At 41.6% G+C, this 144,179-nt stretch overlaps 1 protein-coding gene across 1 annotated transcript; it reads left to right on the top strand.

Moving 5' to 3' along the window:
- The first annotated feature begins 61,680 nt into the window (after positions 1–61,680).
- Positions 61,681–123,242, top strand: LOC118937819 (teneurin-2-like). Its single transcript, XM_036939513.1, has 2 exons — positions 61,681–62,380; positions 122,847–123,242. The coding sequence occupies exon 2, from the start codon at positions 122,904–122,906 to the stop codon at positions 123,240–123,242; it is 339 nt and encodes a 112-aa protein (XP_036795408.1). The 5' UTR covers positions 61,681–62,380; positions 122,847–122,903.
- Positions 123,243–144,179: the final 20,937 nt, after the last annotated feature.

The following is a 144,179-nucleotide window of genomic DNA, read 5'->3' as shown; positions in this document are numbered from 1 at the left end:
GTGTTTTACCCTTATTGGAATGTACAGACTACCTGTGTTTTTGATCAATTTATGAACATGCTTAGTGAACGTGATTTTGGGAAAGAGGTCATCTTAATGGGAGATTTTAACATGAATTATTAGTCTTGTAGGAAAACCCTCAAACAGATCACTAATACCTTTGACCTCACACAGATAGTTAAATGGCCAACCAGGGTGACTTGATGCTCTAAAACAGAGTGACTAAGTCATTCAATATGGTTACTTTGCTGTCTGACCAGAATCTGACACTCATAGCCAGAAAGCTTCCAAGAACAGGTTTAATTAACCTATCTACTGTTAGAAAGCATTATCAGCTCAGAATACCTAAGAGTTAATACAATTACTTTGAAAATGTAATTAAGGAATTAAACTGGAATTATATTTTGTCCTAAGCAAATGTGGAAGCAGGTTTTTCTACCCACAATCCTGACTACAATAAATGGCTTCCTAAAGAAAATCGGGGCCAAAAGAGCACTCTTCCTTGGCTAAATTGAGAAATCTGGAAACTGATGAAATAAAGATATCACGCTCTAAAAACAGCCCTAAAGTCCAAATTAGAGCATGACAAACATAGGTTTCCCATGTTTCTAAAAAAGGTGATGAAAGAAATCAGACAAGCCAAGGAAAACCTTTTTATCAACATAATTGGTGAAGAAAAGGGAAATTCTACATTTATTTGAGAGAAGCTAAAACAGTTAACAGGGAAAGACCATAGTAACGCTGCAAAAATACAAAAAATCTAATCTATGTGAAGGACAGTCTAGCACAGGATGCAGTCAAAGTAGCAACAGCCTTCAATTCTTACTTTGTTGACTCTGTCAAGGTACTGACACAGAACCCCTCCACTGGTTTCTTGGGCTTAGCACAAGTGAATAACACTAAACTTGTCTTCATCATAAGGGAGGTGTCTGAGTCAGAAGTGAACAAGGTGATTAGCTCACTAAAGAACTCTAAAGCCAAATATGTGTTTGGGCTGGACACAGAGTCACTCATTGGCCCCATTACTAAGGCCACCAACACATCTATTGTTCAGGGGGTGTTTCCAAGGGTTTGGAAGTCGGACATAATAACGGCCAACTTTAAATCAGGTTACCCTGCTGACGTGAGTAACTACAGGCCCATTAGTATACTACCTGGGGTGTCGAAGGTTACTGAAAAGTATGTAGCAGAGCAACTGATTGCCCAACTCAACAACAGCCACTTCACATTATGCTCCATGCAGTTTGGCTTCAGAGCAAAACACTTAACTCAGAACCGGCCAACTGCTTCTTCTGGAAAATGTGGAGTCCAAGATGGACAAAGCGGGCGTTGTTGGAGCTGTATTTCTAGACCTAAGGAAAGCGGAAAACTTTTGATACTGCTAACCATGAGGTTCTCATCACAAAACTGTCCCAAGTTCAACTTTCCCCAATGCCTTGAGATGGATGAAATCATACCTTGAAGGCAGAACCCAGTGTGTCAGAGTGAGCAATGAGCTGACGTCCACTCTCAGCTATGATGTGGGCCTGTCCCATCCGCAACCATAAAGTGAAAATTTGAGGCCCGCACCCAACCTTAATCCGTAAATATAGAAAATGCGATATAGACTACAATCAAAGACGGCAGAACAATTTTTTGACAGGGGGTGCAGGATTTTTTTTGTTGCGTGATTTATTTACTGTATGTTTCTGTTTATAATTTCCAACATTTTGGTAGGCCATTTGTTAGTCAACTTGTCTATAATTAGATGCATGTAGCTTTTCTTTTGTTGTTCTATGTTGCCCTAGAAGACTAAGTAAACCCTTGCTCAACAGAATAGGGTAATATATCAATATAATGAACGCTTCAATCTAGTTGAGTTCGGTTTAGTTACCTCTGTCACCTTTCGCGGAGCAAAGACGTTTTGGTACTGGGGAGAAAATACAATAATGCAAAAAAAAGGGGGGAAAAAAAGATTTATGTAAAATGTCCAAATTACATCAGTTTGACCGGTTGTAAGGAAAAATAATGCTGTGAAAAAGCCCAATGTGTTTCTGATAAGATTTCATTTTGGCTTCGATGCATATTTCTGTGCTGGAAATATGATCAGCTTTTATGATGAAGACAGCACCTCTACAGATGGTATCTAACCGAACATTGCATTCTCTCAAGATGCAGAAAGAAAGAAATCATATTTCTCCAGTCCTTTTCCCAAGTCCAAATGTTGCCTACATTTGGTGTATCATTTTACTGCAAGAAATGCTTAAGTCTACAGGAGTTATTATTAAGGCAATGTGAGAGGTTATAGACCTGCAGTCAGTGTCCAGATTTCAGTTTCCATTTAACCCTAACAGTAGGCTACAGTTCCCTTGACATGCCATAGGCCTATTTGAAGTCCCCATCTTGTGACTGTTGAATTTTATAACGCCTCACAATCATCACATAAAACATAGAGACACTGCTATCATCCTCTGTACCACTTCACCAAATATTTTCCAAACATGACTTTTCTGGCCCTCCCTTCTCTTTATTTTCAACTCTCATTTCACAGCTTTATATTGTTTTATTAAACTTTGACAATATAGTTTTTGCCTCCGTGGATTGAAATGAACTTTTTCTTCCCAAAAGCATTATTTGGCAAGTGGCTGTGTAGGCAATTTGGTGCGCGTACTCTTAAGCCCTAAAGTTCAGGCTCATGCACTAATACCAAATACTGTAGCCTAAAATAATATATATATATTTGACTACTTTTACTGCACTACATTCCTAAATAAATACATGTACTTTTTACTTCATACATTTTTCCTGACACCCAAAAGTACTCATTAAATGTTGAATGCTAAGCAGGACAGGAAAATGGTCCAATTCAAGAGAACATCCCTGGCCGTCCCCTGCCTCTGATCTGGCAGACTCACTAAGCATAAATGCTTTGCTTGTAAATTCTGTCTTCATGCTGTAGTGTGACTGTAACGATTGTCAACGGGAGAAGGAGAAGAGGACCAAAGTGCAGCGTGGTACGTATTCATAATCATTTTAATAAAGATGAATACTGAACAAAAACAACAAACCGACAAACAAACAGTTCTGTAAGGTGCAACAAAAACACTAAACAGAAAATAACTACCCACAACCCAGTGGGAAAACAGGCTGGTTCTCAATCAGTGACAACGATTGCCAGCTGCCTCTGATTGGGAACCATACCAGGCCAAACACATAGAAATAGAAAACATAGAACACAAAACATAGAATGCCCACCCCAACTCACGCCCTGACCAAACTAAAATAGAGACATAAAAAAGGAACTAAGGTCAGGACGTGACAGTGACCCTTGCTATCCGTACATTTTAAAAAAATAACATTGTGCTGTCTGGTTTGTATATATGTCACGCCCTGGTCGAAGTATTTTGTGTTTATCTTCATTTATTTGGTCAGGCCAGGGTGTGGCATGTTTTTTTTATGTGGGGTGTTTTGTCTTGGGATTTTCGTACGTAGTGGGATTGTGGCTTAGTGGGGTTTTCTAGGTAAGTCTATGGCTGTCTGAATTGGTTCTCAGTTAGAGGCAGGTGATTATCGTTGTCTCTGATTGGGAACCATATTTAGGCAGCCATATTCTTTGAGTGTTTCGTGGGTGATTGTCCTTAGTGTCCTCTGTTAGTTTGCACCAGTTTAGGCTGTTTCGGTTTTCACATTACGTTTATTGTTTTTGTACAGTTCATGTTTCATCATGGTTAAATAAACATGAATCGCAATAGCCACGCTGCATTTTGGTCCGACTCTCCTTCTACCGAAGAAAGCCGTTACAGAATCACCCACCACAACAGGACCAAGCGGCGTGGCTAGGACCAACGGCAAAAGCAGCAGCAGGAGAAGGAACAGAGGCAGCAGCAGCAGGAGCAGCAGCAGCAGTGGGAGAGGCTGCATTACTTGGAGAAATGGACTTGGGAGGACGAATTGGACGGTAAAGGACCCTGGGCTCAGCCAGGAGAATATCGCCGCCCCAAAGAAGAACTGGAGGCGGTGAAAGCGGAGAGGCGCTGGTATGAGGCAGCACGGCGACGCGGATGGAAGCCCGAGAGTCAGCCCCAAACATTTCTTGGGGGGGGGCTAACAGGGTGTATGGCTACGCCAGGTAGGAGACCTGCGCAAACTCCCTGTGCTTACCGGGGGGCTAGAGAGTTCGGGCAGGCACCGTGTCATGCTGTGGTGCGCACGGTGTCTCCAGTGCGGGTGCATAGCCCGGTGCGGTACATTCCAGCTCCGCGTATCGGCCGGGCTAGAGTGAGCATCGAGCCAAGTGCCATGAAGCCGGCTCTACGCATCTGGTCCCCAGTGCGTCTCCTTGGGCCGGCTTAGATGGCACCAGCCTTGCGCTCGGTGTCTCCGGTTCGCCTGCATAGCCCAGTGCGGGCTATTCCACCTCTCCGCACTGGCAGGGCGACCGAGAGCATTCAACCAGGTAAGGTTGGGCAGGCTCGGTGCTCAAGAGCTCCAGTGCGCCTGCACGGTCCGGTCTATCCAGTACCACCTCCACGCATCAGCCCTCCGGTGGCAGCTCCCCGCACCTAGCTTCCTGTGCGTGTTCTCGGCCCAGTACCACCAGTGCCAGCACCACGCATCAGGCCTACAGTGCGCCTCGCCTTTCCAGCGCTGCCAGAGCCTTCCTCCTCTCCAGCGCTGCCGGAGTCTCCCGCCTATCTAGCGCTGCCAGAGCCTTCCTCCTCTACAGCGCTGCCGGAGTCTCCCGCCTATCTAGCGCTGCCAGAGCCTTCCTCCTCTACAGCGCTGCCGGAGTCTCCCGCCTGTTCAGCGCAGTCAGAGCCTTCCTCCTCTCCAGCGCTGTCGGAGTCTCCCGCCTGTTTAGCGCTGCCAGAGCCTTCCGTCTCTACAGCGCTGCCGGAGTCTCCAGTCTGCATAGAGCTGCCAGTCTGCATAGAGCTGCCAGTCTGCAAGGAGCTGCCAGTCTGCAAGGAGCTGCCAGTCTGCAGGATGCCGCCAGAGCCGCCAGTCTGCAAGGAGCCGCCAGAGCCGCCAGTCTGCAAGGAGCCGCCAGAGCCGCCAGTCTGCAAGGAGCCGCCAGAGCCGCCAGTCTGCAAGGAGCTGCCAGAGCCGCCAGTCTGCAAGGAGCCGCCAGAGCCGCCAGTCTGCAAGGAGCCGCCAGAGCCGCCAGTCTGCAAGGAGCCGCCAGAGCCGCCAGTCTGCAAGGAGCCGCCAGAGCCGCCAGTCTGCAAGGAGCCGCCAGAGCCGCCAGTCAGCATGGAGCCGCCAGAGCCGCCAGTCAGCATGGAGCAGCCAGGGCCGCCAGTCAGCATGGAGCAGCCAGGGCCGCCAGTCAGCATGGAGCAGCCAGGGCCGCCAGTCAGCATGGAGCAGCCAGGGCCGCCAGTCAGCATGGATCAGCCAGGGCCGCCAGTCAGCATGGAGCAGCCAGTCAGCATGGAGCAGCCAGAGCTGCCAGTCAGCATGGAGCAGCCAGAGCTGCCAGTCAGCATGGAGCAGCCAGAGCTGCCAGTCAGCATGGAGCAGCCAGAGCTGCCAGTCAGCATGGAGCAGCCAGAGCTGCCAGTCAGCCAGGATCTTCCAGATCCGCTATTCAGCCAGGATCCGTCATTCAGCCAGACTCTTCCAGATCTGCCAGTCAGCCAGACTCTTCCAGATCTGCCAGTCAGCCAGACTCTTCCAGATCTGCCAGTCAGCCAGACTCTTCCAGATCTGCCAGTCAGCCAGACTCTTCCAGATCTGCCAGTCAGCCAGACTCTTCCAGATCCGCCAGTCAGCCAGGATCTGCCAGAACCACCAGCCAGCCAAGATCTGCCGGATCCAACTACCTGCCTGAGCTTCCTCTCAGTGCTGGGCTTCCCCTCAGTCCCGAGCTGCCCCTCAGTCCCGAGCTGCCCCTCAGTCCCGAGCTGCCCCTCAGTCCAGTGGGATTCTGGGTGAGGACTACTAGACCATGGTCGGCGGCGAGGTGGACTATCCTAGCACGCAAGGAGGAGGGACTAAGACATTGATAGAGTGGGGTCCTCATCCCGCGCCGGAGCCGCCACCATGGACAGACACCCACCCGGACCCTCCCTATTGTTTTAATGTGCGTCCTGGGGGGGTTCTGTCACGCCCTGGTCGAAGTATTTTGTGTTTATCTTCATTTATTTGGTCAGGCCAGGGTGTGGCATGTTTTTTTTTATGTGGGGTGTTTTGTCTTGGGATTTTCGTACGTATTGGGATTGTGGCTTAGTGGGGTTTTCTAGGTAAGTCTATGGCTGTCTGAATTGCCATGCTGCATTTTGGTCCGACTCTCCTTCTACCGAAGAAAGCCGTACTGCTGTACACTCCTTTTCTATTCATATACTGCCCATACCGTCTATTCACACCATTGGATACTGTGTATGTATGTACATACAGTGCCAGTCAAAAGTAAAAACTATGAAATAACACATACATCATGTAGGAACCAAAAAAGTGTTAAACAAATAAAACTATTTTAGATTCTTCAAAATTGCCACCCTTAGCCTTGATGACAGCATTGCATATGCTTAGCATTCTGTCAACCATTTTCACCTGGAATAATTTTCCAACAGTATTGAGGGAGTTCCCACATATGCTGAGCATTTATTGGATGCTTTTACTTCACTCTGCGGTCCAACTCATCCCAAACCATCTCAATTGGGTTGAGGTTGTGTGATTGTGGAGGCCAGATCATCTGATGCAGCACTCCATCACTCTCCCTCTTGGTCAAATAGCCCTTTCATAGCCCGGAGGTGTGTTGGTCATTGTTCTGTTGAAAAACAAATGATATTCCCACTATGTGCAAACCAGATGGGATGGCGTATCACTGCAGAATGCTGTGGTAGCCAAGCTGCTTACGTGTGCCTTGAAGTCTAAATAAAGAACTGACATTGTCACCAGCAAAGCACCCCCACAGCATCACACCTTCTCCTCCATGCTTCACTGTGGGAACCACACATCCAGAGATGATCCATTCTCTTACTCAGTTGGAACCAAAAATCTAAAATTTGGACTGGTCAGACCAAAGGACAGATTTCCACCTGTCTAACGTCCATTGATCCTGTTTCTTGGCCCAAGCAAGTCTCTTCTTATTATTGGTGTCCTTTAGTAGTAGTTTCTTTGCATTAATTCAACCATGAAGGCCTGATTCACGCAGTCTCCTCTGAACAGTTGATGTTGAGATATGTATGTTGCTTGAACTCTGTGAAGCATTTATTTGGCCTGCATTTTCTGAGGCTGGTAACTCTAATGAACTTATCCACTCGAGCACAGGTAACTTTGAGTCTTCCTTTCCTGTGGCGGTCTTCATGAGAGACAATTTTTGCAACTGCACTTGAAATTTTCCAGATTGACTGACCTTCATGTCTTAAAGTAATGATGGACTGTCATTTCTCTTTGCTTATTTGAGCTGTTATTGCCATAATATGGATTCGGTCTTTCCCAGATATGGCTATCTTCCGTATACCACCCCTATCTTGTCACAACACAACTCATTGTCTCAAATACATTAAATAGGAAAGAAATTCCACAAATTAACTTTTAACTAGGCACACCTGTTAATTAAAATGCATTCCAGGTGACTACCTCATGAAACTGGTTGAGAGAATGCCAATAGTGTACAAAGCTGTCATCAAGGCAAACGGTGGCTACTTTGAAGAATCTCAAATCTAAATTATATTTGAATTGGTTGAGCAGTTTTTTGGTTACAACATGATTCCATATGTGTTATTTCATAGTTTTTATGTCTTAACTATTCTACAATGTAGAAAATAGTAAAAAATAAAGAAAGCCCTTGAATGAGTATGTGTGTCCAAACCTTTTGACTGGTACTGTTAGTATGTATACACTACCGTTCAAAAGTTTGGGGTCACTTAGAAATGTCATTTTTTTTTAAATAAAATCATTTTTTGTTGTTGTAAATGACTGTTGTAGCTGGAAGTGGCTGATCTACATAGGCGTACAGAAGCCCATTATCAGCAACCACCACTCCTGTGTTCCAATGGCACGTTGTGTTAGCTAATCCATGTTTATAATTTTAAAATGATAATTGATCATTAGAAAACCCTTTTGCAATTATGTTAGCACAGCTGAAAACTGTTGATCTGATTAAAGAAGCAATAATACTGGCCTTCTTTAGGTTAGTTGAGTATCTGGAGCATCAGCATTTGTGGGTTCGATTACAGGCTCAAAATGGCCAGAAACAAAGGCGTTTCTTCTGAAACTCGTCAGTCTATTCTTGTTTTGAGAAATGAAGGCTATGCCATGTGAGAAATTGCCAAGAAACTGAAGATATTGTACAAAACTGTGTACTACTCCTCAGCTGGCAGCTTTATTAATTAGTACACGCAAAAACACCAGTCTCAACGTCGACAGTGAAGAGGCGACTTCGGGATGCTGGAGTTGCAAAGAAAAAGCCATATCTCACACTGGCCAGTAAAAATAAAATATTAAGATGGGCAAAAGAACACAGACACTGGACAGAGGAACTATGCCTAGAAGGCAAGCATCCTGGAGTCGCCTCTTCACTGTTGACGTTGAGACTGGTGTTTTGTGGGTACTATTTACTGAAGCTGCCAGTTGAGGACTTGAGAGGCATCTGTTTCTCAAAAAATTTGAAACTTTCTTTTTGGATTATGTGTGTATTGCTTTGTATTGCTTGCTATTACTGCACTGTTGGAGCTACAAACATAAGCATTCCGCTGCGATACCATACATGTTGATTTGATTATATTTCACATTTATTGTGTCTGATTTAAACTCGATGGGGAGACATCTCAGTTCATTATATTATGGTTAATGGCATTTCAGCCCTGTCAGTCCAGAACTAAAGTCAGTGCTGTGTCAGTATGATCAGGGCAAGTGAGGTAATGTAGGGCAGCCACTCTGATGTCTGGCAGAGCAGGCCAGCAGCCTCATTAAAAGTGATCTGGGCAGGCACTAGGCACCTCCACTCTTTGGTAAGCGGTGGACAGCAGTGTCTGCTTCACGACTCGCATGCTTAGACAGAGCACCCCAGTTAGTCTGGGACCACTCTCCAAGAAGAATTTTAATTTGGGTCCATTTGCCTTGCTACAAATAGAGCTGTGTGGTGGGAAGTACATGCACCTGAGGGTGTTTTAAAGGGAGAGTCATTTGTCCTCTTTTGACTCTCTCTTCCCTCTCTTCATTAAACACCAAAACAAGACACTCTTTATGTCTCTGACTGGGAAATGGTTCCCCCAGGTAAAATAGACTGGACTGCAGTGTGTGTCTCACCTGACTGAGATGAGAAGCCAATGGATTAACCCCTTGGGAGCAATCTATGTCAAAATGGTCTCTAGGACATTATTTAATGTGGTTATAATTTAACTTTCTCATGGACACAAGTATCCATTTAGCAGCATTTGGAAATTGTAGGGGCCATTGCATTGTAGAGAAATGTATGAGCACACTGTTGTTCCCTTTTCCTTTTTTGGTTTCTTTGTTTGGTAGTTCAAGAAGTTTTCCCCTCGCCTTGTTAACTGTCCGAGAGCAGTTCATTGCCACAGTGTGATGACCAAGAGACAGTCACAGCTGAGTCGCTGTATGCTTGGCCAGCCCCCTGGCCCCAGCCTCACTCACTCACTGTGGAGACGGGAGGTCCCCAATGCATCACTGTCAATCTCAACCACTCAGCATGGCCAGCCATGCACACTGAGGGACACAACTCCCCTGCCTGTCTAAAAAGCCTTTCCATGTCACTCTGTCAAGCAGGCCAGGCTCTCTCTCACCACATTGGGTTAGATCCATTTCAGACTGTCCCATCCCACACATGGCCTCTGATGCAGTCTAGCTGCCACAGAAATGATCCTCAAGCAACTTGTCTTGGCTGCCAGGAATGGCCAGGAACCCTCTTGTTTTACTTGAGTTATACAATCTTATCATCAAACAGGATGAATTTAATTATCCACTAATTCAATAGGGTGCAATCATGGCTAAGAGAGCATGCAGTGCCAATGGGTGTTAAAACAGACCATGTTTATCCCCCCTTTATAGTATGTGGTGCCGGCTTGCTGCCTTGTCTCACTACCCTGTGGCCTGGATAGAAGGTCTCATTCAGGCTTTGGGACTGAGGGACTGGATTTGACATGGCTTTGTGGTTTGACAACAGCTGGGAATAGAGTTTGAGTTGCGTTAAGTCTTTGTCACCATGGGACCCAACATGAGAGTTTAGACATGCAATGCTAAATTGTTTCTGTTTTACTGCATGGTAGGCCCACATTATTTGAATCTATCGATCAATATTGACTAATAGCCTTGGCTTAATGTCTAATATAAAATGAGTCAGGACCTTCCATAAAACAGTGCCCCAGCTCTACGAAGAGGCGGTTCTTCTAGCTTGCAGTACCATGCTTGAGTTCAACATGTAGCATGTTAAGTGTCAAGCACCAGAGGAGGCCACGTTTATTCTTTAGTATCTTTAGTTTGTGGGTCTTATTCTCCTTATAACATCCCCCAAGGGACTTCAATTACAAATCTTTCACTGCTCTGTACATTTGCCGCAAACCATACTATTTTCTATAGTCCTCATTTTGACTCTGAACTCTTGCAACGTAGCTTGTCAAAAAGAGAGCTTCACAGCTCACCCATGGGGAGCCAGGCTCGGCCCTAAAGAGAAGAGATGAGATCAGATGACAGACAGGCAGAAGATCCTCTGAAGTATCAGGGTAGCCAGCCTGGTCTCACAGACTAGACATAACATAGTAAACGTAAACCTTATTCACTCAAATTAGTACTGTATCATATGTTACACTTGGTATGGTTACATAAGACAGATGGTTAATTAAGGTAAAAAATAAAGTAGGGTGGGTGTTTAACAAAAACAAAAAAGTCTAACAACCCAAAGGTTGCGAGTTCAAATCTCATCATGGACAACATTAGCATTTTAGCTAATTAGCTACTTTTCAACTACTTACAACTTTGCAATTACTTAGCATGTTAGCTAACCCTTCCCCTAACCGTAACCCTTTTAGCTAACCCGTCCCTGAACCCTTTAACCTAATTCCTAATCTTAACCCTTACCTCAACCCTAACCCCTGGTCTAGCTAACGTTAGCCAGCTAGCTAGCATTAGCCACCTAGCCACTTAGCTAGAACTATATAGATAATTCGTAGATATCGTAGATGTGAAACGTTTTGCAAATTCGTAACATATAGTATGTTTTCCAAATTCGTAACATATAATACAAAATGGGGGATGGACATCAACAAATGAATACATAACCATACGAAATGTAACATATCATACTAAATGGAGTGTCTCTGATTTTTGTACAGAATAATATGAAATGCTAATGGTGGACGTTGAAAAAAAGGTAAGCGAGGGCTTTGAAGACAGAAATGTATTTGATGACGAGGCTTAGATTAAGGCCACAGTCCTTCCCCTGATTAAATATTCAGCATTGCATCATCTTCTAGCCCCTCAACAGGTTTAGGGGAGAGCCAATACTGACAAGACACACTGTGATCACAACGCAGAATGCACACAGACTTGGGACCTCATGTCACCTTGATGATCTTATCATTCAATTACAGGACTGAGAAAAGTTAGAAATAGAAGACTGACAATTCATCTCATCTAAATGGAAAGTGGATCAATCTCTACAGTACCTCTATCTTTTCATACATCACTGTTCTCTTTATCTCTCCCTCTCCATCCCTCCTCAATATGTCGCTTGGTCTCTCTCGCTCTCTCTCTCTGCTTTAAGTGGAGTGTAACAGCTGCTGTAGGGTCACCGACGGGCCTTTGTCATTTTTAACATTCCCCTCATGCTCTACCTGTGCCCCAACTGCAGAGAGTGATCAACACCCCCTGAGATTGAAAGGTGAGAGCCCAGCTGCCCCACACTATGACACAGGCCAATTTGTTATTGGACTGTTTATCCTTCCCATCTCTCTGTGCAGGCAAGCATTGACCCTTTCAATGGCAGGTCATTATTTCCGCAGCTTTGTATTTCTCTTCCTATTCAAAGCAGGGAAAACCATATTGTTCTCAGTCCGCCACCTTGTGATGTTTGAGCATATGGAGAAACAACAAAGAAAGTTGTTTTAAGACAGTCAGTGTGGTAAGTGTGGTGAAAGTCACTGAGGGTAAATTAGTTTTATCAGTTTGCGTATTTGCCTTCATAGTGTGGTTGAGCGTGTCTGCTTTCCCAGCCCAGCATGTGGTAACATGAGATGAGACTGCAGTGAGATTCTCCTGGGGGGTTGAACAGCAACTCATCCCAAAGCAATTTTCAGGTTCACCCTGTAGCAGAACCTGGTATTTAAACATTTGTGGTTTTTTAATTGACTGTTTATTCTTAACAGTTGGTGGTCTCCATTGCTTTATTGTTTAAAGAATCCTCCATGCTGGTTCCCACTGGAGGCTGAAATTGTGTAAGTAACCCCAATGGTGCCACCTTTTGGCATTACTGTCATGAAATTCAACATCAAAGTCTGCAGCTTTATGGAAAGTTCATAATCTACATTTTATATTTTTTCATGAATTAATTATGGGATTCCATTGACAATTTCTTGTTTACAGAGATCAGAGTCTGAAAAGTGTGGAAGTGGGGATTTGGGACCAGCTCCCAGATAGCAAGTAAGAATAACGCTGCAGACAGAGGGCCTCAGAGTAAGTCCTTTCTATGTACAGTTGAAGTCAGAAGTTTGCATACACCTTAGCCAAATACATTTAAACTCAGTTATTCACAATTCCTGAAATTTAATCCTGATAAAAAATTCCCTGTCAGTTTAGGATCACCACTTTATTTTGAGAATGTGAAATAATGAATAATAGTAGAGAGAATGATTTATTTCAGCTTTTATTTAATTTATCACATTCCGAGTGGGTCAGAAGTTTACATACACTCAATTAGCTTTTGATAGCATTGCCTTTAAATTGTTTAACTTGGGTCAAACGTTTTGGGTAGCCTTCCATAAGCGTCCCACAATAAGTTGGATGAATTTTGGTCCATTCCTCCGGACAGAGCTGGTATAACTGAGTCATGTTTGTAGTCCTCCTTGCTCGCACACGCTTTTTCAGTTCTGCCCACAAAATTTCTATGGGATTGAGGTCAGGGCTTTGTGATGGCCACTCCAATACCTTGACTTTGTTGTCCTTAAGCCATTTTGCCACAACTTTGGAAGTATGCTTGGGGTCATTGTCCATTTGGAAGACCCATTTGTGACCAAGCTTTAACTTCCTGACTGATGTCTTGAGATGTATGTTGCTTCAATATATCCCCATAATTTTCCTGCCTCATGATGCCATCTATTTTGTGAAGTGCACCAGTCCTTCCTGCAGCAAAGCACCCCCACAACATGATGCTGCCACCCCATACTTCACGGTTGGGATGGTGTTCTTTAGCTTGCAAGCCTCCCCCTTCTTCCTTCAGTTATAATGATGTTCAATATGCAAAACCATTCTATTTTTGTTTCATCAGATTAGAAAGACAAAAAGTACTATCTGTGTCTTCATGTGCAGTTGCAAACCATGTCTGGCTTTTTTATGGCAGTTTTGGAGCAGTGGCTTCTTCCTTGCTGAGCGGTCTTTCAGGTTATGTCGATATAAGACTCGTTTTACTGTGGATATAGATACACTTTTGTACCTGTTTCCTCCAGCATCTTCACAACGTCCTTTGCTGTTGTTTTGGGATTGATTTGCACTTTTCGCACCAAAGTATGTTTATCTCTAGGAAACAGAACGCATCTCCTTCCTGAGCGGTATGACGGCTGCGTGGTCACATGGTGTTTATTCTTGCGTACTATTGTGTGTACAGATGAACGTGGTACCTTCAGGCGTTTGGAAATTGCTCCCAAGGATGAACCATACTTGTTGTGGTCTACAATTCTTTTTCTGAGGTCTTTGCTGATTTCTTTTGATTTTCCCATGTTGTCAAACAAAGAGGCACTGAGTTTGAAGGTAGGCCTCGAAATACATCCACAGTTACACCTCCAATTGACTCAAATTATCATTAGCTTCTAGAGCTATGACATCATTTTCTGGAATTTTCCAGAGTCAACTTAGTGTATCGAAACTTCTGACCCACTGGATTTGTGATACAGTGAATTATAAGTGAAATAATCTGTCTGTAAACAATTGTGGGGAAAATTACTTGTGCCATGCACACTGTAGATGTCCTAACCGACTTGCCAAAAGTATAGTTTGGGATATGGCAGACATACGCCCCCTTTGGAGAGATTGGGTACCCCTAGTAAACTGGAAAAAAAATCTGTCAAAAATTGCTAATATATGCAAATAAAAATTATTATTGGATAGAAAACACTCTAAAGATTCTAAAACCGTTGGAATTATGTCTGTAAGTATAGCAGAACTCACAGGGCAGGCATTCTTCCAAACTAGTTTTTGTGGCCATGAAAGTTGGAGCAACTTTGACGTAGAGAATTGACCCTATGGGAGTGAAATTAGTGCGTGCCACGAGAGAATAGGCTGTGCGTATGGGCGCGAATTGGTCCCAGCCATTCCTTTGTTCCAGCACTCAAGAGAAGGGCAGACGATGGCCGATTGAATTGAAGTTTGTTTTGCGTGTCTAAAACATCATAAAGCTTGCTTCTGCACTTAGTTTGACCTGTTTAGTCGACATATAATATGTAATTTTGAAGTTTTGATGCGCAACTTTTCCGGACCAGAGGACGTTTTGGGTGCATTTCAGCTGATGTTATTAGCAGTAGCTAATACAAAGACGCAAGACTTGAAACCAAACGATGTATTGGGTAAGTATGAAGCCTTCCAGAACATTCTGAACGAAGACCATCGAAGGTAAGGGAATATTTATGCTTAAATCTGTGTTTCTGTTGACTCCAACATTACGTGGAAATGTAGCTTGGAACTGAGCGCTGTCTCAGCATATGGAATAGTGTGCGATTTCTGTAACGTTAAAAATAAATCTAACACAGCGGTTGCATAAAGAAGCAGTGTATCTTTCTAACTATATGTAGAACATGTATATTTAGTCAAAGTTTATGATGTCTATTTACGTTATCTTGCCGCGCTACATAGATTTCCTGCGGGCATTTTTGAGTAATTTCTGAACGTGAACTCACTGTAAATGGACATTTATGGATATAAATGGCATATTATTGAAAAAAAAAATATGTACTGTGTAACATGTCATATTACTGTCATCTGATGAAGATTTTCAAAAGGTTAGTGAGCGATTTATTTTTTAATCCTGCATTTGTTGATTGCATGTTTTGGCTATTCAAATGAGCTGTGTCTGGTGGTGGTTTTACATATATATGTGCTATGTTTTCGCCGTAAAACATTTTAGAAATCTGACTTGCTGGCTAGATGAACAAGGTGTTTATCTTTCATTTGAGCTATTGGACTTGTTAATGTGTGGAGGTTAAATATTTTTAAGAATATTTTTGCGTTCCATGCGCCACCGTTTCAGCTGAACGTGGGAGGGTTGATCCCCAATTGGGAACCAGTATCGTAGACAGGTTAACAACAAATTTGTTGAGTGGTTGAAAAATTTGTTTTAATTAATGACTCCAAATGTAAACTTCTGACTTGAACTGTGTTTAGCATGTTTAAGCTTTTTTACTTACAGTGGGGCAAAAAAAGTATTTAGTCAGCCACCAATTGTGCAAGTTCTCCCACTTAAAAAGATGAGAGAGGCCTGTAATTTTCATCATAGGTACTTCAACTATGACAGACAAAATGAGAAAAGAAAATCCAGAAAATCACATTGTAGGATTTTTTATGAATTTATTTGCAAATTATGGTGGAAAATAAGTATTTGGTCACCTACAAACAAGCAAGATTTCTGGCTCTCACAGACCTGTAACTTCTTCTTTCAGAGGCTCCTCTGTCCTCCACTTGTTACCTGTATTAATGGCATCTGTTTGAACTTGTTATCAGTATAGAAGACACCTGTCCAGAACCTCAAACAGTCACACTCCAAACTCCACTATGGCCAAGACCAAAGAGCTGTCAAAGGACACCAGAAACAAAATTGTAGACCTGCACCAGGCTGGGAAGACTGAATCTGCAATAGGTAAGCAGCTTGGTTTGAAGAAATCAACTGTGGGAGCAATTATTAGGAAATGGAAGACATACAAGACCACTGATAATCTCCCTCGATCTGGGGCTCCACGCAAGATCTCACTCCGTGTGGTCAAAATGATCACAAGAACGGTGAGCAAAAATCCCAGAACCACACGGGGGGACCTAGTGAATGACCTGCAGAGAGCTGGGACCAAAGTAACAAAGCCTACCATCAGTAACACACTACGACGCCAGGGACTCAAATCCTGCAGTGCCAGACGTGTCCCCCTGCTTAAGCCAGTATATGTCCAGGCCCGTCTGAAGTTTGCTAGAGAGCATTTGGATGATCCAGAAGAAGATTGGGAGAATGTCATATGGTCAGATGAAACCAAAATATAACTTTTTGGTAAAAACTCAACTCGTCGTGTTTGGAGGAAGCTACTCCTGCATTGTCTTGGCTGGGTTCTTAGGGTTCTTGTCCTGTTGGAAGGTGAACTTTCACCCCAATCTGAGGTCCTGAGCACTCTGGAGCAAGTTTTCATCTCTCTGTACTTTGCTCAGTTCATCTTTCCCTCTATCCTGATTTGTCTCCCAGTCCCTGCAGCATGATGCTGCATGATGCTGCATGATGCTGCCACCACCATGCTTCACCATAGGGATGGTGCCAGGTTTCCTCCAGACGTGATGCTTGGCATTCAGGCCAAAGAGTTCAATCTTGGTTTCATCAGACCAGAGAATCTTGGTTCTCATGGTCTGAGAGTCCTTTACGTACCTTTTGGCAAACTCCAAGCGGACTGTCATGTGCCTTTTACTGAAAGGCACATGACAGCTCTACCATAAAGGTCTTATTGGTGGAGTGCTGCAGAGATGGTTGTCCTTCTGGAAGGTTCTCCCATCTGCACAGAGGAACTCTGGAGCTCTGTCAGAGTGACCATTGGGTTCTTGGTCACCTCCCTGACCAAGGCCCTTCTCCCCTAATTCCTCATTTTGGTTGGGTCAGCCAGCTCTAGGAAGAGTCTTGGTGATTCCAAACTTCTTCCATTTAAGAATGATGGAGGCCACTGTGTTCTTGGTGACCTTCAATTCTGCAAAAAATGTTGGTACCCTTCCCCAGATATATGCCTTGACATAATCCTGTCTCGGAGCTATACAGACAATTCCTTCGACCTCATGCCTTGGTTTTTTCTCTGACATGCACTGTCAACTGTAGGACCTTATATAGACAGGTGTGTGCCTTTCCAAATCATGTCCAATCAATTACATTTACCACAGGTGGACTCCAATCAAGTTGTAAAAAATTCTCAAGGATGATCATTGTAAACAGGATGCGCATGAGCTTAATTCTGAGTCTCATGGCAAAGGGTCTGAATACTTATGTAAATAAGTTTTTAAAAAAGAAGAAAAAAATATTTTTAATACATTTGCAAAAATTCTTAAAACTTGTTCTCACTTTGTCAATATGGGGTATTTTGTGTATATTGATGGGAGGGGGGGGGGGGGGGTCATTTAATCCACTTTAGAATCTCCACCCTGCTGATCCTCAACACTGGGGCCCCACAAGGGTGTGTTCTGAGCCCTCTCCTGTACTCCCTGTTCACCCACGACTGCGTGGCCATGCACGCCTCCAACTCAAACATCCAGTTTGCGGACGACACAACAGTGGTAGGCTTGATTACCAACAACTACGAGACGGCCTACAGGGAGGAGGTGAGGGCCCTCGGAGTGTGGTGTCAGGAAAATAACCTCACACTCAACGTCAACAAAACAAAGGAGATTATTGTGGACTTCAGGAAACAGCAGAGGGAGCACCCCCCTACCCACATCGACGGGACAGTAGTGGAGAGGGTAGTAAGTGTTAAGTTCCTCGGCGTACACATCACGGACAAACTGAATTGGTCCACTCGCACAGACAGCGTTGTGAAGAAGGTGCAGCAGCGCCTCTTCAACCTCAGGAGGCTGAAGAAATTTGGCTTGTCACCAAAAGCACTCACAAACTTCTACAGATGCACAATCGAGAGCATCCTGTCGGGCTGTATCACCGCCTGGTTCGGCAACTGCTCCGCCCACAACCGTAAGCCTCTCCAGAGGGTAGTGAGGTCTGCACAACGCATCACCGGGGGCAAACTACCTGCCCTCCAGGACACCTACACCACCCGATGTCACAAGAAGGCCATAAAGATCATCAAGGACAACAACCACCCGAGCCACTGCCTGTTCACCCCGCTATCATCCAGAAGGCAAGGTCAGTACAGGTGCATCAAAGCAGGGACCGAGAGACTGAAAAACAGCTTCTATCTCAAGGCCATCAGACTGTTAAACAGCCACCACTAACATTGAGTGGCTGCAGCCAACACACTGACTCAACTCCAGCCACTTTAATAATGGAAATGGATGGAAATTGATTTAAAAATATATCCCTAGCCACTTTAAACAATGCTACTTAATATAATGTTTACATACCCTACATTACTCATCTCATATGTATATGTATATACTGTACTCTGGTATCATCTACTGCATCTTTATGTAATACATGTATAACTAGCCACTTTAAACTATGCCACTTTGTTTACATACCCTACATTACTCATCTCATATGTATAAACTGTACTCGATACCATCTACTGCATCTTGCCTATGCCGTTCTGTACCATCACTCATTCATATATCTTTATGTACATATTCTTTATCCCTTTACACTTGTGTGTATAAGGTAGTAGTTTTGGAATTGTTGGGTTAGATTACTCGTTAGTTGTTATTGCATTGTCGGAACTAGAAGCACAAGCATTTCGCTACACTCGCATTAACATCTGCTAACCATGTGTATGTGACAAATAAAATTTGATTTGATTTGATTTTAGAATAAGGCAGTATCCGTAACAAAATGTGGAAAAGTTAAATGGGTCTGAATACTTTCCAAATTCTTTCTATGTGTTTGGAACTGGTATCGTTGCTGTTTTGTACAGTACTTTGGTTTGTTAGTGTTGAAATGCTTACCAGTGCTTTTGTAAAAGTAAGGCAATGTCTCTTGAGAAACTGCCATATCGCTGTTACAAAGGACTGAAAGACATGCATTCTTATCTTACTGACCTGACTCAGTTTACCTGTGCATGAAGGGCATGCTGAACATTTCTGTCAAATCCTCTTGTATTTAGAATAATATTACCTCAGTCATAGTGCACTGCATAAATCTGACCATTATTAATGTAATCAGAATTAGCATTTCCCATTTATGATTCATGCAATATGCTCACAAAATATGTGATTTATATTTACAGTACACAAATATGTAAATGCACATGTTGTGAACCTGAAGGCCTGTAATTCTGCCTTTTTAATGTGTTTCTGAATGAATTGGACAGAACCAAGTACATCCCTGACAATGAGTGGGAAGATTTCATAGTTCACAGGGGAGAGTTGTGACCCTCAGACAAAAAAGATCTATCAAGAATCCTCACTAGTGATCCTAAGAAGAAGGGAAATTATAATAGATTGTCATGAGCTAGTGATGGTGGGAAAAGTCAATACAGTTACATATCACAATATTATTTAGGAAAATATTATATCCATAATTTGAATCCTAGATTTAGATTTTCTAGGTAGCGTTAACTAGCATTGGGTCGGCTGTACCTGCACCAAAACTCTGGTGTTTTTCTTCCTATAGCTTGTTCTCCATTTTCTTTTAAAATAGTAAGCCAACATAATTTCAGCACTTTTACTTCCATGACTCATCAAAATGAATTTTCTTATGCTCTTTCTTTTCTTTCTGCAGCATACATACATTGAGTGTACAGAATATTAGGAACTCCTTCCTAATATTGACTTGCACCCCCTTTTTCCCTCAAAACAGCCTCAATTCATCAGGGCATGGACTCTACAGGGATGCTGGCCATGTTGAATCCAATGCTTCCCAAAGTTTCGTCAAGTTGGCTGATGTCCTTTGGGTGGTGGACCATACTTGATGCACACTGAAAACTGTGAAATACCCAACAGATTTACCATTCTTTACACAAACCGGTGCGCCTGCCACCTACTACCATACCCTGTTCAAAGGCACTTTTGTCTTGCCCATTCACCTTATGAATGGCACACATTCACAATCCATGTCTCAATTTTCTCAAGGCTTAAACATCCTTCTTTAACCTGTCTTCTCCCCTTTATCTACACAATTGAAGTGTATTTAACAGGTGACATCAATAAGGGAGCATAGCTTTCACCTGGATTCACCTGATCAATCTAATATCATGGAAAGAGCAGATGTTCCTAAAGGTTTGTACATTTAAGTCAACAATATGGGCCGAACTTCAAGACAGAATAAAATTGCAGTATTGAATTGCAATACATATAGAATGGAGAGAATCATGAAAATACTAGCGTTATCATATCAGCACCTACGTGTCATGATAATATTGTATCTTGAGGTCCCTGGCAATTCTAATGAGAGCCATAGAAACCTGAAGCGTGCATGAACTTGCATTAATTCTGCTGCAGGTGTGCTCCAAGGGCCAGGCTCCCTGATGGAAGAGTGACACATCCCCCAAATTATAGTCCCTTGTTAATTGAGAGGCAGGCTCCCACACCTGAGCACGAGGAGGTGTCTCCTCCTAGTCATGGGTGTGTGGGTAATGCACATCACTGTCTGAGACACTATAGCAGGCCCCCACAGTGAACACCCTGTCCCTCTGCTGCTCTCAGTGACAGCAGAACCACAGCCATGGGTGTCTGTCTGACACATAGAATTAGAGAATTGTATTTTTTTCTCATTCCCACCACCAGGCCCCTCTCCGCTTCCAGAAGCATTGGCTCTATAATTTAGAGGGTCACTGTCATGAAAGCTGGCGTCATGCCGAGTGTCATGCTTCAGACCCACGCACATTTTCCCCCCACTTTAGTCCACAGTGTACTTGTGGACTTCTCGCATCATGTCTTCCAATCACCCCTGTCCTTCAGTTGGAAAGCCATATTTCAGAGAGAGATGGGGCTTTACAGGCGCACTGGGTTGCACTGTCATGCCCACGGCCTCCAAGGATGATGTCACATACAGATACAGGAAAAAGTAGTTCAACAGTGCTGAAGGCAAGCATTTTATTTTCTTTGACGCAATCATTTAAAAACAAATCAGTTTAAAGCAGAGACACCATTAATTACATGCTTTACAGCACGGGTTTGACTACAGGAGACCCACAGGTTTTGGCCAACCAAAGTTTTTTGTAAAAAAAAATATATACAGTGCATTTGGAAAGTATTCAGACCTGTTGACTTTTTCCACATTTTGTTACGCTACAGTCTTATTCTAAAATATAATTTTTTCCCTCATCAATCTACACATACAATACGCCACAATGACAAAGCAAAAAAATGCTTTTAGAAAAATATCACATTTACATGAGTATTCAGACCCTTTACTCAGTACTTTATTGAAGCACCTTTGGCAGTGATTACAGACTCAAGTCTTTTTAGGTATGACACTACAATCCTGGCACACCTGTATTTGGGGAGTTTCTCTCATCTCTTCTCTGCAGATCCTCTCAAGCTCTGCCAGATTGGATGGGTAGAGTTGCTGCACAGCTATTGTCAGGTCTCTCCAGAGATGATTGATCGGGTTCAAGTCCGGGCTCTGGTTGGGCCACTCAAGGAAATTCAGAGACTTGTCCTGAAGCCACTCCTGCGTAGTCTTTGCTGGGTGCTTAGGGTCGTTGTTCTGTTGGAAGTTGAACATTCGCCCCAGTCTGAGGTCCTGAGCACTCTGGAGCAGGTTTTCATCAAGGATCTCTCTGTACTTTACTCGGTTCATCTTTCCCTTGATCCTGAATAGTCTCCCAGTCCCTGCCGCTGAAAAACATCCCCACAGCATGATGCTGCCACCACCATGCTTCACCATAGGGATGATGCCAGGTTTCCTCCAGATGTGACACTTGGCATTCAGGCCAAAGAGTTCAATCTTGGTTTCATCAGACCAGAGAATCTTGGTTCTCATGGTCTGAGAGTCCTTTCGGTGCCTTTTGGCACCAAGTGGGCTGTTATGTGCCTTTGCTGAGGAGTGGCTTCCATCTGGCCACTTTACCATAAAGGCCTGATTGGTGGAGTGCTGCAGAGATGGCTGTCTTTCTGGAAGGTTTTGCCATCTCCACAGAGGAACTCTGGAGCTATGTCAGAGTGACCATCTGTTTCTTGGTCAACTCCCTGACCAAGACCCTTCTTCCCTGATTGCTCAATTTGGTAGGGCAGCCAGTTCTAGGAAGAGTCTTGGTGGTTCCAAACTTCTTCCACTTAAGAATGATTGAGGCCACTGTGGTCTTGGGGACCTTCAATGTTGCAAAAGTTTTTTGGTACCCTTCCCCAGTTCTGTGCCTCGACATAATCCTGTCTTGGAGCTCTACAGACAATTCCTTTGACCTCATGGTTTGTTTTTTTCTCTGACATGCACTGTCAGCTGTGGGACCTTATATAGACAGGTGTGTGCCTTTCCAAATCATGTCCAATCAATTGAATTTACCACAGGTGGACTCCAATCAAACTGTAGAAATATCTCAAGGATGATCAATGGAAATAGGATTCACCTGAGCTCAACTTTGAGTCTCATAGCGAAGGGTCTGATTACTTTTGTAAATAAGATAACCATTTGCTAAAATATGCTGCAAATCGACCACAGCTAAGCCTAAAAAGAGATTGTATTTGAAAATAACAATCATTGTATTACACTGAGACACGATCACATGTGTCTCGTGGGAACAGATTGCATATATTAAACACATTTTTTGTTGAATTCCTGGTGAATTCCAAAATTAATTGAATAGATTTTTTCCTCATCACTCTACACACAATACCCCATAATGACAAAGCAACATTTTTTTTAAATACATTTTAGCAAATGTATATCTTAAGATTCAGCATACAAAGCATCTTATAACTATGTTCCAGCCTCTCGACCACCTGATCTGGCAACAAGCAGCCCGTGGCTGAATCTAGTTGCCTACACCAGCTTTACCCTATTCACAATGCTTGGAATTTTCCTTGATGATACAAAAGATACAGTTACATAGACAGAAACAATTTAATTACAGGCTAGGTACGCTTTGCAACACAATACCTTTTCGGGCAAGCACAATTTTAAGGATTTGCAAATAAGGTCAATTCACCTTACTAGCTATAATCCATATTTAATACAAGAAGGCTTATAGGAGGATCCTGATCTTTCAACAAAATAATCATATTATGTAAGCAATTTAAGAAAAGATGGCAAAACACCTATGTGATGTACCTCTGGCTTGTAATCCCACATCAAAGCTATATTTGCCTGATTGGTCCCGTAGGGTGTGTGGCATAATGTGTTCTCTCCCTCTCCACCGGAGTCTTCCATTATGCACTGCAACAACTGACATCACATCACCAGGGGACAGAGACAGCTGATGCAATCATGCTAATTCCTGATCTGGAGCCCAGGTGAGAGGATGCCTCAGCCTTGTGGCTGGTTATCACACCCAGAGAAATACACTGCGTGCCCTGTTATCAGCTACGCTCTAATAACTCTGAGACGTGCAGGTCTGGATAAAGAAGAAATACGCACTGTGGTATGTCTATGCTTTGGCTAAGATTTGACTTTTCATCCTATTCTTTCGATTTAAGGCTTTGCAGTATACATTCTGCAGTACTTTGTGTTTTACTTTTCCTATTTTATAAGTTGTGTCCAACAAAGTTCCACAACAGTTGATCTACACAGCTGCTCTTCAGTCTGTGAGGATAAAGAAGGTTTTCTGAAAATGTTGATCATGTAGGACCAAATATTGAGATCCTGCAGCTGAGCTCCTCCATTCATCTTTTTCATAAATCCAATTTTACCATTGTAAATGGGTCAGTGGTTAGCCCAATTGATTGGTCTCCAGAATACACATTTGGCTCTATTTCTTTGTTGGACCATCTTGGGGTTAATGGTTGGATTACCATAAGAAATCAAAAGATACGCGTAACATATGATACAGTTCCAGTCAGACGGTTCTTTTCAGTTAAATTCATGCAGCTTTCTCAGATGATCAGGCTGATCCATGCCTAACCCTTAATCACAGCAGGAAAAAAGGCTGTTTTCTCAACCTAAACCCAGCTGCCCTCTCCTCTCATCTAAATGCAATCAACCAGCTGCAGCCAAAGGCCAGATCCTTACCATGCATTAGCCCAGCAGTGTGTGCTCTCATGTCCTGCTGCTGTGAGCACATTCGTACATGAGTGACCATGAGTGGCTTTAGGTTTTTGAAGTGATTCCCATGCAAATTTGACTATCTGAGGGATACACCATGTATGCACTCATGTCAACTCTTCCATGTATTGTTTCCAGGCTTTATAGTACTAGTGCAGAGTCTGAAGGGTTTGTGAACATGAAAGGATATCAGAGATTCTGCCATCTAGAAGAGGGTTAGGCCTAAAGAAAAGGATGCTGAAACATTAACAAGTTAATGGAATGAATTGCAATCCATTTTCACCGGAACCAAATTATGCGTCATGAGTAAACCATCATTAGAATGCGTTGACAAATTTGAACGATTGTACATTTGTAAAACAACATTTTTGGGTAAATTAGCTTTCAACAAACAACAGTAATTCTTTTATTTCCCATTATTCTACGGGCTCCTCCTGCAACCTAATTATCTTTTGTTGAATTCATCTAAAACAGCACGAGTGTCCTTGACACCACTGACATGATATGATTGCTGGCCTCTTTAATGCCCTTCTCATTTTGAAACATCAGCGTACAGTGCCTTCAGAAAGTATTAACACCCATTTTTTTGTGTTACAAAGTGGAATTCAAATGGATTTAATTGTCATTTTCTTTGTCAATGATCTACACAAAATGATCTGTAATGTCAAAGTGGAAGAAAAATGTTAACGTTTGTAAAAAAAAAAATTGTGACAATTAAACACAAACATATCTGCATTTGATTATTTAATCCCATGTTAGACTCATCTTTAGCAGTGATTACAGATTACAAGAGTCTTTTCAGGTAAATCTCTAAGAGCTTTTCACACCTGGATTGTGCAACATTTGCCAATGTATTATTTTCAAAATTCTTTACGCTCTGTAAAATTGGTTGTGGGTCATTGCTACACAACCATTTTCAGGTCTTCCCATAGATTTTCAAGCAGGTTTACAGTAAGTCAAAACTGTAACTCGGGCACTCTGGAACATTCACTGACTTCTTGGTAAGCAATTTCAGTGTAGATTTGGCCTTGTATTTAGGTTATTGTCCCCCTAAAAGGTGATATCATCTCTCAGTGTCTGGTGGAAAGCAGACTGAACCCGGTTTTCCTCTAGGATTTTGCCTGTTCTTAGCTCCATTCAGTTTATTTTTCTTCCTGAAAACCTCCCCAGTTCTTAACAATTACAACCATTCCCATAGCATGATGTAGCCACCACTATGCTTGAAAATATGGAGAGTGGTACTCAGTAATGTGGTGTATTTAATATGACCCGAACATAACACTTTGTAATCAGGACAAAAAGTAAATGGCTTTGACACATTTTTTGCAATATTACTTTAGTGCCTAGTTGCAAGCAGGAAGCATGTTTTGGAATATTTTATTCGGTGTATGCTTCCTTCTTTTCACTCTGTCAATTAGGTTGGTATTGTGGAGTAACAACAATGTTGTTGATCCATTCTCAGTTTTCTCCTATCACAGACATTAAACTCGGTGACTGTTTTAAAGTCACCATTGGCCTCATGGTGAAATCCTTGAGCGGTTTCCTTCCTCTCCGGCAACTGAGTTAAAAAAGGACGCCTGTATCTTTGTAGTGACTGGGTGTATTGATACACCATCCAAAGTGTAATTAAGAACTTCACCATGCTCAAAGGGATATTCAATGTCTGCTTTTTTATATTTTGACCCATCTACTAATAGGTACCCTTCTTTGTGAGGCATTGGAAAACCTCCTTGGTCTTTATGAAATGTTTGAAATTTACTGCTCGACTGAGAGACCTTAGAGGTAATCGTGTGTGTGGGTACGGCGATGAGGTAGTCATTAAATAATCATGTTAAACACTATTACAGAGTGAGTCCATTTAACTTAAGTGAATTGTTAAGAAAAATTTTCTTCTGACTGATTTAGGCTTGCCATAACAAACGTGTTGAATGCTTTTTGACTTAAAAACCTCTTTGGGAAAGGCGTTCCACTAGCGGGACACCTCGACAACATCCAGTGAAATTGAAGAGCGCGAAATTCAAACTACAGTATTATAAATACTTAACTTTCAGTAAATCACAAGTGTAATACATCAAAATAAAGCTTAACTTCTTGTTAATCCAGCCGCTGTGTCAGATTTCAATAAGGCTTTATGGCGAAAGCACACCATGAGATTATCTGAGGACAGCGCCCCACATACAAAACCATGAAAAACATATTTCAACCAGGCAGGTGCGACACAAAAGTCAGAAATAGCGATATAACAAATGTCTTACCTTTGATGATCTTTTTCTGTTGGCACTCCAAAAGGTCCCAGTTACATCACAAATCTTCCTTTTGTTCGATAATGTCCTTTTTTATATCCATAAAAACTCAGTTTAGCTGGCGCGCTTCAGTCAATAATCCACCCAGTTTCCCTCCATCAAAATGCATGCAAAATTAATCCCAAACGTTGCTAATAAACTTTTCCAAACAAGTCAAACAACGTTTATAATCAAACCTTAGGTACCCTAATACGTAAATAAACGATCAAATTTACGACAGAGAATCGTTATTGTCTTAACCGGAGAAAAATACCAAAGAATGCGCTCTCTTCCACGCGCTTGGAAACACTACAGCCAAAATGCGAGCCACCTAGAAAAACTACAATTTCTGGTAAATTTTTCCAAAAACCAGCCTGAAACTCTTTCTAAAGACTATTGACATCTAGTCATCCTGCCCTAGGAACTGCAATCTGGAAGGACTTTGCCTTATAATAAAACTGACAGCCATTGAAAATAGTGGTAGGCTGAATTTTTTGGGGGGGAGATGGTTTGTCCTCGGGGTTTCACTTGCCGTATCAGTTCTGTTATGCTCACATACATAATTGTAACAGTTTTAGAAACGTTAGAGAGATTTCTATCCAAATCTACCAATTGTATGCATATCCTAGCTTCTGGGCCTGAGTAACAGGCAGTTTACTTTGGGCACGCTTTTCATCCGGACGTCAAAATACTGCCCCCTATCCCTAACAAGTTTTAAGACATTTAAGCTTTTCATTTTTAAATAATTTGTAAACATTTTGAAAAACATAATTCCACTTTGATATTATGGGGTATTGTATGTTTCCAGTGACAAAATATCTAAATTTAAAATTTAAAAAATTCATGCTGTAACACAAGAAAATGTGGAAAAACTCAGTGTGAATACTTTCTGAAGGGTCTGTACATGGTAAAACAACGTTGGTATTGGCTTAAGTGGACCACCTCCTATGTAATTTGCATTGACAATATGACACTACTGGTCTTTGGTTTGTAGCATGACATGTTATTGTACATAATCAGATAACCAAAGTACTTCCATCATTCAATTGCTTCTACTGTTTCAATGTTATTTCTAGTATGTGCAATTCACAGTAGAGATATACTGCTTGCTCCTATCTCCTGAAACGATGGCCCTTGTGAGCTGCTCTTATCTGCAGAGAGTGACCGCAGGCTTAGCTCTTTAACCTTGATGGATTATTCAGGATCAACAGGATCAATTCGAATGCCTGCCACTAGGAATGGCAAACAAAGGCTTCAGATAAGACAGTCCTGACATGTAGGTCAGGATACCTTTCCTTTCAGCAATATCTACTTTCTGTGGATCCACCCATTTGAAGAGGAAAAAGATTGATATCCTTAAGTCTTCATCCCTACTCCTTTCGAATAGTCTATTCCCAAATGCAACACGCGTTTATAAAATGGGTTGCTTCTCTCCATCTTGCTGTGAGGTATGTTTCCTCAGACAGAGGAGCTAATGCAGACATTTCTCACAAATCAATGGTGGATTCAAGTCTATTTAAAGGATGTGAGAAGTCTGCGGAGAGCTGAACAACCAGAAGCCATCTGACCAAAATAAACCTGTGTTGAATCTCGGAGGGTGAAGAGCTGGAAAAGGAAAGTAGGGTATGTGGCCCTTCTATTCACTCTCTCGTTTACAGGAGAGGAGAGGAGGAGCAGCACTGTGTCTGTTCACAATTCAAATAGAGCTGTTGGATATCAGTGGACAGACACACCAGGCCTGAGAGGAGGGAGACAGACCCTGACGTGACGCCTGGGAGACAGCCAGCCAAGGTGACACTACAGGAGAGGGATGGGAGACGCCTGTCAGTGGTGCAATTGACTAATAATAGGAAGCCCCGCCGATAGAAAGGATTGTGACATGTCAATAGAGAGGGGATAGAAAAGGCCCAGAAAATAATCACGATTATTGTTACCCTTTTGATGGGTGGAGTGATGGGGTCTAGAGCTCACACGTCACACTAGTCCAAATGATATGTTTCCGATGTGTAGCAAACAGACAGTACGCTCTCTAGCCGTCACTGTTTGTTTTGAAGCTGTCAATTTGTGCGTTTCAGTGATGAATGCGTGCAAGTGTCTGTATGGGAAATGTTCTGCTTTCTCACTTTTCTCTATTTCAATGTTTGTCCTCTTGTCACCTCAGTTTGGTGACTATGCTGCTCCGTTTCAGTACACCTTGTACTCTGGTATGAACAAGAGGCCATTATTTCAGGGTTGGTTAGTGAGTCATTGTGAATACTAGTGGCGTCATAAGCACTGTGGTAATGAAAGTGTAAAGGTGACTTCTTCCACTCAATTTGTACAGAGCAGTCTGCCCATTGCTGAAAATATGTCAACATGTCAATAAACTTCATGAAGCGTCTCCTGTCCAGACTGAAGGAGAAAGAAATGAGGTTCAGGTTTAGGTGATTCAGAGCCTGTGTACGTCAGGTAAAGGAAGATAAAGAGGATAGGAGAGCTCAGACTCAACAGGTTGTGGGAGCTTTGTCTGTGAAGTCTATATTAAAGACTTTGAGGGCTTTGATGGTTGCCATGTCAACCAGCCAAAGGAAATCCATACATGATCTTTCTAAATGTTAGCAATAAGAGCATTTGAAAAGCAACCAAAATAAGTCAGCCAACTCTAGCTGTACATTTTCTGTTGTATATTTCACTTGTTAATAAGGGATATTTATTTGAGATTGAGGTCTCATTTATGTAGTCACTGAAGCCGTGGGTGAGCGAAGTATAGGAGAGGTGATGTTATACTTCTCAAGTGTTTTTACTGATGTTATACTTCTCATTTGGCTGTGTGCAATCGTTGGTGTGTATTCATGGAGCCAAGGAAAGCCTGGCTTCCCCAAATATTTAGCCAACAAAATGTTTTAAAGGATAAAATGTCTTTCATCTCTCTCTGTGTTTTCAAATGTTTTCATCAACTTACAAGTAGCTGAATCTCACCGGAGCAATCATCAGAGCGAGGGAAACAGCGCCCCTCTTTGTCAGTATGTGTAGCTCAGAGGTGTCCAACGCTGTTCCTGGAGAGCTACATTCCTGTTTGTTAAAGCTCCAATCCCTGTTGTAACTAACCTGGTTCAGTTTATCAACCAGCTAATTATTAGAATTGGGTGTGCTAGATTAGGGTTGGAGTGAAAACCTACAGGATGGTGGCTCTCCAGGAACAGGTGAGAGCCCTGGTGTAGCCCATGTATTGGATGCTGTCTGGACCAAAGAGTATAACATGTTTCCACCGTAGCATTTGATTGATTGTTGCCAGCAAGCATTTGGCCTCCCTTGATAAAACAATTCTAAAAGAATTAGCCAAACAGCATTGAGTGGGCTCAACTGTGGGTTGTCCTAGTGCACCAAGGGAGGCCAGTTTGGATTTGGCCTCAGACCAATCAAATCCTAAGCGAAGCGTCATTTTCATAAAAACGTGTCTGTTCCTGGTCTGCTTGAGTTGATGTCCTGCAGTGGACTTGTGGTTATGACTTATTCATTCTCTGTACAGGTCAATAATTATGATGGCGATTCTGATCTAACCATAAATGAATATGTTGTGCCACTGGCCTGAGATGATTGAAGTTCAATATGTAGCCTAGTAGGCTCACGTTAACTAGCTAACAAACTCAGCTGGTTCTGTGGTTCATTGTTGCCAATGTGAGGAAGTTAAGCTAGCAAGCGTTTTAGCTAGGTAGCCTAAGACAACAAAAACTAAAAGTGTACTGAATGACAGAGCCATTTTGCCAACATGAAAGAGAGGAGGATGGCATTAGCGGATCAAAAAGTTTACAAAAAAAAAAGTGTTTTCCCTTGTGCGCACACTCACACGTACACACACACACAGACAGTATTTAACTAAGCATATATAGGCTTGTTGATTTGATAATATTTAAATGTTTAAGTTGAAATGGTGCTGGAATAGAGGAGACAGTGCTCATGTTGTCTTTGTGCTGACTTTCTGTAACTCTGTGGTTCTAAATCAGCAGTTTAGTAAACTGTCGATAGCATTAACTTTTTTTATTGAATATTAAAACATGCAATCTACTTGCAGTGAAGCCGCTCAACATTTACATTACATTCAGTCATCTAACAGACTCCCATCCAGAGCAACCCACATAAGCAACCAGGGTCAACCTGACAGATCTCCCACGAGGTCAAAAACGGGGACCCGAACCAGCGACCTATCAGCCACCGGCCCAAGCTCCCAACCGGCAGGCCACCAGCCTTCCAAGACCCCTCCCCACAGTTCCCCGAAAGCTGCCACTCAAGCATCCGCGACCCCCCCCCCCCCCCAAAGTCCCCCACCCCATGCCCTCATCCCCCAGTGTACCAACAACCACCAAAAGAGAGAAAAAATAAAGATAAAGGAAAACAACAATACAAAAAACAAAAGACATCAAGGACAATAAAAAACATTACAGGCCAACTGAATAAATTTGAGTGCATGTTTGGCAATATTTACTGTACATATGTGTGTGTGTCCCTGAATGTGCACGTGTGTGCGTTTGAATGAGAGTGTGTGTATGTGCATTTGTACATGCGTACAAACACTTGCAAGGCATCAGCCTAAGCCTCAGGCAAACAAGCATCAGATGCAACAACGTTGCCCCTCTGTGTCATTCAAACTTACGGTTTGTTTTGTTTTGTTTTGACTTTATTTTTTTTACTTTGACCGTCATTCTGTCCCCCGCCCAGCAACTCCACTCCCACGTGTCTCCAATTCCTCATCCCAACCCTCAGTTTCCCTCAGCTCATCCCACCCATCTCTGCTGGCCAGCCTCTTTGGATTTCTACGCACCATGTATCTTTCAACTATGCTGTTATGTTTAACATACAATTTGAATATCTCTAATAGAATCCCTAGATTGTGAGTTGAAGATAAATACTTTTTCTAAAAGTATTAGTATATTAGTAATTGACTGACCAGGTCTCTCCAGATCTCCCAACAATGCTATTTCTAGGGTCAATTTTAGATTCATGTTTTGCATTTTCAGCCATTCCTGAATCTTAGACCAGAAACATGCTACCTGAGGGCAATACCAAAACAAATGGTCTATAGATTCTGCATCCTCACAACAAAATCTGAAGAGCTGCGATGATTGCATGCCCCAAATATTCAACATTTAGTCTTGAATCTTGCATCGTTTTATATATCAACTCATACACCATGTACCATGGAATCGGTACATACAAAATCTCTTCCCAGCTAATTTGCAATCTCTATGTGGTCCTCAAATGAAACTGGTATAATTTCCTATTTATGCTATTTTTATTCCTCCGCAAGATTTGATCCTTTATATTGGGCAGACAGACCAGTTCCCTACCTCCTCCCACTGCCACCTGCCTCCTCCATTTTCGGGGGTAATGCTGTGTAATTAATTGGTTGTAATCTTGGATTGAGCAGACCTTCAAATACAATTCTGATATCTTCATGAAATACATAACCCTACTATTCCAATATACATTATCATTTAAAAACAAAGTACCCTTTTCATACATCTTTTCCATAAATACAGGTATTTTATCATCCAGCGCATTTGAGGTCAGCCATAATATTTGTTGTAATATTTGTTCTATCTTTTCAGGGGGATGAATCAGCTTCTGCCATGCTAGATTGAAAAAGAGAGATACTTTGAAAAGGTTTCATTTTCAATTAATCGAAAATGAGACATGGCAATCTGCACAAAGGCAAAAAGGCCACAATGGATGAGCTTTTCTTAGTAATCTACTTGAAAACCATTTAGGGTTCAAGTAAAACTTGTGTATAAGTGAAGCTTTTAGAGAGAGTTTTAGTGCATTTATATATATAATATCAACCCACCCAGTTCATATTCATTATATAGATTGGCAGGCTTTATCTTGTCTGGTTTAGTATCCAAGATAATTATAATATATATTTTTTTATATATATATATATATATATATATATATATATATATATATATATATATATATATATATATATATATATATATATATATATATATTAACCTTTATTTAACGAGGCAAGTCAGTTAAAAACAAGTTCTTATTTACATAGACGGCCTACACCGGCCAAGCTCGGACCACGCTGGGCCAATTGTGCGCCGCCCTATGTGACACGCTATCACGGTCGGTTGAGATACAGCCTGGATTCGTACCAGGGTGTCTGTAGTGACACCTCTAGCATTGAGACGCAGTGCCTTAGACCGCTGCCCCACTCAGGAGCAACATTTGTTTGCTCATATGATTTGAAAAATGAATCAACAGGAGTAGGCAGTGCCATAAGTAAGTGAGTAGACTGAGATATGACTAAGGGGTTAATCAAGGCAATTTTTCCATAAATAGACAGGTATTTGCCTCTCCATGGTTGTAGGATCTTGTCTATTTTTACTAGTTTTCTATTGAAATTCTTTGTGGAGAGCTCACATATATCTTTTGTGATATGAATACCAAGTATGCCTACTTCACCGTCAGCCCATTTTATAGGTAAACTGCAGGGTAATATAAAAGTTATATTTTTTAAAGATCCAATAGATAATATTGTATACTTATCATAATTAGGTTTTAGTCCAGAGAGTTCAGAAAAGTTACCTAGATCTTCAATGAGACACTGCAGGGATCTAGCTTGCGGACTTAATATAAAACTTGAGTCGTCAGCAAACATGGACACCTTTGTTTTTAAGCCTTGGATTTCTAATCCTCTAAGGGCAGCATTCCTGAGTCGCCTCTTCACTGCTGACGTTGAGACTGGTGTTTTGCGGGTGCTATTTAATGAAGCTGCCAGTTGAGGACTTGTGAGGCGTCTGTTTCTCAAACTAGACACTCTAATGTACTTGTCCTCTTGCTCAGTTGTGCACCGGGGCCTCACACTCCTCTTCCTATTCTGGTTAGCGCCAGTTTGCGCTGTTCTGTGAAGGGAGTAGTGCACAGCGTTGTACGAGATCTTCAGTTTCTTGGCAATTTCTCGCATGGAATAGGCCTTCATTTCTCAGAACAATAATAGACTGAAGAGTTTCAGAAGAAAGTTTTGTTTCTGTCCATTTTGAGCCTGTAATCGAACCCACAAATGCTGATGCTCCAGATTCTCAACTATTCTAAAGAAGACCAGTTTTATTGCTTCACTAAGTAGGACAACAGTTTTCAGCAGTGCTAACATAATCGCAAAAGGGTTTTCTAATGAACAATTAGCCTTTTCAAATTATACAATTGGATTAGCTAACACAATGTACCATTGGAACACAAGAGTGATGGTTGTTGTAGATATTCTGACGTTTCCAGCTACAATAGTCATTTACAACATTAACAATGTCTACAATGTATTTCTGATCGATTTGAGGTTATTTTAATAGACAAAAAAATGTGCTTATCTTTCAATAACAAGGACATTTCTAAGTGTCCCCCAAACTTTTGAACGATAGTGTATATTGAACCGGAAAAATTCAGTTATAAACTCTTCTGTCTTAGTAAAAAAAAATTGTCCTCCGGTAGACTTTGATTCAATTTCCAAAATCCCCCTCCATGTGGAAATTCTGTAAGAGTTACAGTATGTGAAGGCCAATTAGATGATGATCCGATCGCTTTCTGTCTCCTATCAATACTTTTTTAAACCTTTGATGCAAGAGAGAAAGAGACAAAGAAGCACTCATGCTAGTCTCCTCCATGTATATCTCACTAGGTCAGTTTTTTTTTAGTATATTCACGATTTATAATGTGTCCATAATATTTGTGATTTTCTTCAGGGCGCGTTGATGATAGTTTGTGGAGTGATTTCCTTTGCGGTCCATTGAGGTACTTTACACCGTGTTATAGTCTCCCACCACAATGATTTGATCGTTTGTTGCCTGTAAGTTCAATAAATTGGTATAAATATTTTCTAAGAAGCATGGATCATCCTGATTTTGACCATATACTGTACATTAATGAGCCAAATCGGTTTTTGATTCACTTTCATATTCAAAAGGATCCACCTTCCTTGTGAATCATTCCTGACTATTTGCACATTCAGATCAATATTTTTGTACATTAATATCATCACACCTTTTGAGTACCTTTGCCCATGACAGAAAATAATTCAATTCCCTTTTCCACGCAACTTCATCTAAGGATGTAGAGTGAGATTCCTGTAAACAGTATAGGTTATATTCATTTTCTTTTAGCCAAGTAAAGACTGATCTTCTTTTTTTATAATATGCTAAACAGTTACAATTATAACTTATTTCACCCCTTACCATAACTAGATACTATTCTAAGTCGAAAACATTAGCTTGCTTGACCATGATTTAGGTGATAGAACTGTTCACCCAACAGATGTTGCTCTCTGGTTTTCTGATGAAACAAACGTATGTCTTGTTGAATTTATTTTGCCATTATGTGACTGTTGTCTTTTTGTTGTCATGGCCTTAGTGTACAGCTGAAGTCGGAAGTTTACATACACTCAATTAGTATTTGGTAGCATTGCCTTTAAATTGTTTAACTTGGGTCAAACTTTTCGGGTAGCCTTCCACAAGCTTCCCACAATAAGTTGGGTGTATTTTGGCCCATTCCTCCTGACACAGCTGATGGAACTGAGTCAGGTTTGTAGGCCTACTTGCTCTCACACGCTTTTTCAGTTCTGCCCACACATTTTCTATAGGATTGGGGTCAGGGCCTTGTGATGGCCACTCCAATACCTTGACTTTTTTGTCCTTAAGCCATTTTGCCACAACATTGGAAGTATGCTTGGGGTCATTGTCCATTTGGAAAACCCATTTGCAACAAAGCTTTAACTTCCTGACTGATGTCTTGAGATGTTGCTTCAATATATCCACATAATTGTCCTGCCTTATGATGCCATATATTTTGTGAAGTGCACCAGTCACTGGCGGTTTTGGAGCAGTGGCTTCTTCCTTGCTGAGCAACCTTTCAGGTTATGTTGATACTCGTTTTACTATGGTTATAGATACTTTTGTACCTCTTTCCTCTAGCATCTTCACAGGGTCCTTTGCTGTTGTTCTGGGATTGATTTGCACTTTTCGCACCAAAGTACGTTCATCTCTAGGAGACTCCTTCCTGAGCGTTATGATGGCTGCGTGGTCCCATGGTGTTTATACTTGCGTACTATTGTTTGTACAGATGAACGTGGTACCTTCAGACGTTTGAAAATTGCTCCCAAGAATGAACCAAACTTGTGGAGGTCTAACATGTTTTTTTCTGAGGTCTTGGCTGATTTAAAAAAAAAATCCCATGATGTCAAGCAAAGAGGCACCGAGTTTGAAGGTAGGCCTTGAAATACATCCACAGGTACACCTCCAATTGACTCAAATGATGTCAATTAGCCTATCAGAAGCTTCTAAATCCATGACATCATTTTCTGGAATATTCCAAGCTGTTTTAATGGCACAGTCAACTTAGTGTATCTAAAATTCTGACCCGCTGGAATTGTTATACAGTGAATTATAAGTGAAATAATCTGTCTGTAAACAATTGTTGGAAAAATTACTTGTGTCATGCGCAAAGTAGATGTCCTAACCGACTTGCCAAAATTACATATAGTTTGTTAACAAGACATTTGTGGTGTAGTTGAAAAATCAGTTTTTATGACTCCAACCTAAGTGTATGTAAACTTCCGACTTCAGCTGTATATCACGGTGTTGTATGAACAAATGTGTTATAGAGCAACCAATGTAATTATGACAACATAGGTTGTAATATGTATTTTTTCTGGCTTGGCTTGGCTTCCTCAATGATTTTACCCACGTACCGCTACCGTGTGCAATGGAAGCTGAGTAGTCATTCAGAGGGATACCACAAGGAACCTGTTTCAGAGACACACAATCCTAATTAAAATACTTACTTTTCTTCTCATGGATGCTAGACGAAGGACACTATTAGGACGACCAGGCAGAAAACACTGCTAATATGTGTGTTATGGAGCATTAGCAGGTTGTAAACAGGATGGACTGGAACCACATGCAATTAAATGAAATACAGTATGTTTATGAAAATTACCAAATTAAAGGTTGAGCAGATTAAAGACAGACCATTTGGAGGGGTTGCCTTTCTTGCCAATGTTTGTGTGATACAACAATTTCAAAACAAATTCACTTTAAAAACGATTGAGGAAATGGAAATGTCTGACAACTTATCTCTTTACACAAAGATTTGTGCATCACCACTAGGGTTGCACAATTCCAGGAACTTTCAATAAATTCCCTGGTTTTCCAGAAATCCTGGTTGGAGGGTTCCGGAATACTTAACTTATTCCATCCTGATTCCGGGTGTCCTCCATCTGGGATTTTGGGAAAACCAGGTAATTTATTAATAGTTTACAGAATTTAGCAACCCTAGTCACGACCATGTTCCCATTTCTTTGATACTCAACATTACCCAACGAGAGCCCCCTGGATATTGAAATTGCACATCATTGGATATGATACTTAACCTGAGAGGTTTGGTGCATACACAGCTGTTAACCAATCTGTTCATAAATGGATAGGATAATGCAATGAAAATGTAATGCCATGTTTTCCACTGCTTCATTGTTGAAGATTGGATCCAATTTAATGGGGTTGAGTGTATGGCATAACATCAATTTACCACCATTCAGCTTGAGTGCAAACCTGATAATTGGCCTCAGCTTTTAGCAGAATGTTTTAATAAGCACAGTTTTGCATCACACTGGATTGGATTTAATTAGCGCAGCCTTGCGCTCCCATCTGCCATTTCCTGTGTCTCAATTTAGCTCAGTACTCCTGACAAACAATACACAACACTGACATCGCTTGAACTTTTGGATTTCAAAAATGTCAGAAATGCCAAGCAGGTAAAATATACAGGAATATAATGAATCCAAACCTTGTGAATCTGTGTTTACTGAAACATTGTCTTTAAACAGTGGAAATATATATTTGATTAACCAATACATAATCAGGACAAAGAGGCTATTAAAGTGGTCCAGGCTGTTATTCTGTACTTAGAAACAACAATGACGACACCACCATTAAGAATGTGTATGTGTGTCTACAAAAAAAATCACAGGTGAAAAAGTTAAGAAAAAAACTTTTTTTTCTCTTTAGTTAATTTTTCTTGGTTGTTGATGTATTGGGGGGTTCTTGGGGGTGGGGAATATGTATTTTTTTTATTGTATTTATATTTTCTTCTTGGCAGGGGATCTGTGGGAGGGGTCTCGGATGGTTGAGGGACAGCTATTGGGGAACTGTGGGGGGATCTTAGAGGGTTTGGGTTCACGTTTTTTGGCCAGATGGGAGATCTGTCAATGTGCCCTTGAGCAGGGCATTGACCCTGGATGCTCCTGTGTGTCGCTCTGAATGGGTGTCTGTTGGATGACTGATGGGGTGTAGTTGTTGAGCGACTTCAATGCAAGTATATTGTATGTTTCGGATATTCAATAAAAATATATATTTTAAATAAAAAATAAACATGGTTTTCTGAAATGATTTAAATATATATACAGTATATATTGTACCAGTCAGAATTTTGGACACCTACTCATTCAAGGGTTTTTATTTATTTGTACTATTTTCTACATGGTATAATAATAGTTAAGACATCAAAACTATGAAATAACACATATGGAAACATGTAGTAAAGAAGCAAAGTGCTAAATAAATCAAAAGAGATTTTATATTTGATATTCTTCAAAGTAGCCACCGTTTGCCTTGATGACAGCTTTGCACACTCTTGGCATTCTCTCAACCAGCTTCATGAGGTATTCACCTGGAATGGTTTTCAATTAACAGGTGTGCCTTGTTAAAAGTTAATTTGTGGAATTTCTTTCCGTCTTAATTAATGCATTTGAGCCAATCAGTTGTGTTGGGACAAGGTAGGAGCGGTATGCAAAAGATAGCCCTATTTAGTAAATTACCTAGTCCATATTATGGCAATAACAGCTCAAATAAGCAAAGAGAAACAACAGTCCATCATTACTTTAAGACATGAAGGTCAGTCAATGCGGAAAAAATCAAGAACTTTGAAAGTTTCTTCAAGTGCAGTTGCAAAAACCATCAAGCTCTATGATGAAATTGGCTCTCATGAGGACCGCCAAAGGAAAGGAAGACCCAGAGTTATCGCTGCTGCAAAGGATAAGTTCATTAGAGTTACCCGCCTCAGAAATTGCAGCCCAAATAAATGCAAGTAACACACACATCTCAATATCAACTGTTCAGAGGAGACTGTGTGAATCAGGCCTTCATGGTTGAATTGCTGCAAATAAACCACTACTAAAGGACACCAGTAATAATAAGAGAACGCTTTGGGCTAGGAAACACGAGCAATGGACATTAGACCAGTGGAAATCTGTAATTTGGTCTGATGAGTCCAAATTTGATATTTTTGGTTCCTAAGCCCTGTGTCTTTGTGAGACGCAGAGTAGGTACATGGATGATCTCCGCATGTATGGTTCCCACCGTGACTCATGGTGGGGGAGGTGTGGGGGTGCTTTGCTGGTGACACTGTCAGTGACTTATTTAGAATTCAAGGCACACTTAACCAGCATGGCTAGCACAGCATTCTGCAACGATACGCCATTCCATCTGGATGGCGCTTAGTGGGCTATCATTTGTTTTTCAAAAGGACAATGACCCAAAACACACCTCCAGGCTGTGTAAGGGCTATTTGACCAAGATGGAGAGTGATTGAATGCTGCATCAGATGACCTGGCCTCCACAATCACCCGATCTCAACCCAATTGAGATGGTTTGGGATGAGTTGGACCAAAGAGCGAAGGAAAAGCAGCCAACAAGTGTTCAGCATATCTGGGAATTCCTTCAAGGCTGTTGGAAAAGCATTCCAGGTGAAGCTGTTTGAGAGAATGCCAAAGCTGTGTGCAAAGCTGTCAAGGCAAAGGGTGACTAATTTGAAGAATTTAAAATGTCATAGTTTTGATGTCTTCATTGTTATTCAAAAATGAAGAAAATAGCAAAAATAAAGACTAACCCTTGAATGAGTAGGTGTGTCCAAACTTTTGACTTGTACTGTATATAAAGTGCATTTGGAAAGCATTCAGACCTCTTTACTTTTCCAAAATAATGTACATTTTACAGTCTTATTCTAAAATCTATTTAGTTGTTTTCCCCTCATCAATCTACACACAATACCTATACATGACACAGCAAAATAAATGAAATCTTTGCAAATGTATAAAAATAAAAAACCTGAAATATCACACATAAGTTTTCAGACCCTATACTCATTTACATAAGTTTACAGACCCTGTACTTTGTTGAAGCACCTTTGGCAATGATTACAACCTTGAGTCTTCTTGGGTATGATGCTAAAAGCTTGGCACACCTGTATTTGGGAAGTTTCTCCCATTCTTCTCTGCAGATCCTCTCAAGCTCTGTCAGGTCGGATGGGGAGCATCGCTGCACAGCTATTTTCAGGTCTCTTCAGCGATGTTCGATCGGGTTCAAGACCGGGCTACTCTAGCACATTCAAAGACTTGTCCTGAAGCCACTCCTGTGCTGTCTTGGCTGTGTGCTTAGTGTTGTTGTCCTGTTGGAAGGTGAAACTTCACCGCAGTCTGAGGTCCTGAGCGCTCTGGAGCAGGTTTTCATCAAGGATCTCTCTGTACTTTGCTTTGTTCCTCTTTCCCTTGATCCTGACTAGTCTCCCAGTCCCTGCCGCTGAAAAACATCCCCACAACATGATGCTGCCACCACCATGCTTCACCGTAGGGATGGTGCCAACTTTCCTTCAGACGTGACGCTTGGCATTCAGACCAAAGAGTTCAATCTTGGTTTCATCAGACCAGAGAATCTTGTTTTTCATGGTCTGAGAGTCCTTTACTTGCCTTTTGACAAACCAAGCGAGATGTCGTGCCTTTTTCTGAGGAATGGCTTCTGTCTGGCCACTCTAACATAAGGTCTGATTGGTGAAGTGCTGCAGAGATGGTTGTCCTTCTGGAAGGTTTTCCCATCGGGTTCGTGACCATTGGGTTCTTCTCCCCCAATTGCTCAGATTGGCCAGGCGGCCAGCTCTAGGAAGAATCTAGCTGGTTCTAAACTTCTTCCATTTAATATGATGGAGGCCACTGTGTTCTTGGGGACCTTCAATGCTGCAGAAATGTTTTCGTACCCTTCCCCAGATCTGTGCCTTGACACAATCCTGTCTCGGAGCTCTACAGACAATTCCTTCGGCCTCATGGCTTGGTTTTTGCTCTGATATGCACTGTCAACTGTGGGAACTTATATAGACTCCAATCAAGTTGTAAAAACATCTCAAGGATGATCAATGAAACAGGTTCCACCTGAGCTCAATGTAGAGTCTCATAGAAACTGGTCTGAATACTTATGTACATAAATACAGTATTTATTTTTTATTTGTTATTTAATTTGCAAACATTTCTAGAATGTTTTTGCTTTGTCATTATGAGGTAATGTGTGTAGATCGATGAGGATGATTTAAAAAAAATCTATTTCAGAATAAGGCTGTAACATTAAAAAACATTGAAAAGGTGAAGGGGTCTGAATACTTTCCAAATGCGCTGTACAGTATATCATTTTTTTATTTTGGAAATTCTTCACATGGGGTCCCCTGATACTAGGGGTCACCCTCAACAGTTTTCCGTGTGTATCAAGAATGGTCCACCAAGCACTGGACATCCAGCCAACTTGACACAACTGGGGGAAGTATTGGAGTTAACATGGGCCAGCATCCCTGAGGAACGCTTTCGACACCTTGTAAAGTTCATGCACCTATCATGTTTCAGGTAAGACCCAGATGCAGACAATGTCGAAGTAACAACAGTTTAATCCAACAGGGGCAGGCAAATGACAGGTCAAGGGCAGGCAGGGGTCAGTAATCTAGACAGGTGGGGCGGCAGGTAGCCTTGTGGTTAGAGCGTTGGGCCTGTAGTCGAAAGGTTGCTAGATCGAATCCCTGAGCTGAAAAGGTAAAAATCAGCCATTCTGCCCCTGAACAAAGCAGACTGTTCTCCGGTATGGCGTCATTGTAAATAAGAATTTGTTCTTAACTGACTTGCCTAGTTAAATTAAGGTAAAAAAAATGGTTCGGGACGGCAGGCAGGGTCAGGGTAGGCAGAGGTCAGATAGGTGGGGCAAAGGTACAGGACGGCAGCCAGGCTCAAGGTCAGGGCAGGCAGAAAAGGTCAACACCAGGAAAACAGGAACAATCGAGAGACAGGGACCAAGAGAAAAAAGCTTGTATTCTTGACGAAAAAACAAACTGGCAACAGACAAACAGAGAACACGGGTATAAATACACAGGGAAAGGTGGGTGGAGACAGGTGAAACAGATCAGGATGTGACAGCCCCAACAAATTGAGGCTGTTCTGAGGACAAAAGGGGTTAGGGTGGGTTTAACTCAATATCAGGAATGTTTTGTACACAGTGTTTGCCGCCATTTGAACGTGATCCATTAAACCGCCCCCCAAAAAATTATCCTGCCCGTTGTTCCGCGAATGTCACGCAAAATGGTTTATTTTTCCTGCATTTGGGCCTTTTAGACATGATCAACAATAGCGGTGCGTGGGTAAAATGTTTGCTCTATAATCTGTTACTTTCATATGCCTTGCCACCTTGATAAATTCAACCACACCTTTGTTTAATCACAAAATCAGAGAGCAACATCTTTCCGGTGAAGTTTACAAAGCATATTGTGATGTAACAGTTACATGGCCTACAGCATGGTCAGGCAAGTTAATGTTTCCGACATTTTCAGACTAGTAAGCAACTACCGATTTAGAACCACAGAGAGTTACTGCAAGTCCCAAAGAAAAATGCAGCTGCCTCCACTATTTCAGCACTATTTCAACTTCAACATTTCAACATCATCAAATCACCTGAACTTAGTCCAATACAGTGACAACTAAAAGATTCCAAAAACAATTTGGTCCAATCATCGTAAGCTAAATAAGATGTGGCTGTCCATGCAAGTAGAGAAAATACACCAATGCCATTCTCCTCTCTTTCCTGTTACCGAAACGGTCTATAACTGTCATGCAGTACACACTCTTAGTTGTTGTTGTCCTAGGCTACCTCTCTAAAATATTTGCTCACCAGCCTAACTTCCTTTCACTGTCAATGATAAGTTATCTACTTAGTCTAATAGCCTACATCTAGCTACATCTTGAGCTTCCATCCTCACACTAGGGACACGAAGTATGAATTTATGTTTGGATCAGAATTGCTGTTTGAATCATTTGACAGTATGGAGAATTAAGTAAAATTACAAGTCCAAATCCCTACCATGACTATTTTAGAAAAGGGCCAATTTTTACTAGCTAGCTAGGCACCGGAGGACAATGACACAACGAGACGCAGCAATTCAAGTTTTTTCTGTCAATGATGTTTAGCTTTTGATGTGATGTGATTGGTGTGAAGCTAAATCCAAACTGGCTTCGCTTGACACCTTTTTTGTGGTCCGCCAGGGCCAGTCACAGTTGAGCTCACTCAGTTTAGCTCAATGCTGATTGGCTATTATTTTAAACTTTTTCTTCTCTAGGGAGGCCAAATGCTCACTGACTTCCCATGCAGTCAATGCTACAGGCGAAAACAATGTCATACTCTATTTGACAGCCTCAGATAGATTGGCTACACATACAGAGACAGAGGGGTGTTGTTTTGCTGCCTCAGATTGCTTTCTCTGGTAAGATATATTCAGCCTCTTGTGAATTTGAAGAAAAATTATGAAACACAGAAACAAAAGATACATAATTTTTTCAGTAGTTTAGTTGAGTTTTTTTGTCCGTTTTTTGAGAAAGCCTGGCTTCCCTTGGCATCCATGAACACTTGCCACTGATGGTCACCCTAATTTTTAACAGCATTAGGAGAAGGACAGGAGAACAGGAGAAGAATATTATTTCAACCCCACCCCATGTGAATCTGCAATTCCACATGTGAAAGTGAGATTTTTAACTGTGTAGATCTATCACATGTGAAAATGCAAATTTGATTTTCAGATGCGATGGTTTCTCATGTGAACTTGCAATTCCACATGTGAAAGTGGGATTTTCAAATGTGAAGTTTCTTTTGCTTGTGAAATGCCAATTTCAGCTCAACATGTGAAAACATTAGATTAGACATATTTTATATTTGTAAGTGTGTGTGTGTGTGTGTGTGTGTGTGTGTGTGTGTGTGTGTGTGTGAGTGTGTGTGTGTGTGTGTGTGTGTGATTGAGTGTGTGCATATTAACATGGAGTTACAATAAAGGTAGCCAGCTATAAAAAATTAATTACCATAAACCTTTCAAACGGATTCATTGAACCTAAATAATTATTTCCATAGTATGAAAAGGAGTGACATCACGTAATAAAAACAGGAATGCAACTTAAGACACTAAACAGACCTTTTCTCCCCCTTCTTTCTCCACTCTTACAACTCTGCTTTTTTCTCTCTCCCTTGTTCTTTAGCTGTGCTCACTCCACTGTGTCGGATTCTGTGGAGACGGACTGAAGTCCATCATGCAATTCATTACCCTCTGCCAGTGGACCGCTGGAGTGAGTCATCCTCTCTATTTTTAATTCCTCAATGACTCACCTTCTCAAATCACCAGAGAGACCCCACAAAACGAGGCATTTTTTAAGAAACATAACCTTTTTCCACATGGCATAGTGCAGTAAAAAATAATATGCCCAGTAGTCCCCGCCCCTCAGTCAGGTCCACTCATGCAGATATATTCAAACCTGAATCCATTGCTTTTGTATAGCAGTTACTACAATTGTATTATAAAAAGGTGTGTGGAGAAAAGACAGTGTGTTGTTTTGTGCTGAAGAAAGAAGTGATTTTGATGGATTACAGCCCTTACCTACAGTGCATATGAGATATCTTTAGTTTAATGAATCACATCCAAGGATTTTCCTGCTCTTCCAGAATGTTGGGATGCCAAATTGTTTTGCAGATTACAGGAGCGTGGAGGGGTTTAGTTGTGCAGTGTACTTTTATAAATATTTATGTACAAATAAATCTCTGGGAGCAGCTGTTTGACCTCATCTCAATGAATCATGCATAATGGATGCTGAATTGGTAGATGCCATTATGTGGAGGGACACTTCTGCTGCTGTTTCCCTTGAGGAGGACTCTGGCTGTGTGACTGGGTGTAATGGAATGTTTATCAAAGCAGCAGGATTAAAGACACACGACCACAGTTTGTCGTCTTCCATATTCCTCTGCACACTGTCTGATGTAGAATAAATCTGGGGGCACAGACCTAATCCTTTGTAATAGATAAGTGAACAGATCCAGTCCCAACTATGGGAAGGAGAAATTAAGTGCTGTTGAGTGTATATAGAGGGGTTGATTGCTGATGGGACCCACCCAGTGGAAGTGGAGCCATTTGAATGCGTTTCAATACACTCCTGTTTATCTAACAGTAAGTAATATGTGTGACATCCAGTAGAGTTTTTTACAGTAGCCCTGTGTGTGGTTTGCAATTACTAGATAGGAAAGATTGTGTCACAAATTCTCAGAGGCACTATGCTGTTTTGCAGTGTCTTGAATTACTATTAGTCCTCACAGGACAGATTGAATACTCCAGCTCATTGAGATAATGTCAGTTAATTGTTCAGCACTTGAGTTTTCTAAGTAAAAGAAATGCACACATACACTACCGCTCAAAAGTTTGGGGTCACTTAGATAAAAAAAAAAAAAAATGTAAAGCACTTTTTTTTGTCCATTTAAAATAGCATAAATAGCATCAACTTGAGTCAGGTTAGGTAGGACCAATCTCCCCATGTGCCCCCTCCCCAAAAAATTCTGGGGCTGCCTCTCATGCACGTTACCTCGAGCCAACTCCTCGAGCCAACTCCTCGAGCCAATTCCTCGAGCCAATTCCTCGTAGTGTCGCCGCTCCGCTCTAGCTGCCTCCAGCTCCTCTTTCGGACGGCAAAACTCTCCGGGCTGTGCCCAGGATCCCTTGACATCCAATATTTCCTCCCATGTCCAGGAGTCTGCTGCCAACTCCCCGTGGTTACCGTGGCGAGAGAGTGACCGGGCAGGCACCGTGTTATGCGGTGAAGCGCACGGTGTCCCCAGTGCGCACGCATAGCCCGGTGCGCTACATCGCAGCTCCTCAAATCAACCGGGCTAGAGTGGGCATCGATCCAGGAGGGATGATGCCGGCTCAGCGCATCTGGTCTCCAGTGCGTCTCCTCGGCCCGGGTTATACGGCACCAGCCCCACGCACGGTGTCCCCGGTTCGCCAGCACAGCCCAGTAAGGCCCGTTTCAACTCCCCACACTTGCCGGGCTACAGGGGGTATCCAGCCAGGACAGGTTGTGCAGGCTCGTTGCTCGAGACCTCCAGTGCGCCTCCACGGCCCAGTGCATCCGGTGCCTCGGCCAAGGAAGAGGCCTCCTGTATGTCTCCTCAGCCTGGTGAGTCCTGTGCCTGCTCCGAGAACCAAGTCGCCCGCCTGTCAGGCGCTGCCAGAGTCGCCCGCCTGTCAGGCGCTGCCAGAGTCGCCCGCCTGTCAGGCGCTGCCAGAGTCGCCCGCCTGTCAGGCGCTGCCAGAGTCGCCCGCCTGTCAGGCGCTGCCAGAGTCGCCCGCCTGTCAGGCGCTGCCAGAGTCGCCCGCCTGTCAGGCGCTGCCAGAGTCTCCCTCCTATTCGGGGCCCGCTGTAAGGGTCGCCACTCCAGAGGCGCCACCTAAGTGGGCCAAGACTAAGGTGGAGTGGGGTCTACGTCCTGCACCAGAGCCGCCACCGCGGTGAAATGCCCACCCAGACCCTCCCCTATAGGTTCAGGTTTTGCGAGTCCGCACCTTTGGGGGGGGGGCGTCCTGACCTGAGTTCCTTTTTTATGTCTCTATTTTGGTTTGGTCAGGGCATGTGTTGGGATGGGCATTCTATGTTTTTCATTCTATGTTTTGTTCTGTGTGTTGTATTTCTATGTGTTTGGCCTGGTATGGTTCCCAATCAGGGGCAGCTGTCAATCGTTGTCTCTGATTGAGAACCATACTTTGGTAGCCTGTTCCCACCTGTGTTTGTGGGTAGTTGTTTTCTGTTTTGTGTATTGCACCTTTCAGAACTGTTCATTTGTTGTTTTTGTTCAAGTGTTCGTATTTATTAAACCTATTATGAATACTTACCACCTTACCACGCTGCACCTTGGTTCTCTTCTCCTTCTCCCGACGACATTCGTTACAATATTTTCATTTATATAAGCAAATTCATACTTTCTCATTTTTCGGTTGCTATAGATGTGACCCAGTCGTTTGTTCAATTAGTCCAATATTCATGGCCGGGACACAGTCATTCGCTCTTTATGTTCAGTTGCCATGCTTGCTGGTAACATTCTTATCCCTTATTTGTTAGCTAGCCTGCTAGCTCTGGCTACACAGTTACGACATCTGCAAGCAGAATAATAGCAAATTAAATGTTTTCTATTGACATTAATTTGGATAAATCCATAACAATGATCTGATAATACCCAATTTTGCCTGGCATAGCTAGAAAATGGTGCATTCTCATCAGGGCATTCGTCAACATGGACTGTTATGCAATGGGACCTCCTCATTATCAAACAATATGCTAGCAGCTAGCTAAATAGTTTGTTGCTAGCAAACCTGCCAATATAACAACTGATTTTAAAAATATCAGTTGCTGAAAACAGATTGTCAAACTACAATCGTGGGAGGATTTGATAGCTTTAGTGGCCGAGGGGATTGGAGAATTTCATGTTTATCAATTACCACTTTAGGTCATAATCAGATGTCTCTATAAAAACAAATCAATGCTTGCCTCGTTGGACCTGCATTTACAATGTATCCAATTTCAGTTTGTGTAGTTGTTGGTTTAGCGTTCTGTAACTGTGGCCATCTGCATGTCTGAGTGTGTAGGCACGTATTGCATCATGATTGAAAGGTGTCCCGATATATTTTCCAACTGTCCCGATATCTTTTGCAACTGTCCAGTTATCTGGTTTTAATGTCCATTCTAGAATGCCCTTCTAGCCAATCGGAGTCGAGTATTCAACAATGCTCTGGTATAATAAACCACAAGTAATAACTCCTTAGACATGTGAAGTACATTCCCATATGTAGGCTGAGGAGCAGAATAATGCCAGCCAGGTCTCCTTTAGAAAACCTCTCCTTACCTTCCTCAGGAGAGCAGCTCCAGCTATCACTGCTCTGAGAGCCTCCTCTGATGTTTCTGAATCTGCCCTTGATTCCATGAGCAGCAGCACTTCAGAGCTATTGCTACACCTGCTCTCTATTTTTCATCCGCCTTCCCTCGCTCCTTGATGTGCTTTTCTTGAAGAACAAAATAGTTAAAGAAGAAGCCCTGTGCTGTCTGACCTTGGAGGGTGTTATAATATTAACATCTTATAGTTCTTATAATTCATCTTTAATAATGTAATGGTAGATGCGGGGCCGCAACTTTGGTTTTAGAAGTGGGGGGGTGGGGGGGGCATAATTAACATTTATATTTTATCCAGTCGGATAAACACTCCAAATAGCCTACCAGACCGCTTGAAGGTGTCCACGTGGTCCTAGAGCACATCGTTTCCTCGTTTTGTATCACATTCCAAAGATAAAACATGCCCGTCCCCCCCCCCCTGTCCCCAGTGAAAGTTGCGCCCCTGGGTAGATGTAATAGTATTATGAAAAGATCATGTATTCATGTTCATTTGTGTGTGCACGTACACATACATTCACACATTTCTATTGGAATGGTTGTGTCTGGACATTGCTTAAGCACCTTTTTCAATAAAAGGCATTGTCTGTCCCTCAAGAGAATTCATACCATAAAGGCAAAGGAGATGAATTGACAAAGTGCTGTCTGATCCCTCTATTGAACTAAAAGGTTTCTCTTGTGTAGACTGCAGAGGGAGTGCACAGCTTAGTGAGTATGAGAAAAGGATGATGTGATGAATCATATCTGAGCATCGTTGAGGATACAAATCAGAAGACAGAACAACTTAAGTTCAGCAATGGACATTTTTACTTTTAAGGAAGCTATTGTATCCACAAAGCTGTCAAAGCACAATTTCAGGAAATATGTATACATTTAATATGCCCCACTTTCGAAGTATAAAAGGTAAGGTAAAAGGTGTGTGTGTGTGTGTGTGCGTGCGTGCGCGCGCCACTGGGTGATAAATAGCAACTGTCATAGCGTTGCTGCCATATGTGTTGCTTCACTGAATTAATGATGCCTTCCAGTGTCACAGACTTCTGCACCATGTCTTTCTAACAAATAACAAATTCCATCAATGGCCTTCCTTTCCCTTTATAGTTGACAAGCTGTGAGTATTTAGCATGACTGTTTAGTTTACTGAAAGTTAAATACAGTACTTATAAAATCGATTTAAATATTCTTCTTGTGGGAATATAGAGGTTATTCAGGCAATATGTATTACTTCCTCATGTTTATGCCAGTAGCAACAGCTACTGTAACCTCAAGCAAGATGGTCTATCAGCCTTCGAACTCTGACACATGGAGAACACCCATGAGTGTGTGATAACACACCAGTTATGTCACAGGGCTTTCAGTGTGTAAAGAGAGATGAGAGAAGCAACCCCAACTGTTCTCACTCTGTATCACAAACACCATAGCTGAATGTGTTCATGGAGAGTTTATGACCTGTGTTGAGAGCCTGCCATGACCGTCATATCAGGAATGTTTCAACAGATGGGTGAGCAGAATAAGTTATCTTGGTGCAAAGATGATGACATTATGTCTTCAGAAAAATCGGATATACTAGATGAGTCGGTATATTTCAGAAGTATTAGATCGGGGTAGGCAGCCCTGTTCCTGGATTTTGTTCCAATTAGGCACTACACCTGACCAACTGAGCTAATTGATCAGTTCAGTGATTGCCTCAATTTAACACGCCTGGTCTTCCAAGTTGGTTCAATCAAATATATGAAGTGCCTGCGGCACTCTAGGACCAGGGTTGCCTACCCTTGTGTCAGATCAGTGTTTCCCAACCCTGGTCCTTTGAGTACCCCCAAAAGTAAAAAATGTTGTTGTAACCCTGGACAAACACATCTCATTCAGCTCATTGAGAGTCTTGATGATTAGTTGACAAGTTTAATCAGGTGTGCTTGTCTAGGGTTCCAATAATATGTTGTGCTGTTGGGGGTACCTGGGGACCAGGGTTGGGAAACACTTTGTTGTGCAGTCAGCTTTAAAACTAGTGATACATTTCCTATCAATCCACTGTTTAATTACTGTATTGATCCAAGGACAATCAACTACAAGTAATCAATTTCCCCTGACTGCAACTACTTGAAAAAGATATATGAACAAATCTTCATCCATTCATATTTTTCCATCAAATGTAAGTGTATTACCTGTGAATAAAAGTACTTAACAGCAACAGACACATGCTGATTTTTGGATTGGATTTTTACCAATAGGCTTTGACTGAGACTGCAATGCATTGCACATGGAAGAATCACTATCCACTGGCGATATGAAATCTGTTTCGTAAACCAAATCAAATATTTGAGTCAATTCATCCTTTAACAGGTTGAACGGGTAACATTATGGTTTATGTCACTCAGTTGTGACCTATAGTATAGTAACATTGCTTCTGTTGTGTTCTAAAGCTCTGGGCAGAATGCAGAATACTGGGACATGGTGTATTGACACGTTCCTTTGAGCACAACCCAGTATGAAACCTTTCCATGGGAATTCAATACCGTCCACCCATTCTGAGCTATCGGCTGTCTGAGACATAGACTGGGTGGAGAGAGGAAGAATTAGCAAGGATTTGAAACTTTGAGGGATGAAGGATAAAGTTAATCACATCTTCAAATCATTGTTCGATAATAGCCTATTGCAGCTGTGAGGAGCAAGAAGCTGGAGGGAGGGTAATTGTAATTGTAAATGTCACACCTGATACATCAAAGGGTTGTTAGTCCAACCGAATAGCCTTGATTTTAAGACTCGAATGTGAACAGGCTATTTGTGTGGTATGAAGTCTGTAGTGAACAATAAAACAAAAAACAGCTCCAAATTGTCTCTCTCTACTCATAGAAAATGTGGCCAAAATCTGACCTCTAGAGAATGTACTGTAGTAAACCGTTCAGGACAAGCGCCAGACATCAAGTTAGAGTCTGTCTCTAACATGTGTTATGCTGTTATCTATAGTGACATAACACTTAAGACTATTTTTACATGGTCAAATCCTTATTAATCCCTGTAGATTATGAGGGAAACTGTGAGAAGTTGTGTTCTATGGCTGTCCTAAGATTAACATCCACACAGAACCATAAACCAACGTCCCTTTTTGACCGTTCAACTGACTGACTTTGATTAAACAAGCCCACTTCCTGTACGTCTTGATCCTCTTTTATGGTCTTTGTCAGCTCAACTTCTCTGCTTCTGCTATTTCTAATCAAGGCATGCTTTGCTTTCAATTTTTTTTTGTTACTTATTTTCATCCTTTCAAATTGCTATGTAAACACTATGATGTGCAGGTCAATTGCATATTCATGGGTGTCAGTCAGTGGGAGAGGATAATACTCATCTTTACAGCAGATATTTTAGACCAGCATTAACTGAAGTGGTCAGACGTTTTACATTAAAATAATGAGAATCAGTGATCATTAGGACCCCACAGCCCCGGTCCCTCATTCAAAGCCAACATGGATCGATATTTTAGGTGATTATTCATTGAAGGGAGAAAATGGACTCAAACACAAGAATTTATTCAAGAGATACATGTGGTAACTGACAGAGAATATCATAGACATCTGTTATACTGTATAGGCTTGCCCTTTTGTCTTTCTTTGTACTGGGTGACTGGACACATCTCACATGGTAAAAGTAATAGTGATTAGGACTGCAGTGTGGACTCTAGGTATTGCTGTACAATTCATATTTCAATATCTTTTCTAAGGGTCCTTAGAATGAAAGCAATGTATTGACAATTGACAATTTAGCAACCAGTAATGTATCTCTACCCATATTCTAGTTATAGTGTAGATTTTATCTGAATAGGAGTTAATTCTATCCAAAAAAATGTGGTTTGTATTGCAGGTCTCTCCAACCCTGTTCCTGATGAGCTGCCCTCTTGTAGGTTTTTGTTCCAACCCCAGTTGAAAGTAACCTGATTTAACTTATCAACCAGCTAATTATTAGAATCAGCTGCTAGAATGGGGTTGGAGGGAAAACCTACAGGGTGGTAGCTCTCCAGGAACAGGGTTGGAGAGCCCTGGTCTAATGTATATACACTGTTTTGTATTGTGCTGTCCATGGTGCTGAGTTTACTCATTCATTGCTGGAACTGACCATGGTGCTGAAATGTGGATTTGTAATATCAGCAGGCAGTTTTTAGTGAACTATTTAAAGCCATGAACCAGCTACACATACTGTAAGTCAGATTTATAAAATTATGCACTTTACATTTAGATTAGCTCAGATTTTTATTTGACCTCTCTGTCTCTCTCTCTCGCCCTTGCTCGCTCTCTCTCTCTTGCTCTCACTGTCCCTCTCTCTCGCACACTCACTCCCTCCCTCCAACTTGCTTTATTATAGATGCAGACCCACAAAGCCATTCCGTATCCATACTCTCATCCTCAAAAGGCTTATACTGGTTATATGGATCACACTGAAGCTAACATATTAAGTCGCTACAAAGATGCTTCAACAGCGTAAGATAAACAATATTCTTTTTTGAGTCAGGTTTTTTGTAAGCGTCTGGAAAACAACATGTATTTTTGCTTTGTCTGGCACATGCAGATGTAGAGGATTGCTGGTGTTCATCATGCATTGCTATGCTCTATTCTCCCATATTCACTTTAATGTGGAAAAAGATACTTCAGAACTCGAAAGAAGATTGAAAGAAGCTTTGAAGCTTGAAGTCTTGATAGGGGTTTGAAATGGTCGAGCACAAGCTGAATGCACATCTTCAAGTGGAAATAAATGAAAGATATTCCATCTTTAAATAAACAGCAGGAAGTCTAACAGAATAAATAAAGCTGAACACTACTTGAATGAGACCCTCTTTCCCCCCTTCTTACTCTCCTCCTACTTTATTTGTCTTTCTGATAAAAAAAAGGTTTTAGGGTCCCTGTACTCAGAGACATACATAGGGCTGCATCCCAGCTGCGTCAGACAACAACAACCCAACTGTGGTATCAGAAATTGAGAGTGTGTGCGCTTGCGTGCTTACATGCGTGTGTGTGCTTGCATGTATCTGGGTGAGTGTGTACGCATGTACATACATATATACTGTACAGTATATTTTACATTAAGTTTATCTTTGGAATGCGTTCATGCATGCAGTATGTGTGCATGTGTGTACAGTATATATGATTAAGGAAAGACTCAAGAGGGAGTTTGTTCTTTGGAATTCCGTGTATGTGCTTTTTTTTGTTGCAAGTTCCAAGGATTAATTTTCACCATGCAATTCTGATATTTATTTGTCTTATGCTTTGTCTGTCTGTCCATCAGTCCGTCCATCCATATGTCTGTCTCTGTGTACTGTCTGTCTGTGTCTGTGTGTTTGGGGGGGTATGTCTGTGTGCATCTATAATATAATCATTGGTGTTGATTATTATGATGCAGTATATGTGTGTCTAGAGAGAATAATTTTCTTAGCGGTTCGGTTCACAGTCCCTCTCTCCACCGACGGCACCATCTGTCTGTGTGATTTACGTAACCCAGAGAAGCCCAGCATCCCCAATGTAGGCCAGCCATTTACATGTCTGCAGTGAGTGGATTAAGTCTGTATCTGGATACTAATATCTCTCCTGCAGTACCGGCTCTGGGAGCAGCTAGCCTTTCCGCTCCAGCTAACATGCACTCTGACTGCCAAGTGGGGAGCCCCAGTCTGCCCGTCTGCCCACGACGTCCAGCATTATTTTACATTATCTCACCTTGTTTCCATGTCTCAACTGCCTATGAGTCATAGGGATGCTGGGAGGAGGTGTCCTAGATGTGCTTTTGTGAATTACACTTGCGTGATGAGTAACCTTGCCTGAGACCTGAAGACTCATATGAGTTCCCAGAGCTAATGCCTAGGCTTTAGATCAAGGGTACAATGCAGTCTTGAATCTCGAGTCATGCAGAAGACCTAGATTTGATACATAGTTGGTCCCACAGGCTTTATCATAGGGTGTAAGGTTTAACTCAAACTGTAGGTGTATGACTGCTATTTGAGGACATAGAGAGAGACCGGTGGCAGCAATGTTCTGTTCAACTTCTCCCTCTTTTATTTCACTTCAGGGTGGCAGGCCACTACCCTCCCTCAAACCGAAGCCCTTAAAAAAGGAGCTTTTATCATCTGACTCGTGAACAGTACAGTTTAAACTCTGCCCATCTCTCCTGAGGTTCCGATAGGCTCAGTGAGAAGCTTATTAGGCTGCTGATTGGACAGATGGGTGAGTCGGGGGACCTCCTTCTCTCGTTTCCGCCTGAGGGGGTCTTGACATAAGGGCTAAACTAAGCTCTGCTCCCAGGAGGATCAGCCTCAGGCCAACTCTGTCCTGCTGTAAACCGACAGCCCCCTGACCCAGAGCAGGTCGATTGAGGGGAGGAGAGGAGGAATGGGTAATCTTAAAGATGCCAGTACTTTAATACAGTATCTAGCCACCAGCCGTAATTCAAACAGTCAAAGGCATGATAAATCCATGGACTTGAACCCTCTGTCTGAATTTAGCTCTAAAGTTTGAGGATGAGGAAACCATATCAATACGTTACATTCAGCATTTTGGCCCCGACTGTTAAGGCAAAACACTATTGATGCCTTAAGTCATCTAATCTCAATGATGATCTTCTGAACAATTGTTTACCCATTACCCCAATCTAACACCGCTGAAGGGAGCAACTGTAAGCCAACTGGGGGGAGCGTTTACAGTATTCTAACAAGTGCAGCCTACTGGGATTCAAATAGCATCTTTGGTCAAGCTCATTTCCCTACAGACGCAGGCATCCTATCAGTGGGGAGGGAGTTAGCCAACAGGGCAGCGCTCTGTCTCTCGAGGCCACATGTTTTTGTCTTGCCTTTGCACTTAATTGATTCAAGTTAAACACGGTCAATTCTCCAGTTTGCCCAGACCTTAATCAGGTGATGATTGAAAGCTAACAATGAGAAGCAGCAGAGGCATTGACCCCTGAGGACTGGAGGTGTGCTACATGGGTTATTATGTGCACACAATGGAGGAGGCTGTCCAGTTACTTAGAGCCCAGGACGTCAGTGATGCATGAATGGATCTGCAGGAGTCCGACCTCTCCACTGGCGAGTGATTCCTCACCGGGCTCATAGCCAAACAGAGCGCGAGACAAGCAAACATGGCTTTAGTACCAGGCCAGGAGATGGGTTGTGGAGACTCAACACAGACATGTTTTTACTGATGCACACAATTGGACCATCCCCAACTACACTGGAAGTGGTGGAAAGTCATAATAGCACTCATCATGCATGATTTGAGGAGATCTGAGAGATCAGAGAAAAAAAATGAAATTATACATTTCTGTAGAAAGAAACAGAGTGCCAAGGTCTTGTCAATTATATTTACAAACAACCATTCTAACACCTTTCTGAGATGACTATTTACACAAAGACAAATATTATCTCCATCTTTAGGTTGCTCTTGTAGTGATGGCCATGGACCAACTGTATTTCTGGATCTTGATAACCTTAAAAATGAAAGGAATGAAAAAAAGTCCATCCAGTGCTTTGGGAGAAAGAGATGTGGAGGTCTTCATGTAGAACCACTTTACACATCAGATGACTGTGGTGGTGTTCTCCTGGAGTACAACAACAAAAAAAGCATCATTGCTCAGTGAGACTGAATGGCTTGACAAAGTCAGAAATGCCTTGTTCAAATTTTCCCAATGCCGCATCTGCTCTCATGCAATACATTTTTCCCTAAAATGTATGATTTGAAATAATGGTTTATTGATTACATGCCCTGCATGTCCAAATGTCACCCAGTGCCATGTATTGACATCTCTGGATACAGTCCAACTCCTGACTTCTGACGAACAAGAAATGGCTTCTTTTCTGAATTTGTTATACTAGGTTTTTTTTACATTAAGTTTTCAGAACAACAATGGCTGCTTATCAGTTACTGCCATGCAAATACTGTAAAATGCTGCTTGATTTGGTTGGTTTTGATCTCAAATTAGAATTTCTGTTCAAAGCTATTCCTTTAGTGACTAGGCTGGCAAAAAGACAATCGACATCAAACTGAAATAAAAAAAATGAATACCAAGCCTGAGTTTTGATAATGAACTCTCTGAAGGCATTGCTCGTCATACATTAATCGGTGTGATCTGGCAAGTACTTTGATTGTGGCTAGGGGGACAAAGGCACAACTAAAAACATGTGGCCTCCAGGGACGGAGCGCTGCACAGCTGGCTAACTCCCTCCCCACTGATAGGAGGCATGTGATGGGTAGGGAAATGAACTTGACCAAAGAGATGCTGTTTAAAAATCCAAGGAGGCTACACTTGTCAGAATATTGTAAACGTTCCCCTCAGTTGGCTTAATGGGTAAATGGGTAAACAATTTAGAGATGTTCAGAAGATCATATTTGAGATCAGATTAGTTAAGACATCAACAGAGGGTTTTATGGATTTTGAATAATGAAAAATCATGATGGCAAAAACCTCCAAAATATTTCAAAGCACTCTCAGTAGACCATTTAAAACCACTTTATTCATTTGCGACTTTTGGCTAATGGCCGTGATCATGAAGAGGGTAGGCTATGCTTGGTTTTTAATCAAATTAAATGAAACGGGGAATCCAAAAGTTTTTTTTACGTTTCTAAATACTAGATTTTTCAGCACAGATGACCCGTCTCTCCCTCCAAGGGCGATGTGCACCACGGCTGGATAGGCTGTAGTGCCTCCACTCTTAAAATCCATGCCATTATCAACTGTTACCGCTAAGACATGCTTTTTGTGGGTCTTAGAGCTTCCCATTAGCGCTGCAAGAAATTGTCACTTTTGCGCTTGTTTTTAAGGACACACTTTAAATAATGCCACCCCTCCCCTCCCACCTCAGTGCAAGCGAGCTGATGTTAGGCAGGGAAATTGCTGAACCTGGTATTAGGGCTGGAAAATGTCAGTGCGCCTGTTTTTACATGATGAAATTACAAACTAAGGTGCGTTTGACACTTGCGCCTCCAACGCCAGCCGAAAAGAGGGCTCAGAGAGTCCAAACTTTTCACAGAAGTTGGACAAAAATCATGTCCAATATACATTTAAAAAAAGGGGAATGTCTGTTGCCTGTTTTGTGGTTCCTGATATTTTAATAAAATATTGGTGATGTAGGCCTACCACCTCCACTGGTAAAATAAATGCCATAACCAATTGCGTTACCAATAAATCCAGCTTTTGGTCTGTCTTAAATATCCTTAGTCGCACTGTCTGAAATGTGCATATTGGCACACGTTTTTAACCTCTATGGGATCGGTGTCCCTAAACCTGATGGTTGTTGCTAACGTGCGCTAATGTGACTAGACTGACGTTGTAAACAACAGCCAACTTTCCGGGACATAGACATGTCTTATATGGGCAGAAAGCTTAAATTCTTGTTAATCTAACTGCAGTGTCCAATTTACAGTAGCTATTACAGTGAAATTGCTATTGTTTGGGGAGAGTGCACAACAACAAAACCCTTTTATCATGGCAACTGGTTTGATACATTCACCTCTGAAAGTAAATAATGGACTTACATTCAGTAATCTTGCTCTGATTTGTCATCCTGAGGGTCCCGGAGATAAAATGTACCATAGTTTTATTTGATAAAATCCATTTTTATAGTTTGAACCCCTGCTGTTTCTGCGGAAATGTTTTTTAAAAAGGTCAGATTCTTATTAAAGACACACCTCATATTTGCACCCCTCCCACCTCAGTGCAAGCGAGCTGATGTTAGACAGGTAAATTGCCGAACCTGGTGTAAGTGGTGGAAAATGCCAGTGCGTCAGTTGGCAAAATAAGGTGCATTGACACTGGAGCCTCCTTGGTGCCAGCCCAAAATAGAGCACAAAATCTGTGAGAATTTGAGATTCAAATGTCACATTTTCTTGTAAAATATGTCCAGCAGACCTTACAATATAACAAGTTGAACTGAGAAAAGGAGATGAAGGTGAGCAGGAAATCAAAACAGCTGTTTGAAGTGATTTGCACCGTAACTCTTCTACCCAGAGCCTGTAGCCCTCATATCGCTCTCTGTCACTCCTATTTATCAGGCCAGTCTTGCCTTTTATCTGCATTACTGCGCCTCAGGTCACCGGACAGGAGTGATCAGGTCTATCCTCATGACGATTGTCCATGGAGGCATTTGCAGTCCTGATAGCCCCAACTGCTATTCCCTGACACTGCGGCAGGAATTTGAATAACGCCCTGGAAAGACACGGATTTGCTCCTAACATGCTTATTAAAAATGCCACATGGCAGACATCATCCTCCTTGACCCTGTGTGATGTAAGCTTAATTGAAAACAAAAGCAAATACAGAATCTTGATACTTTCATTGTCACATTTTTAATTAGAGGGTGAAATTACTCTGCATTTGAATGTGTGGCCAATTGGCCGTAAAGGCATGGATTGCTTATGAGATATCAGTAATTTGCTGTCTGCACCACAAACAATCAGTCAAAGAATACACCAGAATACACCAAGAATACACTAAGACCTTTCCATTCAACCCTGATTACCGAGTGAGCATTAAAAAGCAATTATTTGGGGGCCTATTACACTTTCATTAATGATTGGATTTTTGGTTAGGCCAATGACAATTTAAATATATCTATGTCTGTCCATTAATCCCACCGTTTATCCACTCTTCAAGGACATCTATTATTGGCATATTACTTTTAATAAGTTAGAATTTGTCTTAATCTTTCAGTAATTATAAGTGATGCAAGTTACAGTAATGCAATCAAAGTGATACAGTAATGCAATCCCGGATAGTGGAGAAGAAGGGGGAATTAAATTGCAATACTTCATGGACAAACTGACAGGGATTCTTATGGTGGACATATTAATTGTGCATTTTTGTCCAAAATTGAAGAGAATATTGATCAGTGGGGTAGGAGAATAGACATTATTTATGACCCTGCAGTAGAGCTAGAGGATCTCCCTTCCCTCCCCTCCCCTCTCTTTATGAATCATTTAAATCAATATCTCTGTAATGCCTTTGTTCCATATAATGCATTTGCTAAACCTGTGATGTATTTGTTTTCACACACATCACCACTGTGTGTCCCTGGAAGACACATTTCAGTTGAATGCATTCAGTTGTACATCTGACTAGGTATCCCCCATTCCCTATCCTTTCCATACTATTTTGTATTGGCTATGGCCATGGCGCATTTCTCTGGCAAGACCAAATGAACACAATCTGTCATATCAAGGTTGAGACAGGCAGTTTTAGCAATACAGTCCTCCAGAGAAACTGAGGTTTTTGTTTTTATGTGGGACCTAATTTGACAGATTAAGGTGAGGTTTCTGCTCTGTTCTAAAAACAGCCCTGTGAAAATAGCACTTCTGCTTCAAGCCTGATTGTGTTGATTATGTTTTGATTAGAACAGTTGCCAGTAAAGAGCATAAGGCTCTGTCAATTAAATACAATTTAAAAAAGTATAGGCTAAATAATTTTGACAGTAAAAAAGTAATATTTTTCATTTCCATATGTACTAGGAAGCTACGTGTTTGTTTCTTGGACTTGTGACTTAAAATGTGCCTCAGGCCTTGAAAAAAAAATGTACTGATTGAAAGCATAAGGGGATATCGGTGAAAAAATTACCTGGTCAAAGCTACGATGGCGCCTATGTAATGAGTGGAGTTTACTCATGTGTTCAAAAGCACATATCAGACTGAGAGCCTAATCCTTCTTTGGTAGTTATTTTTGTTTTAGTTTAGAAAACGATCCCTCCGCGGAAGCGACAGTCAGGGGGAAGGTAAAAACAACTTGATTGCCATAGCAACGTCAGAGAAACTACAGGGAGTTGTGCTTCAAATAGGCTACAGAAGTTCTGCATCATCTTTAATTGTGCCTCTAATTCTCGTTAATTGCCGGCCTCAACACAATATGGAAATATATTAACTGTAGGCTATAGGAAGCTCTGGTGACATGTCGTCTGGATTCTGGACAGCCAATAAATTGCCAGATGCATACACATGATCATCTTTGGCGGACAACAGTTCTTGGGTGCTTGAACATAAAAGAGGTTTCCGATTTGGTTCATACTTGTGAACCGTTTAAATTGTGTCATTGTAATATCTCTGGTATGTCTTGCCATCATTCAAGACTACGTTAACAGTGAGTGCAGCGCAATGGATATAATGTAGGCTATAATGCACAATGTCTCAGGAAAACTGGGTTGGCAATGCTTTGTATAGTATAGTCGGGCCCGCAACCTGGACCTACAGGCTGTGGTGAAAACATTTGCATACAAAAAAAAGGAAGACTTCAGGAGACCAGGGGGGTCTCTCAAGTTCGATTTAATTTGCCTTGAATATTGCAACCCATTTGCTCAGCTGGGATCAAGTCACTATTATTCGAGTCACAAGCAAGTCCCAAGTAATATGGTCCGAGTCTCGAGTCAAGTCCAAGTTGTGCATTCTAAGAGCAAGTCGAGTTGAGTAAAAGTTTTTTCAAGTCAAGTAAAAAAACATCCTATACATACAAAATCCTATAAAGCAACTTGTTCAACTACACATATTTGTCTATTTATTGAGGTTACCAGATAGCCCTTTTAATATGCCTACAACATATTTTGATGATGTAATTGTTCATTTTAACAATACATTCCAAATGAAAGCTTCAGAGGTATACTAAATGATCAATTTCAAGCAATTTTGACATACCAAAATACCGGTAGGTCTATGCTAGTAATTGTTGCTTGATGCCCAATTGCTGGTGAGCTTGCAAAGTAAAGAGTTAATATTCTTGATCACCAAACTATTTTTGGAGCTGCATATTTATTTAAGGCAATCCTCTCTCCCTACAATTTGATGTTTGCACGGCTCCCAATTAAATAGCTGTACAGAAATCAGCGATCTTTTCGCTAGCTCAGTGGTTTTCAAACTTTTTGACCCACGACCCCCCAAAAGCAATTGGTTCAAAGCTTGCAACCCCCGCGCACGCACATGCACGCGCGAACAAGGGCGCACAATGGCTGCGCAAAAGTAACCTGTCACTACAGCCATAAACGGCAATGCATATTCAACATTTAAGATAAATAAACAAACTGTGTTTTACACCTACATTTTTAGCTGAAATTCATTAATGTTAGTGGCCAATATCAAGTAGGGATATCATGTCATTTCTCTGGAGTCCAGAGCAAGCAGAACCAATCATAAGGCATACCTACCTGTATGCATTAGAGGTTGCAGGGTCAGAAGGAAAGCAATGTCTATCTGCACCGCATGCTATCACCCTGGAGTGCTGCCTGCCCACAGAATGCTCGTTGCCAACTGCGTAGCCCTTTTCCTCCTCACAAATACTGTAATTCATTCGCCATAATATCTATAGGCTATTTGATGTGTCATTTTTATTTTATAGAAAGTGTATATATCAGCTAAATAGCAGATAAATACGGTATATAGCTATAGATAGTACACTGCATAATGAAACAATCCCTAGTAAGCTAGTGTTTCGAGGGTGGACTGACTATTATTTGGATTTAATAGACTAGGAGAGAGGTCAAGGACAGCTCATGTCATTTTGGTTCAGGTAGCCTATACAGAACATTCGTATATTCTAAATCTATTGGTAGTTGATTAGCATGCTGTTGCATAGAAAATGTATTTTACAATCTGCAATATTTGAATGTCCATCTTTAATTACTGAACAAGTAGGCGAATTACATTATTGCCAGCAGTCTAAAAATGGCAGCATTGCGACACGGTGTAAGCCTATACATTCGTTAAATGTGACGACCAAATAGGCCTACCAATAAACATTTATCCATTAACTAAAGCAAAGCTATACATGCCCGAGAACCATAGAAGCCTATCGTGTATTCGACAGGCATGCAGTTGCATAGACATGTCGCAATTTCAGCACCATGGACAGCAATATGTACTAGTCTTTACTTTGTGAGTGACTCTCTGTCTGTCTGACACATTCGGAAAAAAAAAAAATTAGGGGGGGGGGGGGGCGAACTCCGACCTTGCGGGGGTCCAGAGAAACTGATTTACGCCAGTGGCATCAGTTATACATTTGCTTTTATTTAATATGCCTACAGAATAATCTCATTAAATCATTTGCTTAGTGATCGTTAGGTGTCATTCACTGGACGTCAACACATAAAAAACGCAATCTTTTTCTAGATATTTGCCTGGTATCTGGTCCCTCACCTCACCCCAGCCCATCATTCCACTTTTTTGATCAATTACAGTACAGCGTAGGCCTAATAGCACACTTGTTTTTACTAATCGGCTTGATGATTAGTTGACTAGTTGATTCAAGTGCGCTATTAGGCCTATTGGAATAGATCAAATGGCTTGGGGTAGCTGTGGAGAGGTTTGGGAAATACTGGTCTAGATTATAATGTGCTGGATAAGAAGGAAGGATATTGAAATGTTTGAGTATGCCAATAGGCAGCATGGCAGCAAAAGTCAGTTTTTCTTTTACAAAACCAATTTAAGAGATTTAAGAGATACATTCCAATTTGAGATTGATGTCAATGCATCTATGAGCTATAGAGGTTAGTTATAGATCGACCCTCCCCACTGCGGATGGTAGATTCCAAACTGCTTTAGCTCTATGCAGGCGCGCGGTGTAGAATAGGTTCAAGCTTGGCTCTCGTTCGTTTGTTCGTTAGGGAAGCCCAAATCAATATACTGTTCTCCGACCTTATCAACCCATGTCTAGAAGCCCATTTATCGGAGTCGGTCATAAATACATATTACTTTAATACTTTAAAGCGTAATATATGCTTATATTTCCTCACTCGCAAAAAAAAAACAAAAAAAAACATTCAAGACAGGACCGCGTGCTTCCGATGGGACTAAACTTCTTCTGAGACATAACGATGCTGTGAAACAAAGCACACCTTTCTACAAGGTAAGAATTACTCTTGTTTATACTTTTATTTATAAACAGCTCCTGTTTTTATATAGCTTTCTGGGACAAACACTTTGTAATGTTATGCTTTTTTCTTCTTCTTGTGACATACTGTTCTGAGTGTCTCAAATGAATACGAATGCGCTGATCAGTCTACTAGACTTGGACGGTGTGTTCTGTGGTGATGGATTTTGTGATACGGAGGAACTCAATAGTTCAATGGCTCACTCCCTGTCACATTTGTGGACACGTGTCCTAAAAAACCGCAATGAGTACATAAAGCATTCTTACAGTCTTTCCGCCATACTGTATTGTTTTAATGGGACTGTCGTGAGTAGCCCACAGGGCTATTGACCAAGCGCACGACTCCTTGTAAAGTCTCAGTGTGTTTGTGATTCATGCTGCGTTCTTGCACCACAATCATGAAGTCCCGGTCTATTCACCATGGTCGCTCTCTTTACTCCCCCTCAACTGTCAATGGAATTTAATATATCCTCAGTTTATTTTTCTAAGATATTGATTGCAAACAATTTACATTAAGTTTACGAGTTTAATCATAATTTCTGTCCAAAAACATAATCCTCTCTCTCCACAGCCATTCATAGATGGTTCAGTTTCCCTGAATATTAGCCTTCAAACTCAAAGTTGAATTTCATTGAATTCTGTGTCGGCATAAATTAGCCTTTGGATCAGGAAAGTTTCCTTTCCCGCCAGAATGTTCAATAAAATTATATTTCAACTTCAAATCAAATCAAATTTTATTTGTCACATACACATGGTTAGCAGATGTTAATGCGAGTGTAGCGAAATGCTTGTGCTTCTAGTTCCGACAATGCAGTAATAACCAACAAGTAATCTAGCTAACAATTCCAAAACTATTACCTTATACACACAAGTGTAAAGGGATAAAGAATATGTACATAAAGATATATGAATGAATGATGGTACAGAGCGGCATAGGCAAGATACAGTAGATGGTATTGAGTGCAGTATATACATATGAGATGAGTATGTAAACAAAGTGGCATAGTTAAAGTGGCTAGTGATACATGTATTACAGTGCCTTGCGAAAGTATTCGGCCCCCTTGAACTTTGCGACCTTTTGCCACATTTCAGGCTTCAAACATAAAGATATAAAACTGTATTTTTTTGTGAAGAATAAACAACAAGTGGGACACAATCATGAAGTGGAACGACATTTATTGGATATTTCAAACTTTTTTAACAAATCAAAAACTGAAAAATTGGGCGTGCAAAATTATTCAGCCCCCTTAGAGCCACCTTTGCTGCGATTACAGCTGTAAGTCGCTTGGGGTATGTCTCTATCAGTTTTGCACATCGAGAGACTGACATTTTTTCCCATTCCTCCTTGCAAAACAGCTCGAGCTCAGTGAGGTTGGATGGAGAGCATTTGTGAACAGCAGTTTTCAGTTCTTTCCACAGATTCTCGATAGGATTCAGGTCTGGACTTTGACTTGGCCATTCTAACACCTGGATATGTTTATTTTTGAACCATTCCATTGTAGATTTTGCTTTATGTTTTGGATCATTGTCTTGTTGGAAGACAAATCTCCGTCCCAGTCTCAGGTCTTTTGCAGACTCCATCAGGTTTTCTTCCAGAATGGTCCTGTATTTGGCTCCATCCATCTTCCCATCAATTTTAACCATCTTCCCTGTCCCTGCTGAAGAAAAGCAGGCCCAAACCATGATGCTGCCACCACCATGTTTGACAGTGGGGATGGTGTGTTCAGCTGTGTTGCTTTTACGCCAAACATAACGTTTTGCATTGTTGCCAAAAAGTTCAATTTTGGTTTCATCTGACCAGAGCACCTTCTTCCACATGTTTGGTGTGTCTCCCAGGTAGCTTGTGGCAAACTTTAAACAACACTTTTTATGGATATCTTTAAGAAATGTCTTTCTTCTTGCCACTCTTCCATAAAGGCCAGATTTGTGCAATATACGACTGATTGTACGACTGAGTCTCCCACCTCAGCTGTAGATCTCTGCAGTTCATCCAGAGTGATCATGGGCCTCTTGGCTGCATCTCTGATCAGTCTTCTCATTGTATGAGCTGAAAGTTTAGAGGGACGGCCAGGTCTTGGTAGATTTGCAGTGGTCTGATACTCCTTCCATTTCAATATTATCGCTTGCACAGTGCTCCTTGGGATGTTTAAAGCTTGGGAAATCTTTTTGTATCCAAATCCGGCTTTAAACTTCTTCACAACAGTATCTCGGACCTGCCTGGTGTGTTCCTTGTTCTTCATGATGCTCTCTGCGCTTTTAACGGACCTCTGAGACTATCACAGTGCAGGTGCATTTATACGGAGACTTGATTACACACAGGTGGATTGTATTTATCATCATTAGTCATTTAGGTCAACATTGGATCATTCGGAGATCCTCACTGAACTTCTGGAGAGAGTTTGCTGCACTGAAAGTAAAGGGGCTGAATAATTTTGCACGCCCAATGTTTCAGTTTTTGATTTGTTAAAAAAGTTTGAAATATCCAATAAATGTCGTTCCACTTCATGATTGTGTCCCACTTGTTGTTGATTCTTCACAAAAAAATGCAGTTTTATGTCTTTATGTTTGAAGCCTGTAATGTGGCAAAAGGTCGCAAAGTTCAAGGGGGCCGAATACTTTCGCAAGGCACTGTACATAAAGATGCAGTAGATGATATAGAGTACAGTATATACATATACATATGAGATGAATAATGTAGGGTATGTAAACATTATATTAGGTAGCATTGTTTAAAGTGGCTAGTGATATATTTTACATCATTTCCCATCATTTCCCATTATTAAAGTGGCTGGAGTTGAGTCAGTGTGTTGGCAGCAGCCACTCAATGTTAGTGGTGGCTGTTTAACAGTCTGATGGCCTTGAGATAGAAGCTGTTTTTCAGTCTCTCGGTCCCAGCTTTGATGCACCTGTACTGACCTCGCCTTCTGGATGATAGCGGGGTGAACAGGCAGTGGCTCGGGTGGTTGTTGTCCTTGATGATCTTTATGGCCTTCCTGTGACATCGGGTCGTGTAGGTGTCCTGGAGGGCAGGTAGTTTGCCCCCAGTGATGCCTTGTGCAGACCTCACTACCCTCTGGAGAGCCTTACGGTTGTGGGTGGAGCAGTTGTCGTACCAGGCGGTGATACAGCCCGACAGGATGCTCTCGATTGTGCATCTGTAGAAGTTTGTGAGTGCTTTTGGTGACAAGCCAAATTTCTTCAGCCTCCTGAGGTTGAAGAGGCGCTGCTGCGCCTTCTTCACGATGCTGTCTGTGTGGGTGGACCAATTCAGTTTGTTTGTGATGTGTACGCCGAGGAACTTAACACTTACTACCCTCTCCACTACTGTTCCATCGATGTGGATAGGGGGGTGTTCCCTCTGCTGTTCCCTGAAGTCCACAATCATCTCCTTAGTTTTTTTGACGTTGAGTGTGAGGTTATTTTCCTGACAACACACTCCGAGGGTCCTCACCTCCTCCCTGTAGGCCGTCTCGTCATTGTTGGTAATCAAGCCTACCACTGTTGTGTCGTCCGCAAACTTAATGATTGAGTTGGAGGCGTGCGTGGCCACGCAGTCGTGGGTGAACAGGGAGTACAGGAGAGGGCTCAGAACGCACCCTTGTGGGGCCCCAGTGTTGAGGATCAGCGGGGTGGAGATGTTGTTGCCTACCCTCACCACCTGGGGGCGGCCCGTCAGGAAGTCCAGTACCCAGTTGCACAGAGCGGGGTCGAGACCCAGGGTCTCGAGCTTGATGACGAGCTCGGATGGCAATATGGTGTTAAATGCCGAGCTGTAGTCGATGAACAGCATTCTCACATAGGTATTCCTCTTGTCCAGATGGGTTAGGGCAGTGTGCAGTGTGGTTGAGATTGCATCGTCTGTGGACCTATTTGGGCGGTAAGCAAATTGGAGTGGGTCTAGGGTGTCAGGTAGGGTGGAGGTGATATGGTCCTTGACTAGTCTCTCAAAGCACTTCATGATAGTAGTCGTTTAGCTCAGTTACCTTAGCTTTCTTGGGAACAGGAACAATGGTGGCCCTCTTGAAGCATGTGGGAACAACAGACTGGGATAGGGATTGATTGAATATGTCCGTAAACACACCAGCCAGCTGGTCTGCGCATGCTCTGAGGGCGCGGCTGGGGATGCCGTCTGGGCCTGCAGCCTTGCGAGGGTTGACACGTTTAAATGTTTTCCTCACGTCGGCTGCAGTGAAGGAGAGTCCGCATGTTTTAGTTGCGGGCCGTGTCAGTGGCACTGTATTGTCCTCAAAGCGGGCAAAAAAGTTATTTAGTCTGCCTGGGAGCAAGACATCCTGGTCCGTGACGGGGCTGGTTTTCTTTTTGTATCCATGATTGACTGTAGACCCTGCCACATACCTCTTGTGTCTGAGCCGTTGAATTGAGATTCTACTTTGTCTCTATACTGACGCTTAGCTTGTTTGATTGCCTTGCGGAGGGAATAGTTACACTGTTTGTATTCGGTCATGTTTCTGGTCACCTTGCCCTGATTAAAAGCAGTGGTTCGCGCTTTCAGTTTCACGCGAATGCTGCCGTCAATCCACGGTTTCTGGTTTGGGAATGTTTTAATCATTGCTATGGGAACGACATCTTCAACGCACGTTCTAATGAACTCGCTCACCGAATCAGCTTATTCGTCAATATTGTTGTCTGACCCAATACGAAACATATCCCAGTCCACGTGATGGAAGCAGTCTTGGAGTGTGGAATCAGATTGGTCGGACCAGCGTTGAACAGACCTCAGCGCGGGAGCTTCTTGTTTTTGGTTTCTTTCTGTAGGCAGGGATCAACAAAATTGCTTTACTAGTTAGGGTTAGGGTTAGTGTGGTTGATCCTTTTGTAGGTAGGAATGTGAGACAATATTAACTACATGACCAAAAGTATCTGGACACCTGCTCATCGAACATCTCTCATTTCAAAATCATGGCCATTAAATGGGCATTAACATCCTCTACTCCTCTGGGAAGGCTTTCCATTAGATCTTGGAACATTGCTGGAGGGACTTGCTTCCATTCAGCAACGAGCATTAGTGAGGTCGGCACTGATGTTGGGTGATTAGGCCTGGCTTGCAGTCGGCGTTCCAATTAATCTCAACTATGTTTTTGGGGGTTGAGGTCAGGGCTGTGTGCAGGCCAGTCAAGTTCTTCCACATCGATCTCGATAAACCATTTATGTATGGATCTCACTTTGTTCACGGGGCGTTGTCATACTGAAGCAGGAAAGAGCCTTCCCCAAACTGTTGCCACAAAGTTGGAATCACAGGATCGTCTAGAATATCATTGTATGCTGTATCGTTAAGATTTCTCTTCACTGGAACTAAAGGGCCTAGCCCAAACCATGAAAAACAGTCTCAGACCATTATTCTTCCTCCACAAAACTTTACAGTTGGCACTATGCATTGGGGCAGGTAGCGTTCTCCTGGCATCCGCAAAGCCCAGATTCGTCCGTCGGACTGCCAAGTGGTGAAGCGAGATTCATTACTCCACAGAATGCGTTTCCACTGCTCCAGAGTCCAATGGCGGCGAGCTTTACACCAATCCAGCCGATGCTTGGCATTGAGCATGTATATATTAGGCTTGTGTGAGGCTGCTCGGCTATAGAAACCCATTTTGTGAAGCTCCCAACGGACATTTATTGTGCTGATGTTGCTTCCAGAGGCAGTTGGGAACTCTGCAGTGAGTGTTGCAACCAAGGACAAAAAAAATTACGAGCTACGCGCATCAGCACTTGGTGTTCCGTTCTGTCAGCTGTGTGGTCTACCACTTTGCGGCTGAGCCGCTGTTGCTCCTAGATGTATCCACTTCACAATAACAGATAACAGGCAGCACTAGCACGGAAGCAATTTTACAAACTGATCTGTTGGAAAGGTGTCATCCTATGACGGTGCCACGTTGTAAGTCACTGAGCTCTTCAGTAAGGCCAATCTACTGACAATGTTTGTCTGTGGAGATTTCATGGCTGTGTGCTTGATTTTATACACCTGTCAGCAACAGTTGTGGCTGAAATAGCCGAATCCACTATTTTGAAGGGGTGTCCACATAGTTCTGTAAATATAATGTAGCCACAGGAAAGTATGACTAAATAAAATTTTCAAAGTGCTGGTAATGCCTTCAGATTTCTATCAATTTCAGCATATGCAGAACCGTGTAAACACATGCAGACGCTTGACAAGTATGCATGTGTCACGTGCATGTATTGTCATCTTGTGCGCATGCACATAACCTCAATATCCATGTATCGTGATGCTGAATAAGTTTAGTTTTGTGTAGGTGCTCTGTTGTCAGTATGATTTTAGTCCACTCATCTTTCTCAGGAACATGTTGTATTTACACAAACTGTACATGTGAATCAAGGACACACAAGTCAGCAGAACCTTTCCACTATGAAGGAGCTCAGTATTTACTAATAAGTTGGCTATTTATTTACTAATATGTTTTATTCAGAGAGCAATGAAGAGGATTTCAGTTAACCTTTCCAGTTTGTATACTCCACACTGCTTAAGGCAATCTGAAATAGCCCCGTGTCAGCTTTGTACCAGTGCTGTCTAGTAATAGGTTTTCTGAGGTTGAACGATACCAGCCAGTTATCACCAGCATTAAAACGTCAATCATAACAGCTGTGCAATTTGCAGTGCTGTGCTGTACTCCAGGCAGTCAGAGCTCTTATTAAAGGGGTAGTCCAAGCCCAACAACACATCTATGCTAGTGTAGTTATCTCACCAATAAAACAAAATAGGATTACATAAGGGTAACTTCCACATTAATCCTACACCCCGGGGTGGCAGGGTAGCCTAGTGGTTAGAGCGTTGGACTAGTAACTGGAAAGTTGCGAGTTCAAACCCCCGAGCTGACAAGGTACAAATCTGTCGTTCTGCTCCTGAACAGGCAGTTAACCCACTGTTCCCAGGCCGTCATTGAAAATAAGAATTTGTTCTTAACTGACTTGCCTGGTTAAATAAAGGTAAAATAAATAAAAAATCCTACACCCCCCTCCCCACCCCCTTCTTGGCACTTCCGCTATATGAGATTTCACTGCAGGATTTTTTTCTGGATGAAAAACGGGGTTGGGTTGTGGGCGAACGTTTTAGAGGACCTCCCATCTTGTCCCTTCTAGACAGCTTTTGAATTTTTAACCCTTTGACAGTTTCGAACACACAGGTGTGTTCATTCTACAGATCATTCTACAGTGGTCCCAGCAGCATACTCTCAAAACGGTGTGATTAGAACACTTATTTTGAACGTCCAGTTAAAGTTGACGGAACAGTCATCGTTTGAACTGGCCACTGTTTTTTCACAGAAACATTTTGCACAAACATAAAATTGTAAAGACTATGTCCTCAATGTGAGCAGTTTATTTTTGGATGCAATGTTCAGACATTCACAGAAGTAGCAACAGCATAACACAAATCTCATCCAAATCGGAAAATGTAGGCTACATTACTCGTAGCGCTAACTGAGGTAAGTGACCTAACACAAGCGGTCATACTTACCTATTGCTTGGCTGACAGAAACCATAATATGAATGAGCTAAATTTCAATTTACAAATCATCACATCACAGGTGAGCTCACCAGTGTTCTAAATTATTGAGGAAAACACTTTCTAAAAATCAAAATCAAAATGTTCTGACGATGGGTAGTTTGTACGAGCTGCCAGGTTTGTTTCTTTCGTTTCAACCAAAGATAAGAGGTTACAAGATGAGTTGGTTCTGTTTGCATTATGCATGTTGAAGGGGGTGTGCTGTCTACCATCATTCACTTTGGGAAGTTTAGACGAGTGAACCAACCCTTCATCTTGTTTTGTTATAACATCTTTGGTCTGACTGACGTTCACGTGACAACCAGAATGGGTTGTATGATATCAACAAACATGGCGCCACACATAGTTGGCCATAAACTTAGCTTTAGCTCATCAGTCCAACCTTCAAAAAAGTATTTTACACACATCAAATATGTCCATTACAATCTACGCAAGAATCAGAATGCATGATTTGTAACCAGTATTTGAAAACATTTGAATGAAACATTAAATACATTATGCTCCATAGCTACAGTAGAAACGACAACATGATCTACACAAACTTTAATGATAACGTAATAATGCACTTACTTTGACAGGAATGCACACATCTTAAAATTCTTTAGAGATACTGGTTCCCAGTTGGGAACCTACCCTCCCACGTTCAGCTGGAACGGTGGCGCATGGAACGCAAAAATATTCTTAGAAATATTTAACCTCCACACATTAACAAGTCCAATAGCTTAAATGAAAGATAAACACCTTGTTCATCTAGCCAGCAAGTCAGATTTCTAAAATGTTTTACGGCGAAAACATAGCACATATATATGTCAAACCACCACCAGACACAGCTCATTTGAATAGCCAAAACATGCAATCAACAAACGCAGGATTAAAAAATAAATAATTCACTAACCTTTTGAAAATCTTCATCAGATAACAGTAATAGGACATGTTACACAGTACATTTTTTTTCTTTCAATAATATGCCATTTATATCCATAAATGTCCATTTACATTGAGTTCATGTTCAGAAATTACTCAAAAATGTCCGCAGGAAATCTAGGTAGCGCGGCAAGATAACGTAAATAGACATCATAAACTTTGACTAAATATACATGTTCTACATATAGTTAGAAAGATACACTGCTTCTTTATGCAATCGCTTTGTTACATTTATTTTTAACGTTACAGAAATCGCACACTTTTCAATATTCTGAGACGGCGCTCAGATATAAGCTACGTAATGTTGGAGTCAACAGAAACACAGATTTCAGCATAAATATTCCCTTACCTTCGATGGTCTTCGTTCAGAATGTTCTGGAAGGCTTCATACTTACCCAATACATCGTTTGGTTTCAAGTCTTGCGTCTTTGTATTAGCTACTGCTAATAACATCAGCTGAAATGCACCCAAAATGTCCTCTGGTCCGGAAAAGTTGCGCATCAAAACTTCAAAATTACATATTATATGTCGACTAAACAGGTCAAACTAAGTGCAGAAGCAAGCTTTATGATGTTTTAAACACACAAAACAAATTTCAATTCAACCGGTCATCGTTAGCTCTTCCCAGGAGTGCTGGAACAAAGGAATGACCGGGACCAATTCGCGCCCCAACGCACAACATATTTTCTCATGGCACACACTAATTTCACTCCAATAGGGCCAATTCTCGCGCGATTTGAACGATTAAAAGCTCTACTGAATGAGGACATCTAGTGGAAGACATAGAAAGTCTGGTTGGGAAGGGTGGGGGCGATGACGTCAAAGTTGCTCCAACTTTCATGACCACAAAAACTAGTTTGGAAGAATGCCTGCCCTGTGAGTTCTGCTATACTTACAGACATAATTCCAACAGTTTTAGAAGCTTTAGAGTGTTTTCTATCCAATAATAATTATGATATGCATATATTAGCAATTTTTGACAGATTTTTTTTTCAGTTTACTAGGGTACCCAATTCCTCCAAAGGGGGCATAAGTCAGCCATATCCTCAACAGGTTTTAAGTTATTATTAGTAAGAAAAACAACAATGAAGGTAATGCGGTGGCCAGCTGGAAAATGTACCGGGGGGGGGGGAGTTTGTGCAAGTTATGTTCTGACTTGAGATGTGCAAATATGCATACTTGATCTGGGGAAACACTGGGGAAGTGCTTGGGCTCTTGTTGAAGAGAAGTTTGTCCGGCTCATTAATACCTCAAATATAAATTGTCCACAACAGTGAAATGGGCTACTTCTATGTGAATTAATGAGAACGTGGAACACACCTCAATTCAAACTGTTGTTAGAAAATTAACCTTTTTTAAAAATTATTTGAAATTGCAAGTTGAAACATAGCCTATAGATAATTAGCAGGCAGCGTACCTTGGTTTGAGGGCAGTGTGGGTTAAGTGTCTTGTTGCATAACAATCACATTTTGGAACAGTGAGTGCATTCTGACATCACGTACATAAAAAACTCACGCTGGGGCGTCCGTTAGAGATATTTGAAATTCACACGTGAAAAGGTTAAGCACATTGTTTACGATTTTCAAAATGTCTCTATGGAGCTGAGATACAATTGTGCCGTTTTAAACTTTTCATGCACAAGTTCCAACTATCTCTAACGGTCTCCCCAAAATAATATTTTTGGTATGCATGATGTCAGAATGCGCTCACTCTTCCAAAATGTGATTTTTACGCATCAGGACAGTTAACCTGCGCTGCCCTCAATCTAAGGCACGCTGCCTGCTAATTCTATAGCCTATGTTTCAACTTGTCAATATCAAAATATTTTCAAACAACGGTTTTATTTTCAATTTGTTTTAAATGAGGTGCGTTCTGCCTCCTCATTGATTCGCATAGAATTAGCCCATTTCACTGTGGTTGACAATTTGCGTTTGAGGCATACTATGCTAATGTAAGGCGATAATTATCTAGATGTTCTTCTCTATTCAATAAGACCCAAAGCACTCCCCCAGTAGTTCCCAGATCAAGTATGCAGACACTTTTTCCTTGTGGCACATTTTCAGGCTGGTGCCCGCATTGCCTTCATCGTTGTTTTCTTTACTAATAATTACTTGTGTGGACATGTGTGTGTTACTATCAAAGTAAGTGCCTTGTTAAGTTATCTTAATAGTTTCTGTATATCATGTTATGTAGTTTCTACTGTAGCACATCGTATGTATGTATGTTTGGAGCATAACGCATTCTGTGTAATCCTTTATAACTGCGGACAAGTGAAGTACTAATTGCATAACCTTTTATGGTGTTATACTTAATTGTGCTCATGTAGCTTGCTACATTATTCTATTAACTCTGTAAAACAATGCTAATGGCGTCAGAGAAGTATTAGCTTGTGTTGTATCATTTGAAGCTGCCCTGGCCTTATCAGGACCAGGGCCTGTGTATTAACTTGGCCTGTTTAGTATAACTCTGCTCTGCCCCCTTGTGGAGCTCCTCAGTTAATGTTTCTTACTGTTTCTTATGTAGAGTGCGAGTCAAAAGTTTGGACACCCCTACTCATTCAAAGGTTTTTCTTTATTTTTTACTATTTTCTACATTGTATAATAATAGTGAAGACATCGAAACTATGAAATAACATATATGGAATTATGTAGTAACCAAAAAAGTGTTAAACAAATCAACATGTATTTTATATTTGAGATTCTCCGAAGTAGCCACCCTTTGCTTTGATGACAGCTTTGCACGCTTTTGGCATTCTCTCAACCAGCTTCATGAGGTAGTCTCCTGGAATTAATTTAATTTAACAGGTGTGCCTTGTTAAACGTTCATTTGGGAAATTTCTTTCCTTCTTAATGTATTTGAGTCCATATTATGGTAACAGCTCAAATGATGTCTTGAGCTCAAGCAAAGAGAAACAACAGTCCATCATAACTTAAAGACATGGTCAGTCAATCCAGAATATTTCTATGACTTTGAACGTTTCTTCAAGTGCAGTTGGAAAAACCATCAAGCACTATGATGAAACTGGCTCTCAGGAGGACCTGAGATGGATGGAGTGTGATGGAGTCCTGCATCAGATGACCTGGACTCCACAATCACCGACTTAAACCCAATTGAGATGGTTTGGGATGATTTGGACTGCAGAGTGAAGGAACAAGTGCTCAGCATGTGTGAACTCCTTCAAACATTCCAGGTGACTACCTCATGAAGCTGGTTGAGAGAATGCCAGGAGTGTGCAAAGCTGTCATCAAGGCAAGGGTGACTACTTTGAAGAATCTAAAATATAAATAAGTAATATAAGTAAGCATTTCACGGCAAGGTCTACCTGATGTATTCGCCATGTGACAAGTAACATTTGATTTGATTTGAAGAGGAGCCCTGCTTCGAAGATCCACACACGACACATTCCAATCGGACATCTTTTTGAGGCGCAAAGCACGCGTCTTCTGTTCCATAGAAACACAGAAAAAACGAAATAAGCCCACATCCTGTTATTCTCATCGACCCCACCTCATCCAACACATCCACAATTTTAATAGAGACTTCAAACAGATCTCCCAGGTAACAACATCGATCCAAAACCCTTATTCCAATCAAAAAAGACTCCGAACCTGGTTTTGATTTACAAGTTTCCACTACCACTTTACTTCTCTTATTTCCTTTTGCATTCTCCACTGTAATCCAGTTCTTCTCACTCTCAACTCCACCCGACACGCCATCTGATTCAAACAGAACATCCACTTCCGCCATTTTCCCCTGAAAAAGATTCTGGTGGAATGATTCCCCTTCCTCTTTTCTTTCCTGTCAACTTGCGTGACTAACTGTTTTTCTTTTTTTTTTTTTTGCCTAAGTTTACTGACACTGGTCATGTTCAGCTTGTGTTGCACGTTTGTAAATTGATCAGTTATTCTGTGCATCAGTTATTCTGCTCTGAAATTGGAGAATGTACAGCTAAAGTCAATTTATGTACTTGAGATAATACAGTTGAAGTCAGAAGTTTACATATACCTTAGCCAAATACATTTAAACTCAGTTTTTCACAATTCCTGACATTTAATCCTTGCTCGCACATGCTTTTTCAGTTATACACACACATTTTCTATAGGATTGAGGTCAGGGTTTTGTGATGGCCACTCCAATACCTTGACTTTGTTGTCCTTAAGCCATTTTGCCACAACTTTAGAAGTATGCTTGGGGTCATTGTCCATTTGGAAGACCCATTTGCGACCAAGCTTTAATTAACTTCCTGACTGATGTCTTGAGACGTTTCTTCAATGTTTCCACGTACTTTTCCTCCCTCATGATGCCATCTATTTTGTGAAGTGCACTAGTTCCTCCTGCAGCATAGCACCCTCAAAACATAATGCTGCCACTCTCGTGCTTCACGGTTGGGATGGTGTACTTCGGCTTGCAAGCCTTCCCTTTTTCCTCCAAACATAACGATGGTCATTATGGCCAAACTGTTCTATTTTTGTTTCATCAGAGCAGAGGACATTTCTCCAAAAAGTACAACCTTTGTCCCCATGTGCAGTTGCAAACCGTAGTCTGGCTTTTTTATAGCGGTTTTGGAGCAGTGGCTTCTTCCTTGCTGAGTGGCCTTTCAGGTTATGTCAATATAGGACTCGTTTCACTGTGGATATACCTGTAGATACTTTTGTACCTGTTTCCTCCAGCATCTTCACAAGGTCCTTTGCTGTTGTTTTGGGATTGATTTGCACTATTCGCATCAAAGTATGTTCATCTCTAGGAGACAGAACGTATCTCCTTCCTGAGCGGTTTTAGATTTGGTCTGGTTCGGACCAACCAAATTAGGTCTTGTTTGGGGGCGGAGCTCATTACAATAATAGCCAGTGTGTAGAATAATATGCAAAAGAAGGATATTGCATATTTCTATCTTTGTGTACCTATTTAGGATACATCACCATGAAGAGAATGACATTAAATCCATAATTACGCATTTCTGTATAGTACAGATCAGGGGGCCAGGATGTAATTCCGTTACGTTATTCCGTTACCGGATGTAAATCCACTTCACCTACTGTAGTTCAATAACCAAAATAAAAAATGTCAAACTTAAGGTGTCATGTCATAGCCGACACCGTATTCTTTCTGGAGACGTCTTTGAATTTAATTTGCCGTTTTTGGAAAATGTGGTCGCATAGAAAACGGCGAGAGATTTTACCGTAATTACTCAACTTTACATGCACAGTTCTTGAAGTAAATGAGATTCTGTGAAATTGTCTGCGTACATTTTTCAAAGTAGTCCTATTGCATGGAGTTGTATGGTTTGTTAAAATTTGATTTTGTTTGGTATACATTTGAAAGTAAAAAATCTGAGTCAAAGTGTAATTCCGTTGCTGTGAAATTGCCCATGAAATTACCCAGTTGCATGGAAGACGACCAGGAACAAATTTTGTAAGACCTCTGGAATTAAGTAGTGTACTGGCTCTAGTCCACAATAATATGATATACAGCAGCACATTGGTTGATTAGTTATCCTTCTCTGTCCTCTTCTGCTCACACTGATAATGATAGATACAGTATGTCAGACACTATCGTCCATACTACACCTGTGCCTGCTCACTCAACCAGCATTTTCCATCGCAAGCACATCAGCATGACAGCTTTCCATAAATCACAGCTGATGATATTGGCATCGTGTGTATGTGGAAATCTCTGTAAGGGGATGTGATGTTCATATGTTAGCAGTGTGGCCATCAAATCCCATAGACTGACAGATGCAGGTAGCAATTCCCTGGTTTCTGCAGATTAGAGGATTAAGAGAGTTAGGATTTGTGCAATATCCTTAATGCATCAGCGCAGACAGTAGAGCCAGAATGAGTTTACAGTGCAGTAGTGTTTCTCTCTCTCCCATTTGCTGATAGACTTTGGTGACCTTGTATTTTCCTGTGTGTGAGATCTAAAGGCGCACTTTGTCTCTGTCTGACCCATCTCCATTTACATGTCTGTATGGCTGACCCATTTATCTACTGTACATACAGTAAATTACTGAATCTATTCCACCCGTATGCTGTTGTATAATTAATTTGTATTAAGTCGACCAGCTCTGCCCTTGGCTTTAGTAGAATATATTGCCTTGTCTGCTGTTATGAATACATTTATATTTTTACTGAAGACTGTATGTTAGTGCCTGTGTTCCCTGCAATGCCCTGTGTGTTTGGTTTAGTTGCTTTGGCAAAGCTTGAAAGTGAAGTCTTAGCACTACAGAGGAGATATACGGCTGATAACAGTCCTTGCAAGTCAATTCATGAAATCTTCAACGCTCAACAATCACGTTTTTCAGATAGTATCTTATTAAATAACTGCAGTGTTCATGCTATTGAAATAAAAAATGTTTTATAGCATACACCTTGTTAGACTGTACATTTTAAGCCTATCAACTTAACCTGTTTTGGAATTTTTACATTTTAAACTTGGACATTACCTCAAGGCTTTTTTTGCAAAGTAACCTGTTGTGTTTCTCCATAGCCAAGTGTTGGCTTGAAGGGAAATGAAACAGTCTGTAGTCTAAATTAATAAGAGTGCAATCAAGTATACAGTTTTAGAACGCTCCAAGTTCTAAATAACTCCCCAAGGAACATTGATTTCAGGTTCTCTCTGTCTCACTGCCTCGCTCCCTACCTACTCCCTCTCTGCTGGAATTATTGAACTTTTGAGGCTGAATTTTTTTAATGGTATTTCCTTTTCAAAGACAAGTCAAGTGACAGAGGATATGCTTTTTAAACCAGCTAAATATTTAACTATATATGCTTTTAGGCTGAAAGATCGTATTTTTTAAAAGGCATATTTAGGACTTAATATTCCTCAATATGAATAAACTTGACAGTTACTTTTTTTGGTGATGGTGAATAAAATTGACATGTTGTAAATGAACATGCTCTCTTGAGAATGGCCTCGTCCAGATTGTAGTAAACAGTACAGCTGGTTATAATAACAAGGGTGGCAAGTAGCCAAGATGTTAAGGGTTTAAGAGCGTTGGGAAAGGTTGCTGGTTCGAATCCTCGAGCCGACTGAGTGAAAAATATGTCAATGTACCCTTGAGCAAGGCATATAACCCTAATGACTAAAATGTACAGTGCCTTCGGAAAGTATTCAGACCCCTTGCCTTTTTCCATGTTACAGCCTTATTCAATCTACACACAATACCCCATAATGACAAAGCGAAAACAAGTTTTTAGAAATGTTTGCAACATTATTAAAAATAAAAAAACAGATACCTTATTTACATAAGCATTCAGACCCTTTGCTATAAGACTCGATATTGAGCTCCGGTGCATCCTGTTTCCATTGATCATCCTTGATGTTTCTAAAACTTGCTTGGAGTCCACCGGTGGTAAATTCAATTGATTGGATATGATTTGAAAAGGCGCACACACCCGTCTATATAAGGTCCCACAGATGACAGTGCATGTCAGAGCAAAAACCAAGCCATAAAGTCGAAGGAATTGTCCGTAGAGCTCAGAGACAGGATTGTGTCGAGTCACAGATCTGGGGAAGGGTACCAAAAAATGTCTGCAGCATTGAAGGTCCCCAAGAACACAGTGGACTCCATCATTCTTAAATGGAAGAAGTTTGGAGAATCACCAAGACTCTTTCTAGAGCTGGTCGCCCGGACAAACTGAGCAATCGGGGGTGAAGGGCCTTGGTCTGGGTGGTGCCAAAGAAACCGATGGTCACTCTGACAGAGCTCTAGAGTTCCTCTGTGGAGATGGGAGAATCTTCCAGAAGGACAACGATCTCTGCAGTACTCCATCAATCAGGCCTTTATGGTAGGGCGGCCAGATGGAAGCCATTCCTCAGTAAATTGCACATGACACCCACTTGGAGTCTGCCAAAAGGCACATAAAGACTCTTAGACCATGAGAAACAAGATTTTCTGGTCTGATGAAACCAAGATTGAACTCTTTGGCCTGAATGCCAAGCGTCACGTCTGGAGGAAACCTGGCACCATCCCTATGGTGATGTATGGTGGTGGTAACATGCTGGGGGGATGTTTTTCAGCGGCAGGGACTGGGAGAATAGTCAGGATCAAAGCAAAGATGAACGGAGCAAAGTACAGATACTTGATGAAAACCTGCTCCAAAGTGAACATTCACCTTCTAGCTTGACAACGACCCTAAGCACACAGCCAAGACAACGCAGGAGTGGCTTCAAGGGACAAGTCTCTGAATGTCCTCGTGGCCCAGCCAGAGCCCGGGCTTGAACCCGATCGAACATCTCTAGAGAGACTTGAAAATAGCTACGCAGAAATGCTCCCCATCCAACATGACAGAGCTTAAGAGGATCTACAGAGAAAAATGGAAGAAACTCCAGCAAATACAAGCTTCCAGTGTCGTATCCAAGAAGGCTCAATGCTGGCAAAGGTGCTTCAACAAAGTACAGAGTGAAGGGTCTGAATACTTATGTAAATGTGATATTTCCGTTTTTTATTTTAAGTAAATTAGAAAACATTTCTAAAAACCTGTTTTTGCTTTGTCATTATGGGGTATTGTGTGTGGATTGAGGAGGTGGGGGGGAATTATTTAATCCATTGTAGAATATGGCTGTAACAAAATGTGGAAAGAGTCAAGGGGTCTGAATACTTTCCGAAGGCACTGTAAATGTAAAGAACATGCAGGACTGTGCTTATTTAGCCTAGTCAGAAATGAACCGGTTAAATTAGCTGGACAGCCTTTGTGCCCCTGAAGCCAATGGAAATACAAATTTATTCAAAGTGAGAGAAGCAAGTAGCCTTTTCAGCCAAAGAAATTACCCACAATTGTAATTATAGTCTGAAGAAACGTTGTATTAATGAATTTGAACAAGACAATCAAAGACTTTTGTGTTAATGTGGCTTTGGAAATTATGCACTGTCATGCTGATGTTTTTCTCCTGCTTATCCTATGCCCAGAAGCCAAGTGAGCAGCGAGCACTGATCAGAACTAATTTAGGTGGAGTATGCTTACTAACTACGGTATACAGACAGGACTTTGGCACACTGTTTAAAAAAAAATATTTCACCTTTATTTAACCAGGTAGGCCAGTTGAGAACAAGTTCCCATTTACAACTACAACCTGGCCAAGATAAAGCAAAGCAGTGCGATAAAAAAAACAACACAGAGTTACACATGGGATAAACAAATGTACAGTCAATAACACAATAAGAAAAACACATGTACAGTGTGTGCAGATGTAGTAAGGTTAGGGAGGTAAGGCAATAAATAGGCCATAAGGGCGAAGTAATTACAATTTAGCATTAACACTGGAGTGATAGATGTGCAGATGATGTGCAAGTAGAGATACTGCGGAGCAAAGGAGCAAAAAAGTAATAACAGTATGGGGATGAGGTAGTTGGGTGTGCTATTTACAGATGGTTGGTGTACAGGTACAGTAATCGGTAAGCTGCTCTGACAGTTGATGCTTAAAGTTATTGAGGGAGATATAAGTCTCGACTTTCAGTAATTTTTGCAATTCTATCCAATCTTTGCCAGCAGGAAACTGGAAGGAAAGGCGGCCAAAGTAGGTGTTGGCTTTGGGGATGTGAGATATACCTGCTGGAGCGTGTGCTACAGGTGGGTGTTGCTATGGTGACCAGTAAGCTGAGATAAGGCGGGGCTTTACCTAGCAAAAACTTATAGATGACCTGGAGACAGTGGGTTTGGCAATGAATATGTAGCGAGGGCCAGCCAACAAGAGCATTGTCGCAGTGGTGGTTAGTATATGGGGCTTTGGTGACAAAACGGATGGCACTGTGATAGACTTCAAGGCCTACCCTGTACCTGTGGATGTACTTCAAGGCCTACCTTCAAACTCAGTGTCTCTATGCTTGACATCATGGAAAAATCTAAAGAAATCAGCCAAGACCCCAGAAGAAAAATTGTAGAACTCCACAAGTCTGGTTCATCATTGGGAGCAATTTCAAAATGCCTGAAGGTACCACGTTCATCTGTACAAACAATAGTACGCAAGTATAAACACCATGGGACCACACAGCCATCATACCAGGAAGGAGAAACGTTCTGTCTTCTAGAGATTAACGTACTTTGGTGCGAAAAGTGCAAGTCAATCTCAGAACAACAGCAAAGGACCCTGTGAAGATGCTGGAGGAAACAGGTACAAAAGTATCTATATACACAGTAAAACAAGTCCCATATTGACATAACCTGAAAGGCCGCTCAAAAAGATAGAAGCCACTGCTCCAAAACTGCCATAAAAAGCCAGACTGTGTTTTGCAACTCCACATGGGGACAAAGATCGTACTTTTTGGAGAAATGTCCTCTGGTCTGATGAAATAAAAATAGAACTGTTTGGCCATAATGACCATCGTTATGTTTGGAAGAAAAAGGGAGAGGCTTGCAGGCCAAAGAATACCATCCCAACCGTGAAGCACGGGGGTGGCAGCATCATGTTGTGGGCAGCTCGCTGCAGGAGGGACTGGTGCACTTCACAAAATAGATGGCATCATGAGGTAGGAAATTGATGTGGATATCCTTCAAAATGGACACTAGATCCAAGTATACTTCCAAAGTTGTGGCAAAATGTCTTAAGAACATCAAAGTCAAGGTATTGGAGTTGCCAACACAAAGCCCTGACATCAATCCCATAGAAAATTTGTGGGCAGAACTGAAAAAGCGTGTGCGAGCAAGGAGGCCTACAAACCTGACTCAGTTACACTATCTCTGTCAGGAGGAATGGGCCACAATTCACCCAACTTATTGTGGGAAGCTTGTGGAACGCTAGTGTATGTAAACTTCTGACCCACTGGGAATGTGATGAAAGAATTAAAAGCTGAAATAAATAATTCTCTCTACTATTATTCTGACATTTCACATTCTTAAAATAAAGTGGTCATCCTGACAGACCTAAGAGAGGACATTTTTACTTGGATTAAATGTCAGGAATTGTGTAAAACTGAGTTTAAATGTTTTTGGCTAAGGTGTATGTAAACTTCTGACTTCAACTGTAAATGTAATAGATTTTTGAGAGATAGCATCCACAAATCATTTGACCTCTGCATTTTGAGATTATTTATCCCCTTTTATTCATGAAAGGAAGTTGATACTGGCCTTCATTATTTACGACGTATTGCTGATATTATACATTAATTGAATTGATTTATGTTATTGTTTCTATTCTGCTATATTTTACAGTAGCCTATGTATTGCCTACCTAAACGTCCGTTATTACATTTGAAGTCCTTCAAAATTGAAACTACACATCGTAATGATAGAAAGTAGAATATAAACTTAGATATAGGCTACTGTGTGTGTGGTCACAGTAATTAAAGGAAATTAAAAATGCTAAGCAGAGCATGCCTAGAGCTTGTGGCTGAGCAGTACCAAAGCGGGAGAGAAAGCAGAAATATTTTTTTTTAAATCTGCTCGAATTGCGCTCTGCTCCATACTCGCCCACTTACATTCCCTGGCATTCAAAAGCAGCCCTGCTTTAGGCTATCAAAGAACTGTCAATTAATAATCATATCAATTGGTGGAATCTGTGAATGAATGGGTGCAGCAACCATTACACGGTCTGACAAGCTGCATAACAAATGAGGCCTAATTAGACAAAATAACAATTAAGTCGTTCAAACGAGATACATGTAGTAACCAAAAAAGGGTAAGTCAAATCAAAATATATTTTATTTGAGATTCTTCAAAGCAGCCACCCTTTGCCAAGGTAGCCACCCCAGTTTTGCACAACCGGCTTCATGAAGTAGTCACCTGGAATGCATTTCAATTAACAGGTGTGCTTTGTTAAAAGTGAATTTGTGGAATTTATTTTATTATTAATGCATTTGAGCCAATCAGTTGTGTTGTGACAAGGTATGGGTGGTATACAGAAGATAGTCCATAATTATGGCAGGAACAGCTCAAATAAGCCCTATTTGGAAGATAGCCCTACTACTAAAGGACACCAATAAAAGGAAGAGACTTGCTTGGGCCAAGAAACACAGGCAATGGACATTAGACTGGTGGAAATCTGTTCTTTGGTGCAAATTTGAGATTTTTGGTTGTGTTTTTGTGAAACACAGAGTAGGTGAATGGATGATCTCCGCACACATAGAATTCAAGGCACACTTAACCAGCATGACTACCACAGCATTCGGCAGCGAAACACAATCCCATCTGGTTTGCGCTTAGTGGAACTATCATTGGTTTTTCAACAGGACAATGACCCAAATTACCTCTAGGCTGTGTAAGGACTATTTGACCAAGAAGAGAGTGATGGAGTGCTGCATCAGATGACTTGGCCTCCACATTCACCCGACCTCAACCCAATTGAAATGGTTTGGGATGAGTTGGACCACAGAGTGAAGTAAAAGCAGCCAACAAGTGCTTAGCATATGTGGGAACTCTTTCAAGTCTGTTGGAGAAGCATTCCAGGTGAATCTGGTTCAGAGTGCTATGAGTGCGCAAAGCTGTCATCAAGGCAAAGGGTGGCTACTTTGAAGAATCTCTAATAGAAAATATATTTAGATTTCTTTAACACTTTTTTGGTTACTACATGATTCCATATGTGTTATTTCATTGTTGTGATGTCTTCACTATCATTCTATAATTTAGAAAATAGTACAAAAAAATAAAAACCCTTGAATGAGTAGGTGTGTCCAAACTTTTGACTGGTACTGTATATTTTTTACAAAGTCATTCAAACAAGGTACTAAGTCGTTTGAATGAGATACTTAGTTGTTAAAACAATAATTCCAAGAGTAATTTTTTGATAAAAAGAATTGCCCTGGGCTTCAGGGCTTCTGTACTTCCATAACATTCCTTGTATTAATCAGAGAGAAAAATGTCATCCTGAAAACTATGTTCTCTAGCACTCCGTTGCTGATGCGACATGTACAATGTATTTGAAGGAAAGCATCAGCCTACTTATTGATAATACACTCACATGTCTGCTTAATATGTTGTGAACCATGTTGTGATACCATTTTGTTCAGTAGTAGATTCATACACTCTTTAACAAGTTCTATTTTTCCTTTCTTATTTGGTGTTTTCGGTACGTGTAGGTGTGTAGCATTCAGATAAATGTCGGGGCCCGAGGGGGAAACCATTAGAATCCAGAATCACACATAGACCTGCTGTCTGATGTTTTCCCATTTCTCTGATGGTATGATTCTTCCCCTTTCTCCAAACAGCGAATGTTTGTTTTTCTGAACGCGGGGGTTCAAGGGAGTCATTAGGTAGGTTGTAATGTGTACAGATATGAGGAGAGGGTTATGAAAACGAGATTGGAATGTGTGTGGAAGGGGTTAATGGGGACAAGAGTACATTAATAGTTCTGAAGCTGCTGTTTCAGAGCTTAGGCTACTCAATGCCATTACTGAAGCATTAATAACTAATTGTTATTTAAGGGGCGCTGGTCAAAGTAGTGCACTATATAGGGAATAGGGTGCCATTTGGAACGCACATACCTCTCTTCTCCAGCCCGACGCCGTAGTCTATAAGCTGTAGTCAACTATACTGCTAAGAATGTCATCATTGCTGGGCCGGGGTTCCATTATGTAGAAGATTGCCTTGGAGACCTAACAAGATGTCCTTCTGGTGTGATCAGATTCCACTCAGGCTATGGAGCTGTCAGGCATTTTGAAATTACTGAGGGAAAATAGCCATTTAAAAATGCTGTACTTTACTGTTTTAGAAATGGGGTCCCAATGCTCCCCTCACCACAACCCACCTGCCATGCCGATATCACTAACATGTACCTCAGACTTTATGTCCAGATCATGGGTGCTTATTGGAAAAAAAATAAAAAAAATATGAAATCAGATATTAGATTCGTACACAGAAGCACGGAGTGTTAGGACACTATAGTAGCTTTTGGAAACTGAACAAATTGAGAGATAAAACTTGATTTTCCTGTCAGGAGATTGCTTTCCTGTCAGAGAATTTCTGCAGTCCAATACAGCGGATTGAGATTAAATGTCGGCTTTGGCGACCAAATATTGAAGTGTCTTAATCTAGCAGTCATTTCTGCTCTGTTCTATAGATAGTAAAGCCTGATTATCACAATTCCTAAACTGACTGGAGCAGGGGGGCTCACACACATGCTCACACGCACTGTCTGACAGTAACATACACCCCATTGAAATTCATGAACCGTTTTTCATCAATGCTCTGTCACAGATTAACTCGTTTTATGTTGACAGTCAGTTATACAAACCAAATGGAGGAATCACAGTAATATCCTCCCGGTCCAATCACTAGGCTTTTGACTGAGTGTGCAGCGCTGTTATGCTGAGCAATAGAGTAATTTCCAAGTGCCTTATGCAAAGTAAACAAATCTCTCCACCTTTGATCAAAGACTCTCCTCTGTGCCTTTAGGCTGTTAGCTACTATCACATCCATCTCTACTCATACATTTGAGTGGTGTTGATGAAAAAGCTTTCACAAAGCACTCTTAGTTTCCTGATTTAGGTCTATGCTCTACAGCAGCCATGGTGAGTTGCCACACCAAATCTAAACCCAAGAGCTTAGCGTCTGATCCTTTACTTTCTAATGACACAAGTACAACTGAATGGCTGCCATAAGTACAACAGCCAGGAAAAGCACACAGCATCCGCAATGACTCATCACAACAATCTCTCCTTAATGTTGATCAATCTCTATGCACTGCATGTCCATTCGTGTTTGGTTACTGCTGTTTGGGAAACAATCAAGGCCCAGACAGACTAGTCAGAGAGGAAGAAGTTCCTGCTGTGTCTTTCTAGTGTGTGTGTGTGTGTGTGTGTGTGTGTGTGTGTGTGTGTGTGTGTGTGTGTGTGTGTGTGTGTGTGTGTGTGTGTGTTTTTGTGTGTGTGTGTTTTTGTGTCTGTATGTGTACGTGTGTACGTACAGTATGTGCGATTCATAGCTTTTTTCAAAGTCATCTACCTTTGATCGTTTTTCGGATGACAGAGCACTTGGCCAGTTACAAATCCATAAAGTGCCTCTAACACGCCGGAGCTCTGCATGAACAAACATGCCAAAGAACACAGTGAATAAATACATAAACAAGTAAACATTTAAATACACATACACATACATGAGTACCCTTTCCTCGGACCCCTAAACCAGGGTAGTGAGTTGGGAAATTGCCTTGGAGATGGAGTCGCCTGAGTGGGCACAGTTATTACAGCAGGAGATAAGGCTGGGGCTGTATGCTGACGCCTCTGATGGCTCAACGGCCCGGTGAATGTGTGACACTGAGGAACCGCACAGCAGGGGAGCTCCAGCCAGCACAGCACAGGCAAATGGCAGGCAGACAGACGCCTCACTGGGGATAGCTCCGATGATGGGGTGGCCCTGGTTAATCTGACAAATCCCCTCCACTAAAAGCCTGTCACACAGCAAACAAGTCAGACAGCAACGACAAGAGAGAGAGGAAAGGACGTGCGCATACTGCAAGAGAGACAGTGAGAGACGGAGAAATAGGTGAGATGAGTGGATAATACGAATGAATCTCATTTGGCATAAAGCATAGAACTCACTAAAACATATGATTGCATTTAACTTAAAAAGTGATATATAATTACCTATTCACTTCTCTTTAGACTAGAAAGACTTTGATTTGTCATTGTTTTGTGAATAGACACTGGGCAAGCACAACATGGCACTCTACGGAGCAGTCTATGGAAGATCACAAAGAGCAACAACATCTAATTAGTAGCTCTTTCAAAAAGACGAAGAAATACACCATCAAGACAGTAGGGGACAATACAAAATGAAGTAGCATTGTCCCAGCTACACTGTTTATCGGGCCAGAGTAGCAAGTGAATGTGCATCACCCTGCACAGTAGACAGAGAGTCTGAAGAGTAGCGTTATCCGAGCGCATAGATTAAAGGTCACATGAATAGGACCACCCCAGAGTTCTGTGTATCACTGTACAAGCAACTGTTACTGTGCATTTGTAGACACGGAGGACACAATCCATTGGGGCACATTGTGTGTTCCAAAAGGGGTTCTCAGGTCAGGGAAGGTAGTTAGGCTTGATAATGCGAGCAGCAGCGCCTCCCACAGTGGTATCCAGCAGGAAGAGAAAGCCTGATCTACTAGAGGGAGTAGACTGATGGCAGTCCAGTCACAGCTCCGATGAGTTAATTGCACTTCTCCAATTTGTCTTCTAAATCAAACCACTGATGAACACTTCAATTAACGACAAGTACTTTTAACATGTTGTATTAACACTTACTATCGTATTAACTTTTGTGAGGAACATGTACTGCATATTTGACTTTGAAGCATCTGCACAGTGGAAGAGAATGTCGAACATAGCATAACAGCAGTGTATATCAAGTGTAGGCTCCACAAATAATTATTCGATTTTTATGGGCAGTGTACTTCATTTCACGGTGAGAATATTTTCATAAAGTTATTGTAGTAATTCCTATAGGCTGACCCCCCCCCCCCCCCCCCCCCCAGACACACACACATTTAACTGTAGTTTGAAATGTCGTAAGAAAAAATAATAACACAGAAAATCAGCGGATAGATTCCTCCTAACAGTTGCTTGTATTCAGTACCTGCTCATGTTCAACTCAAACTGTTTTTACTTGACCTCTGGCACATAATTTTCCACATAATCTGGCACATAATCTTCCTCATATGATGTTTGATGTCAGTACAAGCCTATAACATTTCACATGGGCCACCAGAGCTAGAGATATCCACATCCATTAAACTTTTCCCTGCTCTCACACACTCTTGGTTTGGCCCTGTAGGGTTAAAGATCCAATTACCAGACTGGCAGATTCCCTAAATTGCTTTAGATGTCACAGATGTCACACTCTCCCAGGTCGGACACCGAGCCCCTCAATCCAATCCATTTGCATGATGGGAGAGTTCCAGGGCTGATAAAATTGTGATTTATAGGATGGCTCTGACGTTAATCCCTGATTGATCGGTAAATTGAGTCTTATAATATGAGTTATTTCCTGTGCCGTACATAAAACAGTCCTTCTTCACTAAATCCTTCTTTAATGTTTCTCTCTCTGCTCTCACGTGTTCTCCTCATATTTGCCTGTATTGAAATATTAAAGAGGGTCCCAGGAAATGATATGTCTACTGGGAAATGAGGTGACATTTTTGGCAAAGGTGGTTCACAATTATTTTTTGGGGAAGCCAGACTATAACTCTTTGAGCCAGTGCTTTATTGGCAAGTGAAGAACTTTTTTTTATATCCTAAAAGTTGAATATTACAGAAATAGCTAGGTCACCTTTACCCTCACACTTCTCACTCAATGTGGCAGAAGATTTCAGATGAGTAATTTAGACTTTGTCCCTGTTTTAAGTCCAACCCAGATGAGTTTTAAGTGCTCTGTGGCGCTGCAATCGGTTTCTGCCTCTCTCATCCTTCCTTTTTATTACTGACGTAGAGTTTGAAGCATTTGTCGACAGCCTACAATAAGTGGATTACTCAGGGGCACGTTTTAATGAGCAAGTGAAAAAAGCACAAATGCATAGTGAGAGGACGGCAATCACGTTTTATGCTGCACATTGAGAAAATGAATCAATAGACTCATTAATGAAAGAAACACCTGTTGTTAACACATGCACAAACAAACAGCTGTTGTATTTATCATAGACCACGAGAACAGGTTTTCTGTTGTCTCCATTCGTTTATACTTCAGTGTACTTCCATGTATAAAACAATCTGCTCTCTTGAAAATCAACATGTATGCTTTTATAACTTCTCTGATGTATTTCAAGTAGGGGCCTATTACTTGATATAAAAAAAACACACACAAAAAAACGTTTTGACGGATTTGTATACTGCCGATATCCGAATACCTGAATATACCTGACTATAAGGCTCCTCTTATAGCCCACTTACAAATCATTCAAACCCCTGATCATATTTACACCCAAAGTTGAAGTGAAAAGGCTCATGGTTGGGTGTATCTTGGCCCTGCAGTACAATCTGAGGCTAGAAGCCTCCCAGTCAATCATAGGGAGCCGAATCTGGGGGTAGGGAGGAGAGCTGGAGACCATCCAACTGCTTTTTCTCTCATTACTGTGAGGATCCATCAAAATCACATAGGCATGGATGGTGGTTTCCTGTAGCTTTAATTCACTTTCCTCTCCCCCACTGTAGAACACGCCTGTCTGTTCATTCACAGAGATGGCACATCGGGCCAGATCTGAATATGAGTCTTGCTGCCATCTGTTCATGGGACTCAGACTCACACCGAAGGTGTAGGAGGAGAGGATTACTCACTTTGGCCTGTTAATATCTATGGGAAGGAATTCAGTGAAGTGTTAAGATACAGTGCCTTCAGAAAGTATTCATACCCCTTGACTTATTCCACATTTTGTTGTGTTACAGCCTGATGAATTTTTTTTTTTTAAATAGACTTTGTTCTCACCCATCTACACACAATACCCCATAATGACAGTGAAAACATGTTTTTAGAATTGTTTGCATATTTATTGAAAACATAAATATCTCATATTGAAAACATAAATATCTAATTTACAAAAGTATTCACACCCCTTTGCTATGACACTCCAAATTGAGCTCAGCTGCCTCCTATTTTCTTTTAAATATAATGGCACAAATAATGACACCGATTGGCCTATAGGTGGTGCGTTGTAAGCAGTCTCACCCTCATATCTGCCGGCCCATTTAAACCGTTTTCAAGTGCATTTGGAAAGTATTCAGACCGCTTGACTTATTCAACATTTTGTTACGCTACAGCCTTATTCTAAAATGGATTCAATCATTTTTCCCCCTCATGAACCTACACATAATACCCCATAATGACAAAAAAAAAACATTTATATAAGACCCTTTACTCAGTACTTTGTTGAAGCACATTTGGCAGTGATTACAGCCTCAAATCTTCTTGGGTATGACGCTACAAGCTTGGCACACCTGTATTTGCAAGTTCTGTCAGATTGGATGGGGAGCATCGCTGCACAGCTATTTTCAGGTCTCTCCAGAGATGTTCGATCAGGTTCAAGTCAGGGCTCTGGATGGGCCACTCAGGGACATTCAGAGACTTGTCCCAAAGCCACTCCTGTGTTGTCTTTGCTGTGTGCTTAGGGTCATTGGCCTGTTGGAAGGTGAACCTTCACCCCAGTCCTGAGCGATCTGGAGCAGGTTTTCATCAAGGATCTCTCTGTACTTTGCTCCGTTCATCTTTCCCTTGATCCTGACCAGTCTCCCAGTCCCTGCCGCTGAAAAACATCCTCACAGCATGATGCTGCCACCACCATGCTTTCTGTCTGGTTTCCGTCAGACGTGACGCTTGGCATTCAGGCCAAAGAGTTCAATCTTGGTTTCATCAGACCAGAGGATCTTGTTTTTCATGGTCGAAGAGTTCTTTAGGTTCCTTTTTGGCAAATTCCAAGTGGGTTGTTATGAGCCTTTTACTGAGGAGGCCTGATTGGTGGAATGCTGCAGAGATGGTTGTCCTTCTGGAAGGTTCTCCCATCTCCACAGAGGAACTCCGGAGCTCTGTCAGAGTGACCATCCGGTTCTTCGTCACCTCCCTGACCAAGGCCCTTCTCTCTCATTTTCTCAGTTTGGCCAGGCAGCCAGCTCTAGGAAGAGTCTTAGTGGTTCCAAACTTCTTCCATTTAAGAATAATGGGACCACTGTATTCTTGGGGAGCTTAAATGCAGCAAACATTTTTCATACCGTTCGCCAGATCTGTGCCTCATCACAATCCTGTCTCGGAGCTCTACGGACAATTCTTTCGACCTCATGGTTTGTTTTTTTGCTCTGACATACACTATCAACTTGTGGGACCTTATATACAGTTTAAGTTGGATGTTTACATACAACTTAGCCAAATACATTTAAACTCAGTTTTTCACAATTCCTGACATTTAATCCTAGTAAAGATTCCCTGTCTTTGGTCAGTTAGGATCACCACTTTATTATAAGAATGTGAAATGTCAGAGTAATTGTAGAGAGTGATTTATTTAAGCTTTTATTTCTTTCATCACATTCCCTGTGGATCAGAAGTTTACATACACTCAATTAGTATTTGGTAGCATTGCCTTTAAATTGTTTAACTTGGGTCAAATGTTTTGGGTAGCCTTCCACAAGCTTCCCACAATAAGTTGGGTGATTTGTGGCCCATTCCTGCTGACAGAGCTGGTGTAACTGAGTCAGGTTTGTAGGCCTCCTTGCTAGCTCACGCTTTTTCAGTTCTCTCCACACATTTTCTATGGGATTGAGGTCAGGGCTTTGTGATGGCCACTCCAATACCTTGACTTTGTTGGCCTTAAGCCATTTTGCCACAACTTTGGAAGTATGCTTGGGGTCATTGTCCATTTGGAAGACCCATTTGTGACCAAGCTTTAACTTCCTGACTGATGTCTTAAGATGTTGCTTCAATATATCCACATAATTTAATTAATTACTTAAAAATCATACAATGTGATTTTCTGGATTTTTGTTTTAGATTCCGTCTCTCACAGTTGAAGTGTACCTATGATAAAAATTACAGACCTCCACATGCTTTGTAAGTAGGGAAACCTGCAAAATCGGGAGTGTATCAAATACTTGTTCTCCCCACTGTAAGTGTATGTAAACTTCAAACTTGACCTGTAGATAGGTGTGTGCTTTTCCAAATCATGTTCAGTCAATTGAATTTGCCACAGGTGGACTCCAATCAAGTTGTAGGAACATCTAAAGAAGAGGCTCAATTTCTAGTCTCATGGCAAATGGTCAGAATACTTATTTAAATAAGGTTTTTCTGTTTCATACATTTGCAAAAAAAATACTTTGTCATTATTGGGTATTGTGTGTAGGATGATGAGGATTTTAGAATAAGGCTGTAACGTAACAAAATGTGTAAAAAGTCAATGGGTCTGAATACTTTCTAAATGCACTGTAGGTGTCATTCCTCATTCTGAAAAAATGGGCCTATAATTGCCACCAAAGGTGCTTCTACCTAGAATTGACTCAGGGGTGTGAATATATTTCTGTATTTAATTTTCAATAAATATACTAAAATGTCTAAAAACATATTTTCACTTTGTCATTATGGTTTATTGTGTGTAGATGGGTGAGAAAACAAATCCAGTTAATGCATTTTTAATTCAGGCTGTAACAACACAATGTGGATTAAGTCAATGGGTCTGAATACTTTCTGAAGGCACTGTATGCCGTTTTGATTGCTTGCCTGAATTACGTCTGCCGTTCCATCTACTATGATGTGTGTGTGAAACCCTGCCTCGGAAGTTTGTCTATACCTGTATGTGGGGCTTGTTGGGTTGAAGCCCTGGGAGTTTTTGTCAGCTGCTTATCTGCTCAGGTGGCTTTTATGTGTAATCAACAGGTTCCTAAAGGACACATTCACTCAAAGCCCAGAATTTATACAATTCCCTGTGGAAACCTGTCAGTCACCGAGTCACCAGGTGGAAAGATGTGCAAGAATCCTGAGGAGGAGGGAAGTGTTCAGAGAAGTAGCTACGCTCAGGGAGCAAGAGAATATTGTGTAGAGCCACAAGAGACAGACCTCCTTAAAGACATTTCTCTCTACCTACCTACCTCCCTCAGTAGTGTTTCCTTGTTTTGTACAACTAGGTTTGTGTGGCATAGTAATGTCAGTGTTCTGGTTTTATTTATGGTTTTGATGTGTTGCAGTTCTAACTGTGTGAATCCATTGAATGTGACTCATGGTAACTTGTGTTGAAATTCAGGTCAGGCTCCAAACACCAGCTTCCTTGTTAGGGATTCAGAGCAAAGCTGAGAAAACCTATTGTTATTCTCTGTATTCTTTTTTTACATGGTCAAATAACTCAAGCATAGATTGGTAACTTTCTTTCTAATTTGGCACACAGAAACTAGAGGCCATGAGTAACTGTCAAAAAGCATGGCACCGATTGGCAGTCTCTTATAAGCAGTCTCGCTCTCATATCCGCCGTCCAGTTTGAAATGTATGTAAGTGTCTTTCCTCATTCTGAACAAATTTGGCTCAAGGACATATAAGGTCCGTCAGGATAGATTTTCCTCCATCTTGTAAATTTTGGAAAACCTTTGAAAATTGTATTCTCAAATATAGTGTGTAGGCCCATGGTACATCTCTTAACTTAGTCTGAGAAAAGATAAGGGACTAGTTAAGAGATGGCTGAGTTATTGATAAATCAGAAAATCTAATGTTACGTGTCAATTTAAATCCCCTTCACAATGGCCTATCAACTTGAAACTGTTTAGGATCATCAAAGACATTACCATGATGAACCATATGAAAAGTTTGTCATTGATATCTTAAAAAACAAGGAAACGATTAACAATTCACTTTTTTGACAATGTAACGCTAATGCTTAAAATACATATTCATAGGAAATCTTCTTCTCTTGGACTAAAAGTCAGATTCACTCCAGATTGGTTTTGGACTTACAATAGTCCCTAAAGAGTTTGAGAAAATAACATTGATGCATTCACACTATAGCAGTAGATGCATATTAACACATACGCTAATATGATAAAAATAATAATAATAATTTGTTTCCGGGGCGGGACATCTGTTTTTGGTAGATGCTGGCTGATCACATATCTGGTCGCAAAATGTCCTTTCATAGGATACCCGGAGGCAAAAGGTGCGTTCCTCTGCTCCGATGTTGCTGACACCGAACAGATCTCACAATGCCAAGATAGGAATTTTAATTATCAGCTAACCACATCATATGTTATTGCAATCTGTCAGTTGATGACACAGTTGATGACTTTGCACGCAATCATTGTTTGATGCATGTAACATCTGAGCAGGGGAACACGACCCAAGTCATTAATATCCGTTGGTGATTGGTTGAGGCTTCTTGGGTGTGTGACGTCACTCCGAGCCCTTACCAAAACATGGCGGACAGTTTCTCTCGCCTCAATCTTAAACTAGTATTAACCACCAACTTCAATGACAGGTATCTTAAAATTAAAAGACAAGTCTAGCATGACCACTCCCAAATAACATTGTCGCAGAGGGCTTTCTCGCTAGCTACAGTGTTTTTCATCTCAGCCATTTTCTTGTAAAACAGCTCAGCTAGCTAGCGAAATGCTAACTTGCGACACTAGCTAGCTAACGTATTGGATAAACTGCTTCTAGACTCGGGAGCTCATGAGGGCTTCAGGAGCCAGCGGGTTACGGTACGTCTTAACATGTTCCGTTGGGAGCAATGAAACAACAGAGCACCATTCCTTTTCTTTCTTTTTTTTCTTTTTTTTTTTACCCCTTTTTCTCCCCAATTTTGTGGTATCCAATAGTTTTTTAGTAGCTACTATCTTGTCTCATCGCTACAACTCCCGTACGAGCTCGGGAGAGACGAAGGTTGAAAGTCATGCGTCCTCCGATACACAAGCCGCACTGCTTCTTAACACAGCGCGCATCCAACCCGGAAGCCAGCCGCACCAACGTGTCGGAGGAAACACCGTGCACCTGGCAACCTTGGTTAGCGTGCACTGCGCCCGTCCCGCCACAGGGGTCGCTGGTGCGCGATGAGACAATGACATCCCTACCGGCCAAGCTCTCCTTAACCCGGACGACGCTAGGCTAATTGTGCGTCGCCCCACGGACCTCCCGGTCACGGCCGGTTACGACAGAGCCTGGACGCGAACCCAGAGTCTCTGATGGCACAGCTGGCGCTGCAGTACAGCACCCTTAACCACTGCGCCACCTGGGAGGCAGAGCACCATTCCTTTTCAATGATGGGAAGGGAAAGTTGGTGGGGGGACCATTCGGCGATGCGGAATGGATGTGAACAGGGTAGGACCAAAGTTGGGGAAAGCTGAACTTTATGCAAATACTTCATCATCGCGGCACGCTTGCCAATCAAAGCTCACCATACTGTAGCTTCCAGACCCTACTGGATTGGATTGGCTAGCACTACCTCGCATGCTTGCTAGCTTGCTGGCACCCACACGAGGTTGAAACTAGTGTGGCGAGGCAGAAAAGATGTGCTAGTTAAAACATACTGTTATATGACTCTACGATGGGCAACAACAACTGGCTAATAGAACTGAACCAATGGACATGGGGCAATACAATTTAGTATGTAAACGTTATGAATATGTCCTAGAAGCTGTGTGAATAGATAATCACTGCAACCTTAGATGGCTGCACCAGACCAGTTTTGTGGCACTATACTGTAGATGTCATTGGTACCAGCGGCACCATAGGATACTAGAGCTATATCTATTGATCAAGTGGACTTTGTCTAATAAAAATTAATGTTCAATTCAAATTATGCAGACAATTAATGTGATTTTTTATTTTTTATCAGTATAGGTGTATAATCACATTGTTTCCCTGTTATGTGGTCTGAAGGCTGTGAAAAAAATGATATTTTAATCGGTAAAATGAGAACCCGGAAGTCCTGATTCTTTCGCAGTCAGCGTATTACAGCTGTGAGAGTGTATTGAAGTATTTCGGAATGCTAATGTGTAGAGTACCAACTGAGGTTTAAATCAACATGGTAGTGCTTACACTTAGTACCGGGACGATACCATTATCAAAATATTTTTTTCCATGCCAAAAATTAAAACATGAAGCAGACCAAGCTCCAGCAGACCAAAAACATGCAGGATGTCAAAAATAAAATAAAAATGGTGTGCTATAGCTTAGAAAATTAAGGCTGTTTTCCTAAAGAAGACAGTCTCTTCTTGTTTTGTTTCCTTGCCACGCCACTAAGGAGTATCGTGATACTGGTATCGTTCCGGCCCTACTTTTACTGAGGAAAAAAGATAGTTCCTACATGACGGAGAGCTTATCCAACAGATCTTGTGTCCTATCTGTCGTCCTGTTAACCCCCGTTCATTTGCTGCTCGCAGCTATATTTTTATGTTGTGTTTCCGAGACACCACAGAACGCAATTTGAATGGCTCACAAAACTTTTATCCTGCTGACATTGTTATTGTGGAGGGAGAGCACATCATTGGACCCTTTGTTGCTTGGTGTGAGCTACAAAGGGAAGAATGTCAAAACCTCATTGTTTTTATTCAAATAAGGTTTAGGCACAAAATGTAATTGGCATGCATATTTTCCATTAGTTTCATGTTGGAAAGATATGGTGGGCAAACATACTATTTTAATGTAATTTTCCCTCAGTCCTGCTAGTACATGAAACTCATACAGGAACCATTGTGACCCACAGAGGATAGCAGAGGGAAATGGATGCCGTTTAAGAGTGATATGTAGTTCCTTGAAACAAAGATACTGTTTGATTTGGTTCTGTAATGAGACTCTTCACCTAGACAGCATTTTCTGTGTAACTTACATGGCATGCAAACTGTTGTCTACACACTAGTGGTTTGCATTTGCATGCCTACTTTATTACCATCCCATCAAATGTGTGTTCTCTGTGTAATTGCATCACACAAACAACCGCACAGACAAAAACATAAACTTCCACTGTGTTCACCATGTTTACTAATACAAGTGTTATACAGCTGAGATCGATGGAGCACAGGATGGGATTCTATCATCACTCTGTTTCTTCCCAAGGTTGATCCCACCTCATGTTTTATCTCTTCTGTTGAAACCAGCTGTTTTTTTTTTTACCCTCAGAGCATCAATTAGAGCACTAAAAAAGACTCACATACTAATGGCAGAGGTAATTGCGTTCAGACTATCACTTAAGAGAGGAGGAAACAGCCCCCTATTCATTTGTCGGAGCAAACCATGGCTTGAATTATTTAGCATTACCTGTTTGATAGATGCCAGAGAGCAGTACTCCTCTGGTGTGATATGAGTGTCCGGATTCTTCTTTTATTATTCATGAAAGAGGGAGGAGAAAGATTGTGCATGTGTGTGCGCGCAAGATCTTCATGGATTTTTAGGTTGAATGGTCTCAGCCATTGTGCATATTTGATTCATAGTGTATATTTTCCCTTCTGTATATTCCCTTTATTTTTTAGCCGATGTTGATGTGTTGGGCAATCAGTGGATACTCGTGGGGTGCTCTCTGAGCTGATGTCATCGAGATGGAATGCCGATCAATCTGAAGGCCTGGTGTGTTGGGTAAAATTAAGGAATTACTTACTGTATGCTGAGTATTTTCCCCAAAACATGTGTACCTTCATTACTAGCATTGAGATTTCAGACCAGCAAAGAGATAAGAGCTTGATGATTCTGGGGATGATAATCTTCTCCTATATGTTGCTGAATGCTGATAGCAGCATGCATGTTTTCCACCCAGCTTCAGATGAATGACAACGTCTCCCAAAGAATCCAGCTCATCACACACTTTAATTGGCAGTATAACTCAGAAGGAGAGATAATCTGAGGACATACAATGGCCTTGAATATCCTGGAGATAGCACTTGCATGAAAATCACTTTCTAGTGTAGTAATGAGTGATTGATAGTCAGTTAGCATGATTTTTTTGTATGCCTTAGTGCAGGAGTATTCAATTTGTAATCACGGACCCAGGTACTGCAGGGGGTCCGCGAAAATATATGAATATCAACAGAATAAACGGATTTTGAATTGCATACCTACATTAACAAAAAAAGGAGAATATCTTATTTCAACTTTATTTCTCAACTCCAAATATTGAGCAAATTACTCTCATTGGAGTCAATTACACTCACTGGAGTATTTGACATAAGCTTTGAAAAAGCACCCTTGAATATGCTACCAGTATGGCAAGTGCCACTAGCTTTTGGTAAGATTTCTTGACTTGGACATATATTTTTGCCACCACATGGCTAACCTTTGCTTAACCAGCTAAACAGCTGCAATTAGAGAAAAATAGTTTGTAGTTTCCTTTCTAGCTAATAGGCTGTGTTAGAGTTCACACTTCCTCTTCCAATTATAATGTGGGGAGGTCAAAATAATGAAATACAATGTTCCAAATCTATTCATTTTAAAATGTTGATTACTTCTCCACATTATTCATCTGATTATAAGACCAGACATTTTTTTGCTAACGTATGAAGGGCTTCTGTGAGTCGTTGGTTTGCTTGGGAGGTGGGGTCCCTGGTCAAGAAAAGGTTGAAGACCCCTGCCTTAGTTTTTCAGTTTTCATATTTCGTACATTTTTCATGGTTTACAATTTCAGATTATATTTAGATGGGTTAGATATATTTAGATGGGTCATGTACATTCAAGGACATGGTCCCGGGGACCAACAGGTACACATTACCCATCCCCTCATACACCCAACCCCAATGAGACGTTTGATGGGTCCCAAAGGTCAGGACCAAGAAGCACAGCTCAAAGGTATATGGACATGTATGCTAGCAGATTCTCAGCATTGTGGGCTTTTCTAAGATAAAAAAGCACTCTCTCACACACATGCACGCACACATTTCACGGTGCACCTGTTGTATTTGCCAAGTAAACATGACAAGTAAGCATTTGATTTAGCATTGTGTATTCACTGCATGAACCATTGTATATGGAGCAGGATAGATCATCTGAGGATTGGTAGTACAGCACTAACAGCATGTACCCTTAGACACCCCTGTGCTCAAAGTTCAAATCCATGCAATTTGTAGTTTCTCATGTACCAACCCAGCAGTGTGCAAAGTCCCTTGTGCAAATTCTGAAAAAGCTACATAAGCCATGAACTTGCTACAGTATAACCCTCAAGGGTTTAGGCCAGTAGCTTGATCTCTCTCCCTTACATTGATATCTTACTCAACTCTCCTTCACTCTGTCAAATGGCCCATGAGTCTACACTATCATGTATTGTTTGTAGTTCCTTCATACTGCATCTAACACACAAATACTGTATGCAGTAGCAGTGTGTGGGTAAAATCACTGGGGAAGCGAAGCCGGGAGAAAAAGCCATCTTACAACCTATGCCTTGCCACCGTGACATGTAGGCCTAAGGTCGAGAAAATAAGAAGACAGACACAGTGGCAGATAACTTCAACCACACCTTTGTTTCATCACAAATCCAGAAAGCAACATCTGTTCGGTGGAGTCCACAAAGCATATTGTATGTAACAAACAGTTCCCCTACAGCATGATCACCTTTTTCAGACTGCTAAACAACTATTGATTTAGTCGCAAAGAGCTGCCAGCACCATTTCATATTCCAGCACCATTTCAACTTCGACATTTCAAGATCATCAAATCAGCTATGATGAGTCTAATACAGTGGCAAGTAAAATATTACAAAAACAATTTAGTCCAATCAACGTAAGCTAAATATCATGTTTCGGATTTCTCTGTGTGTGTGGTGCTTTAGTAGAAAAAATATGTTGACTCATCCTACTTGTAGAGAAACACCAATGCCATCCTCCTCTTTCATGTTGCCGAAGCGGTCTATGACTCTGTTATACAGTACACACTTTTAGTTTTTGTTGTGCTAGGCTACCTGCCTAAAATGCTTGCTCGCCAGCCTAACTTCCTTTCATGAGCAACGATTAGCCAGCTGGTTAACATTAGCCCACTACATTGGATCAGATTTGCCATTTTAATCATTGGACAGAGAAGTAAAACAACAAGCCCAAATCCATGTCTCCACCCATGGCTAATTCAGGAAAGTGGACAATTTTAGCTAGCTAGCTAGCCACTAGAGGACAACAACACAACAGGATGCAACAATTCAAGTTTTTTCTGTCAATGACGTTTGGTTTTAGATGTGATTGGTTTTAAGTCAAATCCAAACTGGCTTCCCTTGAAACTTTATTTTGGTGTGCCAAAACCATTCACAGTTGAGCTCACTCAGCTATTATTGTATTATTTTTTATCAAGGGAGTACAAGTGCTCGCTGGCTACATTATCATACTCTGACCAGATAGTGTCAGAGTCAGAGGGGGACTGTTTCGCTCGCTTGGATGCTTTCTCTGGTGAGATACAGTTGAAGTCAGAAGTTTACATACACCTTAGCCAAATACATTTAAACTCAGTTTTTCACAATTCCTGACATTTAATCCTAGTATAAATTCCCTGTGTTTGGTCAGTTAGGATCACCACTTTATTTTAAGAATGTGAAATGTCAGAATGATAGTAGAGAGAATTATTTATTTCAGCTTTTATTTCTTTCATCACATTCCCAGTGGGTCAGAAGTTTACATACACTCAATTAGTATTTGGTAGCATTGCCTTTAAATTGTTTATCTTGGGTCAAACGTTTCGGTAGCCTTCCACAAGCTTCCCACAATAATTTTGGCCCATTCCTCCTGAAAGAGCAGGTGTAACTGAGTCAGGTTTGTCGGCCTCCTTGCTCGCACTCGCTTTTTCAGTTCTGCCCACAAATTTCCTATGGGATTGAGGTCAGGGCTTTGTGATGGCCACTCCAATACCTTGACTTTGTTCTCCTTAAGCCATTTTGCCACAACTTTGGAAGTATGCTTGGGGTCATTGTCCATTTGGAAGACCCATTTGCGACCAAGCTTTAACTTCCTGACTGATGTCTTGAGATGTTGCTTCAATATATCCACATAATTTTCCTCCTTCATGATGCCATCTATTTTGTGAAGTGCACCAGTCCCTCCTGCAGCAAGCACCCCCACAACATGATGCTGCCACCCCCGTGCTTCACGGTTGGGATGGTGTTCTTCGGCTTGCAAGTCTCCCCCTTTTTCCTCAAAACATAATGATGGTCATTATGCAAAACAGTTCTATTTTTGTTTCATCAGACAAGAGGACATTTCTCCAAAAATACCTATCTTTGTCCCCATGTGCAGTTGCAAAGCACAGTCTGGCTTTTTTTATGTCGGTTTTGGAGCAGTGACTTCTTCCTTGCTGAGCTGCCTTTCAGGTTATGTTGATATAGGACTCGTTTTACTGTGGATATAGCTACTTTTGTACCTGTTTCCTCCAGCATCTTCACAAGGTCCTTTGCTGTTGTTCTGGGATTGATTTGCACTTCTCGCACCAAAGTACGTTCATCTCTAGGAGACAGAACGCGTCTCCTTCCTGAGCGATATGACGGCTGCATGGTCCCATGGTGTTTATACTTGCGTACTATTGTTTGTACAGATGGACGGGGTACCTTCAGGCGTTTGGAAATTTCTCCCAAAGATGAACCAGAGGTTTACAATTTGTTTTCTGAGGTCTTGGCTGATTTCTTTAGATTTTCCCATGATGTCAAGCAAAGAGGCACTGAGTTTGAAGGTAGGTCTTGAAATACATACACAGGTACACCTCCAATTGACTCAAATGATGTAAATTAGCAATCAGAAGCTTCTAAAGCCATGACATCATTTTCTGGAATTTTCCAAGCTGTCAACTTAGTGGCACAGTCAACTTAGTGTATGTAAACTTCTGACCCACTGGAATTGTGATACATTGAATTATAAGTGAAATAATCTGTCTGTAAACAATTGTTGGAAAAATGTATTGTGTCATGCACAAAGTAGGTGTCCTAACCGACTTGCCAAAACTATAGTTTGTTAACAATACATTTGTGGAGTGGTTGAAAAACGAGATTTAATGACACCAACCTAAGTGTATGTACATTTCTGACTTAAACTGTACATTCAGCCTCTTGTGAATTGAAGGAAAATTATGAAACACAGAGAGACGAAAGGTACATTATTTGATATGTTTTTTTCTTTGTCAATATTTGGGGGAGGCCTGGCTTCCCTTGGCACCCATGACTACACGCCACTGATTGTAGGGAAAGTGGATACCTAATCCATTACACAACTGAATACATTCAACCAAAATGTGTCTTCCGCATTTAACCCAACTCCACTGAATCAGAGAGATAAGGGGGGCTGCCTAAATCGACATCATCGGTGCCTGGGGGGCTGTTGTTGTAGGGGGTTAACTGGCTTGCTCAAGGGCAGAATGGCAGATTTTCCACCATGCCAGCTCTGAGATTGAACCTGTGACCATTCAGTTACTAGTCCAACACTCTTAACCACTAGCCTACCTGCCTAGCATATCAAGTCTAACACTGCTAATTGTGTCCCCATGCTTTGCCTTCAATACTCTATCCCAAAGTTAAGTCAATGCAATAACTCCCTTGTTTCAGATATGAGAATAAAAATCAATGTCTCTTGTTGTAAGTCAATGTGTGTATATTGAATTCCTGGTCCCAATTATGTAAAAAAAAAATATATTATTGCTGTGGGTATGTTTTTTCCTTGTTGGCTCCCTTTGTACGGGATTCAACACATTACCAAGGTCGTTCCCCGGGCACCGAAGACGTGAATGCCGATTAAGTCAGGCCCCCGCACCTCTCTGATTCAGAGTGGTTGGGTTAAATGCGGAAGACACATTTCAGTTAAATATATTCAGTTGGACAATTGACGAGGTATCCCCCTTTCCCTTTCCAGACTAGGGGAGCTATAATTGCCATTTAAGAGTGTGGGCCAAACAAAGGTACTTGAAACACAGGGCTAAAATTATGTGATTTTCATTGACCATCTTTCATATGAAAAAAAACCCTGTTTTAGTCTTGACAGTAGATGCTCTAAGAATAGGGATACTTTCCAGAGTTGTTATTATCAGACATACTCAGAACTCAGCCCTTTTGAAGTGTTACAGTCCTACTAATTTAAGTCCATTTGCTTTCAACTTGTGGCTAACTAATACATTGGAGGTTTTCCAGTGAACTTCTACTTTACATATACAGTTGAATTCGGAGGTTTACATAAACCTTAGCCAAATACATTTAAACTCGGTTTTTCACAATTCCTGACATTTAATCCTAGTAAAAATTCCCTGTCTTTGGTCAGTTAGGATCACCACTTTATTTTAAGAATGTGAAATGTCAGAATAATAGTAGAGAGAAGGATTTATTTCAGCTTTTATTTCTTTCATCACATTCCCAGTGGGTCAGAAGTTTACATACACTCAATTAGTATTTGGTAGCAGTGCCTTTACATTTTTTAACTTGGGTCAAATGTTTCGGGTAGCCTTCCACAAGCTTCCCACAATAAGTTGGGTGAATTTTGGCCCATTCCTCCTGTCAGAGCAGGTGTAACTGAGTCAGGTTTGTAGACCTCCTTGCTCGCACACGCCTTTTCACTTCTGGCCACAAATTTTCTATGGGATTGAGGTCAGGGCTTTGTGATGGCCACTCCAATACCTTGACTTTAATGTCCTTCAGCCATTTTGCCACAACTTTGGAAGTATGCTTGGGGTCATTTGTTGGAAAAATGACTTATGTCATGCACAAAGTAGATGTCCTAACCAACTTGCCAAAACTATAGTTTGTTAACAAGAAATTTGTGGAGTGGTTGAAAAACGAGTTTTAATGACTCCAACCTAAGTGTATGTAAACTTCCGACTTCAACTGTATATATTTTTCCACGACACAAATGCTTGAATGCTTTTCTGTGAATGCTTTTCTGGCTAGTTTTTGGGCGACATATGAAACATGACGTTGCTAGAATTTTGATTCAACCTTGGCTACTTTGTTTAATGTTATTTTTACTCGTGGCAGGTCAATTATTATATTATATTATGTTATTGTGTTCCGAGAATCAGTTTTTATTTTCATTTCACAGAATTTACACAATGGTTACACATAACAATATAATATCAGTAAGCCTGGCTGGTGTCATTCACCCCTCAGTGTTTTCAAGGGTTTCTGAAATTAATGAAGACTGGATAAGAAGTCTGGATATCATGTCAAAGAGAACAAAGAGTGAGACCTTTAGAGAGAACAAGGCAAACGGATACTCTTGAAGATCCGCAGTATAACCTTTTTTAACATTGCATTCAGGTTGGTTATGATTTAATTTCCCTTTACTCAAATAAATGGAAAGCTTTTTCTCGTTGTGTAATACTTGCTCTCTTTGGCACTCAAGGAAGGATGGAATGTTGCTGTATGAACTGTTCTGATTTTGTGACTGATGTCAGTGATTGTTTGCTTGTTCCTAGAAATAAGAAATTGGACTTTGCCAGTTGTTTGTCACATTTTAATCTGAACCAAGCTGTCGTAGGCATGATTATGAGGCCAGACATCAAAAACATTTTCATTACTTTGTTGTTAATCTGTTTCTAACCCAATAACAATGGTTATTCATCTGGTCTGATACATATAAAGCAATATTATGAACAGTAAGATCAAAGCCACCTTACCATAGGCATAGCATACAGTAATTGTTTATTTTCCCCCTCCAACTGTTGAATTGGTACAGTACAGTACAGTAGATCTCATTTCATTGTGGCTGCACTGAAGCTGTGTGTAGGACCCAGACCTCCTGCCCCTGTTTTAGGGCATTAAAAAAACAATCCCGAGGGATGGAAGAGAACATAATTCTGTTGGCTGGTTTATCTATTTCATGGCCAGTGCTTAGAAGGGGCCTCCCTGCTGTTCCACTGATCCGCATATCTAAGCGACGCTTTGGGAGAACCTTCCTAATACATCAGGCAGCACTAATGGACTGTTGGATGCCTCTGATAGACGTGCTATTCACATGCTGTCATTCACTGTAAGCATGTTTACTTGCATCCCGTCACTGTCTCGGGGTGTTGTATTAAACGCCACACTGTTGTGCCTGGGAGAGCATGGCACAGTTAGACTTTGAAATTGTGGCACTGTTGTGCCTGGAGAGGAGACTGTGGCACAATAGGGCTTTGAGAGTACATGGCACACGGTGGCTGCCTCCTCTTCTCTCTCATCAGTGTTTCCTCTCCTCTGCTGTTTGAAGCTCCAGTAGTCTGAGACACATTTGATCATTAAAGGCAGGTTGTGAAGTTAGACAGGAGGAGTCATGCAGTCCCATTTTCACGGGTGGCTGTCTGGAAGGGAAGGGGAGCTTTGTTTACACCTGGTACTGTAACTCAGTCAGTCCAGGACAGACTGGACCTTGAGACTTGACACATTTAAGGCCTTGGGTGATGTTATCACTTGACTCTCTTAGTCTCCTGTGAAAGTGGCAGCGTCTCTACGACACATTGATATCAAACCCCTCCACGCAGGGACAAGCTGGGGAGTTTATGTCAGCAGTGTTCCACTGTCTGACTCCCTGACAGTCCCCTGTTTTACTGCTCCTCTCTCCCACATCATGTTGTCATGAAAGAACATTGAGCAATAAACGTAGAATATGCTTGTCTACTTGTTTTTTTCTCGACGGTTATCATCACTGTGCTGCCAAATACATTTTGTACTGTATGCTAAGTTTGGTTCAATAACTATTTTCTGTCTGACAGAAAAAAACAAACGTATCTGATTTACAGTAGCTCCAGGGTGCTGCATGCAGAGTCAATGGTGGAGGGCAAAATTAATAGAAAGGAGAGGCGGGAACAGAGGGATGTTTTAATTAGCCCTTTTTTATTTTCCTCTGACCTCTGCATGTTCTCTGAACAATGCCGAGACAGAAACCAAAACACACCAATGTACTCCACACCCGGTTTCTGTGTGTATGTGTCTCCGAGGCATGCTCTGACAAATTCCCACTAATGGTTTCCTGATAATGAGGCCTCCTGGAGAATTGAGGTCTCAACTCAACTCAGCTCTGTGGAAAGGTCACAGCAGCTGTAGCGATGGCAGGTTGGATACAGGCAGTGTTGTCACTGTCGCAGAGGACTGATAGGTGAGAGAGGGATGGGAATAGAAGAAACATAGGACAGTAATTTGTGGTCCTCAAATAACAGATGTAAAAACCATTTTTAGATACATACTGTAGTAGACTTGGGCGGTATCCAGATTGTCATACCTTCATACTGACCTTGTGCCATCCTGGGATATTACACAGTAGGCACTATTTTCAAACTCCACTGAGCCTCTGTAATCCAAAGATTAACAATGCTAACAAGTACATGTAAAATCCATAGCTAATGCTAGCTAAATGCTAACAAGAGCATGCAAACATTTTATACAGTCTTTGACGTAAACTATTTGCAGGACAGACATCCCAGCTCATAAAGTGTAAAAAAAAGTATAATGGTTACAAAAACATGCTACTCATAGTTTGCTGCACACAACAAAAAATACAGTGGGGCAAAACATATTTAGTCAGCCACCAATTGTGCAAGTTCTCCCACTTAAAAAGATGAGAGAGGCCTGTAATTTTCATCATAGGTACACTTCAACTATGACAGACAAAATGAGGAAAAAAAATCCAGAAAATCACATTGTAGGATTTTTAATGAATTTATTTGCAAATTATGGTGGTAAATAAGTATTTGGTCACCTACAAACAAGCAAGATTTCTGGCTCTCACAGACCTGTAACTTCTTCTTTAAGAGGCTCCTCTGTCCTCCACTCGTTACCTGTATTAATGGCACCTGTTTGAACTTGTTATCAGTATAAAAGACACCTGTCCACAACCTCAAACAGTCACACTCCAAACTCCACTATGGCCAAGACCAAAGAGCTGTCAAAGGACACCAGAAACAAAATTGTAGACCTGCACCAGGCTGGGAAGACTAAATCTGCAATGGGTAAGCAGCTTGGTTTGAAGAAATCAACCGTGGGAGCAATTATTAGGAAATGGAAGGCGTACAAGACCACTGATAATCTCCCTCAATCTGGGGCTCCACGTAGGATCTCACCTCGTGGGGACAAAATTATCAGAACGGTGAGCAAAAATCACAGAACCACACGGGGGGCCCTAGTGAATGACCTGCAGAGAGCTGGGACCAAAGTAACAAAGCCTACCATCAGTAACACACTACACTGCCAGGGACTCAAATCCTGCAGTGCCAGACGTGTCCCCCTGCTTAACCCAGTACATGTCCAGGCCCGTCTGAAGTTTGCTAGAGAGCATTTGGATGATCCAGAAGAAGATTGGGAGAATGTCATATGGTCAGATGAAACCAAAATATAACTTTTTGGTAAAAACTCAACTTGTCGTGTTTGGAGGACAAAGAATGCTGAGTTGCATCCAAAGAACACCATACCTACTGTGAAGCATGGGGGTGGAAACATCATGCTTTGGGGCTGTTTTTCTGCAAAGGGACCAGGATGACTGATCCATGTAAAGGAAAGAATGAATGGGGCCATGTATCGTGAGATTTTGAGTGAAAACCTCCTTCCATCAGCAAGGGCATTGAAGATGAAACGTGGCTGGGTCTTTCAGCATGACAATGATCCCAAACACACCTCCCGGGCAACGAAGGAGTGGCTTCGTAAGAAGCATTTCAAGGTCCTGGAGTGGCCTAGCCAGTCTCCAGATCTCAATCCCATAGAAAATCTTTGGAGGGAGTTGAAAGTCTGTGTCACCCAGCAACAGCCCCAAAACATCACTGCTCTAGAGGAGATCTGCATGGAGGAATGGGCCAAAATACCAGCAACAGTGTGTGAAAACCTTGTGAAGACTTACAGAAAACGTTTGACCTCTGTCATTGCCAACAAAGGGTATATAACAAAGCATTGAGATAAACTTTTGTTATTGACCAAATACCTATTTCCACCATAATTTGTAAATCAATTAATTAAAATCATACAATGCGATTTTCTAGATTTTTTTCCCTCATTTTGTCTCTCATAGTTGAAGTGTACCTATGATGAAAATTACAGGCCTCTCTCGTCTTTTTAAGTGGGAGAACTTGCACAATTGGTGGCTGACTAAATACCTTTTTGCCCCACTGTATTAGAGAGCGAGGCTCTTGATCCAGGGGGGGATTATCTGTTGTTACCAAGAGAGAGGCTTGATTTTGCAAGAAGCTAACCACTTAGTTAGATACACCGAACAAACATATAAACAAAACATGAAACAATTTCAAAGATTTTACTGAGTTACAGTTCATATAAGGAAATCAGTCAATTTAAATAAATTCATTAGGCCCTAATTAATGGATTTCACATGACTGGAAATACAGATATGTGACTCATTTCAGAAATCTAGGCATATGTCACACATCACTACTTCACAGGAGAGGCATTTGAATGGAAACATTTTTAATCAAAATTGGTTTTTGGGCAGAAATGCCTTCTGGAACATGTGAACTTTCATGTGCCTTAATAACAAACTTGTATGCCATCTGTAACTATGAATACAATTGTTAAATTCCGAACCTAGTTGCTTTAGCCACGGAAAAAGACAGGAACATTCCCGCTAGCCATGATTGGCTGAGAGATGAGTTCGGATTGGTCTGTCATGTGGCATGCTTCTGTCTATGACATGAGCTGCTCAGTATGTGTAGGTAATCCTTTCTAGTCAGCTTTTTTAGAAAGATATCCCAAATAACTGCAAAGGTGTTTTTGAGGCTTTCTGGAGGACCAAGTTTTGAAATCAGTGGAATGCCCGGTGGCATTATAGCTAAGGAGATGGAGTGAATTAATAAGGTGTTTGATTGGGAGTTGAAAAGAGGAGGGTGTCGAAAAGGGAACACAGAAAGCTGTTGTATAAAACACCTGTCTACAATTACATCTTTAAACTAAGGGAAACATTGGCATCTGTGACAGAGCGGAAAAAGCGTTCACCCGTGTAAGAGCTAGCTAGCTACATTTTCTGATATTATATGTTTCAGATTTTGTTAGAAAGTAGTTGTCATTGCAAGTTAAAGCGTACTGATAGCTAGCTAGCTAACATTAGCTGGCTGGCTGGCTCACTAGCTAATGTTACGTGTATGATCTGTCTAGTAATATTATTCATATCTCAGAGACATTTGCATTGCTAGTTAAAGCCTAATGTTACATAGCTAGCTAACATTGAACCTAGTTGATTAGCTTTAGCTAACTGTAGATTCATGCAGGGTAGTAACGTTATGAGTTGGGATTACAGTTCATTGTTTAGCTAGCTAGCTACATGTCTAAACAAAAGACTCCACTATGCAAGTAAACATTTCACTGTACTGTTTATACAGTGCCTTGTGAAAGTATTCGGACCCCTTGAACTTTGCGACCTTTTGCCACATTTCAGGCTTCAAACATAAAGATATAAAACTGTATTTTTTGGTGAAGAATCAACAACAAGTGGGACACAATCATGAAGTGGAACGACATTTATTGGATATTTCAAACTTTTTTAACAAATCAAAAACTGAAAAATTGGGCGTGCAAAATTATTCAGCCCCCTTAAGTTAATACTTTGTAGCGCCTCCTTTTGCTGCGATTACAGCTGTAAGTCGCTTGGGGTATGTCTCTATCAGTTTTGCACATCGAGAGACTGACATTTTTTCCCATTCCTCCTTGCAAAACAGCTCGAGCTCAGTGAGGTTGGATGGAGAGCATTTGTGAACAGCAGTTTTCAGTTCTTTCCACAGATTCTCGATTGGATTCAGGTCTGGACTTTGACTTGGCCATTCTAACACCTGGATATGTTTATTTTTGAACCATTCCATTGTAGATTTTTCTTTATGTTTTGGATCATTGTCTTGTTGGAAGAGAAATATCCGTCCCAGTCTCAGGTCTTTTGCAGACTCCATCAGGTTTTCTTCCAGAATGGTCCTGTATTTGGCTCCATCCATCTTCCCATCAATTTTAACCATCTTCCCTGTCCCTGCTGAAGAAAATCAGGCCCAAACCATGATGCTGCCACCACCATGTTTGACAGTGGGGATGGTGTGTTCAGCTGTGTTGCTTTTACACCAAACATAACGTTTTGCATTGTTGCCAAAAAGTTCAATTTTGGTTTCATCTGACCAGAGCACCTTCTTCCACATGTTTGGTGTGTCTCCCAGGTGGCTTGTGGCAAACTTTAAACAACACTTTTTATGGATATCTTTAAGAAATGGCACTGAAAGTAAAGGGGCTGAATAATTGTGCACGCCCAATTTTTCAGTTTTTGATTTGTTAAAAAAGTTTGAAATATCCAATAAATGTTGTTCCACTTTATGATTGTGTCCCACTTGTTGTTGATTCTTCACAAAAAAAATACAGTTTTATATCTTTATGTTTGAAGCCTGAAATGTGGCAAAAGGTCTCAAAGTTCAAGGGGGCCGAATACTTTCGCAAGGCACTGTACCTCCCACCAACATGGCATTGTTTATTAATCAGAAACACCTGCGAAGTTGTTCTTCTTCACTAGTCGCGACTGAGCCAAACAGTATGCTAGATAGCTAGCATGCTAGATAGCTACACTGACAGCTGGCAGTTCCCTATTTGTTGATGTTTCTTTCGTCAGCAGGATATTATTTTCCACCCCCAATTCGTGAATATATAAGTAGCCTGCATCATTATTCGGAGGTGGAACCTGTACAAGTATTTCTGCTCGAGGGCAGGAATTGCATCAAAATAGGGATGGCATTGCCCCTTTAAGTGGTCATGTCTATTCTATTACCTATATTTCTATGATTTCAATAGGTTTCCTATGGAGAAGTGACAGTATAATTTAAAACAACAGATATTCCTATTCAAGGTACCATTTGAAAGTTGACATTTCTATTTTATTCCCATTTTAGTTCATTTATCAGCCACAACATAACACTCACCCTGTATTCAAGAGCATGTTGTGACTCAACCGATGGCGGGCACAACACAAAAACCTCAGATTATGTAAAATAGTGTATATGTACTGTATATGCGAATATGATACACGGTTTTAGATCATTTACATTTATTTTCTAGAAATTATTAAATAGTTTGACTACCCTGTCTAAGCCTTTCAATGATATCAATCTAAACCGTTTATCTTTTCTGTTAATGAAGACATGCAAGTCTCATGGTATGGTGGGGTATGCAAAATAGGTGAACTTTGACCACCTTTATCTCTTGAATGTTTTGCATTCAGGTCCAAAAAGTCACCATCTGAGCACTTCAATAATGGATTGATATGTATGGGAGGTTTCTTTCAAATCAAAAGGGTTACTGTCAAAAAGAGATTGAATTCAAATGGCTTTACCCATTGGTACATTTTTTGCAGTCAAAGCTGGTGGGGATATAGTGTATCCAAACCCCTGCCAAGTCTGATCTGATGAATTATTACACAACCAACCAACACTCCCAGTAAGAAGTAGCACCAAATGATTTATGGTGACAATGTTCAGCTGCAGTTGCAAAGACAAAAGAGAAATTATTCTATTTCCATGCTCATGAGAGATAAAGACCCAATTTTCACATTGTGAAACATTCTCAACATAAATAGGGCAAATAATGAGATAGTGAAGGAGACATCATTCCACACACGCGTGGTGTGAATTGTATAGCGAGTGCCTCGACTAGTGTCTGCATTCTAATTCTATGGTACTTGGGAGAGGAGAGAGCATGCCACTCCAGCCATTTGTGAGAGCTGTCTCATGGGGAATCTAATGTGTTTGGAGAGGATCTCTATTATCTCCAGGGGGGTGGGAGGCTGAAGTGGCCTATGGAGCAGTGCTCTGAATGGAACTACCATCCTCTGTCGCTCCCCCTCTCAGCATTTCCTCGTACATCATTACAGGTGCTCCTTACAAAAGCCTCTCATCCATCCCTGAGTGGAAGCCAACCTGCACACTGAATGAAGATGGCCATTTTAATACATCAAAGCAATTTGGACCTAAATAGTTCCTCATCATCATCATATGGTACATGTAACTGGAATTGTCCTATGCAGTAGTAGGTACTAGCGAGCGGTGGAAAACAACGTTTTAATAAGCAGTACATCATATTAATTAACATTTTTATTGGCTGAAAACAGCTGGGGAAAAAACTATTTCCCTCAGTCAAATCAAGTCAGTTTTATCTGGTGGTGCTTGTTTTGCATTTGAATGACCGTTTGACTGAGGTAGATATGGAAAATAAATAGGGAGGGCATAGTAATCATGGTGGTTCACCTAAATTCCCCCAGAGGCTGTGCTCAGGTCTGCCACAGCTGGACTGCTACCATCCCTCCAATCTGATGCTCTCTGAAGGTAAAAAAAAATCTCTCAATCTCCACTTGTGGGAATGGCAGTATGTTACACAAGAGTCTTTGCAAAAGGTCAGATAACTAGAATTGCTTGAGGTACACCTGAGCATCTGTGGAGGGATTAGAGATACCTTAGCCTAAAGTTTAGTACTGAGAAAAAAAGCCTCGAATCATCCAGAGGAATTTATTGAAACACTGAAATGAAAATTACATGTAGTGAAAAGGTAATGTTTTATTTTATTGCCAGGTGGAGAAACCTTCTCTCCCACTCAGTAATCAATCAGTGAAATGCCATACATGTGTATTGAGTTGAAATAGCAGCTTTAGCTAAATTAAAAGCACTTTACCAGTCAGTCACTTACATGACTCATTAGGCTCCCACAAAGCTGCTCTCTGGTTCCCTAGTCAGTCAGTCAGTCAGCTATGTATGTATGTATGTATGTACTGTATGTATGTATGTATGTATGTATGTATGTATGTATGTACGTATGTATGTATGTATGTATGTATGTATGGATGGATGGATGGATGGATGGATGGATGGATGGATGGGCTGGCTGGCTACCTCTATTCTTCCAGAGGCTACCTCACCATTAGTCTGAGAGCCTGAAGGCACATCACAGCTCAGTTGATCCACAGCAAATCCACAGATGCCCTCTACTTTTTCCCACTGGTCTCTCTATTTAGAGCTCTCCTCTCCTCGCAATAACCTGTCTCCCTCCCTTTCCCCTCATGTAGCACACTTTCTCCTTCCTCATATCCCTTCTCATATTCTATCCATCTGTTTCCTATGTCTGGCAGGCTGCCCAACTCCACATCCTCTCCCTCCCAGTTGCACTTCCTGGCACATGCTCTCCTTTTGTCTACCTCCCCATTCCTCCTGTTCTCTACCTGTTGGACTAGCTCCTAACTCCCCCCACCCTCCAAACAGCATCAATTAAACCATCAGGAGCCACAGGTCTGACTCACCGCTAGCATCACAGTTATGGTCACAAAGTCACACCACCACCCTTTCAAATCCCTTTGTTTTCAGGCAGATTAAGGCAGTGAGAGGTCTGCTCAATGTGGATTTGGGGATTAGTTTAAATGGAGTATGTGGATTGCTCCTGCCACGGTGAGCTCACAAGATTGTTTTTTCTCTTCTGGCACTGACTGTGGCCCATGCCTATTTGTGATGTTCCCTTATTGAACTGTATCTGAAATGATTCTGTTGTTTCACGTGCCACTTTTTATGGAAGTGTGAACGTGTTCTCTTGCTTCTTTCTCTCTCTCTCTCCGTAACTTTGTCTTACAAACAAAACACACATATAGTCACACACACATGATGTTTTAAAAGGATTAATGAGTCAATTAGCACTCCTTATCCATATTAATGAACTGTTTAAGCCCTTATGTTGTTGAAATGAATAATTATGTGCTGGTATGATGTGCAGATATGTTTTTGTAATTGACAGTACACCTGTTTGAGGATCAGATGATGCAGTTTGCTACTGTACAGTTGTGGTAAAAAGGGCTCAAGTAAGTTGTGCAGGTTCAACGCATAGCTCTTTAATGAGAATCTTTATTTAGTGCTTTTCATCTTGATAATTGCTACAGTACCTGTACTGCACGTACACCTACCTTTGATGTTTTCGTTTGGCTCTAACTACTACTCCTTAATGCTGTTTCATCACTCCATCCACATCTATCTCTCTACCCCGAGGCTCCACCTCTAGTCTCTCCTGGCTCTCGATCTGATTATTGACAGTCCAGCATGGATCCTATCATCCTACCAAACACAATCCCATCCCTTCTTACCCATATAAAAAAAACTATATTTTACTATGGTCTAAATACTACTGTAGTATACAGTGCATTCGGAAAAATTGTTACATTACAGACTTATTCTAAAATAGATTTTTTTTAAATAATCCTCATCAATCTACACACAATACCCCATAATGACAAAGCGAAAACAGGTTTTTAGAAATGTTTGCAAATTTATACAAAAAAAAACAGAAACGGTGTATTTACATATTATTTACACCTTATTTACATATGCGTGACTAGGGGGTTTTCTAGGTTTTATTTTTTATTTTCTATGTTGGAGGGAGTATGATTCCCAATTGGAGGCAGCTGATGACCGTTGCCTCTAATTGGGATCATACTTACTGTGTCCCCTTTCCCACCTGCGTTGTGGGATATTGTTTTGTTTAGTGCCTATGTGCACGTTCGTTAATTCTTTGTTGTTTTGAAGTTTTACTGTAATAAATGTGGAACTCTATTCACGCTGCGCCTTGGTCCACTCATTCTTACGACGAACGTGACAACAGCTGTCTGCCCTGCCAAACTGAGCAATCGGGGAAGAAGGGCATTGGTCAGGGAGGTGACCAAGAACCCGATGGTCACTCTGACAGAGCTCCTCTATGGAGATGGGAGAACCTTCCAGAAGGACAACCATCTCTGCAGCACTCCACCAATCAGGCCTTTATGGTAGAGTGGCCAGACGGAAGCCATTCCTCAGTATAAGGCACATGACAGCCCACTTGGAGTTTGCCAAAAGGCACCTAAAGGACTCTCAGCGCATGAGAAACAAGATTCTCTGGTCTGATGAAACCAAGATTGAACTCTTTGGCCTGAATGCCAAGCATCACATCTGGAGGAAACCTGGCACCATCCCTAGGGTGAAGCATGGTGGTGGCAGCATCGTGCTGTGGGGATGTTTTTCAGCGGCAGGGACTGGTAGACTAGTCAGAAATCTCCACTAGGGGGCGAATAACACCATGGAACACAATGAAAATCCATCTTAACCATTATTTTATTACAATCTGTTACCTTCCAACAGGATGGGAGCACACTCCCCACCTGGTATAATGAAATTGTGCCAGTATAAAATAAAACATTTATCAAGAAACAAATAATGTCCTTCTTTCTATTTTTATATTTTGTCTCTAGGATGCTTCAGAAAGAAGAACAACAATCTCAGAAACACCTTAGCAGCTCCTTGCTTGACAATTTTTAGTTCTACTTTCCTAACCTTTTTGTCAGTACTGGGAAAGGTTTTGACCACAAGCCCGACTGGCCAGACATTTCTGTGCGCCTGACTGGCTTTCAATAAGACATCTCCTACTTTTACATTTGGCTTTTCTGCTGTCCATTTTCTTCATCTCTGCAGCATTGTCAGGTACTCCTGTCTCCACCTTTCCCAAAAGGTGTCAGCGAGACACTGGACTTGCTTCCACTGTTTTCCATGAAGGTCGTTCATGCTGAAGTATCCAGAAGGGGCTGAGGAAGCACTGTTTTTTTGTGTCAGTAACATTGAGGGTGTGAGAATGGCAGGCATGTCAGGGTCGGTTGACACTGTCACTAGGGGTCTCGCATTGATTATTGCCATAACTTCAGACATAAGAGTGCTCAAGACCTCATGTGTGAGACGAGTGGAGCCCGTCTGAAACAGCATAGCATCAAGGATATGTCTGACAACCCCATTGAGTCTCTCCCAAGAACCACCCATATGAGACGAGTGTGGAGGATTAAATAATATCCAAGTACATCCCTTATCTGAGAAGTATTTAGTCAGTTCTGAGTCATTTGTGTCGATACCCAGTTCCCTGCAGGCACCTATAAAGTTTGTACCTCGATCAGAGCGTAGCACTCTTGCTGGAACACGGATAGTGAAAAAACGCCTCAGCACTTTGATGAAGCTGGATGTGGACATGGATTCGATGAGCTCAATATGGACTGCTCTAGTAGACATACATGTAAAGAGCACCGCCCAGCACTTGGAATCTGCACTACCACCTCTAGTGCGACAAGTTATGACATTCCATGGTCCAAACACATCAAAGCCTACGCTGGTGAATGGTGGTTCAGATGTGAGTCTGTCTGCAGGAAAGTCAGCCATCTTTTGATCAACTAACCTTCCTCTAACCTATCGGCAAGTGACACACTTGTGAATGATACCAGAGACCAGACGTTTGCTCCCAACAATCCAGAAGCCTGCTGCTCGTATAGCTCCATCTTAAATATTACGGCCCTGGTGAGCCACTTGCTCGTGATAATGTCTTACCAGCAGAGTGGCGACATGATGTGTCCGTGGGTGTCACGTTCTGACCTTAGTTCTTTTGTTATGTCTTTGTTTTAGTATGGTCAGGGCGTGAGTTGGGTGGGTAGTCTATGTTCTTTTTTCTATGATTTGGTATTTCTGTGTTTGGCCTGGTATGGTTCTCAATCAGAGGCAGCTGGAAATTGTTGTCCCTGATTGAGAACCATACTTAGGCAGCCTGTTTTCACCCTTGAGTTGTGGGTGATTATACTTTCTTGTTTAGTGTGGTTTGCACCCGACGGAGCTGTTTCGGTTGTGGTTTTTGTTTCTTTGTTTGATGTTGGTCAGTTTAAATAAATAACATGAACAAGTACCACGCTGCGCTTGGGTCCTCACCTTCTTCCACGACGACTGTTACAGTGGGATGATGAGAGGATGTTTTTCGTCTTGTGACATGTGGGCAGAGGATAAGCAGCCTCCCACCCTCAGCAACCCATCCTCATCAATCACTGGGTTCAGCTTATTGAGTGTACTTTGTTTTGGGAACTCTTTTCCTTTTTCAAGGCATTTGAATTCCTCTGAAGGCTTCATGTTGCACACAGTGAATGATTGCTGTTTTGGCTTGTGACAACTCACTTGTACCACATGGTATATTACAGTCATGCCAGCCTCTGCAGCTGGTGATGTCTGCACCTTCATGGAAGGATCTGGCAACATGAATGAGTCGTGCTGTGGCTCAATTGAGAGCTTTCCAGCTTGAGAACCTCTCAAAGCGATGAGTGCCGAGTTGAGCTCCAGAAACCTTAGTGATGAAGACAGTGACGTCTGGTCGAATCTCTGCATCTGCGTGAGGCTCTACGAGGTCAAAACTTATGTTCTCGCTTGAGTTTGTTTGGGTCAGGAAAGGTGGACCTCAGAACCAACTGGTGTGCTTTAAGAGTGCAGCAAGTATTGGCCTGGTTGCATGGTCTGCTGGATTGCTGTCAGTGTTTAAATAACACCACTGATCTGGATGGGTAGACTTCCTGAAGCGATTTGGCAACATACACAGAATCTTTTGGATAGAATATTTTGGTGACATTGTGGATGTAGCCGAGAACTATCTTACTGTCTGCGTAGAACTTGGCTGCATTTACATCAATGTCCATTGATGATCAGTTCATACATCTCAACAGCTAGCACAGCCGCACACAGTTCTAGGCGTGGGATAGTGTGGGCCGGACGAGGGGCCAATTTTGATTTCCCCATGACAAATCCATTTCTCAGGTAGGCTACCGCTCCTATGGCTACTGTAGAGGCATCCGAGAAGATGTGTAGCTCTCTTCTTTGAGTGGTAGACAAGGAAACTGGGATGTAGGTCCACTGAATATACAGATGTTCCAACTCCATCAAAGATTCCTTCCACATTTTCCATTCCTCTTATGTTTCTGTGGAAACGGGGGCATCCCACTCACTCTGATCAGAAGAGAGTTCTCTGATTAAGGCTTTACCTTGCATTGTTATTGGAGCCACGAACCCAAGGGGGTCATAAAGACTATTCACTGTGGACAGGATGCCTCTCCGCGTAAAAGGCTTCTCATTGTGGGACACCTGGAATGAGAAGCTGTCTGTTTCCAGGTTCCAGGAAAGTCCCAGACCCAGAGAGGATCCACTCCTAGGTCCAGATCTTTTAAGTCTTTTGCACGGTCCTCCATAGGGAAGGCTTCCATAACTGTTTCTCTATTGTTGTTTCATGTTGCACTCCGCTAACATTGCTTGTGTTTTTCTTAGAATGTTGATAGCTTCTTCTGTAGTAGCTACTGATGTCAGACCATCATCGACGTAGAAGTTCCTCACTACATATTGCTTGGGTTCTGACCCATGCTCTTTCTCACCCTGTAGAGCTGCTCGTCTCATGCAGTAGATGGCTACGGCTGGTGAGGGGCTGTTCCCAAATACATGGACTTTCATCCTGTACTCAGTTATGTTTCTATCTGGGATGTTGTCTTTATACCAGAGAAACCTTAAGTAATCTCTGTGATCCTCACGTACACCAAAACAGTAAAAAATGTGTTGCACATCTGCCGTTAGCGCAATGCAATCCTTGCGGAAACGCATTAGGACACCCAGGAGTGTGTTGTTTAAGTCTGGACCACTGAGCAGAACATTGTTAAGTGACACACCTTGACACTTAGCACTGGAGTCATATGCTACTACTTATTTGTTCAGGCTTTTGTGGATGGTAAACATCAAATATGGGCAGATACTAGCGTTCTTTGTCTCCCTCTAGTGGCGGAGAAGGTTCGGCTATCCAGCATCTTCTGCATGAAGTCAATAAAATGACGCTTCATGTCAGGCTTTTTGTCTAAAGTGATGTGAGACGGTTCATTAACCTGCTTCCTGTTATTAGGAGGGGGTTAGTGGTTAGTGGGGTGAAAGGGTAGTGGAGCCACCCAGTTGTTTCCATCATCCTGGAAAACCTGTTTGTCCATAATGTCCAAGAAGGCTTTGTCCTCCACTGATGGTACTGGTTTATCACCATCTTGTGTTTTGTCGAACACGGAACATCCCAGGTTGTCTGTGTTCACAGTTGTGCTTGAATCTCTCGAGTGCACTGTAGAGGGAGAGATGTGTTTCTGAGCTACGCTGTTGTAGTTCTCTTTTACCTGGATGATGTCAGGGCAAGGGCTCAGATAGGATGTGCGGCCATTATGAAGTATGTTTGTCCTGAACACGTTAACATTGGCTGGTCAGTGAGACGTTCCCAGACAGACCTCGCCCACGATGACCCACCCGAGGTCGAGTCGCTGTGCATAAGGAGTGTTGTGGGGCACATTTATTTGCTCTCGTACCTTGTGTACTCTTAAGATGTCTCATCCTAAGAGCAGGAGGATGGGGGCGTCTGGGTCCACTGCTGGAATTTTGTCCGCCACTGGTTGAAGATGGGTATGATGATACGCAATGTCGGGGGAGGGAATCTCCATCCTATCGTCTGGCATCATGTCACACTCTTATCAGAGTAGGGAGAGTGAGCTGCATGTGTCCATCTATAGACTCCACCATGAAGTTGACGGCTCTCCTGCCTGAAGTCTCTGTTACCCCAGAACAGGTCTTCATGGTGTATGGAGCAGAGCTGTCATTGATGTTGAAGAGATTGAAAAACTCTGTCGTGGCCAGAGATTTGTTGCTCTGTTCATCAAGCACTACATACATTTTGACAGCTTTCTCTCTTTTCCCATCTGGATAAGCTTTGACTAGGCATATTTTTGAACATGATCTTGGATTGACTGCCTCACCACAGATCTCCGTACACTTTGAGGTGACAGATAGAGGAGCATCATCACCTTGCTCCACGACATGCTCTTTCTCTGCTGTAGCGGTGTCTGTATTTGAAGGGGCTGGATGCAGAGCAGCTAGATGTCTGTCGCTCTCGCACTCAGGGCACTTGATTGACACCTTACAGTCTTTAGCTCTGTGCTGAGTTGACCCACAACATCGGAAACAAATGCCATTCTCTTTGAGATATGATTTGTGCTCATCTAGAGTTTTGTATCTAAACCCACAACACTTTTTAAGAGGATGAGGCTTGTTATGTATTGGGAAGTGTATTGGGAAGTGTATTGGTCATTTCTAGTTTTTGCCTGGTTCCAGATGAATCTCGAGAAGAACGAGAACGGTGGGAATGCTACCCGATAGTCCTCCTTGTATTTGGATCCCTGTGCTGTCCATTTTTCTTGTAAACTGAATGGAAGTTTCTCTACTGTAGGGTTTACCCCCCGAGATATGTCCAAATAAGCGAGGTACCCTTCTACTTTAGCACACTCCCGTTCGCGAAGAATGTCACCTAGTTCTCTTAGTTTGTGATTGTCTTTGTTGAAAATCATCCATTTTCTTCAACAGTGCATTCTCGGTCACTTCGGGTGTACCATAGCACTCTTCTAGTCGTTGCCAGACCATGTTAAGCCCTGTTGTTGCGTTGAAAACATGGACAGATCTAATTCTCTTTGCTTGCTCAGACGACTCTGCCCCCAGCCACTTGGTAATTAGATCTAACTTCTCTGGCTGATAAATTCAAGTCTCCGGTCGCATTGAGAAAGGATGCTTTCCATGCCCAATAATGTTCAGGGCGATCATCAAACTTCAGGAGTCCGGAACTCACCATCTCACGGCGTAGGAGGTACTTGATGAGGTCTGGTGCCACTTGTGACTCGGAAGTTTTGTGTGTGTGACTGGAAGTGGGCTTGTTTTCCATTTCCACCATGCTGCTGTTCCTTTCTTTTGAACGGAGAGTCTCTGCTCATGTTCTGTTGTTTGCTACTTTCTGGATTATGGCATGTAGCTGGGTCAACACTAAGCTCTTGTTTCTCTACTTCAAATGGAAGTTCAGCAAAGTAGGGCCCAGCAGGTTGTTGAACATACTCACAAGAACGTTAGACTGGACTTAAGGGCTGTGTCTAGTTCTTTGCGAAGCTCTCTGCGTTCTGATTCTTCAAGGGCTGCAGCTTCAGCCAACGCAGCAGCAGCTGTTCGCTCAAATTGGAAAACATATAAACTTGCATCGAGGGCAGCTTTTTGCTTCATCACAGAAGCTTCCTTCTCAGCATAGGAGACTTGAGCGCGTGCTGCGTCCGCCTTGGCACGTGCTTTGATGGCTGCAGAACTCGCCGCTGAGGATCTGTTTGACTGTTTTGATGACCTTGATCTTGTAGACTGAGACTTGGTCCCAATGTGCTGAAGAGGCTCCTCCATCTTTCTGTGTTGAACACCTGGCTCTGGTTGTTGTACGGTAGACTGCTGGTCTTCCCTAGCCTCGTTCAGAGGCTTTGTTGGCTGATGAACGTAGAAACATATCCACCATGTGCGGTTATTCCTGTGCTTGAGCCCGGCGTGATGAAGTTTTTTTTACTATTCTGCCCTTGAATTGCGTTCCCATTCAAAACTAGACAGATAGCCAACAACTACGTCTTCAATACAACTCCCGAGGCGTGACTTTACTTGAATTAATATATTGAAAACATTTATGTTGTGAAACTGCAAAATACAGAAAATAATATACTTTAGTATTCAATTCACACCGACATACTGTAGCTGTACATTATACATTTGAAGTTGCATGAATACAAAGCACGTGCTAAGGTATCATGCATGTGGCATGGTGCCAAACCATATAGCTAATTGTTACTCATATGGTAATTGGCTAACTCCTTTAATTACTCTAATAATGTACAACCATCTCTGTAGAATAACAAAGCATATTACACTAGAAACAGTAACAAAACTACTGTATAGTATATTTTACAATTTGTTTGCATGAAGCACGAGCAAAGTAATACAGCTAACGACATACATGAAAGGCATTGTAATTTGTGTGAGGAAATGCAACCAACCAACATTGATATATGTAAGCAACTCTATCAATAACAAGATTACCATCACTAGCTAAAGGTTTAAATGGAACTTACAAGCAAATATTTTCAGAGGCTGAAGTGTAACAAGAAATAACTACACTGAAAGCCCTGCACCGCAGCGTTGTTTTTAGCTGCTATGCGTGCAGAACGAATTCTCTACTTCCTGTTTGCATACAGTCTTTCTAAGTACCAGAAAGCTCCACTAGAGGGCGAATAACACCACGGAACACAATGAAAATACATCTTAACCATTGTAATAAAATAATCTGTTACCTTCTAACAGGATGGCAGCACAACTATAGTACCCTCAAACTCAAATTTGGACCTCGAAGCCAGTTCCACTGCTTTCTTTCATTGTTCCCCTATAATAAAAAAAAGTGAGGTGGTTTTGCAGACTGTAGTGTTTTTGCAGACATTACTTCAGTATTTACAATTGTATTCTACAACATTCTATAGTAAGTAAAACACATGATCGGGGGATACTACAGTGTGTAGTTTAGTATTACGCAGTAAACTACAGTTTACTACACAATTAGGACACACTCTCCCACTATAGTAAGTGCTGTAGTATTCTATGGTAAACGGTAGCATTTTTTCATGTGGGTAACCAGTGACCACAAGCAAGGTTGGCCGGGGCCATAGTAGATGAGAGAGATCTACATAAGAGACACTGTCCTGTATGTGTCATCATGACTCACTTCTTGTCTATTGTTGAGTGGGTTAATATTGTCAGTCCAGATGAGTGTCAGCGTTTACCACTTACCATGATGAGGCCTTTTGTGTGTGTAAGTACTGCTGGTAATCAATGCCCAGAGTGGAGATTCCTCTTGATATGTAAACACTTCAAATAAAACCTTATTAAAAGTATTGATCTGCCCTCAGCTACATGCCCAGTCAGTGGAATTAAAAGTAAATGTTTAAAAGCTTCACTTGCAAGCTATTATCAATCGATTTTTCCTTTGTTTCCTGTAAACATTTTGAAACTACAAAATAGTATACGAGAGCAGCAAAGTGTTCTTTCATATGCTGCTTATCGGTTGTTGAAGTAACAAGGACAAGTGTAACAAGAATCTTTCCACTTTTTATGCCTATGAGGTTATGCCTGTGAGCTTCAAATAGTAGTCATTGTGGTACTATTATTTTGTGCAGTTCATCTGAACCTGTTGCTGTGTGAACATTGTTAAGATGGATAGCAAAAGTGTTAGTTTTGTTCTAATCAGAGGTCTACTATTCAAAGGGAGATGCATTATTACTACCTGCACTTTGCCGCCATAGTTTCCTGCTTCTCAGCTGCTGGTGGTGGGGTGGTGGTGGTTGTTGTGAGGCCTTGGCTGGGCCTGGCTGTTGTAGCACAGCCTCAGCCTCACAGACAGATGCAGAGTGGGCTGGTGTCACTGAGCGTCTGGACAGAGGCCTCCTCCCTCCAGCAGAGCCTGCTGGCTATGATTCACTGGGGGAGTCAGAACAGAACTAACTCAATAATGAGCCTGAGACACAGTGAAGCTCCCCAGTCCTCATCCCACCTGCAGAGACTGCCTGCTCACTGTGTGCGTGGGAGAGTGTGTCCTGACTGTGTTTTGACAGTGTAGTCAGTGTTGATTGTGTTGATGAGTGTATCTCTTTAACCCCAGCAGGAGATTTGGAATGGGACAACTCCACCAATCCCCATGGGGCTCCCATTCTGTGTTGACTTGATGTCTCCAAAATAGATTTTCACTGTTAAATACTTGTTTGGTATATTTCTTTCCATTTCTTCGGAAAGAGCATGACTCTCACAGGCAGTGTAAGGGACTGCATGTCACTGATAGATACTAAAGATAGGTAAGGTACTTAAGACAACACTGTGTGGTGGCCCAATATTTGAACAAGCATAGTTTTCAGTCCAGTTCTTTTTCCTCTGTCTTTGCAGTCCAGTTCAGCGTGCTCTTAGTATTCTAGGAAGCGAACGTGTTACTTTGATGTGTCAGTTTTCATGCATGCTCTGCTCTCTCTCTCTCCCTCGCTGTCACCCCTAACAGGTGAGCGCGTCAACCTAAGCCAATCCCCTCAGAGCATCTACGCCGGTCGCCGTGAAGATGGACACAAAGGAGCGGCGGCACTGCTCCCTGACCCGGGGCCGCTGCAGGAAGGACTTCCACCATGCTATGGCGTCCCGGGAACCCGAGGAGTGCCGCGTGGCCACCCAGAAGTCCTACAGCTCCAGCGAGACGCTCAAGGCCTACGACCCCGACACGCGCATGCGCTACGGGGGCTGTGTGGCAGAGCTGGTGCATCACGAACATGAGGAGTACGTCCGTCAAGGTGAGCTCTACGTTCCTGTGTCGGTCTCTGTCTCCACTGACCAGGGATTTATTTCAGTACATTCTCTTCCGTTTTCACAAGATTTCATTTTAGTCCGGTCCGCAGCTTCTTGATAATGTTGTACTAAAGGGAAACTCCCACGGTCTCTGTCATGATGTGGGTCTAGTATTGGGCGGGATCCAGATTTCCATCCCTACATACTAGAGCTGGGCAAAATGGACAACAATCCATATCACAATAAATTGCCTGAATTAATGCAACCACGATAAATAGAACGATAAGTTTATAACATTAATGTGCACCACAGTTTCTCTTATTATTCTTTAAACTACGAGTACTAATTTGATGGTTGTATCCATCATTTGTCCTATTAACAATCACCCATATTTGCAAACTAGTATAGGATATCAGTAAAATGCTTGCAATAAGTGATCGGTGTGGTCAGTGTCGATCATTTTTGGTTTATCATACTTCTTACCATTCCTATACCATACCAGGGTATACACTATTACCGGCAGTGCACACAAGAGGTGCTATTTCTTTCCAAACTTTTTTATCCCTACTCACCAAACAGATGTTGTGGCTGTAATTCATTACTATTACCATATTATGCTTAATGATTCTGATGAAAATACTCTCTTTGTCTTTATCAAACTAACGTTTTTGCATATTTTCAGTGTGGAACCTACGTTTAGGGGGGTTATAGCCGAGGCTAACCAATTCTAAATGGCACTAGCAGTTCGCAAAGCAGCTTAAGCAGAAATAGACAGGATGCAATTATTCCAAAACTGCAGCTCATTGTTGGAACACATATTTTCCTACTTCAATCAACAAGTCCATTTTACGTTGTGATAAAACTGTCATCACTTGGCAAGGAATATAGCTTGTGTATCCCATCACTTAGATACGTTTTTCTAGGAATGTATTTATGTAGGCCTAACGGGAGCTTGTGTGTGCACTCAGCATGCGTGTGTGGAGGGAGCAGTCGGAACGCAATTGATTGAATGAGACACGGAGGGGAAAGGAAATTTAGGGTGAAGAACAGTGTGACGCTTGGCTTGGGGTCTTTTTTGTTGTGCCCCACAAGTGCAGATGTACAAATTGAACACTAGAGTCAAAGCAAATTAACGTTGTCTTCAAGACACATTTTCACTTGCCTGTTCGGGCAGCCACAAAGCATATCCTACCAAATAGTTGTACAGTATTTCAGCCGAAAAATATTGCAAGATGGGGCAGTGCTATCTAGATGTATGTTAATTTCCATTTGCATGCCTGGCTCTTTGAGGTATGGGAATGGAGGGGGGGGGGGGCACTGAGTTTATCACTGATATAATTGGTGCGGGCTTGCTCTCTGTGATTGTCTTACTCTCCCAGCATTGACGGAGGTGGCTTATGGTAGAGAAATGAACATTACATTTTCTGGCAACAGCTTTGGTGGAAATTCCTGCAGTCAGCATGCCAATTGCACGCTCCCTCAAAATATGAGACATCTGTGGCATTGTGTTGTGTGACAAAACTGCACATTTCACGGTACCCTTCCTATAGGCTAATCCTGACATGACCCTCCAGCATGACAATGTCACCAGCCATACTGCTCGTTCTGTGCATAATTTCCTGCAAGACAGGAATGTCAGTGTTCTGCCATGGCCAGTGAAGAACTTGCAGGTGCCTTGGTGGAAGAGTGGGGTAACATCTCGCAGCAAGAACTGGCAAATCTGGTGCAGTCCATGAGGAGGAGATGCACTGCAGTACTTAATGCAGCTGGTTGCCACACCAGATACTGACTGTTACTTTTGATTTTGACCCCCCTTTGTTCAGGGACACATTATTTCATTTATGTTAGTCACATGTCTGTGGAACTTGTTCAGTTGATGTCTCAGTTGTTGAATCTTGTTATGTTCATACAAATATTTACACATGTTAAGTCTGCTGAAAATAAATATATATCAAGCTTTGACATCCATTCGAGTACTCATGTCCATCCCTACCCCAAACCAATACAGTTTTTTGGGACCGTCTGTATTTCACCCAAGCCTATGCGTCTCTCTTTTCAATCACTTGCGCGTCACGCTCTCCAAACCCCAGACTCACCTGGTCATCTGTGGCACTGTAGGATTTCACACTACACAAGGATGTTGTTTTCTATGGAAGAGATTAAGGGGAGTTTCTGGTTATTTTCAGTAAAAAAAAATGCCAGTCCAAACTCACTTTCCTGGTCCACAGAGTGTGGATTATTCATTCTTCCTTCACGGGGTTGGACAAGCAATGACCCTTAACTTTCTCTCTCTCGGAATATTCAGTAGCTAACTGCGCCCTTTCTAATTCAATTTCACAGGATACTAAACCCATGTGAAAACAATTGCAAAAAAGCTTTTAACATTCCTGTCAGTTTGTCAATTAAAAACTGGGTGACAGATGTGCTGCTTAGATTGGATCCAGACTAAAGCCCATCAATATTAATTTGAGGATGAAACCGTGATGAGTGACAGGTTGGGCCTGCTCCTACATTGTATTTTGTCTACAAAACGTTATTATATGCACAATGCTGTAGCTCTCACGTTGATTAATTTGATCAAACACATCTCTGTTGGGCTCATGAAAACACACAGTCAGATGGTGGCCAGGCCTATTAGTGTCTGGGAGGAGAGATAAGCTACATCATACACAGGCTGGGCTGCTCCTGGCCCGGACACTCAGCGGGGAGGAATAGAATGGAATGCTGCTGGCTCCCTGCACCGACAACGTTTACATCTAGAAAGTCATTGAAACATAGCAGAGACAAACCCTGTTGGTCAAAGTCTATCACTCTTTCTCCTCTCTTCCCTAGCGAATCATGGGAATTCATTTCTAAACCTTGCTTAAAATGAACAAAACGTTTGAATATCGTTCTACTTTATTCAAATGGGTAACAAAAGTAATTCCCCAAACAAAGATAATCAGTTGCATAGCGGTGTCCCAACACTTGTCTGTAATCGTTCAGTATTGTTTGTGGAAATAATCAATTGCATACAGTATATGCCATTTAGCAGACGCTGTTATCCAAAGCGACTTAGTCATGCGTGCACACATTTTACATATGGTGGTCCGGAGAATCGAACCGACTATCCTGTGGTTTTCAGCCCTCTCTTGACAGACAGGCAGACACCGTGGCATACACACTGCTTCCTTGAGATGTATTTTATTATAATGTAAGTAGCACGAATTCAAGTCCAAGCAGAAGGCAGACACTTCCAGATGTTACATAGAAGTTCTATCTCACTTTGTTATTCATCTTTAACATGAAAGATGTAGTTCACTACCATTGTATGACCTAGGTTATGCTATTGCCTTACACCGTACAGTAATTCAATGGGTGCAGGTTTTATTATGACGTTTTAATTTGACGTTTTCTCTTTGTAGATACGGTGACCCATTCTAAGCGGTTGCCCGTGGTTCTCAATATGTGATTGCTGTGGAATTAACTGCTAAGGCCTCACACAGAACTGCATTACTCTCTCTATAGCATGGTTCCGTGTTCCCTGGGAGATGAGCTCAGGTAGAGATCAAAGGAAGAACAAAGACAGGTGTCATGCAGGAAGGAGTCTCTGGGTTGAATATGCAGCTCTGGAGAAACCTACTGAGGATACTAAACAGTCTGCCTACCTCACCCAGAGCCATAGCTCACCTTGTCCTCACTCTCACTCAAACATCACACAAGCACTTTCCTCCATGGCTAGACTGTACCATGGAGAGCAGGTGCCACCTGATGAATATGAGATTTGAGGGCAAGAGAGAGAGAGAGCGGAGACAGAGAATAGACAGAATGCACCAGAACTTTAACACAACTGCTTGACAGACTTCGTGAAGTTTCTACTGCCATCTGAACCAATTTCTTGCAAAAAGGCCTCTTTAGGGACACATGCTCGTTCTCACCCTCCACCCTCTGTTACCTCTATTCACCTATTCCCTGGCAGGTGATGTATCATTTAGTCACCGAGATAAATGAGGACATAAAACTGTCCGCGTCTACAGCTTGAACACTGCAGTCAGGGTTCAGATGTGTGTGTGTGTGTGGGCCTGCGTCAGCCACAGCCATATGGTTGGGGATATCAGGTAGAGCAGGAGAGGCTCGTAATGACCCTGGGCTGATGAGAATGCACGCCGTCTCAGCCGCGGAGAGCCGAGCCAATCTCTCCATCAAGAGCAGTTTGGCTCCATGCAACATCTGGTGTCATGCACTTCTGCTCCCCGGTTCAACCATTACCAAACACGGCTCAACCATTACCAAGCACGGCTCAACCATTACCAAGCACAGCTCAACCATTACCAAACACGAATCTACCCAAAAACACGGCAATGTCGTTTGTTCTCATTTGCCCGCATTGTTTGTTCTGGGTCTTTATCTTTGTGCGTGCATGTGCCCTTCATGTTCCAACGGAATCCTGAACATAATACAGACATTTCACAATAAAGCCTTTATGTTGATAGCCATAAATACAGGCCTAAATAAACATAACTTTGGTTATGGTAGAGTGCAATTTTGAGGGATGTAGACAACAAAATATAATCTTGATACAGAAATAGAGCTGGGACAGACTTGAGAGAAAACCGGCGGAAGATACAGCCATTGCCATTGTGTGAATCCATAGTGACGCTTGTGACCACTTGTTAGACGAGTTGTCATAAACAGAGATGATAGATCATTTTCATTGTTGAGGGAAGCGTTTGTCCTTTGGTTTAAGGAGCTGTGTGTGCGAGCTGCACAGACTAAGATTGGGATGTAATATTGATGTGTTTGTGGCTACTGATGCGCTGTCTTTGTCTGGGAGAGACTACTGGAATATGAATGAGCCTTTAGGGGGAGGAGGATGGGGTCTGGGGCCAAACAACATGAGTGTGAGGAGATGGCGAGAGGTGTGGCGCGCCAGGACAGGTTTCCCAGAATATCAGATCATGGCCATGCCACTGTGATCTAAAGAAACAGCGGAGTGCAGGAGACATACAGTGCTGTCTATTTGTTCCTGTCTTTCAGTGGGTGTCTCTCTGCCTGTATATCCACCTCAAAGGCTGTTTTGTGCACATTGTGTAGGTGCAGTAGGCCTAGAATAGGTGGACATAATGAGATTGGCTGCCCACTGATTAATTTCAATGCTCATAGTAATAGGAGCATGCCGCAATAGCAGGGGATTGGATGGCGAGATAGTGAGATGACATTTGTAGGTCAGTGTGAGGGCTTAGTGTGCGAGGGCCCCGTTTGGTTTTACTACTGTAGCCCTCGGAGGCTGTGTGGTGCTAGTTTGTTAATTCAATTAGTTCCGTCACAATATACTCTCAGCTCTAGTGCACAGATCGTGATCCTTCACCTTTCTCTCTACATAGAGCACCAGCTGCATAAGTCACCTCAATAATCAACAACATTTATTCCGTCCTTTCTGCTATTTTTTTTTTTTTACCATTTCAATACAAATGTGAGAAAGCAACTACTTTTCTGAAACTATTGGATTGGCTGGCTTCAACTAATGGCAGGGCTGTATCTGGCAGGACTGTATTTTTGATATTTTTTTATGTAACCTTTATTTAACTAGGCAAGTGTCACGTTCTGACCTTAGTTCCTTTGTTTTGTCTTTGTTTTAGTATGGTCAGGGCGTGAGTTGGGGTGTGTTGTCTATGTTATTTTTTCTATAATTTGGGATTTCTGTGTTTGGCCTGGTATGGTTCTCAATCAGAGGCAGCTGTCAATCGTTGTCCCTGATTGAGAACCATTGTTGTGGGTGATTGTTTCCTGTTGTAATGTTTGTTTCATATTTCAGGACTGTTTCGGTTTTTGTTTGTATCATTCACTTTGTTATTTTGTATTCTTTAGTGTTCAGTTTAATGAAATGGACACTTACCACGCTGCACATTGGTCCGATCTCTCCTACTCCTCCTCAGAGGAGGAAGAAGAAACCCGTCACAGCAAGTCAGTTAAAAACAAATAAAATATTATTTACAATGATGGTCTACCGGGGAACAGTGGGTTAACTGCCTTGTTCAGGGATAAAACAACAGATTTTTACCTTGTCAGCTCTGGGATTCGGTCCAGCAATCGTTCGGTTACTGGCCCAACGCTCTAACCACTAGGCTACCTGCCGCCCCCATGGAAAGGCATTTTGAATATAGAAATAGAACGAATAGAGTCCACACAATCACCTATACAATTCCAATCTATCTGACAGTCATATTTGATCTTCACAATACATTTATATCTGAACATTTAGTAAATTTCCATTCTCCTGAATGGAAATTGTAACAGTGTTGCTTCTGTCCCTCTCCTCGCCCCAACCTGGGCTCGACCCAGGGACTCTCTGCACACATCGACAACAGTCACCCTCATAGCATCGTTACCTATCGCTCCACAAAAACCGCAGCCCTTGCAGGGCAAGGTAAATAACTACTTCAAGGTCTCAGAGCGAGTGATGTCACCAATTTAAACACAATTAGAACGTACCCCGCAAACCATTTCACACCGGTCGCACTCACCACTCTTTTGACCTCCTCCTTTTCTGCAGCAACTAGAGATCCGGGTCAACAGCATCAATGAAACAGTTTTGCTTCCGTCCCTCTCCTCGCCCCAACCTGAGCTCGAACCAGGGACCCTTTGCACACATCGACAACAGTCACCCTCAAAGCATCATTACCTGTCGCTCCACAAAAGCCACGGCCTTTGCAGAGCAAGGGAAACAACTACTTCAAGGTCTCAGAGCGATTGACGTCACCGATTGAACCGCTATTAGCGTTGTCATGACATGGCCCTTTCTGTGTCTAGATCGTGGCTTCCCCCTCTCTCTTGCTCTCTCCTTCACCGAGGTTCTGTTATCTCAGGTTGTCTTTCCCCCTGGAAAGTATAGGAAGAGAGAGTTTCACAGCAGAACAAAGGAACTTCTACTACATCACAGAATTTGAGAACTGAACAATATCCATGTTTTGGAGAATGTGTAAACAGTCGGTGGAGAAGCCAGCTGCGACCCGGTCCATTTTGTTTCATGTTTGTTACCTCACGAAAGACAATACAGCCATATTACCATAACTCTGTTTATACAGGTGCCTCCGTTATGAGGTTTGCATATTGTATAAAACGAATGAGTAAAGATGAAACTATTTGTGAAATTATGTGATGTTAAACCTTTAATGTGAGAGAATTCCCTTTCAAGTTTGACAAAGTCATTGGCCCGCCCCCGTGAGCACAGACATAATTCGGCGTCATAGAACTTCCTTTTTTATTGTTTCAAATATAAAACCCTCCTGAGGAAATCCTCTTTAGACCACACATACCTCGGTGTAAGCTGAGGTGGCATAGGTTTGAGTACCAAGACTGAGCAAACCCACAGCGTGAGCTGTGAATGTGAATAGTTTAGACTAAGCAAATTCTTAAAAATACCATGTGGAGCATTGGCTACACAGCTGGAAAGGGTTCAACTCTGAGACTATTGATCCCTACAGAATAAGAGAAAATCTTAGATACTAATTACTAGTCTGCAGCTAGAAATTATGTAAACCTGGGATGCGAATACCGGCAACCTCCGAAACATTGAGAATATTTCTGAATGGTACTCTGAAGTATCAATTCTAACCACAAAAATACTTTTATCTTCAGGGAAACAGAAAGAGAGAGAGACTCGGATGAACTTCCAGCAGAAGGACCAGATTCCAACAGAAAAGATCACGACACATGGGCGTAAATATATATTGATTGCAATTATTCCCGAATGAGTGAGCGTTCATGTGCAAAGGATTAGCATTTCAATTAATATTGTTATCAACTGTGTGTAGTGATCCCTTTTGTCTTTCCCCCTGTCTCAGTTCACACCCACTTTCCTTTGTCCACCAAGCCGTCATATCGGCTTAGCCCACTAGGGAATCTTCATTTGTTAGTAACATATCTACTGTTTGTTTGTTTATGCATTTCTGTGATTATTTAGTTAGTTAGTAAATAAATGATTAAGCCAATTGGTGTATGTACGATTCATAGTAAAGGCTGGGTTTGTGCAGATAACCAACGATTTACGACGTTTGGAATGAGACTGACTTGAGGTAAAGAATAATTAATTAATAGAAGACTAATTGATCAGATATTAAAATATCTGAAGAGTTATATTCTGGAAAATTATAACTTTGTAATCTGAAGATTTTCCGTGGTTCCCCGACTTCCTAGTTATTTACATTTACATTATTTAGTTTAATCACGTAATAATGATTACAGACAATTGATTTGATAAAATAACAGTCTTCGCTTTTAATGATGCCAAAGACACAACAGCGCGCACCCCGTTAACTAGCTAGCCATTTCACACCGGTTACATACAGATACTTTTGGTTTTTTAGTGTATGTGGACACCTGCTCGTTGAACATCTCATTCCAAGATCATGGGTATTAATATGGAGTTGGTCCCCCCTTTGCTGCCATAACAGCCTCCAGTCTTCTGGGAAGGTTTTCCACTAGATGTTGGAACATTGCTGCGCGGACTTACTTCCATTCATCCATAAGAGCCTTAGTTAGGTTGGGCACAGATGTTGGGTGATTAGGCCTGGCTCACTGTCAGTAATCCAATCCATCCCAAAGGTGTTCGATGGGGTTGAGGTCGGGCCTCTGTGCAGGCCAGTCAAGTTCATCAGCTGCAATCGCAACAAACCATTTCTGTGTGGACCTCGCTTTGTGCACAATGGCATTGTCATGCTGAAACATCAAAGGGCCTTCCCCAAACTTTCACAATGTTGGAAGCACAGATTCAATCATCTAGAGCATGGGTGGGCAACTCCAGTCCTCGAGAGCCTGATTGGTGTCACACTTTTTCACCATCCCTAGCAAACACAGATGATTAATCAAATTGCATTCTAAACTGAAGATCATGATTAGGTGATTATTGTAGTCAGGTGTGTTAGCTGGAGCTGGGGAAAAACTTTGACACCAATCAGGCCCTTGAGGAGTGGAATTGCCCACCCCTTGTCTCGAGTGTCATTGTATACTGTAGCGTTAAGATTTCTCTTCACTGGAACTAAGGATCTGAACCATGAAAAACAGCCCCAGACCATTATTCCTCCTCCACCAAAGGTGGAGGGACGGCCAGGGTCTTGGTAGATTTGCAGTGGTCTGATACTCCTTCCATTTCAATATTATCGCTTGCACAGTGCTCCTTGGGATGTTTAAAGCTTGGGAAATCTTTTTGTATCCAAATCCGGCTTTAAACTTTTTCACAACAGTATCTCGGACCTGCCTGGTGTGTTCCTTGTTCTTCATGATGCTCTCTGCGCTTTTAACGGACCTCTGAGACTATCACAGTGCAGGTGCATTTATACGGAGACTTGATTACACACAGGTGGATTGTATTTATCATCATTAGTCATTTAGGTCAACATTGGATCATTCAGAGATCCTCACTGAACTTCTGGAGAGAGTTTGCTGCACTGAAAGTAAAGGGGCTGAATAATTTTGCACGCCCAATTTTTCAGTTTTTGATTTGTTAAAAAAGTTTGAAATATCCAATAAATGGCATTCCACTTCATGATTGTGTCCCACTTGTTGTTGATTCTTCACAAAAAAATACAGTTTTATATCTTTATGTTTGAAGCCTGAAATGTGGCAAAAGGTCGCAAAGTTCAAGGGGGCCGAATAATTTCGCAAGGCACTGTATATAGTGTAAGCGTAAACAAGTTGACACTCAACTACTGTGTGACTCTTTCAACATGCCACTAAAAAGGTTGAAAGCTACAGTTAATTTTATGAAACCTGAAAATACGGCAGAGTAATTCAAAACCATTTGCAAACAACAGGTTGGATGCTTAGCAAAAAGTACTTTGAACCTGTTTCTCCATCTGGTGGTAAGTGTTCTTGTTTCAAACACACACGATACCATCTTTAAAGGGATAGTTTACTCAGAATACAAGCTAGCATGATTTTCCACCTACCTCAAATAGGCAGTTTTGGAATATTTAGTTTCTTTTCAGCACGTAATAACCATATTTTGTTACTGTTCGCATTCTCAGGAACACTTAACATTAAACTGTTCTTGTGCCTGTAATTTAACTGTAATTACTTTTGGAGCAACATATTACTAACATATATAATACTCTGGTAATTGCAATTTAATTGCATATTAATATATCAATGAGCTGAGTTATTGTAACTACTGTACACAAGAGGAATTGCACTGTTCCTTTTTCCAAGTATGTAATAACTCCCTTATTATGCAATTATAAAGCTATTTCCAACGTCCTATGTAACAATCATTTTGCTATTGTAATAATCAAAGGTACTACTCATGTAAAATAACTTGATGTCAAGTGTTACAGTATTACGTTATGTCGCACTCGGGTTGAATAAAGGGAAGACGATACATTTTTAAAAATGCATAAATGTATAATTCTTGTGCAATTTATATTTATAGATTACACTGAGGTTTTCCTTTCATTATTTTTAGGCTATCTGGCATTGGTGCTTTAGGGTCTAACTTCACCTGCACCAAATAGCTGCGTGCCAATCGCCAAACGCTTTTTGGAACATGCAGAAAAAGTTAAGGTCCCATCCATTAAAGCTAAAAGGACCATGACAGAGTTTTATTCAATAAAATCAGCAAAATGTAGAGATGAATATAAAGAGAAGGGAGGGCCAGAAAAGTCATGTTTGGGAAAGACTTGGTGAAGTGGTACAGAGGATGATAGCTGTGTCTCTATGTTTTATGTGCTGATTGTGAGGCGTTATAAAATTCGACAGTCACAAGACGGGGACTAGGCCTATGGCATGTCAAGGGAACTGTAGCCTACTGTTAGGTTTAAATGGAAACTGAAATCTGGACACTGACTGCAGGTCTATAACCTCTCACATTGTGTTAATAATAACTCCTGTAGAATTAAGCATTTCTTGCAGTAAAATTATACACCAAATATACATTTTGACTCAGGAACAGGAGTGAAGAAATATGATTTCTTTCTTTCAGCATTTTGAGACAAAGCAAATGTAAATAGCAAATAATAACAAATAGCCTACCAGAATGTTGAAAATTCTAAGCAGAACATAAATTACGTCAATTAGGCAAAAAATAATCATGCACCCCCTGTAAACAAATCTTTCTGCCATCTCTGTAGGCTACAGCTCATTTTCTATAGCGGGTTAGGGTGCAGGTGCACAAACAGCTGGCCCCGCGCACCACTAATTTGAATATCAAAGAAAATAGTTGTCTTTTAGTTATCTCTATATAATCTATATTCGGCTACCTCTAGTATTTGAAAAGTTGATATTTTAAAATAAATGACATAATACAAAAATGTTCTGCCCAGGTCTGATGTGGGTTGTGACGACTAACAAGAAACTTTGTTCCTGTACCCTGATTTTTTTGTCGATGGTCATTTGGACAAATCACAATTTCAGAGTATATTTTCTAACACTTCTCCCCCAGAATTTAATCGAGCATCTGACAAAATCACACAAGATTTTAGTTCTGGGTTTCTGAGATTATATTTGATAAACTAAATTCTTTACACTTGGCATCTTTCTAAACCTTACAAAAATGTGAATTCACTGTATGCAAAGCAGATAATTAAAGGCAGTGCTGGAAACTTCATTGGTGATATGATGACCACATCAGGGCTCCCGAGTGGCGCAACGGTCTAAGGCACTGCATCTCAGTGCTGGATTTGTCACTACAGACCCTGGTTCAATTCCTTGCTGTATCACAACTGGCTGTGATTAGGAGTCCCATAGGACGGTGCACAATTGGCCCAGTGTTGTCTGGGTTAGAGTTGCCTGACTTGCCTAGTTTAATAAAGGTAAAAAATGATATACATTTTTTTAAAATAAGGGAGTAGTTTGGGTATATTGAGGTAAACCTGTGGCAACGGGAATGGAGAATGACCCTCAAGGCTGATGTTATTTAAGCATGAGTAGTCTGGATGACAGTTGCCTAAGTTTCATAATTAGCATGGCCAGGAGCTCCTAGCCTGCCCTTAGTCATTAGCACACAATTCCTGCTGGGGAACACTATGGATGACACCATGGGTCTCCGTCAGCGCCCTCCTGAGGAGAGGGCAGGCAGTGCATTTATGTTTCCATGTAGCTTTGTGACTGAGCACACCAGAATAACTAGGAAGACCAGTACGACTGAGCAGGCCAGCCTGTGTCTCAGTATTACTAAGGCCTCTTTCTCTGAGCAACCGTCTCTGGCTGCTTCTGCCTTACTTATGGCCATGCTGCAGTGAGATGATTACCTGTTGTAGTAGAGCATTGACAGAGGACTTGGCCTCAGAACACTGCAGCCATGGGTCATTACCTCCTCCCCTTCCTCCCATTCTGGCTCCACTAGCCTTGTAGTGTGATTTTGTCAACACCATTCAGGATTTAGAACAAAGATTAGAATTGTCCTGTCCTCCTCCAGATCTCTGCTATGAGCTAGCTTCAGTTGTACACCAGTGGTATAGAGGTCTACGATGTGGTGTAGAGGTTTACGGTGTATAAATAGGTCTAGTTGCATTTCGTAAATCTGGGCTATGGTTTGCTTTTTGAGGTTCAGATCTGTCGGTGATGCTTTTAGGGGAGACCTCAGTTGATTGGCAATTAGCTATTGTTAAATCCAAGGGGAGGGAGAGGGAGGCAGTGTAATTCCAGCTACACAGTGTGTTGCAGTTCCTCGCATTCCTAGAGGCCCTATTAGCTTCCTGGGTCCCAGTCAGACCCCACACTAGGGCACTCTTAGCCCGTGAGTAGATTCTTTTGAATAAGATGAACAATAATGCACTGGAGTGAACCTTGGTTTTTCACCCCCCTCCAGACCCTAATGGCCTGTAATGTGGAATTGCAAGGATGCAGACACTTTGAAAATTTGCCTGGCTTTGAAAATTAGCAAGACGGTGAAAGAGGTAGGATACAGTAGCCCTTAGTGTCTTTGCCAAAACTAAGCCCCCGTTGCTAAGATAATTAGCTTCAAACCAGTAAAGGGTATTACAACCAGTCAAACGGATGTCATTTGGAAATTTTGCACAGAAAATCTTTCCCATTTGTTATTTTTAATTACAGTTTCTCCCCGGTCCCGAAACGTCTTTGCTCCGCAAAAGAAGCAGAGATGACAGAGAGAACTTTACTGAAGTCAACTAGATTGAAGAGTTCATTCAATAATTTCTGACATATAGGCTAATGACAGAAGGGAAGCTTAGACAAGATGACTAATAAATCGCTTACCAGAATGTCAAAAATTATAAGCAGAATCATCTAAATTAGGCAAAAAATTATCATGCACCCCCTGTAAAAAAAAAAATATTTCCGCAATCTCTGACTGTAGCCTACAGCGCATTTTCTATAGCAGGTTAGGGTGCAGGTCAACAAACAGCTGACCCGCGCACCATTCATTTGAATATAGTTGCCTTTTAGTTGAAACTCCATATAAACTATATTCGACTACCTCTAGTATTTGAAAAGTTGGTATTTTAAAATAAAATACAACTATTTTCTGCAGAGGTCTGCTGTGCGATGCGATGACTAACGGTTAACTTTTTTTGTCGATGATGATTTGGACAAATCACAATTTCGCAGGCGCTTGCGTCTTTCAAATTTTGAAAGGGGAGTGGATATTTGAACCATAGACTTGCTTGAAACTTGCAGAGAGAGTATATTTTCTATCACAACCCCCTGAATTTAATCGAGCATCTGATGCAATTACACAAGATTTTAGTTCTGGGTTTCTGACATTATATTTGGTAAACTCCATTCTTTACACTTGGTATCTTTCTAAACATTACGAAAAATTTGAATTCATTTTATGCAAAGCAAATAATCAAAAGCAGTGCTGGAAACGTCATTGGTGGTATGGTGACCACCTCATTTAGAAAATAAAGGAGTAGTTTGGGTATATTGAGATAAACCTGTGGCAACAGGTATGGAGAATGCCCCTCAATGCTGATGTAATTTAAGCATGAGTAGTCTGGATGACAATTGCCTAAGATTCATCATTAGCATGGTCAGGAGAGCTCCTAGACATCCTAGTCATCCTCCCGAGGAGAGGGCAGGCAGTGCATTTCAGTGGTGAATTTTAGCATGAAAATCTTGGTGGCGCAAACTCCCAACATTTTTTTAGATGCATGCCTGCAAACCCACTACAGAACACAACACTAAACAATACATGAATTGCACTATAATGGTGACAAACGGTACCCACAAACTGTTAGGGCCTATATTAAGCTGTCCCAACAGCAGAGCTTTCTTTTCAGCACCATGGAGTGAATCCTTACCAATATTACACTTGGCTATCAGCGGAGTCTTGTCTGGCAGCGAAACAGTTCATTCAGCTTTATTTACTGCCTTTAAAAAAACCTAGCTAATATGGCTGACTTGCTTAAAGAAACATGTGTTCTACTGAGTGAGATGAACAAACTATGGCATAAGGGAACGAGGAGCGGATAAGGGGCAATCCGTCATTTCGATTAAGACATTAGTGAACGAGCTAAGACGGACGTAGTCAATATAACTATTTGTACACCAAGTCAGAACCGTAGGATAAATAAAGGGGGTATATAAGCAGACAATGAAAACTCTTACAATATTCAATGATGACATTTCTCCAAAACAGGCTATAGGCTACATGTACACCACCAAGTCAGAACAGTAGGTTAAGTTATGAGGAGGTAGGGACCAAATTATTAGGGTGAGGCACATGGGCTACTAACAGCTTAGTACACAAGCTACACTTAGTATTACTTTCTTAGCTACAGTATACATAACTCCCTGACATATTACATTATTTAAACAATACATTTCTGGACTCACCTTGTTGTGCTGGCTCTAGCACTTCAGCACAGTGCCTTAGGCCACTGCACCACTCAGGAGGCTTGGATGGGCACTTCTAATGTAAATCTATGGCAGCACCCAAGGGATTTGAACTTTTTAGCTCTCCCTGTAGATTTTGCGGTGACGTAGTGTACCCATTAAAGACAGAACACTGAGCCAATCACGGTGCAACTAGAGAACATTACCAACCCCTACACTCTGTATTTTCCACTGGCTAACCCACCACCACAAAAAGCACTGAGCTAGGCTGAAACACCTGTGTTTTGGAGCTGCCTAACTCAATAAAGCATAAAAGAAACCATGTTTGTATGCGGCTTTATTGACTCAATTATTTTTGTAAACATTTTTTGCAAACTGATATATGACACCTATTAATGCCAAACGAACCCGCAAAACAGGGAAAATATGTTGTTATAAATAAATAATAATAATAATAATAATAATATATTATTTCTTTAATAAAATGTTTTTTGCTGAATGACGGGTCGCCACTAATGCAGAATAACTAGGAAGGCCAGTATGACTGAGCAGGCCAGCCTGTATCTCAGTATTACCAAGGCATCTTTCTCTGAGCAATGGTCTCTGGCTGCTTCTGCCTTACTTATGGCCATGCTGCAGTGATATGATTATCTGTTGTAGTACAGCATCGAGAGAGGAATTGTCCTCGGGACACTGCAGCCAAGGTTCGTCATCTCCTCCCTTCCTTCCATCCTGGTATCCACTAGCCTTGTTGTCTCCAACAGCATCCAGGATTTAGATCAAGGATTAGAATTTACCTATCCTCCTCCAGATCTACACTACAAGCTAGCCTCAGTGGTACACCAGGTGTATGGTGTAGGGCTGACCCCAATTAGTCAACTTGTCGATTGTTTGGTTGATAGGCTTTTGGCCGACCAAAGATTTTTTGCTGTTGAGCAGTAGCATATATATATATATATATAAAATCTAAAATATATTTAGATTTGTTTAATACTTTTTTTGGTTATTACATGATTCCATATGTGTTGTTTTATCGTTTTGTTGTCTTCACTATTATTCTACAATGTAGAAAATAGTAAAAATAAAGAAAATCCCTGGAATGTGTAGGTGTGTCCAAACGTTTGACTGGTACTATATAATATGTACGGTTGAAGTCGGAAGTTTACATACACCTGAGCCAAATACATTTAAACTCAGCTTTTCACAATTCCTGAAATTTAATCCTAGTAAAAATGCACTGTCTTAGGTCATTTAGGATCACAACTTTATTTTAAGAATGTGAAATGTCAGAATAATAGTAGAGAGAATGACTTATTTCAGCTTTTATTTCTTTCATCACATTCCCAGTGGGTCAGAAGTTTACATACACTCAATTAGTATTTGGTGGCATTGCCTTTAAATTGTTTAACTTTGGTCAAACATTTCGGGTAGCCTTCCACAAGCTTCCCACAATAAGTTGGGTGAATTTTGACCCATTCCTCCTGTCAGAGCTGGTGTAACTGAGTCAGGTTTGCAGGCCTCCTTACTCGTACACGCTTTTTCAGTTCTGCCCACAAATTTTCTGTAGGTTTGAGGTCAGGGCTTTGTGATAGCCACTCCAATACCTTGACTTTGTTGTCCTTAAGCCATTTGCCACAACTTTGGAAGTATGCTTGGGGTCATTGTCCATTTGGAATACCCACTTGCGACCAAGCTATAACTTCCTGACTGATGTCTTGAGATGTTGCTTCAATATATCCACATAATTGTCCTGCCTCGTGATGCCATCTATTTTGTGATGTGCACCAGTCCCTCCTGCCGCAAAGCAGCACCACAACATGATGCTGCCACTCCCGTGTTTCACAGTTGGGATGGTGTTCTTCGGCTTGCAAGCCTCTCCCTTTTTCCTCCAAACATCGCGATGGTCATTATGGCCAAACAGTTCCATTTTTGTTTCATCAGACCAGAGGACATTTCTCCAAAAAGTACGATCTTTGTCCCCATGTGCAGTTGCAAACCGTAGTCTGGCTTTTTTATGGCGGTTTTGGAGCAGTGGCTTCTTCCTTGCTGAGCTGTCTTTCAGGTTATGTCGATATAGGACTCGTTTTACTGTGGATATAGATAATTTTGTACCTGTTTCCTCCAGCATCTTCACAAGGTCCTTTGCTGTTGTTCTGAGATTAATTTGCACTTTTCGCACCAAAGTACGTTCATCTCTAGGAGACAGAACGCATCTCCTTCCTGAGCATTATGATGGCTGCGTGGTCCCATGGTGTTCATAGTTACGTACTATTGTTTGTACAGATGAACGTGGTACCTTCAGGCGTTTGGAAATTGCTCCCAAGAATGAACCAGACTTGTGGAGGTCTCCAATTTCTTTCTGATTTCTTTTGATTTTCCCATGATATCCAAGCAGAGGCACCGAGTTTGAAGGTAGGCCTTAAAATACCATACACAGGTACACCTCCAATTTACTCAAATTATGTCAATTAGCCTATCAGAAGCTTCTAAAGCCATGACATCATTTTCTGGAATTTTCCAAGCTGTTTAAAGGCACAGTCAACTTAGTGTAAACTTCTGACCCCTGGAATTGCGATACAGTGAATTATAAGTGAAATAATCTGTCTGTAAACAATTGTTGGAAAAATGTATTGTGTCATGCACATAGTAGATGTCCTAACCGACTTGCCAAAACTATAGTTTGTTAACAAGAAATTTGTGGAGTGGTTGAAAAACAAGTTTTAATGACTCCAACCTAAGTGTATGTAATCTTCCGACTTCAACTGTATATATTTGTGTCCATCTCAGTGAACTAATCCATTGCAGAGGCATAGACTAAAAGCCAATTTATGCTTGACACGAAAATGTGGTCGATGGCTCCTTATGGAGGGTGTGATGCAATTACTGAGCCTCGGAGGCATGCAGAGGCCAAATCGAGCTCTGTACCCCATCGCCATGCGCCTCTCAAATGTTGTAGCAATGCGGAGGGCTCGGTTGACGGTAGGTAGGGGCCGTACATCCTGTATAATCACAAACTCACTTCCTTGACAACTTCCTTCACAATAGCTCTGCACTGCTCCACAACGCGTAAGAAGTATGAAAGCCCTGACTTTTGCAGAGGCTATCACCATAAATACTGCATGGCCAATGCAGATGTCAGATTGACCATGCAGCGCACAGATGCACAATGCACTTCTCTCTTCAGAATGCGCTCTCTGATGTCAATTTGTGCAAATACAATCTTCATAACTTAATTGTGTGAATTATTTCCGTTTGATTGTTAGTGTATATCACTTCTCCATTACATATATCACCAGTAGTACATTTGCCATTAATTAATCTACAATGTTTGTTTGGTTATGGTAATTTCTGTTAATGCAATAAATATGATTATTTGAGTCTTACAGTTGTCATTGTGATCACATTGTTTGCAGAGCGCACAACCTATGCTACACTTGAGAGAAACAAGTTTTGTAAAATGGCATTCCATTTTACAAGTTTTGTCAATTCAATTTAGTCGTTGTCTTTTGTTTGGAGCGCTCTTGTATATAGGCCCATATGCTACCTGGCCTGTGTGGAAATGTAGGCGTATACATGTGGCCTTTGGGGATCTGATAGTATTTCTGATTGGCTTAACTCATCACCACTAATGAGCTGTTGAACTTTTCAAATTAATGTTTTTTACACCTCAAACAGCAAGCAAACAAATCTGTTGAGAATGACAATAGTTCCTCAACGCACTTGAAAAATCTTTCCAGCTGTCTCCCTTTCGATAACCACTGTGCATTAAAGGGAAAACTGTCATGCTCTGATCCAGTGGAAACATCATAAAATAGGCCTACCTGATTAGTTCTTAACAGTGCTTGACTTGGACTGAAAAAGGTGCAGGAGCGCCACAATACTTTTGAGCTAGGAACAGGAGCTAAAGCAGTAGAACATTTGAGGTGTCAGTACCTGCCCAAGTCAAGCATAGCTTCTTATCCCTTGCGCAAATACCCTACAGCTGTGTCTGTCCCGAGCTCATTGGCACTGGAAACTCTGAGGGTCTGAAATATTTTAAGTTCGCTAGCTCAAGCCAGACCCAAGTTTATAGTTGATCCAATATTTCAAGTTCGTTGCAGACAGGCCATGCGTAGCCAATGTGATTTATAGGATATATTTTTTAGCAGGATATTTTCTGATAATGTTTTTATTTGTTGGCTTGATGTCGGATATTTTTACATAGTCGGCAATGACAATATAAGTTACTTTTTTAGGTTTGTATCATTTTCATTTAGATTTGGATATCATTTTGATTAACCACATGACAATGATTTTGATATATGAAGACGTTATTATACATTTTTAAATGAAACTGTTCCACGAAAAATGTGTATATATGAAAACCAGCAACTTCAGAAGAGTAATGGCAGAATCTGCGAAAGCCAGCCAGAGCGGGAGGAGAATTGTTGAGTCAGGTTAAGGTTTTGCCTTCTGGTTATCTAAATCTCTGACTCCCACCTGTGTCATTAGTGTCTTATTTAATCAAACAGTAAGATTAAAGCATCAGACAAGCTCAATGCATGTAGTTGAATTCATTAAAACACATAATATATGGCAAAATACACATTTAAAATGTTGACTAATTGACTGGTCGAAAGACGACTTTCGGGGGTCGATACAAGATTTATTTTAGTCGGGTACAGCCCTAATATGGTGTGTATATCGATCAAGTTGCATTTCATAAATCTGGGCAAAGGCTTGCTTTTGGATGTTCAGATCTCACTAGTGGTACTTTTAGCGGAGACCTGGGTTGATTGGCAATTAGCTATTGTTAAATCCAAGAGGAGGGAGTCTGTGTAATTCCATCTCCACAGTGTGTTGCAGTTCTTTGCATCTCTGTAGGCCCTATTAACTTCCTGGGTCCCAGTCAGACCCCACACCAGGGCACTCTTAGCCCGTAAGTAGTTCCCTCTTTATTTTGCATAAGATTAACAATAATGCACTGGAGTGAACCTTGGTTTTCACCCCCCTCCAAACCAAAATGGCCTGTAATGTGGAATTCCAAGGATACAGACGCCTTGAAAACATGCCTGGCTTTGAAAATGAGCCAGCCGGTGAAAGAGGTAGGATACAGTAGCCCTTAATGTCTTCGCCACAACTAAGCCCCCATTGCTAAGATAATTAGCTTCAAGCCAGTAAAGGCTATTACTGGCTTTTTTCTCCCTTAAACCTTTCATATCTTTTCAGTCATTTTAGTTTGTCTGAACTCAATGTACAGAATGTACCTACTTCAACACGACAACAAACAATGTCCATTCTCATGTTTAGATGAAGGCCTTTCAGATCATGTTGATGTTCAAGCCAGAGAGCAATGCATTGTGTTAACCAAGATTTTGAACCTACATGCTATTGTAATCCAATTCATGTGTCCATAAAATACTATACTATGCTCATCCACTTGTGCGCCGAGCAAAGTATAACTACTGTAATAGCTGCTGCCTCATCTGAGAAGATGAAAAGGGAACAGAGCAATATGATAGTGATAGTGGGAGTAGAACCCTGATGCATTGATGGAGGACTCTGAAATATACAAGCAATCCGCAATCAGTCGAGGAGCAGGATAAGACACTCTGAAATGACCCTAATGGGCATTTATAAGGATGGAACTCCAGGAATTGCACATGTCCGTGGCCCACAGTCTGAAAAGCGCTTAGCAAAGTGATCAAGAGATCAACGAACATGTTAAACGCAGCAATGAGGACACAATGGGGATGATCAATGTCAATGTATGGCGAGAGTTCAGTTGAATAGAGTTCACATGCTGTACAGCTGATAGATATCAAAGATTTGCCATGCCCATGATCATGGTTTAATAAGAAAGTATTTGCTCTATTTGCCTAGGAAATGCAGCTGCATTTCTCTTCAGATATTGATTAGAACCAGGCATGTCAAGTCTGAATCCTTCTGGATGTTAAGGCATAAATGAAACCCATACATCAGTTATGCCTCCAAACTTCTCTCCCCTTCTGCACCTTCACTTTTATTTTTAAAATGCAGTGAAGCGAGAGAGGAACTCTGAAACAGAAAATGAAAGAAACATATTCGATTTCATTACAGTTATGAGCTTTCATTAAGGTCTGTTCTCCTGTGTACCTGAGAACGGGAGTAGTTTCAGAGAAAGCGGTTGGGAGTCCTCTATTTCAGCTCAGCAGGGATTTTTCTTTGGAACAAAATCTCTGGCATCATTATTACTTGTATTAACAGTCCAGACTTGCCTAGGGCTCTCAAGAATTTAGATTTGCACTATGAGGCACAGGTTGGGCTT

This window comes from Oncorhynchus mykiss, chromosome 12 (assembly GCF_013265735.2).
Source record: "Oncorhynchus mykiss isolate Arlee chromosome 12, USDA_OmykA_1.1, whole genome shotgun sequence".
NCBI lineage: Eukaryota > Metazoa > Chordata > Actinopteri > Salmoniformes > Salmonidae > Oncorhynchus > Oncorhynchus mykiss.
The sequence above is the reverse complement of the archived record's forward strand: the minus strand, read 5'-3'. Positions and strand labels throughout refer to the sequence as shown.

Bases quoted from the DNA above. Each gene is read 5' to 3' on its own strand.
- LOC118937819 (XM_036939513.1), top strand. From the start codon at position 122,904: ATGGACACAAAGGAGCGGCGGCACTGCTCCCTGACCCGGGGCCGCTGC.